Below are 125,800 nucleotides of genomic sequence, written 5' to 3'. Positions count from 1 at the left end.
TAGTGGTTTCAGCGTCCGCCTCGGATGTAAGGGGTCGCGGTTCGAACCCCGGACGAGTCATATCAAAGACTTTAAAAATGGCCTGGTGTCAGGACAATGTGACTCTGTGGGACATCACGCTACGTGTCAGCGGCATGATGTTCTAGTGCTAGACATCACTTTAAGCTGGCACAATGCAGACATGGTGGCGATATGACTGAAAAATTGTTAAAACTACGTTAAATATCTAAATCACACACACACACACACACACACACACACAGCTCAGTCTAACACAATACTAACACACACAAACTGCATGTAATCATCACTTTAAGATTACATGATTTCATGTATGTGTTTTATTTTAATGTATACTTTACACTAAATTCAGTACTGCCAGAATAAGGATAGGATAATAACGTTAGCTTAGTTAGCTACCGGAGATGCTTTTTATGCCTTCCTGTAACCCTAAATGCCGACACGTATCACAAACCGTTTAAAGTTCGGGTTTTTTACATTTTGTTTGCAACTTGTTTTCAGGATGATTAGTTGTATAATATTTATTACCCGTCGTGCATTACATGTGTTAGATCAGCTTGAAACAAGTTTAATTTTATACAGAGGATGGTAAGAGGAGGCAACTCTTACAATTCAATTCAGCCGACTTGAGTATCTAAAGTTCCAGTGGTGTCCAACCCGCGGAAAACCGGCCGCATGCGGCCCGTCGTCTGATTTAAAATGGCCCGCCAGAGCTCGAGCAGCTATATAGTCGTTGCTTTTCAGTTTTCTGCTGTGGCCCTCGGCTTCAAGAAAAACATTTTTAGTGGCCCATGGTATCAAAAAGTTTGGACTGCACTGATATAAAAGTTAGTATCTGAAGCATAAATCGATATGGGTCCGAATTTGGCTCTTTGCCTTTTATATATGAAGCTGGATTATAAACGCCATATATACATAAAGACATACTCAGCCACTTGCAAATAATGAGAATTACTTTAATAGACGTCTGACCCATTAACAGTATTATTATGTAGAAAGGATATAGTTAAACCAAAGCGTTTGATTTACATGCTTGCAATAGCATCCTAAATACTAGTGATGAAAAAATGCACGCAAAATAATTGTGAGCCGCAGCCACTAACATCCGATGGGCTGATGGTTGTCTATATGCAAATTGATGTGATCGTTTACTGAACCAGAAATGGGGTCGATATAAGAAAGTGTTTGCGATTTCTTATGTCGTTTCATCAGTTCAGGATAAAACATAAAGTGTATTATACACAATCGCGAAAGTGTGCAGTAATAATAAAGCATTATCTGAGTTTTCTTAAATGAACTCACGTCTACAAAATCAATGAAAGAATTGACGATCCGATAAGTAAACGTTGACATAATGGATGTTTCTTCCCGCCCACCACCCCCGCCCCCGCTGCTTTCCTCCTGGTTGGTGCAAAGAGAAAATTGTTAAAGTTAATAATTATACTAACTCACAGAACTGTAATTTCTTATACACGTGTTTGGAAGCGTGAGTCTGGAGCGGATGACATTCATACCGTTTCCCCTGCTCCTGCTATCTGTACGATGTGTTTGCATTGGGGCTTTAACTTTTAAGCCAGTGTAACGTATCGAGGTGCAGGACTTTTCAGGTATAATTAAAAAACATGACGGACAAATCTCGGGTTTTATGGAAGTTTAACTTTTTTTTAGTCCTTAGCAAGTATATGTTGGACATAAAAAGAAAACGCTGCGAGTAACAAGAAGAGAAACAAATGCGGATCAATTTCGATGTCTCGCCATTGGTACCCTGCACGCTTTTCACAACAGACTGCATCAAATCAAACTGCATGGCTGGACAACTCCTACCGAAGTGTAAATCAAGACACGTGTTTGTGTGATTTGGATTTTTTTCTTCATATCTTTAACGATTTTAGTCATATCTCTACGATGTCTGCAGTGTTGCAGTCTATAGTGAAGTCTGGTACTGCGGCATAATGCCACATACATGTAGCATCATGTCCCACCCAGTTAACATTATCCTGGAACCAGGCCGACCAGTCCTGACACTAATTTCTGAAAGCTAAGCACCAAGTGAGGCATCTGCTAGTACCATTTTTATAAGTCTTTGGTATGACTCGGCCGGGATTCCAGCGGCGTCGCTAGGGTTGGTGTCACCCAGTGCGGTAAGCTCATGGTGTCACCCTTCCAGACTTCCACCATGGATTTCTTCTTCTTAAAATAACTCCAAATTTTGCTCCGACCAGCTCTGAATCTCATTCAAATAAGCACCAGACGCTCTGCAGACTGCATGGTGGCACCCTGTGCCTACTAGTCATGTATTTAACTATGATAGGTTATCCGCTTATGAAATCCGACTAGACCGAACAGTGTGTGCTCTCTAAAATTTGCAATTTTTCATTTTGGTGTCACCCCTCTGAGATAGTGTCACCCGGTGCGATCCGCACCCCCCGCACCCCCCTAGCGACGCCACTGCGGGATTCGAACCTTCGACATTCTGCATCCGAGGCGGACGCTCTATGCATTAGACCAAATGAATGGTGCAAATCAAAAGACAATCTCGAAAATCGCTGAGATCATTTTGGTGTCTTTCAGATTTGATTGCATGCAAAATAAATGTTTGGGCAAATCTATAAAATGTGCTGCATACTTGAACTTTTCATTTTTACTTTCACCCGCACCACACCAATCCCTCCCTACCCAGATCTTGGGGTATATGTGGAGATTGGATAATGGACGGACAATAAAGACGGTATAAATATTTCTGTCGCTAAACACGTGCAGGGGCTGGATGCAAAAATATATATTGTCTTAATAGACGACGCTCAAAAAGATCTCACGCTGCACATATAAAAAAATAAGTCAATAACCTTGCAGGGATTGTCCATTTTTGTCATTTCTTCTATATTCCATAATTAATAGCTTTCTGTAGATTTTGGCATGGATAATAGGTCTCGAAAGACCGGCAATTATAAGTAGTTATCCAGTTTAGGAATCTGTACGTTCATGCTCCGTATTCTGAATCTTTCTGAGCACACTACTTCACTGAACACCCTTTTGTGTAATCTTTTGATTACATCACACCTGTAAGCGCACTAATGTGTAACCTTTAAAGCACAATACTTCTGTGAACACAGGTCTGTGTAATGTTTATGACAGCACAAAATCACGAGTTTGTAAAGTCGAACATTACACTTTTGACGTAATATCTTCCTTTTCACTTAAATTGGCGTCAAAAGGGTTTTATTCTATATTTAGTTATTTATTAAGTTTTCCAAAACTAGAGAATATGACACTTGCGTGAATACGTCATCTAACCTTATGACAGAGGATAATTTGCATATAAATTTCAGATTATCTGTAAATATTTACCGATCAAGTTATGTTCAGCATCGACATATGGGACCGAAACAGGGATATTTTTTTTATGAAATGTTCTCATATAATAATATATATACTTTTCTTCAAACCTTTTTCTTTCTCATTGTTTTACACTATTTATGTCTCGGCCACAATCACATCATCCACCCATCCGTCCTTCACACTCTCCCTTGACCGTAACAACTGGTTATTGTTATGATCGGAAACCTTGAGTTTAGCCATTCGTGGTGTGATACCTTTATCTATTCCCTGTTTGAGATGCGCACATTCCTCTCGGATGTTATCGATCGATATGGAAAAGTTGCAATTATTCTGACGACATCGGAATTTTTCAGACATATCTGGAGGGATATAATCTGCAAGATCGGTTGTTAGAGATGGTGTTCTGTGGACAATACTACGAGTATATATAACAATTTCGTAAAATGAGAAATACAAAGGAGGAGTTTGTCCTATAGCTTCACCGACGTAAGTAAGAGACAATTTACAAGATTAAATCAGCAACATTTTTATATAGCTAAATTGATTTGTTCAGCTAGCTATTTATAAAAGAATGGAGATTATATATATATATATATATATATATATATATATATATATATATATATATATATATATCCGATGTCTTTTGGATGGATATATCTTTTACTTACATAACGGATTTTAAACAACGTATAACGTATATGTATATCTGCATGGATTCGGATATCTTAAAATTGCATCAACTGTCATACATTTTTGTACAGTTCTCGAGCATGAAATGTATTGGTGCTACAGATCCCGAAAGAGAGCTTAAACTGTCAGCGAAATCGATTCCTTAATGCAGTCGATGTCATGCATTTCTAGAAAATCGAAAGATAATCCTATGATCACATCAGATTTAGGATTTAAATGGCGAAGAATTCCAATTCTACGACTCTTTTACGCGTTTACCAGTCCAACTTTGACTTGGCGAAATACCGGTAATTAATTAATCTGTGAAAAAGCATTAGAAGCATTTATGAGGTAGTTTTATTACGTATTACAGCAAATAAGCTGAAGAGCTCTTTTGTACTTATTTAATTAGGTACCCCATTCCTCGCTATTTAAATAACAGTTTATTTACTAACTTGAGAAAAAACTATACCAAAACGCTATGTGCGTCATCAACAGAGCGAAAATAAAATTTTATTTACAATACATTTAAAAAGGTCGTCTCATTACCAGTGGTGCAGTGCTAAATAAGGAAGTGACAGAACGCGATAAAGAAGCGAGGCACGCATGTTACTCAGATGCGTGAGCGTGTTGGGGGGGAGGGGGTCGGCTAATAAAATAAAAATGTAAGGGAACGCAATTCCCACAAGATCCCAAAAGCACTACACCCTGGTCAGTACAACACACGGGAATATGATATAACACTGTTTAATATAATGCACACGTTCCACGAAGATTTTTTTTTTTTTTTTTTTTTTTTTGAACGACATAGGTAACATCTTGTAATTTATGCATTGCTAACAAAATATAAAAAGAACCTTTATCTCTGTTTTTTTTAAATTATACTTAAAATCGTACTTATCTGAAACAGACTATTGTATTTCGTTTTGGGAATCAACTTGACCTTAAAGGCATCATATTGCTTTATTTTATTACCATTTGTTTGCTACCGTTGGCTATTTTTGCAAAGATTAGCCAAGACAACAGAATGGTTACCTCGCTCCTTCAGAAATGCAGTTAGGTACTTTTTGATTCACCTGACATGCATTAAGAAAATATACTAAAATTATGTATTTGTTTTATTTTTCACGCCATTATTAGATTATAATTATTCTTCAGGTATGTTTCTTAATACCAATATATTTGTTACAGCATTCATTCGTATTGGTCACACACACACACACACACACACACACACACACACGTGCCCACTGCGATCATGATTCGCTCTCTTATGAGGCGTCTAAAGAGGACAACTCTTTTGCCCACATATACCACCCGTGATAATTTTGACGCTGGGAAAGGTCTTGCATTTCTTGACAAGCGCATTATCCTCAAACTATTTCCCTTGATATTTAGGGATTTTAGCCTTCTGGGCTTTTATCTTCGGCACGTGTCTTTAGGAGGAAAACTGAACTTGGCAACACATGACCTGAATTGTACTGACATGCAATTGAACCAAATACATATATACACACAAGCATACATATTCTATATCATATTCCCATGTTAATGTCGAAACATGGAGAAACAGTAAAATTACTCGGTTCTAAAGCTTTAAAATGGATGTATCACATTTGCATTTGTTAGATATTAACATGAATTCTTTTAATCGTAATATGCTCTCCTTTTTCATGTGAGCCAAATACGTATATATATATATATATATATATATATATATATATATATATATATATATATATATATATATATATATATATATTTCAGATGGAACTGATGCAAAATCCCATCTGTCCTTGACCTTGTGTTTGGAATTTAGACAGAAATAATGGATATGAAAAAACAGAATGTTCGGACATTGTCCTTGATTGTGTGCACGTTTACGTACCTGTTAGTTGGTGCAGCCATGTTTGACGCACTGGAGTCAACTTTTGAGAGAGAACGACACATCGCCTTACGGAAGGAAGAAAAGGAAATCCGCACCACTTATAATATTTCCGATGACGATTACGCGATTCTAAAACGTAACGTCATGAAAACAATACCGTACTACTCAGGGGTACAGTGGAAATTCGCCGGATCCTTGTACTTCTCACTGACGTTGGTAACTGCAATTGGTGAGTCACAACGTTTATTAGATTCAACCCCTGTTAGTTTATCTGCTAGACTTATTAAAATGGTGATAGGGCTATATATGTGTGTGCGTGTGTGTGTGTGTGTGTGTGTGACATTAAATTCTACTCTGATGATCAAACTGTCAAAACTTTGTATAAAAAAATGCTGCTCCTACAGCTGATGATTATTCCTTGACTCACCAAGTTTTTTTGGACAATAAATCCTCTTCTCGCCAGTTTAATTTTGATTTAAAAAAATCCATTTCAATCTCAGACGAGTACTTGCAAGTCGCAATCTGACAAACGTTTAGGAATCAAGTTTCTGATAAGACGGATCAGAAGTCCGTATCTCTTCCTACGTGCACGTATTGCTAGAAGAAAGGGTACCGTACGTTAGTTCCGATTGTTGCAGATTGAAATAAAGCAGCAGAATAAAGACAGAGCTATTCCAAATTCTCTTCTTTACAAGAGATCGACTTCTCGGACATAAACTGAAAGCAGTACAGTGGTTGGGACAAACAAATCTGAGTCTGATTTTGTTATGTTGAATTATGAACCATTCATGTTGACATGTTCTATGTCACATATTGGTGATTCTGCCAAGTCTATCCCTATTAAAATGTTAAGGGACACAGGAGCTTCTCAGAGTCTGTTATTTACAGGTAATTGACTTTTTACTGAGCAGTCTTCTTCTAATGGGTGTGTTCTTATTCAGGGAGTAGAGTGCGACTTTGTTAATGTTCCTCTCCACTGTGTAAATGTGTTATCAGACCAATGACAGTCGGAACAATGGCGTCTTTACCCATTTATTACAAAGCAATGGCCTAGGTGGAGGTAAGGTTGTGGTTAATCCATTTTAACTGACAAGCCTTGTTTGGATCAGAAAGTCGATTCTATTTTTTTTAAATCCCTGATTTATACCCAGTTACTAGAGCTATGGCAAAAAGAGCTCTTAAGAATGATGTTGATCAGGAGGTTTTTCCTTTTGCTGACAAGATCCTGAGATTTCCTATTTCTACAGAGGACTATTAGCGAAATTGAAGCCACACGGTGACTGTTAATTTGTTTAAAATGGGGTCCTTAAAAGGAAATAGAGACCAAGTACGGTACCGCCTGGTGACGAGTGGCCAGTGAGCTATCACATTATTGTTCCCAAGTCGTATCGACAGAAACGTCTTTTAGTCTAGCCCATGAAACACCCTTGTCTGGTCATTTAGGGGTCAATAATATGTACCACAAAAGTTTGAATCATTTGTATTGGCCACAAATTAAAAACGATGTTTGTATATACTGTATATATCGTCACACTTGTCAAATGGTAAGAAAATCCATTAAGGCTCACCTGCAACATATTCCTGCATTTGACTAACCATTTAACAGAATAATTGTAGACTGTGTCTGTCCCTTACCTAAGACTAAATATGTTACCAATACTTGCTGACCATATTGTGTATCCAAAAAGATTTCCAGAGGCAATTCCTTTGAGGAATATGAAAACTAAAACCAAAGTAAATATTTTTAACACAATTTGGCCTTCACAAATTTATCCCAAACCAGCCATGTCTATGCATGACACACTTCCTTTTCTGCATAAGTTATTAAAGGCTAAGAACACAATTAAGCCATTAACAAAACATGCATTTAACTATGCAATCTATATTGTTTAAAGAAAATGTATGTAGATACAAATTATCATAATTATGAATTTTACTAACAAGCGCAGCATATATATATATATATATATATATATATATATATATATATATATATATATATATATATATATATATGTATATATATATATATATATATATATATATATATATATATATATATATATATATATACACATGCGCACACACATGTACATTTCTATATTAAATAACATATCAGTTCTATTATTAAATGAATGACGAAGAACCCTTAAGATGCAGACATTCTGTGGAATGAGTCATTATTTGTAAATAATGTAAACTTCTAAAGTAGGTCTAAGCGTCTGAGCTATTGTGCGAGAGACATATTCATTCTGACAAAATACGCCCAGTGTAACTTTCGTGGCATGAAGAGAAAAGATTTAGGAGTTGGAGTCCGCGCAGCACGTTAAGCAGTGTGAATAAATCGTGGAAGATAGGTATCAGTAGCCAGTAGCGATGGTTTAATAAAGGAACGCTGTGCAGAGCAAAAAAAATGGACCAATAGTTGTTTCTCCTTTTCTAAGAGCAGATTATGACTAGAAACTGTTTGGTAACGGATTGCATGATTACACTTTGGAAGTATCTATTGAATTAGTTTAAGAATGACTTTAAACGTTTTGTTGTATTCGTGTCATAACTTCTAATCCAAATCTGTTTTATTTTTACATGCAAACATTGCAAATTAGAAAAACAATCGATACTCGTTGCTCGTTTAAAATTCAATGAATGGCATATTTGCTCTACTTTCTGTCAGGTATGTATTCCCAAAAGTGTACCAAAGGTTATGCTAAATGAATGACATAAGTTTATTAAAGTTACCAAATAGTTTTCGTCAATACTTAAGATCTCGTGTCAATATGCAACTTTCAACTTGAAGAAATAAAAATCACCCCTTAATCTAGTGCTGCTGCAGTCCGTTGTATTAACGTTCCAATGTTATTGTAAGAGATAATTGGTCCAGCTGTTACGAACATGCATTAGTATCGACGTACTGAGTCCTGGGGGTATGAGTACCCCGAGGGTTGCCATTTTATTCCCTGATGCTCTTCATACCGCATGGATTCCTCACTGTTTCAACACGAGAAACTCGTTTAAAATGATACTTGATCAGACTGTAGTCCTGGCTACTGGCAAATTAATTAGATTGTAGTCCATACTACCGGCAAGCTATGGTATCCAATTTGTACTGTACAATAAAATCAAAGATCTTTCATCCACTGCTTTGTACTATCCATAAAGTACTTAATTAGATATTGTTTTCATTATTATTCGGATTTAATGCGTAACATGGTTTGATGAAATATGTATTTCTATCGATTTAATGATTAACTGGTAAAGTTAATACAAGGGAAAACTAGTGTTTGCGATGACAATACATCATTGTTGCAAGCGATTTAACTAAAATGCTTACCAAGAATGAATTTCCCGTGCTATTATAATTCATGTCTGCTGTGTTTACTGTGTTTGCTGACTGAGCATTACATTGAAATGGCACGTACTGATAGTAAATCTGAGCATTTCAAAGTTTGTGTTAGTATACTAGGAGGTACAAACCTGGATTCTATAATTTCAGTTATAACAATGGTAGTGAAGTGTTGTACTTTGAGTCAAAATGACAACCTGTGGACAAGAGGAACTTAACACAATGCTTCCATTGTGAACATTAACACTTTTGGTTCGCAAATAGCTCTATACGGACAAGTGGAATTTAACGTATTGCATCCATTTAGAAATGTCACTTAAGGGTCAGAATGGTACCCAGAGGACAGGGGAATTTACCATTACTCTACCATTTTGAAAGATGGCAAAGGGGTTTATAAATGGCCCTATATGGACACGGGAAATTTGTAATTGCACCTCCATTTGTAATAATGGCGCTATGTAGTTAATAAGAATTTAAGACTTGTCCATGTGAATAACATTAAATGGGTCTATGGTGACAAGGGGGTATAACATCATGGCTGCCATTTTGAAATTGGACCCTTTGTAGGCAATTTGAAATTAACATTAGTCCATATGTTAACATTATGAGCTTTTTGCAGACAGGGGGAATTTAACATTAGTCTACATGACTAACATTTGTATGACATTTCTAGTGTCAATGGGAATATATAATTAGGCTTCAGGTTTAGCAATAGTATGACCCTCTGGCGTTAGAGGAGGAGTTACTAATCGTCCATAGGTTGAACAAGGTGGGGATGTATATGGCTAAAAGAAGCGAGAATTTGCGACACCGTCAAACCTAATATTTTCTTGTACATTGAAGTTTTTACAGGGGACATTGTTCTGCGACTGGACAAGAGAGAGAGAGAGAGAGAGAGAGAGAGAGAGAGAGAGAGAGAGAGAGAAAGAACATAGTGAAAAATAATGCGAGATATTCCTACACTGTTAAACAAGGTCAGACCATGGCGTAAGTTAAAGTTTTCGTGTACTTTTAGACGTTACATTTTATGAGTTGAAACAGCAAATCAAATGTGCGATTCGACTGATTAATCAAGAGATAAAAACATTAGATATAATTGCCAAACACCCATAGCGACTGACCAACATGCCATATTACGGAACGAATCCTACTATCCAGAACTCAGTTCTCCTAAGATTCTTAACAACTGATCATCCCTCACATCTGCTGACCAACACTCACACAGACCTACACTGACCAACACCCACAAACTAATACGCCGTCATACTATCAATCCGTTCTACTGACAAGCACTCACGCCTGCTGACGATCACTTACACCTAGGGTCAGTAGGTATTAGTGCAAGTTAGTAAGATGGTGTGTTGTCATTTCGTATGTGTATTAGTCATTTATGTCAAATGGTGTGCTATCTCGATCGATCAGTCGAGTTGCAAATGTTATTTGCTATGTTAAACCTAAATAAATCTCAGAACTATTATAAAGTACTCGAAAACCTCAACCTACGCCAAGGTTTAGCATTGCTTGACCGTGTAGCAATGTTTTACGTGTTGCCACCATGTGTTATGTTTATAAATCAGTTCAGTAAGAAAGGGACATATACCGTAACAACTTTAAAGTAAACGCAAACCTTAGATTCACGCTACTCCTTATCAACAGCGCATTTCAATAGAAGATCCCATCAAATGTATGGTGACACGACGCAGAAGTATAAAGTGCAGAATCAAACTGATAATGTATATTTTGCAACACACTTTCAGCCAGTCAGTTCCACCCTTGTAAACCTATAGACATGTATCGGTCTCCCTATCAACACTAGAGTGTCATACTGATGTTAAACCTATAGACTCTTATTAAATTTCCACTGACGCTGGAAGGTCATTCTAATGTTAATTATATGGAATAATGTGAAGTTCCCTTGTCCACATAAAAGGTATATACTGTTAATCTATGAACTAGTGCTAAATTCCTCTTGTCTCATAGATGTTCAACGCATTAACTTATGAATAAATGTTAAATTCCCGTTGTCCGCAAAGAGCTCCATAATGTTAACCCATAGACTAATGACCACATCGTATAATTGTCCGAAATGGAGATTTAATGTTAAATTACCCTTATCCGTATAGAGCTATTTTGACCCCCAACCTGTGACGTTCAAGTGCCATACTTTACTAATAACAGTTGTGGTGTAAGTTATTGTAATTTTATACATCTATATCACATTTCTGTATCCGTGATAGAGAACACCTGATAAAAAGGACTATGCAAGTAAATAACCCAGAAAGTTGTTCTAGGAAGATGGATGCCCCACCACGGTGTCCGAAGTAACCTAAACGCAAACCTAACCTAGGTGTCGCGGACAAACGGACGCACAAGTGGACGGGTGGACAGTGATAATATTGTATGCTTCTACTACGTTTGGTGAAAGGTAGAAAATGCACTACAACGACATGCAGGTCAAGACACGTCGATAGGTGACGTTAGAACAATCTATATCAGAACATGGAAAGATTAACTTATCTAATATTATTTATTTTTTAAAAAGAGCAGTTAGCTTCGCTGACTGCGTAGCTGTTGCACTTGACACTGCCCAAAGGCATTTCTTGTCTGAAGTTGTTGGAACATTTCATCTACGTTAGATCGTTAGGCATGTAATAGCTTCGAGTTTTAAAAGTTATGTTACTTCAACGTAAATCAGATTTGTGCTTATAGAGTTGAGTGCAGTGAGCCGTTTATAGCGACTTCATCAGACGATTCGTGAATATGAAGTTTGGATAGTGTTTTTGCATTCTCGATGGCGCAAATGAAGCTTTCAGTATATTTTGCTTTTCATTTCAGGGTATGGTCACAGCACTCCACAGACAGTGGGCGGCAAGATTTTGTGCATGTTCTACGCTTTAGCTGGCATACCGCTGTGCATCATCATGTTCCAAAGTGTTGGTGAGCGACTCAATGTTTTTATTACCTACCTGCTAAAACAAATCAAGAAATGCTTCAAGATGAAGAACGCCGAGGTGTCCGAAACAAACGTTATCCTGGTTACAATGAATCTTTCAACCATTGTGCTCACAAGCGGCGCTCTTCTGTTCTGGCATTATGAGGGATGGAATCTCGTGGATGCGTTCTATTACTGTTTCATCACCCTTACAACGATAGGTTTCGGAGATTTTGTGGCTCTCCAGAAAGGAGATTCCCTTCAAACAAATCCTCAATATGTAGTCATGAGCATGATCTTCATCTTATTTGGGTTAACAGTTATATCTGCAGCTATGAATTTACTAGTTCTTCGGTTTTTAACGATGAACACCGAAGATAAACGAAGGGACGAGCTGGAAGCTGCTGCTGCTGCGCTGAATGCCGTTCGTTTGGATGGAGACGTCATCACATCTAATGGGAACGTTGTCTTAAATGCACAAGAACGACCAGAGTACAACGAAATCATTTCAGTTTGTTCTTGTTCATGTTACAAATGGCGATCGCATAGAGAAAAAGTGTATGACAGAAACAGTACAAGAAAGATTTCTAACTTTTACTCGCAGAGAAGCTTCTGCAAAGAAGAGATGGATTCTTTCCTACCCACTAATCTCTATAAGAAAACTTCTTTATGAAGTCCTTGCTCGTTTTTAATTAGGTTCAGCTAATTTGTTCAAAGGCATATTTATCCGGTGATTAGGTGACACATTTTAAGTGATTAATCTGAGTCTAATTTTGAACAACATTCACATAAGCATTGGTTTATATAAATTAAATCGAGCTTGTATGTATGATGCAGCATATAAGTAAATTCTAACTAATACAGAAATCGACTTGCCGGGAACAAAATAAAAAATTCTACTTGAAACAAAATCAATTTTTGAGAACATAGTATATCAGTTGTTATTGAGTGGATGTAATCGTGTAAAGACGAAGTAACAGAATGAATATATGTACACTTGGATATGCCCGTTATTACGCAGCAGAGACCTCACACAAACATTCCAGAAAAGTGGTGGGATATTTGTGTTGATAGTGAAAGGAATTGCTCCGCTGTGTTTGAAAAAAAAAATCGTTTTTGCCTCCATTACATACTGTCTATATAATTATAGCGGTCGAAGTATGCAAACGCTTTACCCACTGTTGTCAGAAAAAAATGGCACCACAAGTGTGTTTATAATATCCGTCATAATATTCCCTTTTTGCACGTGCTTCATTAAGGGAAAAGAACGAAGAAAGACGAGTAGGTATTCATAACTTTTATCAAAGAATATGTTCTCGTCTAAGGACATATTCGCATTTTAACATTTATAATATCTGTATGTTTATTTCAAGGACAACATCAATACATTTTTCTCCAATTTCTAATATTTCTCATCTCTATTGCGTTACACGGCGTCAGTCAGAACACACACGTCCACAGACTTGTAATCACAATAAGGTTTGACTATTTCTTAGTATTTCACTAAACGAAACATGCTACACTAGTTTCATATACACCCGCAAACACAACATCTCTGGCCCGCCACAATTAACAAAAAAAACCAAAAAAAAAACTATTATTGTATATTCAATACCATTATGAAATTATTAGTCATGTGTCTATAACATAACTGCAGCCTGATGTGAGCGAATAAAACATATACATCGACGCTATTACATTGGAGATGGGGGTTTTTTCTCCGCTCATTGAAAAAGCCAGAGGTGTTGCGATTATACCCAAAAGAAGGTTCCAGATCGATTAGTGTTAGAAACTGTTTGTGGAAAAGAAGATAATACAGTAAAATATGGTAAGCTTTTAGCATGATTTAGATTCAATGAAGTAGACTTGCAATCTAAATTTCGGAAATTATTAAAAATATGAATGATTTCTGTTTCTTTCTATTTCATTTTCAGTTACCTTTTGTCACTCTGAAATTGTCACACTAACGACAATAGTTTCAATAGAGGTTTTACATTGATGTAGTATGAAAAATGAAATTCCTTAAACTCTCTCTCTCTCTCTCTCTCTCTCATATCTTCACTAGTGCATCTGATATCGGAGAGATCATTTTAGAGGAATAAGCATGTAAACCCAATGTGCAGCAGAAACTTGCTCTGGAATGCTACAACGTGCTTTTTCATGTTTCTTGCAAATATAAAGCCGTCAAGGTCATTATTAGATTGCTTAATCTTGAATAATTCTACCACAATAAAACGGCTGTTAGTGCCTCTGTGTTAGCAGAAAGAATCACGTTGGCATCACTTTTAGGTGATGTCACGAATTCGTGCTGAAAGTTTTGTTTTAATGTCGTATGCCATGTAGGAATGCACTGCGCTGTTAACAGAAAGCCAGCAATATCAGTTAAATGGAAACCTCCCATTGTGTTTCAGTGAGTCGTTGTTTTTTAATATTATTTTGTTCATCAAAGCAAAGTGATATTCGATCACAGGCACATGAAGACTGGATTATTAATTTAAATGAATTGAACTGTAGAATCTATCTCCTCTTGCCTCCTTGGAATCATTAATGCCGATAAGTATAACTGTCCATTTAGCGCACTTTGCTTTCCTTGGAATCATTAATGCCGATAAGTATAACTGTCTATTTAGCGTACTTTGCTTTCCTTGGAATCTTTAATGCCGATAAGTATAACTGTCTATTTAGCGTGCTTTTTTTCTTGGAATCCTTAATGCCGATTAGTATGTTGTTGTGGGGTTTAACGCCATTTTTCAGCACACGATAGGCTATGCATGGCGGCCAGTATTAATTGTGGAGGAAGAACCCGGAAAAACCCTGGGAAGAACCACCGGCCCACGAGAAGCTACTGGCAAGCTTTCTCACATACCCACATTGGCCGAATCCTAGACTCAAACCCACGCAGACAGAAGTGAGATGGCAGTGATCCGTAACGGAGAGCGCTTTAGACCACTCGGCTACTCGGGGCAACGCCGATAAGTATAACTGTCCATTTAGCGTGCTTTGCTTTCCTTGGAATCCTTAATTCCGATAAGTATAACTATTTAGCGTGGTTTGCTTTCCTTGGTGCGATTGGTAGTCATGATCAGTAACAGCGGACTAAAAATGATAATTCGTTTTAGTAAATTAAATTAAATGTGTAAGATGCACTTCACTCAAGTGTCAGCTTAGTTTGGCATCTTGTCCCCGAGTGTCTGTGACATAAATCGTTTTGAATCCAAACATATATAACTGAAAATGATGACTATGATGATTCATTGTTGGTGATTTCGTATATTTTGCACTTATGACAAAAACGAAAGCGTGTAATTCCATATTTAAAAATATTTCAGTTTTTAAGCGAAGCGTAATTGCGTTATCTTAAATGCATTTGTATCTTCATGAACGATGTGTCAATAGAGCGTCTGACAAGTGAACACTAACATGATGTATGTTTCTTCCTCCGTCACTCTTTTCACCTGCTTCGAACAAGAAAGGAGAAGAATCAGAGTTTAGAACAATTGTACATCCCAAAATTGTATTTTCATATACCTGACTGTCTGTATTTTTATATTACAATGCTTTCTTGTACATCATGCAAAACACTTTCATTTCCCGTGCTCCAATTAATTTTCCTTGTCCCCTGCAAGTACCTCTTCTAATTTGTATCGCTTCCGTTCCAGCCATTTGTCAAAGGTTCTAACATGGGGATTCAACTTTTTGGTCAGTTTATTATCTCTATGTGCAAGATTTTTCTGATATAATTCAAACATGGCGGCCAAATCTCGAGCTTCGGGAAAGTTGAACTTCTCGTAGTCCTTAGTTCGGATCTGTTGGAAATAAGGAGAAAACAATGTGAACAACAAGAACATAAACAAAAGATGGAACAACTTCGCTTTCAAGCCATCGCTAATCTGCTTGATATTTATTGAATATTGCTTAAAAAGAAACTGTATGTTCTGATACCCACCAGAATAAACCTCAAAAGTAACGGAACTTTTGTTTTGAAAACCGATCACTTCTATTTAGACATTATGCGATTTTGAACTACAAGCAAGATTTACTTACCTCCGAAAACGAGAAAGTTCACATCGGGCAAAACTAGGCACCTCCGAAAATTAAGATTTGACAACGGATGTGCTCCAATTAAGTATTTGCAGTTTTCGTTTGCAAAAAACACATATTAACATATTTTGAAAGAATTGTGCATAGTTTAAAATTAGTTTCATAAGATGTATTAGACTGGCTTCACTAAATCATGAAAATTAACAAATTAATGGGGCCACCTTTCGAACTAAATTGTTGCACTTAACATACAGACGTGACCTCATACTCGATGGACGTAGGGATAACATCCAAAACTGGATAGTAAATGGCCAGATAGCAGATACGCTTTGGGGCCATCCAGTTAGTACGTACGCAAAAATCTGGCAAAGCTTGACCCTTCCACTCCATCTGTACACATGCGTACGTTTTTACCCACCCACCCTACCTACATACGTCCGCTTGAGCACCGCGGCAGCTAAAATTTTGAGCTTGCGGCAGGCCTTAGACAGGCCAGATTGAAAGATATGTAATCCATGGGACAGCCCGCCAGTCTGTGTCAGACTCGCTACTGAGCTGCGTGACAGCTAACAATCAGGGGTACGGCGGCACACAAGATATACTTTTCCCACAGTCCAACTTCTCGCGGTAGCTGTGGCTCATTTGAAGGCCGATGTAGACAAATTATTATCGAGGTTTAACCCCTCCCCCCGCCCTTTCCTATTCCTATGCGTACGTACATTACCAGTAGACACCCCCCTCCCCATACGCAAGCATATGCATTTGGGTTATCCCCTCTTCCCCTCCATGCGTATGTACTAAATGGACGGCCCCATATTTAGCGACTATGGCGCAGGAAACCACCAGAACTGTAACCCATGGTCCATGCATGGAAATCAATAAAATAGCCTTGAATCATTTTGGTGTGTCGCGATTATGATTGCATTAAAAAAAAAATGTCGGTGGTAAAAATATCAAGTGTTGCATATTTTTAGTTATAAACCCTACCAATCATAACGAACGAACGAACGGACGAACGAACAAACAAACCAAACAAGCAACCCCAATCCCCACCCTCTTCTGCATTCCAAGACATTAGGTTTGGCACTGTTGCTAAATAGACAAGTAAAAACCCATTTTAGTGAAATTGCACCCTGTGGTCCAGGTGGAGATTAGCTGACGGGCGGACGGTCAAACACACAGATAGTATCAGTATCTTTGATGCAAGTGCTTGAAGCGTGATACAAATGAATGGACGAAGCTCGATAAAATGTAAGGTTGCACATACCAAAGAATATGTCAATAACCTTGCATGTTTGGTTCATTCTTTTCATTTCTGCTCTGTTCCATGCTTAACCGTTTTCAGTTAACATTTATCGTAGATTGTAAGTCTCTAAAAACTGTTATTTATCCAGCTTTTGAAGCTGTGAATTCATGTTCCGTATTCTAGAACTGGTTTGAACACAAACCATCCCTGAGCACACTTCTGTGCAACCTTTTGAGCACAACACTTCGGTGAGCATAAGTCTGTGTAACCTTTCGAGCACAACACCTTGGTGAGCACACTGCTGTGAAGCCTTTTGAGCATAGTACTTGCTATCAAAAGAAGAAAATAGATTATGCTTCTTATTTCAACATAAAGTTGGATTAATAGAATTATGAAGGTTTTTGATCTCTCCTCCTGCCTGATTAATCGTGTTAATATATATGAGATCTTGGTTTCTCGGGAGATAGTCTAGATTTGCATTTTGTGTCTGTAATTGTTGCCAACATGTTTCCAGGATGCAAGCAAAGGGCAGGGGATGTCACTAAAAAATCACGAGAACGCCTTGAAGGCATTACTTCCCTTTACTACTGAGCTATCGAAAGTGCCTTCGACTTCATCGGATACGTGGTCTGTGCGAACACCTGTTAACATGTGCGCCCGATTTTGTCTTTTTCCAGAAAATCGTTTATCCGATCGGTCTTATTTCCAAACGTTTTGTGCAACTTTCTGTCCTTTCTTTATATATATATATATATATATATATATATATATATATATATATATATATATATATATATATAATCAAAACAAAATAGAAAGCGCGCAGTCTGCGCTGCTCCTGCGGCAATGCTAACGGTACCAACTTGTGTACTTTTAAGCGTTGTATATGCACATGATCGAATGATTTAGAGCAGGGGTCTCAAACACGCGGCCCGCCAAGCCGTATTATGTGGCCTGCAATATGATTGGTGTCACAAGGTGTCATGATAGGTAACAAAGGTGGTGAACCCTTGGGCCATCGAAAATGCCCTCATGCGGCCCTCTGGATGGTTTGAGTTTGAGATCCCTGATTTAGAGGGCCGAGTTTAAACAACGCTTGCAAATCATCACACTGACATTGTCGGTTTGGTTTTCATATTAAAGTCTTATCTACATAAGACCATCGCAATAGATTAACTAGAAGGAATAGCGATGTTTGTAATTTTCTTTACGCCTTAGTGAACAAAATTAATATGAGTTGCATGAACTACAACAGGAAGAGGCAAAGTCGTCATAGTCCAATGATCTACGTGGCCGCAGGAAGAAAATTACGTATGCAAAACTAGACCATGTGTTGTCCATGTCGACGTCATCTCACGGAAAATATCGAAATACATTTTTAATTCTTCCCTACTCATCCTAAAAGAATAGTGATGTCAATGCTCTGCTACAGGCAGATTATATTTAGAAAGAATAATATATAACTAAAACAAAACTTTCTGGACACATCAAAGTGGAAAGCAACGAACGTGTCCACGTGACACGCGTATTTCCGCCAGTAGCCTTTTGTCGAAAGGTAAAAACAAAACAAAAATAGTCTATCATATAAAATATTTGTACCATCTGGTTATCATTGTGATGTGTACATTTCATCAAAATCGATCAAAAACTGCCAAAGTAATTGTGCACACCATATTTCGTAAAATAAAGGGCAGACGAACAAACTTTCGGGCGGACCCATATATGCATACGCCCACGCTCATCTTGTAAACGTGGAAACGGGAAATAGTAAACGGAAAAAAAGAGAGACAAACGGATGGACAGACTGAAAGACAGAAAGATATACGAAGAGATACGCATATACAAATATAGATGACAGAAAGACAGACGTTAGTGAAGTCCCATATGTACAGTTGTCTACCTTAGGCGAGAAGAATTGTTTATCAATATGCTTGGAGAAAACATGTGCCATGTCAACTGTGGTCATGCGGTCAGCACTCAAGCCTATGGTCTTATTCCTATACTGCTTTGGACTGTCCAAAATTGACATCACACACGGCCCAACGTCCTTGACAGATATCATATCGATAGCAGCGTCCTCGATTGGTAGCGCTGTAACATATATATATATATATATATATATATATATATATATATATATATATATATATATATATATATATATATATATATAGAGAGAGAGAGAGAGAGAGAGAGAGAGAGAGAGAGAGAGTGAGAGAGAGAGATCCATACATACATACTAAAAATTCCAACGGTTTAGGGCCATTAATCACTCAAACATTTATGAGCACTTTAATATGCATAGGGAAACTGTATCTCTCTTGATGTATATCTTTATAAATACATATCGTCATAAATGTTGCAGAAATAGATAAGAATAACTTTTTAACAATTGTTTGGGGAAAAATAAGGACGATTGCATTTAGGCTCTCAGCTGTATCTTCAATTTTCAGAACTGAGCCAAATGCATGCAAAACAAACTACATGTTGAATTACTCGGTCAGTACCATTAGTTATCGCCCCTTGCATCTGATTTAGAAAATCGAGAACACAAAACTTTAACACAAAATTGTAGCGCTGAAGAGGCCGTAGCTGTAGAAAAGGTGCTATATCTATCTCAGCATGTTTACACAGGTGAGATAAAGCAAACTATACAATACTTACGAATCGCATAGACTCCATGTTTGATTTTGTGTGGACGGAAGATGCCATAGAAGTTTTCATACCAGAATGGAAGGCGAATGATCGTATAGGTTACACCTGAAATAATTAAACGCTGTGATGTCTGCGCAAAAATCTTAAAAGCAGCCTTAAGATGGGCATGTAATTTCTTCACATCATCAGAGACGGACAGATAGACAGAGACACAGAGAACACGTTTAATAATACAATCCATGAACTAAAGCTAAGGTTATCTAAAATAGCTATTATAATATTATATCTCAACTCTCTAAAGCTTAGGAATAGAGGGTACTGCTACATTTTATAAGTTAGACTCTAATGGTAAGAAACTGAAACCAAACGATCCTCTTTTAATATCGTACAAGTCAAGTATAGCCATTTTTCTATTGCGCAAAGTTAGTGTTAAAAAAGACAGCTGCACTGTATGTAGATTCTGTCATTATTGTAAATTTTTGCATGTGAACGTACATCAAACTATTAACATGTGCGTATTTTAATGTATTTATTTATTAACAAATGGACAAAAAATATATAGTTTTATACATAAAATTTTCAAATAGGCATTTCAGGCATAGTGTATGCTCGATTTTGAAGCAAGCCTGCCAAGCATAGTGTATACTCGAAATTTGAAGCAAGCCTGTCAAGCATAGTGTATACTCGATTTTGAAACAGGCCTTCTAAGCATAGTGTATACTCGATTTTGAAGCAAACCTGCCAAGCAAAGTGTACTCTCGATTTTGAAGCAAGCCTGTCAAGCATAGTGTGTACTCAATTTTGAAGCAAACCTGTCAAGCTTAGTGTGTACTCAATTTTGAAGCAAACCTGCCAAGCAAAGTGTATACTCGAATTTTGAAACAGGCCTTTCAAGTATAATGTATACTCGATTTTGAAACAGGTCTTTCAAGCATAGTGTATACTTAATTTTGAAGTAAGCATGTCAAGCATAGTGTATACTCGATTTTGAAGCAAGCCTGTTAAGCATAGTGTATACTCAATTTTGAAGCAAGCCTGTCAAGCATAGTGTATACTCGATTGTGAAGCAAGCCTGTCAAGCATAGTGTATACACAATTTTGAAGCAAGCCTGTCAAGCATAGTGTATACTCGATTTTTGAAGCAGGTCTTTCAAGCATAGTGTGTACTCAATTTCGAAGCAAGCCTGTCAAGCATAGTGTATACACGATTTTTTAAGCAGGCCTTTCAAGCATAGTGTATATTCGATTTTGAAACAGACCTTTCAAGCATAGTGTATACTCGATTTTGAAGCAAGCCTGCCAAGCATAGCATATACTCAATTTTGAAGCAAACCTGCCAAGCATAGTGTATACTCGATTTTGAAGCAGACCTGTCAAACATAGTGTATACTCGAATTTGAAGTAGGTCTTTCAAACATAGTGTATACTCAATTTTTGAAGCAGGTATTTCAAGCATAGTATCTACTCGATTTTGAAGCAGGTCTTTCAAAAAAAAAAGGTTTGTGCTCGATTTTAATGCAGACAGTTAATGATGAGTGTGTACTGGTTTGTGAAACAGGCCGTTCATGTATAGCAGCTACTCCATTTGCAAGCATGCCTTTTTCATGCACGGTGTGTACTCAACTTTAAAGCAGGTCTTTCAAGCATAATGTTTACTCGATTGTGAGGCAGGTCTTTCAAGTAGAGTGTGTGTACTCGATTCTGAAGTAGACTGTTCATGCAAAGTGTGTATTTGCAAAGTGTGTACTCGATTGTGAAGTAAAGCGTTTATGCAAAGTGTGTACTCGATTGTGAAGTAGACCATTCATGCAAAGTGTGTACTTGACTGTGAAGTAGACCGTTCATGCAAAGTGTGTACTCAATTGTGAAGTAGACAGTTCATGCAAAGTGTGTAATCGATTGTGAAGTAGACCGTTCATGCAAAGTGTGTTCTCTGTTGTAAAGTAGACCGTTCATGCAAAATGTGTTCTCGATTGTGAAGTAGACCGTTCATGCATGAGTACTCGATTCTGAAGTAAAGCGTCCATGAGAAGTGTGTACTCTAGTTTTAAACTTCATGAGTTCCTGAATCCTGTAGAATATGAAATTCAACAAAATCTAATCTCAGGAAATAAATAACAGAATTATATTTCAACTATTGCTTAATAACGTTTTCACTGAAAACAAAGAAGGGCGCATGAATGCATACATACTTCATTGGTGGTACAAAAATAAGAACTTATCTGTCTACGTCACAGGTTTGTGATTTTAATAAATCTAAATGCATGTTGCAAATGTTTAGTAAACAGTTGTAATTAAGAAATAAAAAAACACAGCAAAAAGAATATATAGTGGTTATGTAAAAACAATTTTATTTGCTAAGTTTCAGACGATAGATATGTATATACATGGTTATCTGGTTCTGTGCCATGTTTCTAAAGCCAGTCACAAATAGGTATATGCCTGTATATCGATCCTACCTAGGTGTACATCAACGCATGGAATGGGTGGATCAATGTTAGCTGAAGTGACTGATGGATGGATTCAAATGCAAGACGACGCTGTATTATGCAGGTTAAAAGCCAGTGTTGCATGACAGAAATGTCGAATATTCAACTTGGCCTACATTTGCACAACAGTAAGAGTAAATAAAAATGCGTTTAGGTTTTAGTAAGCTCCTGGGCATGCCTGACATGCGGAGGGACGGGCGGACAGCCATAGAAAACACAATGCCCTCCATATAATATTGCAGGATGTACCAATAACAGGACGTTGAAAATAAAGCGCCTTCAATTTCCGCCCGATTAGTAAGCAATACAGGAAAACAAAACATTTTAAAATTTATGATAAATTTTCGGATGTCCTATCACACTTCTTCAAGCATTACAGGTACTGATATTTTATTTGCATATTTTTGTCTGTATTTTCAGCCAGAGACTAAAGTGGGATTTGCTTTTAAAATAACAGGACAAAGTAACACTTGTTTATCCATCTCCATGCATGTAAAGTGTGTATATATATATATATATATATATATATATATATATATATATATATATATATATATATATATATATATATATATATATATATATGTGTGTGTGTGTGTGTGTGTGTGTGTGTGTGTGTGTGTGCGCGCGCAAAGCATTAGTCTATTGGCGATACAGCTGCACAGTTGATGATGATGATGATGATGATCATAATACGCCATCGTTTTCTCATCATCATCATCATCATCATCAAAATTGTTCAAATCGATGGACGGTTTTCACCTAATATCCTATCTCATTATTATTATAATTTGTGAAATTAAAAAGAAAATAATTTGTACATAAAGTACCTGATTTGCATATCCATTTAAAACGCATGCGGATGTATTACAAATTTTCTGATGCAAATGTGTGTACATTTTGCACACGTGCAATATCATTACATATACAAATGTTATGCATGATACAGAGTATAGGAAAAAGATTAAAATCCACAATCTACTGACCTACTTCCTTCAAATACTCTTCTATAGCAGCCTTGGAGTCGAGATTGTTACACTCCTTGCCTATCAGCTTTCGGACACTCTCGGACCCATTCAGGATAATATGTTTGACGTTCTGTTTGACTGCTGCATCTATTGCATTCAGTCCCTGTCGACGGAAAACGGTGAATAATCAAACTGTGTCATGCATGTTAGTAATCACTGTACATCATTGTTTTCAATTTGATTATATTATAGTTTGGTTTAATAATTAAACAAAAGCAATGAAACATAGATTACCGTGAATTATCGGTATTAGTGAAGTAAGTTCATATCCGCGCTCAATGAATTAAACAAGAGAGAGAGAGAGAGATATGTCTGCTGGGGATATTCGATTATCCTTCAAAGTTATGTCACTTTAAAAATGAGCTGACGATCTTGATATTGATAGACAGATAGATTAAATAAGGAAGTTGAAAACGGGTGAGCGGGTAAATAAGATATATAGACCAGGTAGATGAAAAAAAAACAAACAACGTGCTGACAAACTCCCTGTCGCTCCCAGTCTCCTTAGGAATTGCACGTTCTTTTAGCCACGTCTATTTAAGTGATGAAGTATCAGTTATGAATGTATTTTATGACTCTGCATGTATATTGTGAGTGAGCATATATGAAACTTACCCTGACAATTTCTTTCTCTTTATTCCTTTCCTCCCAGTAGTGTGTGGTAAGAAACATTGCATATGCACCGTCCAAGGCCTTCTCCAGGCTCTCCATATCGTTCATATTGGCAGTTACTATGACAGCGCCTGCAAGATGACACTAAATTAAATATCATATCACGTATTTATTTATTTATTTATTTATTTATTTATTGGCATTTGGCAGCAAGTTTAACTCGGATGAAAATGCTGATACTAGCTGAAATGAATATACCACAAAAAGTGCATATTAATGATAATGAGCCAAGCTGAGTAAGCAGATTTTGGCAATTAGATCATTACATTAATATAGATAATCTAGACCGCTCAGATGGCCTAGCGATTAAAACGTCTGACTCGGATGCGGGAGGTCGAGAGTTCGAACCCAGGCCCAGTCACACCAAAGACATTTAGAAATGGTACATACAACTGCCTCGCTTGGTGCTTATCATAATAGGTTAGTGCTTGGACTGGTCGACCTGGTGTCTGGATAAGGCAAATCACACACACACACACACACACACACACCAGATAATCTTGCGCGGCACTCGCATCTTTGCATCAATGCAGTGCTTTTTCTCGTGTAGAGTCAACTTAGATCATATCGACGCTGCCAAACATACATCCTTAACAAGGAAGTAACATATGTTTCTTTCAAACACTCAAATACGAAATTATTTATCTAAAAATACAATATTTTTGTTTAGAAAACCAACAAAATCAGATGCAATGTTTTCCTCACCTTCGTACACAGATTGTATAAATACTAAAATTATCACTTATATAGTCATTCAAATATGTTTGTTGTCACCCACAGAGACAGAGGTGTAAAATAACATTGCAAATAATGAAAAAGCCAAAATTCGTAATATTTCAAATATTTGTACCCAGCATGAACAAACATTATATTGTCCTGTTTCAGAATACAAGTCTTTTATTCATTTTTAGTATAATTACTGTTTAACCTGAGCGAAGATACCTTTCTCTGCCAACTTTCGCGCCTTGTCATTACTAGGCTTCCTTGTTATTGCACGCACCCTGTAATTGGTAGGGTCCTCCAGCAGCGCCCGAGCTACTGCACCCCCTAAAAGTCCCGTGGCCCCAAATACCGCAATTGTTTTTGGCTCATCTGAAGACCCTTGACTTGCGCCGCTGCCCATACTGGAATAGGGAATTCACTTGAATGACACGTTACTACCCCTCCCTTATATATATATATATATATATATATATATATATATATATATATATATATATATATATATATATATCAGAATTGCTCGGAAGAAGAAAATAATCAGTTTTATCGGTGGCTGTGTATGTGTTGTTCCTGAAGAAATTAAGGATTTAACTTGCAAGAATACTTGCAAGAATTTGTAGAGATGTGATTTTTTTTGAAGACTTGCTCCAAGGCAGAAATGGATGCAGTGTATCTGGATACGATATGGTGTGATACTTAAGAGGAAGTTCAGTAAGATCTGAATAAAGTAAATAATATTTGGTAACTTCAATGTTGACTAGATCGTGCAGTCAAGGTGGTGTTAATGCATTATCAGTTTCTAAGGAGTGCATTCCATTTAGATGAAGGAGTGAAGTGGTGTTAGAAGTCTTTCGTAATTACCGTTCTAATCATTTTAGAAAGACGTAAAATTAATGCTCTTTGAAGATTTTCTTAGACGTCGTGTTTAATACTTGTTTCACTAAAATAAAGTGATATGTAAGTGACAAATAGTTCAACTGAGATCAAATGATGTATGAAATATGCGTGATATATGTATTTTATCTAAGTAATCCAATCGATTACAAACACGTACTGTATCTAAGTGAGTGTATGTAACTACCCTATCTATTACAAAAACGTACTGTATCTAAGTGAGTGTATGTACCTACCAATCAATTACAAAAACGTACTGTATCTAAGTGAATGTACCTACCCAATCAATTACAAAAACGTACTGTATCTAAGGGAGTGCATGTACCTACCCAATCAATTACAAAAACGTACTGTATCTAAGTGAGTGTATGTACCTACCCAATCAATTACAAAATCGTACTGTATCTAAGTGAATGTATGTACCTGCCCAATCAATTACAAAATCGTACTGTATCTAAGTGAATGTATGTACCTACCCAATCAATTACAATAACGTACTGGATCTAAGTGAGTTTATGTACCTACCCAATCAATTACAAAAGCTTACTGTATCAAAGTGAATGTACCTACCCTATCTATTAAAAAAGCTAATTGCATCTAAGTGCATAGACCTAACCTAAATATTACAAAAACGTATTGTATCTAAGTGCTTGTATCTAGACAATCTATGACAAATAATTATTCTAAGTGCATGTACCTAGTCAATCTATTACAAAAATTTAGGCTGCAAGGAAAAATGTTACACATATTTTTCGGACAAGTTGTTCAGAAAATAATTAATATTCAAAGTCAACATCTACACCCAATAGGGTGAAACCATCCTCACATAAAATATCATTACGGAAATTCTCTGTTGTGTTTTCCTGATTCATCTGCACAAAACTTCTGTATAAGGACTTTAATACAGTTATATGTACAGGGTCATTACTTCGGTAGATTTACATAAATTCAGATTACGACCTCATCTTAACGATGTACTTGTATTTAAGACACCTTTGTACGTAACATTTGTTAACGTTTATCAATTTCATAATCCAGTCTTAATCCATATTATTTATAATTCATATATTAGACGCACTTACCTGTAACTATTTAAATAGCTTTACAAGCAAATCTATGAGATCTGTAGTGAGGGTTTATGTACATCACTTTAAGAGATATCGTCCTGACATTTCCAACGTGATCGATTCTGATTCGAGTCCAAATTAAGTCAAGATAAATTCGAACATGGTCAGTTTATACACTATACGACAAAAAGCATATAAGAATGTACATGGTAGATTCTGACATCAGGATTGTCAGATTCCGAATAAGTAATCCATTGTTTTTCTTCGGTGTTCAGTTTCAGATTAGATCCATGGTCATCACGACTGAATGAGCACTGAATCAGTAAAGTATGTGATCTTGCTGATTTCAACAGGATGTAAGGACAATCCACGGAACATTCCGCATGTATATATGTTCATATATGCCATTACAGAGTTGAGTACTTAGCTCTCTTTGTATTCAATACTTTTACGGATCGATTTATAATTGGTCGATGATAGACTGAGAACAAACAATACACGACAATGCAGACAACTACCTGGATTAGATGTGTATCGAAGGACGGGTAGTCTCTAGTCATGATAACCATTCATATCCACCCATCCATGTAGTGTATAGCAACATATGTAAACAGATCCGTGTCGTGTGTCGTCTCAAGCGATAATCCCCCCGTTCCGGGCAATAGAATAAATACAAATTCACCCCCGTTATCTCACACGATTCAGCAGATACTTACTTACAAAATCGATCTAAAACAATGTAGTATACAAAATATTTTCATGACGATACTTTTCATGTATTTTGTAAATAAAAGCATATTTGCAATACACAGTTTTAGGGTTTTACAGATGGACAAAATGTATATTGTATGGACGAACTTTGAATTATATATTTTAAGGTGAATATTTTTGTAAATTTTATGCCCGGGAATTTTTTTATTAATGTGCACGATGACCTTTATGGCTGGCTAGTTGATTTATTCCTGGTCGTCCTTCAGTAAGTAACTGTTATACACACGGAGAATCAATCTAAGTTACTCCTATAGCACTATATGTTTGAGTGAAAAAAATATATGTTCGGTTCTGCGCCTAGATTCAATGTAGATTGAAAAAATATGAACTCAATGAAAATACGGATATAAATATGTAAGCAGGATAAAATAACATTTCCTTTTTTACTTCTTTCTTTTAAGTTTGTTTATCACTTTTATTATGCATATGTTTACCCTTAAATGTTTTGGATTTTTATTTAAAGCGTCTCCACACCATATATATATATGATTGATTTTTAAAATTTGTTTTGTAACATAATGTTGTGGGAAGTTTTCTTTGCGAAATCTCACTATCTTTTCGTCATATTTATATATTTTTCTTTCATTTTAATGGCTATGATAATAGTAGTAGTGTTTAACTTTTTCTTGCGTCGGCGGCATGTCTAACAAAAAAAAAAAATCTTAATTTCGGTTTTGCATCACGTGCGCCTTCTGGGTAATCAATTTACTGTAGCCAAGAGTTGAAATAATTTAACAAGTTTGATCGTAATTCACTATACCGAACGTTTAACTCCAGATCTCGTTGTTGGAACTTTAATTAGAATAATTATTAGAGCCTTATCCACAAAGAAACTATGTTGGTATGCATGCTTAAAGTAGGGATAATTTAGTCATATCATGTGCGTGTGGCGCAACTATACCATGTATATTCCTATTTACACGTAAAGGTACAACTATCAGGCAACTGACAAGTGATAATGATGTGCCCCAGTTTATTTCTAACTGCGGATATTTTGTTAAAAGTTACTCTCCACACCTTCTTCCCAATCCCGTACACAATACTGCGCACGGCACTTAAAACACTGGACCCGTCTCAGGACAGTTCCTTTACTCTTGGTATTGACATCTGTGATAAGGTTATGACTATGGTATAAAAGCCGCGAACCCAGGTAAAATCTCATCCAGGTATCTACAGGTGTTAAAAAGTGACAGTCTCAATAAGAAAACATATCACTGAAATACATAATTGCTGGTTGTGACCTTGACCTTGTGATGATAGGTACGACTGTGGATTCGGGGGTCAAAATATACAAGCGGCTGACGGTTTTAAAGAGATTCACTGGTTCAAAGGGTACACCAGTTCATGCATATATCTCACTGAATTAAAATTTCCCTTATTGTGACGCTTAAGGCAGAGGTTGTGGCTCTATTATGTAACACACTGTCCAGTCTGGATATATAACTGGCTAAAGATTAATTAAAATATCTTTACTGGATCAAACTCAATATTATTCTACTTTTGTGTTTGATAGTTACATAATCCTTAGTAGTCGCCTTGACTGGCCATGTCATCCGCATGGATCAAAACAGAATCCCAAAGCAGCTGTTCCTTGGAGAGCTAGCACAGGGCAACCGAAACCAAGACCGCCATCGCAAGAGGTACAAAGACAATCTTGACGCACAACGAATGGGTAAAACTTCAACCCCACCAGCTTGAGCTCGCTGCCTCAGACAGGAGTCACTGGCGGGCCCTGACCAGAAAAGCCAGTTCCACCGTCGAGGTTGACCTCCGCCAGCGTCTTACTGCTGCTCGTTAGAGATGTCACAGAGCTGTGTCCCAGCCACCCCCAACCTTGTCCCACGCTCCACCTGCATCCGCCCGTGTGCATCGAAATTTGGACTCCGGAGCCACACGAGCGACCACCGTCGATGAGATTGCACAACTTGTCTTCCTCGGCTCGAGAGACTACCAAGAGAAAGTGTGTGTGTGTGTGTGTGTGTGTGTGTCTGTGTGTGTGTGTGTGTGTGTGTGCAAGACCGTAGAGAACGATGGCGGGCCCTGTGGTAAGAAACACCCGGGCCTCTCCTAGTTTTTGTAGTTTTTGTTCAAACAAACTTTTCTTTTATAAAATTAAAAAGTGTTGTTCGGCCTGGGACCCCTTACGGGCCCGGATCCCGGTGATACATCACCGGTTGTACCTACCCCATATTGTCAGCCCAGTGTGTGTGTGTGTGTGTGTGTAATAGATGTCTGACCCATTAATGGTATTGTTGTGTAGAAAGGATATAGTTACACTAAAGCGTTTGATTTATATACTTTCAATAGCATCCTAAATACTAATGGTGAAAAAAATGGGATGAAGTTGTCTATATGCAAATTGATGTGATTGTTTAGTGAATCAGAAATGGGGTCGAGATAAGTAAGTGTTTGCGATTTCTTATGTCGTTTCATCCGTTCATGATAAAACATAAAGTGTATTATTCACAATTGCGAAAGAGTGCAGTATTAGGAAAAACTTTATTTGAGTTTTCTTAAATGAACTCACATCTACAAAAGCAATTAGTGAAATGACAAACGGAAGAGTAAACGTTGACATAATGGATGTTTCTTCCAGCCCCCGCCCCCCACCCCCCACCCCCGCCGTATTCCTCCTGGTTGGTGGAAAGAGAAAAATATTAGAGTTTATATTTGTACTAACTCACAGCATTTTATTTCTTATACACGTGTTTGGAAGCGTGAGTCTAGAGCGGTTGACATTCACACCGTTTCCCCTGCACCTGTTCATTTTCCTTTTGTCTTACAAATACATTTTTTAATTTGTATCGTTTATGGTCCAGCCATCGGTCTGATGTTTGCATTGGAGTTTTAACTTTTAAGGCAGTCTAAAGTCTTGACGTGCAGGATTTTTCAGGTATAATTTAAAAACATTACGGACAAATCTCGGGATTTGTGGAAGTTGAACTTTGTTCAGTCCTTAGCAAGTATATGTTGGACATAAGAAGAAAACGCTGCAAGTAACAAGAAGAGAAACAAAAGACTGATCAACTTCGATGTCTCGCCATTGGTACCCAGCACGCTTTTTACAACAGATTGCATCAAATCAAACTGCATAGCTTGACTACTCCTACCGGATGGTAAATCAAGACACGTGTGAGTGTGAATTAGATGTTTTAACGTATCTTTAACGATTTTAGTCATATCTCTACGATGTCTGCAATGTGGCAGTCTATAGTAATATCTAGTACTGGGGCATAATGCTACATACATGTAGCATCATGTCCCACCCATTTACATTATCCTGACACCGGACCGACCAGTCCTGACACTGGCTAGTACCATTTTTATACGTATTTGGTTCTAACCCGCGACATTCCGCATCTGAGGCGGACGCTCGTAGCTATAAGCCTTTAAGCCAAATGAACGGTGCAAATCAAGAGACATACAATAAAATCGCTAAGATCAATCTGGTGTTTTCAGATTTGATTGCATGCAAAATAAAGATTTTGGCAAATCTGTAAAACATGTTACATACTTGAACTTTTCGTATATTGGAATTTTTACTTCCACCCGCACCACACCAACCCCTCCTTTCCCACATCTTGCAGTATATGTGGAGATTGGATAATTGGCGGATAATAAAGACGGTATCAATATCTCTGTAGCAAAACACTTGCGGGGAAGGGGATACAAAATTATATATTGTTTTAATAGACGAAGCTCAAAAAGATCTCACACCGCACGTATCAAATAATAAGTCAATAACCTTGCAAGGTTTGTCTATTCTTGTCATTTTTGCAATGTTTCATAATATATAGCTTTCTGTTAGGTTTTGGTATAGATAAGAGGTCTCGAAAGGCAGGATAAGCAATTATCCAATTTAGGAATCTGCACGTTCATGTTCCGTTTTCCGAATGTTTCTGAGCACAACACTTCACTGAACACCCCTTTGTGTAATTTTTTGATCACATCACACCTGTAAGCGCACTAATGTGTAACCTTTTAAAGCACAATACTTATGTGAACATATTTTTGTGAAACATTTAGAGCACAATATTAATGTGAGCACACGTTTATATAATGTTTATGTCGGCACAAAATCACTAGTCTGTGAAGTCAAACATTACACTTTTGACGTAATCTCTCCCTTTTCACTTAAATTGGTTTCGAAAGGGTTTTATTCCATATTTAGTTGATTTATTAAGTTTTCCAAAACTAGAGAATATGACGTTTGCCTGATTACGTCATTTAACCTAAGGACAGAGGGGAAATTTGCATATAAATTTCAGACGATCGGTAAATATTTACCGATCAAGTTATATTCATCACCGACATAAGGCACCGAAATATGAAAGTTTTATGATATGTCCTCATATAATTAAATATATAATTTTCTTCAACCCTTTTTCTTTCTCATTGGTTTACACTATTTATGTCTTGGCCACAGTAACATCGTCCTCCTATCCGTCCCTCACACAGTCCCTTGACTGTAAAATCTAGTTCTTAATATGATCCGAAACTTTCAGTTAACCATTCGTGGTGCGATATATGTATCTATTTATATTTGAGATGCGCACATTCCTCTCAGATGTTATCGATCGATATGAAAAATAGGTTGCAGTTATTGTGACAAAATCGGAATTTTCCTGACACATCTGGAGGGATATAACTGCAAGATCGGTTGCTAGAGATGCTGTTCTGTGGACAACACTACATGTATATAAAACAATTTCGTAAGATGAGAAATACAAAGGAGGAGTTTGTCCTATAGCTTCACTAACGTAAGTAGGAGACAATCTATATGATGAACGTAGATTACATATATATATATATATATATATATATATATATATATATATATATATATATATATATATATATATATATATATACATGTGTGTGTGTGTGTGATTTTAAACAACGTACAACGTATATGTAGATCTGCATGGAATCGGGCATCGTCAAAATTGCATAAACTATCACACATTTTTTTAAAGTTCTCGAGCATGAAACATATTGGTGTTACATATCCCGAAAGAGAGTTTAAACTGTTAGCGAAATCGATTCCTTAATGCAGTCGATGTCATGCATTTCTAAAGATCGAAAGATAATCCTGTGATCACATCAGAATTGGAATTAAAATGTGGAAGAATTACAGTTCTACGGTGCTTTTACGTCTTCATCAGTTCAACTTTGACTTGGCGAAATACCGGTAATTAATTAATCTTGGGGTGGGGTGGGAAGCATTATAAACATTTATGAGATAGTTTTATTATGTATTTCAGCAAATAAGCTAATGAGCATTTTTGGATATATTTAATTAGTTACCCGATTCCTCGTGATTTAAATAACAATTTATCGACTAATCAGAGAAAAAAATATACCAAACTATGTGCGTCATCAACGGAGATAATAAAACACCTGCGTTACACTACATGTACAAAGCAGGTTTCATTACCAGTGGCGCAGTGCTAAGGAAAGAAGTAAGAGAACGCAATAAAGAAGTGAGGGAACGCATGTTACTCAGATGAGGGGATTTGGGTGACAATGCTGAGTTCAAAAATCAGTAAGGGAACGCGCAAGTAAGTAAGGGAACACCATTCCCACAGCACTACACCCCTGCTCATCACTACACACGTGAGTATCGTATTCCACTGTATAATAAAATGCATACGTTCAATGGAAAAATAATTTAAACGATACAGGCAACCTCTTGTAACTAAGTTAGTCATTACTAACAACGTATAATACGAACTTATCATAATTTTTATAATTTTACTTATTTGAAACAGCCTATTGTTATTTCGGGAAACGAACTCGACCTTAAAGGCATCAAATTGCTTCATTTTATATTCATTTTGTTTGCTACCGTTGACTATTTTTGTAAAGATTTTCCAAGACAACAGAATGGTTACCTCGCTCCTTCAGAAATGCTATTAAGTACTTTTTGATTCACTTGACATGCATTAAGAAAATACACTAAAATTATGTATTTGTTTTATTTTTCACGCTGTTATTATTAGATTATAATTATTTGCCAGGTATATTTCTAAATACCAATATATTTGTTACAGTATCCATTCGTATTGATCACACACACACACACACACGTGCGCATTGAGCATTGCGATCATGATCCGCTCACTTATGGGGACAACTCTTTTGCCCACATATACCGCCCATGATAATTTTGACGCTGGGAAAGGTCTTGCATTTCTTGACAAGCGCATTAACCTCAAACTATTTCCCTTGATATTTAGGGATTTTAGCCTTCTGGGCTTTTATCTTCGGCACGTGTCTTTAGGAGGAAAACTGAACTTGGCAACACATGACCTGAATTGTACTGACATGCAATTGAACCAAATACATATATACACACAAGCATAAATATGGTATATCATTATTCCATCTTAATTTGAAAAAATTATGGAGGCAAAGTAAAATTACTCGTTTCTAAAGCTTCAAAGTAGGTTGATCACACACACACACACACACACACACACACACACACACATATATATATATATATATATATATATATATATATATATATATATATATATATATATATATATATTTCAGATGGAACTGATGCAATACACCATCTATCCTTGACCTTGAGTGTGGAATTTAGATAGAAATAATGGAAATTAAAAAACAGAATGTTCGGACATTGTCCTTGATTGTGTGCACGTTTACGTACTTGTTAGCTGGTGCAGTCATGTTTGACGCACTGGAGTCAACTTTTGAGAGAGAACGACACATCGCCTTACGGAAGGAAGAAAAAGAAATCCGCACCACTTATAATATACCCGATGACGATTACGCGATTCTAAAACGTAACGTCATGAAAACAATACCGTACTACTCAGGGGTACAGTGGAAATTCGCCGGATCCTTGTACTTCTCACTGACGTTGGTAACTGCAATTGGTGAGTCACAACGTTTATTAGATTCAACCCCATTAGTTAATTTTCTAGACTCATTACTCCGGTGATAGGGATATATATATATATATATATATATATATATATATATATATATATATATATATATATATATATATATATATATATATTTCTTCTCCCACTGTTTAATTTTACCACTCTTCCAAAAAAAGGTATAATAAAGGGTAATACGTGTCTAGACATTAACTTTTCATGATTCGACCAAGTCTGGAAAAAGGAGACAAATATTGTTCATTGCGTGGCAGTAGTATGTGCATCAGTTACTTTAATCAAATATCTGTTTATTAGTGTAACTGACCAAATCATAATATGCCTGTCTATTTAGTACTCTAAATGACCACACAATGACCATACAAAGTGTCCATTAATATTATATGTTATAAATTCAGTCAGAGACACTTTGGATTATATTACTGTGATAGATAAAAGACAACACATGGCCACACACAAGTCCATTGGCACATTAGCCCAATTAAGAATACAGGCACAACATCACATTCAATATTAGAACTATTTTGGAACATCACTGATTTTCAATTGGAACTGTATACATTTTTACTTGCGATAGAACTTATAGGAATCTTTCTGGTTTAATTCACAATACTGTAAGTTCTTTTTAAATTTAACGATGCATTCCGGGGAATACATTATTTGTTTATGTTTACAAAACTTGATGGTTTTTGCTCTTTTCTGTCATTTAGTTTAATACAGAGAGTCGTAACAGAAAATTGGGGGCTTGTCCTGGATACAACTTTCTCCAAAATACTTAAGATTTTTTTTTTTTGAAATTTAAATTCACTTTGACTCGGAATTTTCTAAGTCCCAGGTATGTTAATTGCAAATATTTCAGAAATCTAAAGTGAAACAAGCCAGCTTTCACAATGTCATCCAAAATGGAGAACTTTATTTAAAATCCTACCGAGGATGGGTTAGAGTCCTTGAAAAGGGGAGAATGGCTCCTACTTACCACACAATATAATCTTTAAGCGGCGAAGACTTCTTTAACGTAGCAAACAAGTAAAAACTATTTTGGTCCAATATTTGGTGGAAAAGAACTTTGGGGATAAAAGTGCTTTGAGTCGGCTTAGTAAGTCTATATCTATTTCTGAAATGAGAGTAATGAAAGGAATTGAAATTAAACCATAAGATAGAAAGTAAGAGAAAGATGAGAGGCATAACTGGAAAGAAGAGAGACATATACAGCTGCAGAAAGTAAAAAGACAAACGCATATGCAGAAAGAAGAAAGACAAACAAAGCGGCATATATATATATATATATATATATATATATATATATATATATATAGAGAGAGAGAGAGAGAGAGAGAGAGAGAGAGAGAGAGAGAGACACACACAAATTAAAAAAGAGAATGAAATGCAATTTTTACCAGAAAAATTAGAAATGGAAAGTATCCCCCTCCCTTTAGATACAAGGTCAGAGTTTGATGTCACCATAGGTATTAGGTAAGTACCCTCTTTTCGAGAAAACGAGGTAGATAAATATTTTCTTCATTTGAAAAACAATTCTAAAACTTTCAAATGGTCAAGACAGCATCTGTCTATGTTAATACAAAGTGGATAGGCAAAGCTCGTGAAGTCTACATTTCATTGTCAGTACAAGAAAGAGCTGATTATGATGTGATTAAGGAAGTATCTTGAAGGGTTGTGAGTTGTTTACTATGGCATTTGGATAAAGGTTTAGGAATTGTAAACATAAGTCGGACGATGAATCTACTAGAGCAACATAAAAATTATTTGATAGGTGGTACTCAGCAAAGAAGTTTGATCAAAACTACGATAACCTCGGACAATTCATATTAATTGAATCCTTCAAGAACTGATTTAGCAGTGACATTAAATTCTACTCTGATGAGCAAAATGTCGAAACTTTAAAAAAATGCTGCTCCTGCATCTGACGCTTATTCCGTGACTCACCAAGTCTCTTTTGTCAATTAATCTTCTTCTCCCCAGTTGTTTGTTTTTTTTTTAATGAAAAAGATCATTTCAGTCTTATACGAGCACTTCCAAAATCGCAATCTGGTACACAATTTAGGAATCAAGTTTCTGATAAGACTGATCAGAAATCTATATCTCTTCCTACGTGCACCTATTTGAAGAAGAAAGGGTAAATTATTTCTCATTGTTACAGATTTAAAACTAAGCAGCTAAATCAGGACAGATCTATTCCGAATTCTCTTATTTCTAAAGATCGGTCATATATTGAAAGAAATACAATGGTTGGGTCAAACAAATCGGAGTCTGATTTTGTTATGAAGAATTATGTACCATTCATGTTGAAAGGTTCTGAGTCACTTATTGGTGATTATGTCAAGTCTATCCCTATTATAATTCTAAGGGACACATGAGCTTCTCAGAGTTTTTATCAGGTACTTTACCTTTTTCTGAGAGGTCTTCCGTTTAAATGGAATGATCTTCTTCAGGGAATATTCATCTCCCTGTGTAAATTTGTCATCAGACCAATGACAGCCGGAACAATGACATCTCGATCCATTTATAATGAGGCAATGGAGATAAGGTTGTGGTTAATCCACTTGCAACTGACAAGCCTTGTTTGGATCAGAAAGTCGGTCCTATCGAAAAAGAAATCACTGATTTGCTGTCAGCTTGTGCAGTTACTAGAGTTATGGCAAAAAGATCTCTTAAGAATGATGTTGATCAGAAGGGTATTCCTGTAGCTGATACATGTATTGGCCAGCCTTTTGATGAGGTCACTTTTGCTTCTCATATGGATTAATCAAAGGGTTTTGATCACAGTGATTCTCGTTTGACTACACATTCTTTTTATTCTAATCATGGTGACAAACAGCAATCTCTCATTCTCGAACAGGAACAAGATCATGAGAGTTCCTAGTTTTTAGAGGGCTATTAGCAAAACTGAAGCCATGCAAGTGACTGTTTGTTATTTTGTTAAAAATGGAGTTCTTAAAGAAAATGGAGACCACCTTCGGTACCCCCTGGTAACGAATGGTAAGTGAGCTATCACATTATTATTCCTAAATATTATCGATAGGAAAGTCTTAGTCTAGACCATTAAATACATTTGATTGGTCATTTAGGGGCAGTAATACTGATCATAAAAGTTTTAATCATTTTTATTGGCCAAAAATTAAAAGTTATATTTGTAAATACTGTAGATCTTGTCACACTTGTGAAATGGTAAGAAAAACCATTAAGGCTCATCTGAAACCTATTCCTGCATTTGCTGAACCGTTTAGCAGAATAATTGAAGACTGTTTCTGTTCCTTACCTAACACCAAACATGTAACCAATATTTGCTGACTATAATGTGTGCGTCCAAAAGATTTCCAGAAGCAATTCTTTTGAGGAATATTAAAACTAAAACTATAGTAAAAGCTCTGATAACGTTTTTTTTTTAAAACACAATTTGGCCTTCCCACGTCTGTCCAAAACCAGTTGTATCTATGCATGACACACTTCTGCGTAAGTTAATAAAGGCGAAGAACATAATTTAGCCATGAACTATGCAATCTATATTGTTTCATGAAAATGTATATATGCGCGCACACATGCACATTTCTCTATAAAACATAACAAATCAGTTATATTGTTGTATTGCTTGATTGACGAAGAACCCTTAAGATGCACACTTTATGTAGAATCAGTCACTATTTATAAGTAACACAAGCCTCTAAAGATGGTCTAAGCGTTTGAGCTGTTGTGCGAGAGACATATTCATCCCGACAAATTCCATCGGCTGTAACTTTCGTGGCATGAAGAGAAAAGAATTAGGAGTTGGAGTCCGAGCAGCATGTTAAGCAATGTGAATAAATCGTGGGAGATAGGTATCAATAACACAGTTTTTTTTTGACGTGATTCATATTTATTTCTTCGAAGCGACGGTTTAATAAATGAACGATATGAAGAGCAGATAAATGGACCAATAGTTGTTTCTTTGTTTTACGAGCAGATTCATGATTAGAAAGTGTATGGTAACGGATAGCATGCAAACATTTTGGAAGTATCTACTGAATGGTTGTAAGAATGGCTTTAAATTGTCGCTTTTATTCGTCAGCCATAACTTCTAATCATTTTCTGTTTTATTGTTACATGCAAACATTACAAACTAGAAAGACAATCCATACTCGTTGCTTTCGTAAAATTCAAAGAGCGTCATATTTTCTGTACTGGCTACAATGCATGTATTTCCAAAAGTGTACTTAAGGTCCTACCAAATGGATGACTTGTAAACTTTACCAGTTAACTTTCTCTAACAATGAAGATCTGCTTGTTTCATTATGCAACTTTTAAGTAGAAGAAATAAACATAACCCCTGAATCTAGTCCTCCTGCAGTCCGTCGTATTAGCCTTCCATTGTTGTTGTAAGAGATAGTTGGTCCAGCTGTGATGAATATGCATTAGTATCGACGTACAGAGTCCTGGTGTAGGAGTACCCCGAAGACTGCCATTTTACTCCCAGGTGCTCTTCACACCGCACGGATTCGTCACCGTTTCAACATGAAACACTCGTTTAAATTGATACTGAAACTCAGATTTAGTCCATGCTACTGGCACGTTCATTAGATTTGTAGTCCATGCTACCGGCGGGTTAACGTTATAGTATCTGGTTTGTACTATAAAATACAATTAAAGATATTTCATCCATTGCTTCCTACTGTCCGTAAAGGGATTAATTCGATAGTAGTTTCATTATTATTCAGTTTTAATGTGCTACATTGTTTAATATAATAGGTATTTCTATGGACATAATGAGGAACTGGTAAAGTTTATGCAAGGGAAAACTAATTTTCGCGATGACAAGACATCATTAGTACAAGCGATTTAACTAAAATGATTATCAAGACTAAATTTCCCATGCTGTTAGAATTCCATGTCCCGTGCGTTTACTGTGTTGGCTATATAGCGTTGGATTAAAACGACACGTACCGGTAGTAAATCTGAGCATTTCAAAGCTTGTGTCAGTATATTAGGACGTACAAATCTGGATTCTATCATTTCAATTATAACAATGGTAGTGAAGTGTCTTTCTTTGAGTCAACATCACAACCTGTGGACAAGACGAATTTAACAGGAGGCCTCCATTTTGAAGATTAACACTTTTGGTAAAAATAGCCCTATACGAACAAGTGGAATTTAATAGTATTCCTCCATTTCGAAATGGCACTTATGGGACAAAATGGTACTCAGAGAACAGAGGAATTTAACATTACTCTTCCATTTTGAAAGATCGCACAAAATGGATTTATAAATAGCCCTGTAAGGACACGGTAAATTTAAAACTGCAACCCCATTTTAATAATGGCGCTATGTGGTTAAAAAAATTACAATTTGTCCATGGCAATAATATTAAATGGGAATATGAGGACAAGTAGATTGACATTATGGTTGCAGTTATGAAATGAGACCCTTTGTTGACAATTGAAAATTAACATTAGTCCATATGTTAACATTATGGACTCTGTGCAGACAAGGAGAATTTAACATTATTCTGCTGGATTAACGTGAACTCGTTTCTCCTAACACTCTTAACAACTTATCAGCTCTCACATCTGCTGACCAACACCAACACCTACATACCAGTAGGCGCCTATACTGACCAACACCCACAAGACAATACGCTGTTTTACTGACCATCACTCGGTTCTACTGACAAGCATTCGCGCATGCTGACCATTACTTACACCTAGGGTCGGTAGGTATTTGTGCAAGTTAGTAAGACGGTGTGTTTGTCATTTCGGATGTGTATTAGTCAATCATGTCAAATGGTGTCTTCTCTCGATCGGTCAGTCGAGTCGCAGATGATTGCCATGTTCAAACTAACACCAAAAATGTGAAAACTTTAAAGTACATGAAACCCTCAACTTACGCAAAAGTTTAACCTTGCTTGACCGTGTAGCAATGTTTTACGGTCTTGCCACCATGTATTATGTTTATAAATCACTTCAGTAAGAAAATGACATATGCTGTAACAACTTTAAAGTAAACGCAAACCTTAGATTCACGCTACTCATTATCAAAAGCGCATGAAAATAGAAGATCCCATCAAATGTATGGTGATAAGATGCAGAAGTATATAGTGCAGAATCAAACTGATAATATATATTTTGCAACACACCTTCAGCCAGACAGTTCCACCTGTTAAACCTACAGACATGTATCACCCTTCCCGTCAGCACCAGAGTGTCATACTGATGTTAAACCTATAGACTCTTATTAAATTTCCACTGACGCTGGAAGGTCATTCTAATGTTAATTATATGGAATAATGTGAAGTTCTCCTTGTCCACATAAAGGCGTATACTGTTAAACTAGTGTTAAATACATCTTGTCGCATAGATGTTCAACGCGTTAACTTATGAACTAATGATAAACTCCCGTGGTCATCAAAGAGCTCCATAATGGTGATTAATAGACTAATGCCCACATAGTGTAATTGTCCAAAATGGAGGTTTAATGTTAAATTACTCTTATCCGTATAGAGCCATTTTTGATCCCCAACTTGTGACGCTCAAGTGCCATACTTTTGATAACAGTTTGTGTATCTGTGAAGAAGAACTGCTGATAAAAAGGACTATGCAAGTAAATATCCCAGAAAGTTGTTCTAGGAAGATGGATGCCCCACCACGGTGTCTGAAGTGACCTAAACGCAAACCTAACCTAGGTGTCGCGGACAAACGGATGCACATGTGGACGGGTGAACCGTGAATATTTTGTTCTCCTACCACGGTTGGTGAACGGTTAGAAAACGCACTACAACTACATTCAGGTCAAGACACGTCGATGCGTTATGTTAGAACAATCCATGCCAAAACCTTGAAAGATTAGCTTATCTAATGTCAATTTTATTTATTTTTAAAAGGATTAGCTAGCAAATGTTAACTTAGCTAATTGTGTGCTGTTGCTCGTGACACTATCCAAAGGCATATCTTGTTTGTAGCTTGTTTGAACCTTGATCTGCGTTAGATCTTTAGGCTTGTAGAAACATCGAGTTTTAAAATTCATGTGACTTTAAACATGAATCAGATTTACGCTTATAGAGTTGTGTGCGAGTACGGTGAGCTGTTTATAGTGACTATTGTGGCTCTTGCTGACTTCGGACCGAGCAAAATGACTATTATTTTATATCCCTCTGGAAAGAATTTGAATAGTTTTAATCACCAGACGATCCGTAAATATGAGGTTTCGATAGTGTTTATGCATTCTCGGTGGCGTAAACAAAGCTTTAAATATATTTTGCTTTTCATTTCAGGTTATGGTCACAGCACTCCACAGACGGTGGGCGGCAAGATTTTGTGCATGTTCTACGCTTTGGCTGGCATACCGCTGTGCATCATCATGTTCCAAAGTGTTGGTGAGCGACTCAATGTTTTCGTTACCTACCTGCTCAAACAAATCAAGAAATGCTTCAAGATGAAGAACGCCGATGTGTCCGAAACAAACATTATCCTGGGTACAATGAAACTTTCAACAATTGTTCTCACAAGCGGCGCTCTTCTGTTCTGGCATTATGAGGGATGGAATCTTGTGGATGCATTCTACTACTGTTTCATCACCCTTACAACGATAGGGTTTGGGGATTTTGTGGCTCTCCAGAAAGGAGATTCACTTCAAACAAATCCTCAATATGTGGCCATGAGCATGATCTTCATCTTATTTGGGTTAACAGTGATATCTGCGGCTATGAATTTACTAGTTCTTCGGTTTTTAACGATGAACACTGAAGATGAACGAAGGGACGAGCTGGAAGCTACTTCGGCTGCGCAGAATGCCGTTCGTTTGAACGGTGACGTTATCACATATAATGGAAACGTTGTCATAGACGCACAATAACGACCAGAGTTCAACGAAATCATTTCATTTGTTCTTATTCATGTTACAAATGGCGATCACATAGAGAAAATTTTTATGACAGAAACAGCACAAAGAAGATTTCTAACTTTTACTCTGAGAAGCGTCTGCAAAGAAGAGAAGGATTCTTTCCTACCCAAGAATCACAATAAAAAAACTTTTTTTATGAAGTCCTTGTGCGTTTTTAATTAGGTTCAGTTAATTTGTTCGATTGTATAATTATCAGGTCATTAATTTTAAGTGATTCATTGAAATCTAACCTTGGATAACATTCACATAAGTATTGGTTTGTATAAATTGAATCGAGCTTGAATGTATGATTAAGCATATAAGTAAATTCTATACATGAATATACTTGCTGGGACAAAACCAAACATTCAACTAGGAACAAAATAATTTTTTTTCAGAACCTGGTATATCAGTTGCTATAGAGTGGATGTAATCGTGTAAAGACGACGTAATACAATCAATATATTTGCACTTGTATATTTCCGTTATTACGCAGCAGAGACCTCACACAAACATTCCAGAAGAGTGGTGGGATATTTGTGTTGATAGTGAAAGGAATTGCATCTCTGTGTTTGAAGAAAAAAAAAATCGTTTTTGCCTCCATTACATACCATTGATATAATTATAGGGGACGAAATATGCAAAAGCTATATCCGCAGTTGTCAGAAAACAATGGCACTACAAGTGCTTATAATATCCACCATAATATTCCTTTTTTGCGCGTGCTTCATCATGGAAAAGGAACGCTGAAAGACGAGCAGGTATTCATAACTTTTATCAAAGAGTATGTTCTCGTCTAGGGACATAATCGCCTTTAAACATCTTTAATATTTGTATATTTATTTCAAGGACAATATCAGATTCATTAATGGTCTTGCCGATTAAATAATAGTCCTTCAGATTAATTAATAGTCCTTCAGATTAATTGTACTTCAGATTAATTAGTAGTCATTCTGATTAATTAATAGTCCTTCAGATTAATTAATAGTCATTCAGAGTAATTAATTTCACTTTAGATTCATTAATAGTCCTTCTAATTAATTAATAGTCATTCAGTTTAATTAATAGACATTCAGATTAATTAATAGTCTTTCAGATAAATTAATAGTCCTTCAGATTAATTAATTTCACTTTAGATTCATTAATAGTCCTTCCAATTAATTAATAGTCATTCAGATTAATTAATAGTCCTTCAGATTAGTTAATAGTCCTTCAGATGCATTGATAGTCCTTCCAATTAATTGCCATTCAGTTTAATTAATATTCAATCAGATTAATTAATAGTTCTTCAGATTAATGAATAGTCCATCAGATTAATTAAATTAACTTTAGATTCATTGATAGTCCTTCCAATTAATTAATAGTCATTAAGTTTAATTAATAGTCATTCAGATTAATTAATTTCACTTTAGATTCATTGATAGTCCTTCCAATTAATTAATAGTCATTCAGATTAATTAATAGCCCTTCAGATTAATTAGTAGTCATTCAGATTAATTAATAGTCATTCAGATTAATTAATAGTCTGAGTGCATATCGTTTTGTTGAAAATTCTTGAATATAAATGCCTTCTCACTTCCGCCTTTAAATTACTGTTTGTAGACACAAAAACTAAAATTGTCGGAAACATGCTCTATGTAGACAATTATTCGAAACCGACGGACAAACAGCTGTCATCCAAAACACTATACCCAAAATATTTTCCACAGTCAAGCATTTAAAATCTAGAATATAGCTCTGAAGACATACCTTTCCATGAGAAGTAAAAAGAGCTAATCCGACGCCTGACAAACCCGAGCTACAACAAAGGTCTAACAGAAGGAAGCGATACAAAGAACGAAGCAAACAAACGTTGATGACCTTCTAAGGTCTCACTGGATAGTTTCGTATTTGACAGATCCCTAATGTTTAAGGTAGAAGACGTGAACCTAATTATCATAAACCTAGCATTTATAAATTCACACAGAAGCTAAATCTGTAATGTGGTTTAGATTTACTTTGAGTAAGGCTTGAAAATGGGTTGGCTTGTTTGGTTACTGCCAGTCACAGTTAGACTAGGACTGGAGATCAAATGTGTAACTTGGGCTGTAAATAAACAGCCGACTTGGCTTATGCATTTACTTATGTCTGATACAGAGGTAAATATCTAAAAATCAAGATGGTTCAGGGGTGATGAAAAGTATGCTAATTTGTTATAGTACTAGTGAACTTTATTCATGCATAAGGCACGTACTGATTCTGTTAGCTTCCTTGTCACAGGAAAATATTTACAATAGCTCTTTGCTGTCAAAAATGAATGTAAAAAAGATGGGTTAGTGGCAGTGTTAGTTCAGTATAAAAGCCACCAGTTGTTTATGGAATTAACCTGATTGCTGCAGTCAAAATCTCACATGCATGCTTTCTACAAAAATCATTAGTTTGGTTTTATTTGGATCTTCAGTATAAACTTATTCTCATTTTTCTGCAATAAGGTCATTGTCAGATGGAAATTCACCAGATAAACTGCCCAGTGAGACCTGAACTACCAGGGAGAAGAAAATGTGAAACCAGTACTCTTTATCGTCATGTCCCAACCAGGTACATTATAAAAACAATGGCCAACCAGTGAATCGTGTGAACAGTTTAAAATGATCTTTCCACAAAAACCAATTATAGCATTTCTTATACCTCAAAATCTAATTGATGTTTCAGTCATTACACCGTTTAAGGCACTTAAATTCGATAGACGTTCCAGTCATTGTACAGTTTAAGGCCACTTAAATTCGATAGACATTCCAGTCATTGCACAGTTTATAGCACTTAAAATCGATAGACATTCCAGTCATTGCAAAGTTTAAAGCCACTTAAATTCGATAGACGTTCCACTCATTGCACAGTTTAAGGCCACTTAAATTCGATAGACGTTCCAGTCATTGCAAAGTTTAAGGCACTTAAATTCGATAGACGTTCCAGTCATTGCAAAGTTTAAGGCACTTAAATTCAATAGACGTTCCAGTCATTGCACAGTGTAAGGCACTTAAATTCGATAGATGTTTCAGTCATTGCAAAGTTTAAGGCACTTAAATTCAATAGACGTTCCAGTGATCGCGAAGTTTAAGCCATTATCAAATGAAACAGTATTTGGAAACTCTTGTGGAAACAAAAGGTAAACCAGGTATTAAAAACAGAAACAAGCTCGGCCACAGATGAAAAATTATAACACTCAGAGCCAGACTATGTTATGCAATACAACTACTGTGTTCTACCTCGTTACATGCAACGTGCGCAGCAGTCAACATGTCGGGGTAACAAAGAAATATTATATTAGAACGAACCTCCACACATCCGATCGGAAACGGAAGAAAAAAAATGGAAAAAAAGTCAGTGGCGGAATATTCTTCTTCCAACGGTCACACTTTCAACGACGTAATGCTGCCTGGAATTGCACAGTACTCCAAATAGAACACAGAAAATATGCAATCGAAAGAAACGTTTCGGATTCGCCATCAGCATACATTCAAACACAGTAGCTTAAATAAAAAATTCCAAGTTATCAAATTTTCAATTTCCTGCCATTCTCTGTCTTCTCAGACCAACTACAAGAACATAAAGACTTTCTCCATTCTTCTGTTAAAACAAAATAAAATGAAAAAATTGCATATTTTCTGTCATGTTTTCGTTAGTCACAGCACAATTGTTTTAATACCAATTTAGAAGAAGAAAAAAAAAACTTTAAGAGCTGCAAGTAGTCTTACGTCAGTCCAGCAAAATAATATATCCGGAATACGATTTTAATTGAACAGTGGTCGACAACGCAATTGCTATCGCGCAGGCAATTCATTCCTGACCTGCTTGCTTACACCATCAATTATATTACCTGGTTCTAAAGGTATCCTTTCAGTAAATACCTATAAACAAACATCATATGGAGTCCGTAAAGTAATTATCCTTTTGTGTTGCTGTTCTTGTCTTGTGTAATCGTCTTTTGTAGTCGAGCTTGTTTGAGTAAGTTTGTGTGTGAATGACGTTTAGGGCTAGCGGCATAATCTTGACTCAAAGAGTCCCATGTCAAATCTTGAACGAGCTATTTTCCATTTTCTTTGCATGCTAAAACATAAGGAATGAGGTGTAATAATGATCTATAATACCGTATAAATGATGTGTATGATTTTATATAATCGATATAACCCAGTTCCTTTCAGCATTTCTACAAAACAATAAGAAAACATATGAAATTTTAGACATCCCCCAAACGACCAAAAACGCAAAAGCCAGTAACTTAAATGGGTTGAAAAATATTGTGTCTGCAATGTGGTAAAAGAAAACGAAGAGCGATATCGATATTAGTGTATGGTCCAGGCCATCGGTTTACACTTATATAGTCCGACTGCTAAAACACACACATAGTACGAGCGTAGGTATATATACGCCTATATTCTGTTATTAATTAATAAAACGGATGCCAACATTGTATGTTTTTTTTAACTGAATACATTCACAAAAACAATGATTTGTGAACAAATAAACTTCATACACACACGTGCGCGCGCACACACACGTGTGTTTATATTTGCCTACACTAAGTATGCGAAAAACAATATATAAATGAGTGAGATGATCTAAAAGTGAAAAATATACGTTAGTTTTATTTCATTGATTTTCGAAGATGAAGGTTTAAACCAGTCTCTACACCAATTGCACCAAAATACATTGGGTTCGTCTTCCATGTAGCACAAGAATAACCATCGTCCACTATTTGTATCACAGTGTATGATCTTTGCAGCCTCCAACAAACTTGCACAGATGGGGCCTCAGCTCTGGTAACAGTTAATCCAGAGACGCCCTGTCAGGATGTCAGACGGCACTAATACAAGGCCGCTACATACCAGATGCACGACAGAGTCCTCTGACATCTTGGAGAAATAGAGAAAGAAGAAAAAGCAGCACCTATACCAATGTCAAAATCATCAACTTTGTCAAAGGGGGAGAAACAAGTTGTTGTTGTTGTAGGGTTTAACGCCATTTTTCAGCACACGATAGGCTATACATGGCGGCCAGTATTAGTGGTGGCGGAAAAACCCGGAAAACACCCGGAAAGAACCACCGACCCACGAGAAGCTACTGGCAAGCTTTCTCACATACCCACATAGGCTGAATCCGGAGAAACAAGTAATACTTTACCCCGAAAGATGGGAATCCTCAGTGAATTAAAAAGTTGTAAGAAGCATGCGAATCTTGGAAAGAAACTGGTTTTCCGGAATTGTCCGAATGTCCCTTCGTCGCGATGTGGTGATTTGGTCAGAGTCTACGAAGAAGTTTTCCATTAGGTAGACTGTAGAGATGTAAAGAGAAAGAAAGCTGGTCAAATATATTGAAATGACAGAGACGGACAAGAGCAGGGAATGGAGTACTTGGTTGTTCCTGGTAGAGGTGGGAGGTTTGCGGGTTTCCTGCTCTGTCGATTTGGAAGATGTTCAGTGCTTCATCGATAACTGGAGGAAATCGCAAAGTGGTATCTTAAGCGCTGGTCAAGACTGCTGCAAGGGCATCCAGTTGGCTGTTCATAAAGCATGAGAGCAGGAACGGACTGCCCAACACCAACAAATAGTGCAAGATCAACACCTACGCCCCAACATCAGGAGGGTGTTCCAGTATAAGGTACAAAACACTCAGTGAGAAATGATCGTGGCTGATGATGTTGGTACTGCAACAGCGGATGCTAAATTGCACAGATAGTATGAGTTACTGGATCGTGCAGAGACGAAAAATAATATATCTCTTCTTTGTTGGTAATATTACACGCTCTACGCCGTGGTGGTATTTACTAATGCTAGACAGTTTTGCCTCCCTGCATCTGCACACTTTTAGTTTTAAAGTTATTTTTTACTAGCACAACTTTTACTACCTCCCGCAAAACTGGTCACTTTAGCTGCAGTTGTCTAAGTTGTTGTGTCTGTTCACCAATCATTGGTATCCAAACACATTTTCAACATCCTCCTCCCACATCATATGCACCTTATAACTTTTTATTTTGGCATAACAATTTGAAAATATTATCTTTCAGTCAATAAACACTTTTACTAAACAACGTAAGCTGGGTATGTTACTCTTTTATTAATTTCTTGGGCTTATTTGGGATATATATATATATATATATATATATATATATATATATATATATATATATATATATATATATATCCCAAATAAAAGTCTAGGGTTCCATTGTAAACCATTAAAATTAGAACGTGTCGTTTCCTTCTATTATTTTGTAATATTCATTTTGTTATTTTTTGCTGATAACATTTCATGCTGTAGCGAATAAGGGTGCTTTATCTATCTCGTGTGAGGAGTCGCAGTGGCTCTGTTGTTATCTAGCCGGACTCCTGACTGAAAGTGTATTGATTTGAATCCTACCATTGGATCAGACAGGGTTGACCACCATGGTATGTCCTTTGGCAACGCACATTGCTCCAGTTCCTTGGCACTAAATAACCTACGTTCTAAGCGATACCTTTCTGTCTTCTCTTATTTTAACCAGTAAAATATTCTCTTTCACTTATTATTATTATTATTATTCTCTCTCTCTCTCTCTCTACACACACACACACACACACACACACACACATATATATATATATATATATATATATATATATATATATATATATATATATATATATATATATATATATTACATAGCCAAACCTGTGGCTGGAATCATATATTAGAATTGTCTAAAACCCAGTGTCTTCATATCTTCATGATTTAAACCCATTTCTGTCTAGCTTGCGTTGGAACAGGAGCTAATTGGGTGCTGCCAAATAAACGGAGAAAACTCTTTAAGGACAACAAACATGGCGGAACTTACGCCGTATCATTGGAATAATATGAAATACTTGATTAAGGAAGCTGAACATCTCGAGAAACTTGGGAAACTTGATGAAGCATTTAATGCCTATACACAGTTTATTACCAGAGCTGAAGAATGTTTATTGAAAGTTACAGATTTGTCGGAAAAACATATTCTGTACGCAAGAAACCTTTTTTTTTTTACTTCTCAGTATTATATATTTTTGAGGAAAAACTTCCAGTTATCTTCGAGCTGCCAGGTTGACATGAATTTTAACGTTGGTATTATAATATTGCAAGAAGTTATTAAGTCACCATAGAATGTGTTCAGCTTAATTTATTCATTGTTTAAAAAGTTTATAAACTTCGTCCATGCATGTTTCGTGCTTAAGATGGTAACGGTTAGAAAGGTCCCGTACGAATAAAGCCCGGTACAGAAAGGCCAGTAACCGGTAATAAAGGACCTGGACGTAAAAGGCCCAGGTTAAAAAGGACTGATTAATTATAATAATAATAATAATAATAATAAGATAGCTTTTCTACAACACACATATATTCACTTCTAAGTCAATTACATTTTTAAATATATTGCTAAGACACTGAGCTGTAAAAACTGAAGCACTGGTCAGTGATGATGAACACCAAGACTAAAATAAAGCACTGATAGCAAAAAGTAGACCTTTACAGATTACAGTACCGACATCTGGAAAGAATCATGATCGCAATGTACTTTTCTCACTTCCTTTACTTGTTTTCTATCTCAGATTTATTTAATATGTTAGGAAACTTTGATAATCACAGTTAAGACCTGAATACAAGTCTCTAAAATCACAACTCTTTCCCATGCCTCCAGCCTCAACAGAGCTTGGTGTGTCATATGATTTTAACAGCTTTTGTAGCGATTACTGAGACACTCCTGACTGAACTACGCCAGGCGATTATCTGTAAACTTCAGGTGTATGGTGGTACTTGTGCCTCTTTCTTTCTCTTCACTCATAACATTTTATTCATCATCATTTATACTTTTTTTCCATTACGTACATCTTTTAGTGAACTTTTCTTATTTTACGTTTTCAGACATTTTCAATATCTTCAAAATGAATAATTTATGCATCTTTCAAAATTACTGTGACGTTATCAAAGGATGAAGATTTTGAAGCGACTGACCTTGGATTACATACTTACGTAATAAAATCATTGCCACTTTGTTCAAAAAAGAGATAATGTATGAATGTGCATTATTCATAGATCTCACATTATAGTTTTTGGACCCACAATGAAGATATGCTCGATTGCTTTCATGTAATTTTCTTACAAATGTTCAATTATGCTATACATTTCTGTAACAGTAGTCGATACAATATTGCAGTAAATTGAAATAAAAATTTGGCTCTTTATGTAGTATTAAATCAAAATGTTTGAACTTTGTGTCACACGTACAGTTCCATAATTTAACTTTTCTTTAAGCATGTATTTATGATAGTGTATGTGATTGTTGTCTTTTCTTGAATGTCCAATAAAATCATCTGTTCTTTTGAGACTTTCTGATAGCCACATTTTTGATTTCGAGTTTTAGCACCGGGTTTCAACATTATTTTCTACCCAGCTTTTTTATGTTTTGTGATCTACACTAGGAAAACAAAGGCTTGGAAATTATAAATTAACTTTGACAGCCACTGTGTGCAATTTTGTTGTGTTGTAAGTTTTTTTGTGTTGAAAAGTGAATATCTGTGTATGCATGTTTTTGTAGTTCGGTGATTATTTTTTGCTGTTATTGTAGAATTGTTTACTATATTTTGCTGTTAAATTTATCTTACAGCCAGTATGTGCAATTTTGTTGCAGTATTTTATATTAGATTTTAATATTCATCTATTAGCAATAATTCTTGTTATTATTAACAAATTTATAAATCTGAAATGGCATTAGCGTTTGTTGGCTTTTGTTGCTTATACTAGTTAGACATTATATCTTTTTTCTTTTTGTCTTTCTATCCCACCATAAGAATTTTTCGTTATTTTTTAAAATAAATAACCTCTTAATTCTCGTCCAATTTTTACTTGTCTTTCATTACAACCACAATGCAATAATGTTGCCTACAAGGCACAGATGCCAGTAGCTTCTCATGGGTCGGTGGTTCTTTCCTGGGTTTTCCCGGGTTCTTCCTCCAACATTAATACTGGCTGCCATGTATAGCCTAGCGTGTGCTGAAAAATGGCGTTAAACCCCACAACAACAACAACAAGAAGGCACAGAATATAGCAAATGTCTATTTAAAGCATAAATTATGATCAACAAAAATAAGTTACTCATACACATGTATTAACAATATTGAATGTTTGTGAAACAGAAAGTGTCAATAGTCTTCGCAAATGAAAATATTCATCCATCATTAACGAAATCGTCATTACTTAATTAAGGCATTACCATGACAAAGTTGACATGCACAAACCACATGTGGGTGACACTCCTGTTCAGTCTTGATATGTTATAACAAAGATATTACTTTTTCGCTTTATTTCCAATGTTTTCTCACACAATTATTATTTGCCTTCTTTTAACTTTCTCACATTCAGTAAATTGTGATATTTTCTGATTTGTTCATTTTACAAAGAACAAGTAGTAGCATGTCACAATTACTTTCATGATCACTCGGGTTCGATTATGACATACTGCACAATGAATTCTCTACTGCAGATTATTTATAGCCATTTCACAGTAAAACAACGAATTTGATATTTGCGTATTAGACTAGACACGATACTAGTAATTGGTAATTGATACATAAATGGGCCTTTTTGTGTTGGGCCTTTTTAGACGGGCCTTTTAAACATTAGTCCCTTTTGGAGTCCCTTTTGGTTGTGGTCGTTTCTGGTACCGGTCCATTTGACCCTGATCCCTCCAGATATAGAGGCTATGTGACATAAGACTGCAGTGCAAAAGTTATGCCAAGGTGTAAAAATCGATCATATATGGTGTCTTTTATTATTATTATTAGTAATAGTAGTAGTAACAGTAATTAGATCAACAATTTGTTCTCTGCCTTTTTTCTTTCTTTTGTTTCTGATGTTACTGTTGGCAGAGACCAACAATGATTGGCATAATTTGTGCTGGAGCATCAACATTTTGATCTTGCAGACTATGGGGTCACTCACTAGTAATTAATAAATTTACTTTTGTATGTGGACAGTAAGTAAAATCTCATCTTTTGAGCCATGACATTAAAGTATTCAGAGCACTCATTTTGTTCATATTAATCCCTGTCAGAACAGAATACCTGTGTATCCATTGGTTATTGACCTGAGATTTAAATTGCTGACAAGTATGGAGGCAACATCACCCCAAAGGCAAGAGTAACATCAGCTCTTCCCCAATCATTAGTTCCTTGCAATATAGTCTTCGTTTTCTAAACAATTTCTACATGTTGCTCTTACCATGGGATGCTGCTGCCTTCAGTTCATGCACCAGCAATTTAAATTTCTGATGCTCCAGAACAAAATGTACCATACAGTTGGTCTCTGCCACCAGAATAGTCTGAGAAAACTAGAGGTGGAGAAAAACTTGTTGGTCTACATCAGAATTATATTTAATTCCTTTCATATACATATTAGCTCCAGTACAAAATATTTATAAATAATGATGACAAAAATGTAGAAATAAAAAAATATGATGCATGTTTTGTTTAAATTTCAAAGTTTTTCAATAAAATTATGTTTAAAGAAATGTATAACAGATTTTTTGCAAGCTAATTCACAGCTGAGATCTTTTTCCCCATATTGAAATAATCGATGAAGAATTTCATACTGTGTAGTCTTCTGTTGGATTTGTTTCTAACATGATATAAGAAGTGCATGATATTCTAACCAAACTTTTTATGTTTTTGCTGCCTCAGAAATATCTGTCATGGGTTTTCCTACTAATATAAAGGTAAGGAAAACCAGCATGTGTTCAGCAGCCCTTGCTTTAACATCATATATTCACACCACAAACTTGAGGCAAATATGGCTTTAGTTAAATTTGACATTTTCATTGGGTTTCCTTTGAGCTGAATGGATTTAAATCTAATTTTTTTGAATATTTGTTAATCAATGCTTACTGTTACTATCAACTAACACTGGTGACTATGTTGATAATGTCAGGATCTCAAAACAAGACATCCCAAAAGACATGGCTGAAGAATCAAGGATGGGTGCATAGTTAGAATACTTGATGATATTGTAACTTCAGATGCCATAAAACTACCATTCATGAGATCTGAATATTAATATTATCAAACCTCGTCCGTTTTGATGCACAGTAGTTATAGGTTCCAGTGCTCCCACTTTATAACAGTGAACACAGGAATATTTAGGTAGGTCGATCATATTACCATGTTACTAGTTAGAAATCATACTGCACAAGATTCAAGAAATTGTATTTAATGTCAGTCTCAGTTAGAATACATAAAACACCAGCTGTGTACAAGCTATTTTATGAACATAACAAGAACAATATTTCATAATTCAGTAGATAGGTACACAGACAGTACTTATTTACAATGAACCAGTACACAATGACATATAAACATTAGATTGCCAATGGTAAGACAATGCAACAATAAGTAAGATGCAAATATACACAGGTTCATTTTTGTTTTGTTTGTGTTTATGTGTACAAACATGTATTACATATCACAGAAAATGCAGTTAATAATATAAGCAGGGTTTATGACAATTTTATTGCTAAAGGCATAGACATTGTGATAACAACAGATTAAAAGACAAAATATACATATAGCCTGCAGCTAAAGGCATACATTGGATATTATGAAATCTGGATAGTATGGATGCTAAAAGTTCAAACTGACAAGAAATGTTCCACCAGTACAATGATGCATGTTGTGTAATCAGATTAAGAATTGTTAAACAATGACTGACATGTTTACATAGAAGCTGTACAATGATTATCCTATTGATGTAATTTGGTTAGTTTAAAGGCAGATGTTTTTTTAAGGCATTATAAGTAATACAAACATTTTTTTTCTTTTTAATAATATCATGTTAAAAATGCACATTTTTGCTTTCAGTCCCTTTAAAATTTATTGAATATATACTGCTAAGAATCTACTTAGTTTAGAAGCCAATCTACTGACCATAAATAGTGAAATCTACTGATTTCATTTTCTGGTTCTGACACATATATAGTATGTTCACCAGTGATGTCTTCATTTTTCCCTCATGGACTGTATGTCTTGTTGTACATACCAGTTTTGGAAGTGTGATTTTTGTTGTCTTTATTTATTTTTAATGTAGTGCACAGTTAACCAGATGAACATGTACATATTTGTATATGTTACTTAAGCACTTGATAAAATGTTAATAACAATAATGCAAGTGTCCAATGAAAAGATGATAGGGCAGTGCACATATGAAGTAAAAGTGTTGAAACTGTCTATACAATAAAATTATCATTTCTTTTTGCACCACTACTAGTACTTGAAGTACTTCTATTATTTTTTCTTTGTCCTATAAAAATGTTGCATGTCTCCGAAATTTGAAGGACAAAGGGACAGTGTCCTTGCACTTGGGATCCTAGGTGAATTGCTGCCAAAAATTGCAAAGGTTACGGTACATGTACCCTCTCATTTCATGCAGTAAAAGCAATCATGAATTTATATGTGACTAACTTCTGTAAGGAAAATGTACTGTGCCATGTTTTCAAAACTTTGCAAATTAAATTCCAAACCCTATTACTGCAGTTTAATATGAGGTATGTTTTCATCTGTTTCAGGAAGGATCAACTGGGCATAGCCTATAACAACAGGGGTTATGTTCGTTATTTGGCAGTGGATTTTGATGAAGCCATTGGAGATTACAGTTACGGCCTGGCAAACAATCCCAAAATACCCTGTGCATATTACAACAGAGGTCTCGTACATTATAGAATGGGTAAAAGTCTGCATACATGTATCGATATAAACACATTTATATTGTACATACATTTATTACTTGTTCTGTATCCAACATGTGATATCTATTAAGGTGTTTTTCATTAACATTCAAATATAAGATTCCTATTGGACAGTTTTAACACCATTAGTGATGTATCAAATTAATTTCATACATATTAATTTCTAGATACACATGCAACACAGAAATGCTAATGTAATTAGTTTTCTGATATACTATACTTGTGACATTATCTTGCTAATTCAAAAGTGTTCTCTGATATTCCTTTCTATCACTTCTGTGTGATTTTCAAACATGGCACTGTACATCTCATCATATCACTACTGTGGTACAATCCAGACATAATGTCCTAGAACTGGATATCACAAAAGATTGTGTACTGTGTTATACCACAGTATTTCTGAACATACCACAATATGTACCATGGCATACCACAGTTACATTAATGACCAACAATTCAATGGTTTACTATGGCATACCACAGTTACATTAATGACCAACAATTCAGTGGTTTACCATGGCATACCACAGTTACATTAATGACCAACAATTCAATGGTTTACCAAGGCATACCACAGTTACGTTATTGACCAACAATTCAATTGTTTACCATGGCATACCACAGTTACATTAATGACCAACAATTCAATGGTTTACCATGGCATACCACAATTACATTAATGACCAACAATTCAGTGGTTTACCATGGCATACCACAATCAAATTAATGACCAGCAATTCAGTGGTTTACCATGGCATACCACAATTACATTAATGGCCAACAATTCAATGGTTTACCATGGCATACCACAATTACATTAATGACCAACAATTCAATGGTTTACCATGGCATACCACAATTACATTAATGACCAACAATTCAATGGTTTACCATGGCATACCACAATTACATTAATGACCAACAATTCAATGGTTTACCATGGCATACCACAATTACATTAATGACCAACAATTCAATGGTTTACCATGGCATACCACAGTTACATTAATGACCAACAATTCAATGGTTTGCGGCATGGCACATTCTTGTTTAATTTCCATCTGTCAGCATGGTCAATAGCTGGAAAAAACATCTTGCTCTGACTTGAAGCAAAATAATTGCACATTATATCAATGACTATTTGGAAATAATGTACTTACTACCATGAGATGAAAGAAAAGAATATTTGAGCACAAAATAAATCTAACAGCACCCTTCCCCAAAATTAAATGGTCCGTTACTTATAGAAGATGAATTTCTTACATTTTAGGTAATTGTTGTTTAAGTTGTAATCGAAAAACTAACTAAACTGTGATGATTAAGCTTACACTATTGCTGATATGTGAAAGAAATTATGCTAACATTAAAGAACCTATTGATAAAAAAGAAGTGTTGATTCTGAAGCCTACACTATTGATATAATAGGCACGGAAGCTTTGAGTGGGATGCCATGAAATACACTTGCTCAACAGACAAAGAAAATATTTAGTGGACTTGAGAAATTACATAAAGTTCAGACAAAAAATAAGTGCTTTCCAGAAAATCATAGGATGTTTTGTACTCGTACAGAGGAATACATGCACTTAATACATTCACCTACACTAGTAAATAACTAAAGCATTGGCATACATGACACATGTCAAACATGTGATTAAAGGATCATAATTATAATAATATTTGTCATATTCACCAGTAATTTGCAAAATGAAAACAGTTTTGGGGAAAAGGGATAATTTGTTTAACTATTCTGTCATGAATAATGAAAATGCGTTGTTAATATTATTAAAGTCGTACCAAGATTAGTCCAGAATTTCCATACTTTCCTTGCTGACAGAAATGACTTAAGTACTGGTGCAGTGAAAAAGTACTACGGTATGTACCATTGGAAAAAATATTATGGTATATCGGTAATACTGCACACCTTAATGATGTTCCATAATTCACATCATGTCATTCCTGGGAGACAATCCAGACATAATGTTCTATACATCCCATCCTGTCATTAATGAGGGACAATCCAGATCTTGTCTTCACTAGGTGAGATCATTTTAGGAATAAATTCAACAAATGAATATGTATTGGAGCTGAGGTTTAAATGTCATTATTACTCATGTAAGGTACAGTATTCTTATATTCCTTTGTGTGCATTGTCAAATCTCATTTTTTTCAAGTGACTGCCATCTTTCTTAGCATGACCTGTTACAAAAACTCCATGACAACAGTCATCCTTTCAGAAATCATTCACAGTAATCAAGATAAACATTCATTGCCACACAAGTCATAATGCCCTAAAATGTACAGCTGTTGAAGTTAGTGTCCTGCAAACTGGACATACTGATAGGTCTAGCTACAGGTACAGGTTATGTAGTCTGAATATAAGTTGAGAAAGCCAATATTGTAACGGTAATTCTTTAAAATTAACGATCTTGTTATTAGTTATGAAAGAAAATTCAACTCCAGATCAGTGTTGAATTGAGGACTATCATTTTTTTCTCTGTTGTTTTAAATCTTCATGATAAAAAGTGGACTTCTTGTCTGTTGTGTTAAATCTTCATGATAGAAAGTGGACTTCTTGTCTGTTGTGTTAAATCTTCATGATAGAAAGTGGACTTCTTGTCTGTTGTGTTAAATCTTCATGATAGAAAGTGGGCTTCTTGTTGTTGGACCACATTGCTTACATTTGTATCACTCTGCATGCTCTTCAGATTACACAGCTCAGACACTGTTACTGAGTACAGTTTGGATACATTGAGTACACAGCTCAGAGACTGTTACTGAGTACAGTTTGCATACATTGAGTACACAGCTCAGACACTGTTACTGAATACACAGTTTGGATACATTGAGTACACAGCTCAGACACTGTTACTGAGTACAGTTTGGATACATTGAGTACACAGCTCAGACACTGTTACTGAGTACAGTTTGGATACCTTGAGTACACAGCTCAGACACTGTTACTGAGTACACAGTTTGGATACATTGAGTACACAGCTCAGACACTGTTACTGAGTACACAGTTTGGATACATTGAGTACACAGCTCAGACACTGTTACTGAGTACACAGTTTGGATACATTGAGTACACAGCTCAGACGCTGCTACTGAGTACACAGTTTGGATACATTGAGTACACAGCAGATACTGTTACTGAATACACAGTTTGGATACATTGAGTACACAGCTCAGACACTGTTACTGAGTACACAGTTTGGATACATTGAGTACACAGCTCAGACACTTACTGAGTACACAGTTTGGATACATTGAGTACACAGCAGACACTGTTACTGAGTAAACAGTTTGGATACATTGAGTACACAGCTCAGACACTGTTACTGAGTACACAGTTTGGATACATTGAGTACACAGCTCAGACACTGGATACATTGAGTACACAGCTCAGACACTGTTACTGAGTAAACAGTTTGGATACATTGAGTACACAGCTCAGAATCCGTTACTGAGTACACAGTTTGGATACATTGAGTACACAGCTCAGACACTGTTATTGAGTAAACAGTTTGGAATCATTGAGCACACAGTCTGGACAGTTACTGAGTACACAGTTTAGACTCTAGATGTAGAGTACACAGTCCGTACATTGAGTACAGTTTGGACACTGGTTATTGGGTGCACAGTTTGGACACTGTTTTTGGGAACACATTTTGGACATTTATTGACTTCACTGTTGGGCCCCGAGTGGCCGAGTGGTCTAAAGCGCTCTCCGTTACGGATCACTGCCATCTCACCTCTGTCTGCATAGGTTCGAGTCTCGGATTCGGCCAATGTGGGTATGTGAGAAAGCTTGCCAGTAGCTTCTCGAGGGTCGGTGGTTCTTTCCGGGGATTTCCTGGGTTCTTCCTCCACCATTAATACTGGCCGCCATGTATAGCCTATCTTGTGCTGAAAAAATGGCGTTAAACCCTACAACAACAACAACAACGACTTCACTGTTACTGATTACACAGGTCAGGCATTGGCTATTGAGTACACAGTTCAGGCAGCATTACTCGATAAGCATTACTGAGTACAGTTCAGACGCTGACTATTGATTATGCAGTTCAGACACTGGCTATTGAGTACACAGTTCAGATACTGGCTATTGATTACACAGATCAGACACTGGCTAGTGAGTACACAGTTCAGACACTGGCTATTGAGTATGTGGTTCAGACACTGGTTACCGAGTACACAGTTCAGACAGTTCTTATTGTCATTACCTTGGTTATCTTTATAACTGTCTTTGAATGCAGATTTGTATTTAAAAACATTCTACAATAAATACTTTATTTGAAGGCATACCTAAATTTTACAGTGGCTGTTTCCATTCTTTTCAAGTCGCATCATTATTCACAACATGCCATTTTCATATCAACCCTCAGTTTTTGTAACCAAATATGAGAAAAAAATTCCTTCATTATGCATTGGTGTTATATAGGAAAACAACACCCATGGTATTAGTATTTTGAATCACTTAGCCAAGCCTCGTGTCTGACAAAATTCTGACCCTTGGGTGGAATGTTCCTATTCTATACCCAATGCTTATGAAGGATTCTTTTAACCTTCTTTATACTGGAACCAGAAAGCTTGGCCATTTTATAAAGGCGATCAGTGTACATGAGACTTGATTACTGTTTGAACAAGCTTATTTAAATTTTGTTGATCCTGCAGAGGAAGCTGGTTATGGGAAATTAATTATAGCTTGTGTTAATAAACTTAGCTTGCAAATAAATGCTAAATGATAATGATGAATCATCACTCACAATTTTTTTTATCAGTCCAAGTTCTGTATCTTTTAATTAATATTTGCTACAATTTCTATCTTTCAGGACGTTTTAATGAGGCTATAGCTGACATGCAGGCATGCATACAACTGGACCCAAATTTTCAGGATGCTAAAATGTGTTTGGATCAAGCAATAAAAGACAGGAACAATGCACAACAATTCAAGCACAGAAGTTCATGACGGCTCTTTAAATGATAACTAGTTTTAAACTTTACCAAGGATAAGCGCAAGTGTGTGATAGACAAGAACATGATATATATTTTACAATTTTATAATTATTTATAGACTCAGTCAGCTGCCAAGAGCAAGAACAACCAGCCTTGTGTTTTCAGTCAGTAGCATTTTGTCTTGCTTCTGAAGCAAAGGCTGGAAATAGGGTTCACTTTTTATGGTATTTTTCTCTTTTTTTTAAGAGTAGATGTTAAAATGTTAAATTTTTGCGTTGTATTTTCAGATACCAAACTGAAAATCTATTTTGATGTTTATAACCTAAGGAACAAAGGTTAATGATAACCAACCAAATTGTCCAATTTTGGTTGGGATGGGGGTGCAGTAAGATCAAACACTATCTTTACTTCCAGTCTTCTGATTATTGACTAAGTTGATAGGACAAAGTCAGAATCTTTGTAGTGTATATACTGTAATTAATCCAATTATTCAGACATCCATTTTTCCCAACACCACATTTTAAAAATGTATAATTTTGAATAGTATATAAAAAGTCTCAAAACAATGATTATTTTTAAAAAGCTGACTGAAAAATAAATTCAGCTTAAACACTATGCAATATTTGACCCATACTAAAGACAGATTATTGAAAAGATGACTGTCAGATTTAGAATGACCCTGTAAGTTTCTCTTTACCTCCGAGCTTTTCATTGCTTCCTTACCACCGTCATTTAATCTAAACAATTTCTAGTTTTGATCTATTATACAGAGAAGCATAAAATAATTTAACTCTCAGTACTTTAATACTACACTAGGAATCTGATTATACTTTCTTTCATTTGTAGAGGCCATCAGATTTGTCAGACTGAAAATACATGCAACATTTAATATAAATGCAATATGGATATAAATATGTGATAAATTCTGTCTTAGTATATATTGTATTACAGGCAGGTGGCCTAGATTACCGATTAAAAAGATTGAATGTTGAATCAAAGTATATTTCCCTTCCTATGTAGAGGCCATCAGGTTTGTAGGTTTTGAAGTCCATCAGTTCTGTTTTACTTTTGTGATTGTTTTGTCACAGTGGGTGCATGGTAAAAAGGGGATGTCACTCTTGCCAAAAAAAGATAATTTGGTTGGAAATGTGCATTAGATGCAACTGGTTTACTTTTCCCACTGGGCACATCAATACACAATAGAGGTATTCATTGTTTGGACAAGATATTCTGCAAAAGAGATGCATATAAATTATCTGGATGGTGAGAAGTATTTTATTTTTTGATCTCCAAAAAGTCATTTAATTGATGATGTCTATCTTTTGGTGTATTTTATGTAGTGCTGTTGTTTCCAAACTTGAAAATATTACGATTTAAACAGCAATTTCTAAGTGCCAATAAAGTTCAGGTTGTCTAACTGCTGCACATTATCATCTCAGTGTGTACAAGATTTGACTCAGGCTAAATCAGGAGATTGAACAGAGATTGTCAAAGACTAAGTCTTCATTCAAAAACTCTAACAAATATTGATTCTGTTCAAATTATAGTTTTGCTTTCAAGTATGGCACACAGTGATATGCACTTCTATTTTCATACAGACCAAATAGCACTTGCACTGTAATGGATCAATGATAAAGTGGAACACGGTGTCAACTTGAGGTGCAATTATCATCATCATTTAGTTTGATTCTAATCATGTTGAATTATGTAATGTATTCTTGTTACAGGGTACAAAAGTTGCAAACAATAATATCCAACACAAAGTATATTCCCAGCCAATTTTTAATGTTCACCCAAGCTAGGGCTCAAGACGACTGCCCTTTACAGAGAACAGATTGGTAGCTTTACACCAGGGCAATAATTTGTCAACACAACCATGATGACAAATGCAGACTCAGGCTCCAGTGGGTCAGAATCTTTATCAGTATCAGATGTAAACTAAACAGTATTTGTTTCTAACATTACCATATCTGACCGCTTAAAATCCTTTAAACTAAAACTACCATACACCCATGTCTCTTGTCTTAATGATAATATTTATACATAAAATTGGAGGGAAATGTTAAGCATTAATATGATGGCAACATCTTTCCCCTTAATGGGTCTTAATTCCGATAAGTCCAACAAGAATGAACACTAAAACACATAGTCTTAGACTCCAGCACATGAAAATCCATCAGCATTTTGCATTCTCTGCTCCCCAACGGTGTTTGATCATGCACTCATATGGTTCCAGACACAGGGACCATCTCAGAAGCCATTGGTTTTTTCCTTTGTTTTGGCTTAGCCAGGTTAGTGGGTTATGGTCAGTTTCGACACTGAATGGAACACCACACAAGTAGTAGTGAAGAGATTCTATCGTCCATACTATCGCAAGACATTCTTTGTCAGTTTTAGAATAATTATGCTCCCTGGGCAATAGTTTGCAGCTAAGATACGCTATAGGATGTTTGTCCTTATTGTCATTGTCCTGACTCAAAACAGCTCCAATGTTCACATCATTTGTGTCCGTTTGCAGTACAAATGGGCATTCAAAAGCAGGGTTGATCAAGATATGTGCCTTTACCAGTGCATTCTTCAAGTCACTGATTGACTTAACTGCGGTCGCATCCCATGTATCATGATTTGGCTGTCCCTTTCTTGTCAAAATACAAAGTGGAGCTGAGAGCTCAGCGAAATTCTTGATGAATTTTCTGTAATAGCCCACCATTCCTAGAAAGGATCAAACCTCTTTCTTTGTTGTTGGGAGTGGGAAGTCAACCATAGCTTTGACTTTGTCGTGGTCTGGTTTAATTTTCCCTCCACCAACAATGTGACCAAGGCAAACAAAAGTACCCTTTTCAGTGTTACAGTTGGAATGTCTAACTGTCAGATTGTTTTCTCGCAATCTCTCCAAGACTGCTCGTAGGTGATCATTCCAGGTCTCACTATAAATAATGATGTAATAAAAGTAAGATGCAGCATTACATAATTTGGACAGCAACAAGTCCATGCGCGAAAATGTAGCCAGTGAAGTTTTCATCCTGAAAGGCATAACAGTAAATTCATAAAGTCCAAATGGGGTAACAAAAGCAGATTTCTCCTGTGCTTCTTTAGACAGATGTACCTGCCAGTAACGTTTGGTTATGTCGAGTTTGCTAATATATTTTGCATTTCCCAACTTTTCAATAAGTTCATCTATCCTTGATGTAGGATAAGCATCAAAGAGTGTGATGTTGTTAAGTTTTCTGTAATCAACACAAAGTCGCAGACTTCCATCTTTCTTTTGAACAATTACAATTGGTGAACTCCATGGGATTGTAGATGGTCTTATAATTCTTGCTGTAACATTTCATCTACTATAATAGCTCTGACTTCAGTGCTTTTTGCATGGAGGATATGATAGGGTTTCTGCATTATCAGAATGTCTGTTGTTCGAATGTTGTGAGTGATCAAGTTGGTTTTGCCTGGTTTTGAAGTTAGCACGTCTTCAAACTCAGAGCATAATTTTCGCACCTGTACTCGCTGTTCTTTCGTCACTCTGCCATTGAGATTGATTTTGTCCAAACTCTCCATGTCAGCCAGTGGGAAGTCAATCCGGCTTCCTCCATCAAATTTATCACACACAGTTGCTGATAACAATATATCTCTCTTGTACTGACGTAATAGGTTACTATGGTAGGTTACTTGTCCTCGCCTACCACCAATGTTAATCTTGTAATTAACGTCATTGACATTACAAATGACACAATAAGGTCCGTTCCAGTGAGCTTTCATCCTCAATGCATCAGATGGCAACAAAACTAGGACCTCATCTCCCGGCCTAAATTCCCCTTTGGTAGCATTTTTGTCGTACCATGATTTAACTTTCTTGTGACACTCTGTCAGATTTTATTTCACTACCTCACTTACATCAACCAATCTCTGGCGAATCGAAAGCACATGTTCTACAACTTACTTCTGTGCCTCACCCTCGCCGGTGAATAGATCCTTAAGAATCTCCATCGGCCCTCTTACTGGCTAAACATGCAGCAGCTCAAATGGCAAAACCCCAGTTGCTTCTTGTTGGTACCTCCCTATAGCAAAACAGTGCATAAGGCAGCATCACATCCCACTCTTCACCATTCGTGGAACACAGGTTCTTCAAGACAGCTTGGAGTGTGTCATTAAATCTTTCGACCTTTTCATTGGATCGTGGCATTTAAGGAGAGGTTGTTTTCCCCTTGATGTTCAAGATGTTGCAGAGTTCTTTGAGAAGAGTACTTGTGAAGTTGGTCCCTTGGTCTGTAAGGATAATCTTAGGTATACCAACCCAACTAAGTAGGCCAATTAAGGCATTGGCCACTGTTTTGGAATCAACGTCCTTCTAAGGCATTGCTTTCGGATACCTGGTAGCTTCATCTACTATGGTTAGTACATATCTGTTCCCCGTCTTTGTGTGCTGTAGTGGGCCAATGATATCCATCGCAATCTTAACAAAAGGGACAGACACAGTTGTTGGACACGCCATTGGAGATTTCTCCTTCACTGTTCTCCATGCTGTCTTCTGACAGATGTCACAGGCCTGACAGTGCCTCTGAATATCCACAAAGATACCTGGCCAATAAAACGTGATTGTTATACTTGCTTTCATTTTCTCCCTTCCTAGATGACCACCAAGTGGTCTATCATATGCCAACTCCACCACTGCTTGACATAACTGCTTTGGCAAAACTAATTGGATTCCATATTTTTCTACATCCAACGATTTCCACTTGTTTTAAAATTCCATGCACTCAGAAAAATGCATTGTCCATGCTTCTACTTCACTTGCAGATGACAGGGCCTTTTCTCTCACTTCAGCCAATGAGTTGTCATTCGTTTGATACTGAGAAATCAATTCCACATTAACATTGTGCAGGTGATCAAGCGACAAGTTCTTCCCATCTGTCTCATCTTCATGATGGATGTCATACTCGTCCTCATCAGGACCATGATCTCTATCTTGTCCAAAAATACCCTATCCAGATGAATGTCATCCAGTTCATGGGATCGGACCCCACATTCTTTTGATTTTCTTTCACTTTCTTCAGCTTCCTCTTTCCATGCTCTTGCCTGGTTCCTCGTTATTACAATAGTCCTATTTTCCTACATAGAATGTCGATACCCAGCAGTGCTTGTGCTGCCAAGTCAGATACCAGTTCAACATGGACAAGACCTTTGTAGTATGGCTTGTCTAATTCTACTATGGCTAATTTCGCCTCAAAAGGCTGTCCAGTGGGAGTGTAGAGTGTCAGGTTCTTCAAGGACATATGACTTACTGACAAGGTCCTCAGGTATCAAGGTCATTTCTGCACCTGTATCTTTAACAAATAATACTTCCTTGTTGTTCACTGTTCCTGGTACATTTATTAACCATTCACCAATGATATTCTGGACAAAGTAGGTTGCTTGATTTTGTTTATTTCTACTGGAACAGTCATGCAAAACATGACCCTTCTGGTGACATTTATAGCACTTTTTGTCTCACTATGATTTTTCTATCAAACCAGTTTTCTTGGACTGAGGCGAACTTGATGCTTGGTTATTTGCTTGCTGTCGGCTGTGCTTAGTGTTGAACTTGATGTCATTGATGGGCAAAGCGTAATCTTCAGCAGCATTGATAACAGACCCATTGCCCTTATCCACTGGGCCTGCACTGGCAGGAGAGCCTTCAAGAAGTATTCATCTGGCAAACATGTGGATCACGACTATCATGTTAAATACTGCTCTGTATGTGCCATCAGACCTCTGTATGTTTCATTAGCATCCATTCTTATGCTAGCTAACTTATTAAAATATTTTGTCTTTTCCCAAACCTATTTATCAGGACCTTTATTAGCGCAACATAGCTCTTACTTGTTTGCTGTGCTTCCTTTCTTGCCTCTCCTGTTAGCAGCGTTCTCAGTTGCAGGGTTTTCATTTCTTCACCCCATTTTGCATGATCAACCACGGCATCAAATTCTGAGAAAAATGTAAGAATATCTTCATTCGATTGATGATTGTAAGTTAGAAGTTTGACTTTGAAGGGGAGGCTGTCATTCCTTTTATCTATGTCTTTCTGATGTTTCACCCTTTCTATCTCTAACTCCAACTCTTTAAGTTTAAGACTGTGCTCTATTCGCAACTTCTCCCTTTCAGAGTTTAATTTTTGTCTCTCAAATGCACATTCCCTTTCTAACTGTAACCGGTCATGTTCAGTTTGCTTGTTGGTGTCCTTGGATGTTTTTAGTTTGCTCTCTTTTCTTACAGGACGCTCTTCCTCTATTTCCATGTCATATGGTTCTTTACCACTTTCTCAATATCTGTGAATTGCATCAAATTTGTTTACTGTTTCTGTCTGGTTCCATCCCTTGCAATACTGTGCTCTTCAACAATTGTTCCTACTTCCTCATCCATAACGCTACCTTGGGTCGTCATTTCAATCCTTATTTTGTTTATCCTTGGCTTAACAGGAATCACACCCACGCAAAGTTACAGCGTATATCCAATAGCAATTTGCAGCTACACTACTCAGACAAAAATTTTGTACTTAATGTGCTGTTTCAATGTTACTGTCAAATTTCCAACAACTCTGCTATCCCACTGCTGCCACCAAAATTGTTAAATGTTTACAAAAAGTTGCAAGCAATAACATCCAACACAAAGTATATTCCCAGCCAATTTTTAATGTTCACCCAAGCTAGGGCTCAAGATGACTGCTCTTTACAGAGAACAATTTGGTAGTTTTACACCAGAGCAATAGTTTATGAAAACAACAGTGATGACAAATACAGACTACAACTCCTATGGGTCAGAATCTTTATCAGTATCAGATGTGAACTAGGTAGTATTTGTTTCTAACATTACCATATCTGACTGCTTAAAATCCTTTAAACTAAAACTACCATGTGCACCCATGTCTCTTGTCTTAATGATAATCAATATTTATACAATATATTGGAGGGAAATGTTAAGCATTAATATGACGGCAACAATGCTGCTGTCATGCAGAGCTGTTCACCCCTATGGATTCTCCCAATTTTGTACAAAGCCTGAAAATTACTCACAATGGATTGTTTAAGCAAGACTGCAGAAAAATGGCCGAATCGGCAAATAATTTCATTTTAACGTTTTGTTACATTTTGAAAACTTCTTTTTATTAAAAACATTATTTGATCAGTATCAGATATGTGCTTATTCAGTGGTGCCCACACAAACCAGTAATCTGCAGGCATGGAAGGGAGCACCTGGCATTTCTTTTTTAAAGTGGTGACCCTTCGTTGTGTGAAAATAAAATTGAAAGAAGTTGAAAAGTCGAATGCCAGCCAGAAGTTTCTCAAGAATTGTACAGATATTTAACTATTTATAAAACATTCTAATAAGGAGTTCATTATGTTTACTGTGGTATGTGTGAATTGGATTTTTCTGTCTCAGATAGTGGTAGAAATGACATAAAGGACATGTTGAGTGCAAATCCCACAAGGAACAGGCTGAAATAAAAGTCTCCATCCAACAGGGAGCAAATGCGCATTATCCATGCTAAAATTATGATAAGTAAGTCAGGTTTTGTCCGAGTTAAACTTGCCAATGAAAATAGCCGATTCATTACACAGGGATTTAATGAAAATCTTTCCGACAGCAAATCAACAACAGGGAATATAAACTCTTAAAGAATGTAATTAGAAAAGGTAGTGATACTGGTTTTAGAAAAACATGTTTCTTTTCTTGATAAAAAAACCCTCGGATAATTATTTTTTTGTCACTGCCATTAAAGATAATAAATGTGTTTCTGCATAATTTTTTTATATATTGTTCAACTGATAGCTATACTGCTCACAGCTGTTGAAATTATTGACAGACTGCTTTTGGACTACTGATGGAGTCAGCAGTGGGTAAACAGATCTGTGTAATTCTCATGTTGTAGTTGCCACTGAATGCATACCCATGTAATTCACATATTATTTTTTCTCAAGCTTTTTAATTGTTAGTTATTTTGAGGGCTGTAATCATGCCTGCTCAACCCATTAGTTGATTTGGAGATGAAAATGAACGTGTTCAAGAAATATGAAGGTGGACAAAACTTATTGGCCATAGTGTGTGAACTTGGTTAATGAGCATCAGCAGATCAACAGTCATGATTGTAAAGGATGCTGATCGTATAAAAGAACAAGATAAGAGATCTTTACCCTTAAGGTCAACAATAATTACGAAATGGTGTTCTGGTGCTTTTTTATGAGATGGAAAAATTGTTAATCAGACATACGGATAACATTTGTTAATCCTAATGATGATCCAAGCAAAGGCTAGAAGTCTCTATACAGACATTAAGGGAAAGTGCCAAGATCTATTTAGTATACATGCATAGGCTGTAGGGTGTGAATGGTCGGTGGGGTGGGTAAAATTCCAACTTGCATGAAGTTTGACTTATGTAAGGGTTCGTTTTCTAAAGTCGGGACTGGCTGTATAGTGATAAGGGTAAATGTTATGTGAATATATTACTCGAGTAAACCAAGGTTTTAGAAAAGTACTGATTCTCAGATATCTCAATTAGAATTACATCGGGTGTGTGTGTGTAAACAAAATCGACATAACCAGATCCCGAGATATCAGACATTATTCCTCTGCATCATTCAGTTTGTGTTGATGAATCTGTAATCATAGCACAGCGATCAACAACTTGATTAAAATAAATACTGGGCGCTATGCTTTTTATTTTAAAAATGCCCTTCGTGCTTTTATTTACTCTTGTTCAAAACAAATTAATAACCATGTTTGTTGGGGGGTGGGGGCAGCTTGGTTTAGAATTCAGCATGTTTCTATTTATTGATTATAGTAAGTTGTGATCTAGTCATGCTTAAGTTGAAGGCTTACACTCATTCCAAGCATGGAAACACTTTAACTGTTTACATTATAAGTGAACTGCGAACCAAAGTTGTTAACTCTGTATGGATTAAGTTGGCGACAGACTGTGATGATATTGGAATGGGCTTACGCTATAGTTGTTTCACAAAGCATGGTGAATTTATCCTATTTGTAACTCTGTAAATTTTCAGGTCAGCATCATTGAATGTAGCTAAAAGTGTCTAAATATATTGTGTAAAACAAATTAAGTATTTTTAGCTATATTTAATGATGCTGACCTGGTAATTTTCCGAGTTTCAGATAAGATTGAATTGGCGATGCTGTGTGGAATGAACTATATGATTGTGGTGTTGACATGATAATATTCATTATGAGTGCAGCTCCTGTAAAGGTCAGAAATGAATTCCTTCAAATTCCTTATTCTAAGGTATTGTTTACAACATAATTTTCTCCACTCTATGCAAGTGATAAATCATGCATTGATCAGATTGGTTGATTACTATTTGTACCAGTAAAATTTGGCCTTGTACCAACTTTTTCCATCGTTGCTGGTACGAGGTACCAGTAGCAGTGGAAATGCCAGATCATTGCTTGTAAAATTTCTCGGAGAGAGACATTAAAAAGGGTCAAGATAAGCAGGGAAAACAAAGAAGGATTTTTTGGGACTGGACCAAAATGCTGTACATACATTGGTTCTCGAGCTAAGTGGGTCTGACTGACGATAAGGAGCACATTTATTTTGTATATTCTAATTTTAAGACATTTAAATAATAATATCAACAGTATGACTTATAAGGGATTGATCATCTTAAAGTGTTATAGTATAACTTACATAGATGGATTTAAATGATTTTCAATGTTGAATTAAATGGTTATTAGCAAGAAAAGTTTATGCATATCCTTTGTTTTTAGTTGCTGTTGTACTTCTTTAGGGAAACCATTTTAAAATGAAAGATACCAAAACTGATAAAAATATTTTTGACTAAAACTAGGAGTCTCATAGTTTTATGACAGAGTAGCCAGTTTACCCAGTGTTCTCTACTTGGGTGATGCAAAAGGAAATGTGCCAATTATGCAGTAATATACCAGTTATGTCCCTTTACTCACTGTACTTTGCTACAGTGGCTCCTTCAGACTTTTGTAAGGACCATTACTTTTTGACTTGTACACATAAAGGTACTGTAGATAGAAAAATGAAGAATTGTGTCAGACAAAAGGTAGTTGGTAATTTGATTCATGGACCTTGATTCAAAGCACTCAGCTCCATCATGTAGAAAAAGAATCATTTCAGCTTGGTGACTACTTGAAAATGGACAGGAATACCTTTCCTTTTACAGCTAATTTGGTATTTTGGACCTAGATAATAATAATAATAATAATAATAATAACTGTGATAATGAATTAGCATACAGCTTTAGTATGGTATAACGGCATGAAACCTGTATTCTTAGTACAAATTAAAACTTACTGATCTGTGTTTAACTCTGTCATAGTTGCTGATTACAATTTCATGGGGCCTATGAGTTAAATGTACAGTACAGCATAAATGTACAGGATACAGTATAAATGTATAGTACAGTATAAATGTACAGGATACAGTATAAATGTACAGTACAGGATATTATTATTGGAATCCTAATAGCATCATGATATTCCTCTTAACATATTGATGTTTTTAACCTGCAAAGACTTGATATACAGTCATACGAGTGTGAACAACGGTTGTGTTCATAAAAATTTGATGCACCATTACAATGACTGTTTTTAGAGGTTTGTTCATTGAAAATGACCAAAGTTACCGATTCATTAAAAATGTGTTACAGTGGCCTACCATTTAGTCAATCAAGCATGAAAAATAGGTCATACCATATTTTGTTACAATTGATACTCTTCCTAGATGCATCAGCATAAAAATTTTAATATTTATACAAGATCCATGATATGGAGACTGTAATAAATATCAGAAAATAGAAAAGCCACATAATTATAAAAAGTAAGTCATTGACCTACCATTTATGGTAGTGATACTCTGTGCGATCCGTATCGGTTTTATTGACTGTAGGTGAAATAGGTTCAAGGTTAGGAGAATGCAACAAACAAAGCTCCACTGAAAGGCCAATGTGATCAGGGATCATTCATCAATCTGACACCTGCCCAATAACCAAAATCAATAGCAGTTGGGCAAAATACATAACATCTGCTCAATAGCCAAAAGCAAATGCAGTTGGCCAAAATATATAACATCTGCCCAACAGCCAAAAGCAATAGCAGTTGGCCAAAATATATAACATCTGCCCAATTGCCAAAAGCAATAGCAGTTGGCCAAAATATATAACATCTGCCCAATAGCCAAAAGCAACAGCAGTTGGCCAAAATATATAACATCTGCCCAATAGCCAAAAGCAATAGCAGTTGGCCAAAATATATAACATCTGCCCTATAGCCAAAAGCAATAGCAGTTTGCCAAAATATATAACATCTGCCCAATAGCCAAAAGCAATAGCAGTTGGCCGAAATATATAACATCTGCCCAATAGCCAAAAGCAATTGGCCAAAATATATAACGTCTGCCTTATAGCCAAAAGCAATGGCAGTTGGCCAAAATATGAAACATCTGCCCAATAGCCAAAAGCAATAGCAGTTGATCAAGAAATTTGGGTCAGTAGGATTCTGTTATGAATACAACTGCTTCAAGATTTATCTAGTTTCCTTTTCTTCAATCATATTGTAATGGCAGGCCAGCATCATATGTCCAAAATTGAAAGACTTCTACACCAGGATGCACTGTGTCAAAGTTTTACTAATTAAGTCCAGCTCCTGTTTTATCTGTTATATAGTTGCATAATTTTTAAAAATATACTTTTAGTGATGAATTGGCATCCTTTGAACAAATTTATAAATTATTTTTGGTTGGATGCTCTCATTTAAATGTTTCTGTATTCAGTAGTTATGGTAGCCATATTTGATGGCAGATAGCATCATTTTATGTTGATTTTAAAGGAATTCACATCAAGATGCTTTCTTTTTCACAATTAATCAAAATCTATGCAGCGGTTTCAGAGAAGAAAGATATTTAAAAATTCTTTTTTTAGTGACAACACCTAAAACTGATGGTGGGATGCATAATTTGTATAAATTTGAAAGACTTTCATGCCAGTATGCTTTTTATAAAATATGAGCAAATTCTTTTCAGTGGTTTTGAAAACAAAGATGTTTATAGGCTTTTGGTTTTTATTACCACTTGCTATATTAATACCAGATCAGCAATAGTTGTCAAATTTTAGAAGTCCTCTGTGCTTTTGGTCCAATTTAGACAAATTCTCAAGTGGTTTTTGAAAACAACTCGTTTCAAAGTTTTTCCATTTTCAGTCATAGTGGACATCTTTGATTTCAGATTGGCATCATTTGTGCAAAACTAAAGGGTCTTCTTTGCAGGATGTTTTCTGTGAAGTTTGATCATATTCTATTCAGCAATTCTGGATGTCATTTAAAATTTATTTTACTTTTTAGTGAAAGTGGTTTTATTTAGTAACAGCAAACATACCTAAAAACAAATTAGTATCATTTGTACAAGCCTGGATGGTGTTACTGTTAGGATGTTTTCTCAGTTTTGCTCAAATTCTGTTTAGCAGGTTTTTTAAGAAGACATTTAATAGGGTTCCTGCCTCATATTTAACAAAAACAGTCTACAGATCCTTTCCAGATCAAAAAATAAAATATTCCAGACTTAACCATGTGACAAGGCTAAAACAAAACTGCAAGAAAAACATGAAGAGATGAAAAAGTAAATTCTAAACTACAAGAGTTTATCCATATACTAAAACTTCTCCCAAACGCTAAAAAACAATAATATTCCATTTTTTGTAATTTTTTCATTTTTGCAGCCAATATTCATGACTTGGAAAATCAATTTTCAAATTTTAAACCTTTTCCAGATTTCCAGACCTTTGCATTAACCCTGATTTAAGGAGTTTTTGCTATTTTTGGTAACAGAGGCCATATTTTTTGTGGATATGCATGATTGTGCAAATTTTTAAAGCCCTTCAGCCAGGATTCTACAAGCCAAATTTAGTCCTAGTTCGTTCTGTGGTTTTGGAGAAGAAATTTAAAGTTAAAACAGCAGTTGTTGACAGATGCAAAACAGAAATAGGTCATAACTGTAATCCCACTTGGCCTTTTGATTGATGATCAACAAACTCAAAAGTCACTCAAGCATGAAAAATTGGGCAAAGTGAACTACAGCTGATATGGCTGATTTATTCTTCCTGAAATATGGACACAAAAAGATAAGTATACAGGGTCCAAGAAATGGAGCATGATGCATGAATGTTAACACACAAACAAATGAACAGATGCATGAGCAAAACATTTATCCACCTGCAACTCTTCTGGAGATCATAGTCTGACCACATGCCATGTATATTTTAATTTATATGATTGCAGACTGCTATAATTTCTTGACTGGATCAGGATCAGATTCTCCGACTCATGAACTCCAAAAACAATTAGATGCTGAATCAGGCTATATGTTTTCCTCTGTGGCGGGACTATACTATACTATCTATATATATATATATATATATATATATATATATATATATATATGAATGATTTTTGGCAATGTTGCAACTGAAGTTTAATTCATGATTGTTTCATCAATATGTACAGAAATACATGATTAATGTCAGCAATACGGACATGTAATACTCAAGCCAACACCTCTCTTAATTGTATGCATTTAAAAATAGGGCAGATAATCCACAAGACTTTCAACAAGGATCTTGGTAGCACTACTGTAATGTACAAGCTTGCTTTGCACCTCTTTGGACCTGGATTTCATACTGGGCACTGGCACATGTGAATATATGTGGTTGATAATCCAAAATAATGTTTTCTTTGACTCCTCACATTTCCTCCACCTATAAAAGCCTACATTTTCCAACATGTCTCAACTGTTGAGAGAGCATGTTACTGAGTTGGAAGAATCCATGTGCAATTAATTTTTATATTGCACAATTTTTTTTAAATTTCACATTAAACAATGATTGTGCAAAGACTTTAAATATAGAACCATCAAGTGATACTCATACCAATCACAGTACTTTTATCCGAAAAGAGATTCCAACATCTCACCATGCTTATCGAGGTATGACAAACACTACATGTATGGTTCTTAACTTTTCATTAAATTTTTCTTTCAAAATTGTTTCCTTCCCTCCAGAAAAGTACCAGCTCTTTAATGTATAGAGGTATATTTTATTTTCATAAACAGTTTTACAATTTGTAGATGAGAGGATGGCTTGATGAGAGTTTATTCTGGCATCTTGCATAACAAAGATGTACTGATGTACAATTTTATTTACAATGTAAAATGTCTGTATGTCATAAAATGATTCAATATATGAATTGGTGATGGTTGACCTCATTCTATTTCTCCCAGATAAACCTTTTTGTCACTTGAACAGGAGGCCACTAAGAAAGAAAGAGAAAAAAACACTTATTGTGACATGTTTAAAAATACAAAGACATGAAAAAAGTTCAAAAAGCACTGAATATGACCTTAGATAAATTTTGTTAACATTACTACAATTGCCTTCTCTAATAATTACATTTTCTAAGAATGGATCACATAATTATAATCATATAAAAAGTAAATGCATGTATAACGCTGAAAAAAACTATATTATTTAATTACAACTACCTGGTATTTTCTATATATATACATGGGAACACAGACATACATGCCCCAAGAAAGACTTTTCAGGATTTTTTTTATTTAATTGGTTCAATATTTATATATATTTTTTAATAATGGTAAAGCATTTATTTATTTGAATTCTTGGTCAATTCATGAATTGACTGATTGATTGTAACTTTTACGGGAAGCAACTCTTTTCTCACCTATGGGCTCTGTAGGATGGAAATCTATTTCATTGACAGATCCTGAGTGGCCAGGTAATTTGTAAATTATTCTTCGTGTTGTTGTATCCCAAATGTATACAAATCTGTCTCCTGACCCGGCTGCTACTTTACTGCCATCTGGTGACCATGCTACTCGTAATAAGTTCTGGAAAACATTTTTCAATAAAATATAACCTGCAAGCACACTATCTGCATTCAGATTCATATATGATAGTTTATATTAATAGAATCTGCTGACTTTGCAACTTATTTATTTCTGGACCTCTGTACACTATTGCTTCAAAGTGATTCTCTACTGCAAACAATTTACCAGGGCTCATGTATAATTCAATATGCTTACTCAAAACCGGTTTTATTCAACAAATATTAAAGAAAGGCTTCCTTAAACTTAGATTTATAATTAATGTGTCAAGACACCTATTTAAATTAAGAGAAAACTGATGAGTAGCAAAGACACAGAGTGAAAGTTTCTGCAAATAGTTCTTAAGGATAATTTTGGGTTCAAAGTTTTGTTTGAACAAGAACTAGGAGAGACCCCAGCATTTCTTACCCCAGGGCCCATAATCGCTCTCTACGGTCCTGCCTTTAAAAGTAACTTTTAACAGGCTTGCAACGAATGGTTAAGTTTTGGCATAGTCATTAGAAACAAGGAAGTTTTAACATAAGAAGCCATTTTTTGGAAAGGGACAAAGTGATTTTTCTATCTTTGCTTGTGACGATCTGCTACGAAATTGCAACTTGTTGATGCATTTCAAGTACAAAAAAGCAAATGACTACCACACTTCCTACTAGTTTTCCTGATTTGTGAAAATTATATATGGCATAATCTTGGAAAAAGTAAACTAAAACTATTAAAAACAGCTGGTACACATTTTCAAGATTTTAAACAACAGTTGTATCTCTCTTGTTGTAGACCCACTGTTAACTCAAATACAAAAAAAATTATGTTATAGGGTTGCATTATATTATGTTTTGATTGGAAAACACAATATGAATGGCATTACAATAATAGAAAAATATGACCTCTAATGACCAGGCAATATAAAAATTGAGAGTACAATCACACAAGGCTACAAAACACTGTAGTTTTAACTGAAAATGTCAAGGAGTGCAAATGTTTCCAGAAACCTGTCAGTCTTTGCAATATAGTTAATACATACAGACACAGTCCTATTAAAAAAAGTCTGGAAAATAAAGAAACCAGAATAAAAACTTGTCATGAAATAATAAGGCGTCTATCCTGGTTGTGTCTTGGTATATTTTCTGTATTTATCTACTTTGTGTGTACTTCCCTATAGCTTTAGAATTTTAGGCAAAGACTCTTAAAACTGTGTTGACAATTAATCCTGGCCTAAGATGGAACATTCACAGTTTGTTAGAAGTTACTTTTTCATTTGAAAAAATAAAAGTGTAAACTTTTGTTTCATTGGTGATGGTGATGTAGAATTCAAAATCACGGAGGAACCAATTTAGGTTACTCATGTCAGAGTAGATGGATGAATAGTGAAGAAAAATTAATTGACAGCATGCCTCCTGTAATTCTTTTGCATCAGGTTCAAAACTGGAATGAAAGACTGATACAGACTACGACAAGAAAAATCCTTGTTTCAATAATAACTATGGAAAGAGACTAATATATACGTAACTCCTCTTTCATGACTTGTTGATTTTTTTAATAGATTTTCCATGCAAGTATTGTTTGGCTTGCATATGTTTTCAACAAACTTATATTTGGTTCAGTTACACACAAGTTTTGGTCTACCTTTTCAAATGTATGTTGGTGACCCTGTAAGATCTTCACACATCTTTCTTGTGGTGCAAATGGCCGAACATCCCATATCCTAACTGAAAGATAAAAGATACAGTCAACTAAGTACAAACTTTGCACAAAATGCATGTTTGCTTTTTTATCTAAGGATTTTGTTTGTCATGAAAATTATGGGAACAAGGCTTGAACGATCTGCATAAGTTAAAGTTTACTACTCCTGATATATTGTTCAGTGTTTCAATTAATTACTACTATGCTTTATGATTCTTGCAAAAATTGGTTTCAAGATGATACCAGAAAAAGACTAGCATTTTGAAAATAAGACAAGCATATCCCACACTATGACAAACAACATAATCAATGTAATAATTTATGTAACAATTTCATAGTGACCATCATAACTGTGACATCAAATGACGGGACCCCAGGTGGCCAAGTGGTCTACAGTGCTGAGACATCAAATGAGGAGACCCCAGGTGGCCAAGTGGTCTACAGTGCTGAAACATCAAATGAGGGGACCCCAGGTGGCCAAGTGGTCTACAGTGCTGAGACATCAAATGAGGGGACTCAAATATCATGGCCACCATGTAAAGCCTATAATGGCATTAAAGCCACAAAACTACAACCCACATCAATCAAGGTTCAAGATGTTCAAATGCAATTTTAATGATTTCATTGAAATCCCAAGACTGTTTACTGAACTTAATGACACTACATTCTACTACACAACAAACAAAATTATGTATTTGCACTAAAACTTTAATGTTGATGCTCCAGCCACCATCAAAATGAGTGACTTCTATATCTCACCTATGCTACAGCAGGCACGACAAAAATGAGACCACTGTGACCTAATTTATATTCAAAGATGTTGACAGTGGAGGGAATAAATAGCTGCAAATGCACAAGCCACTCTAGTCAATAAGTTGTTCCTGAAACCTGTACTGGTATGTTGAGTGGTTGGGGGACTGGATCTCTCCTAGTTATAAAACCATGCAATAAATGCAAATTTATCAGTCACAACATACAGTGATCATTTTTAGACACCAGTATTTCTTGTGGCTCATGAGTTACTGTTGGTTCTAGTGATCATTAAATGATTTGTACAGTGTATTTTCAGATCTGATGTTTGACAACTTGTAATTCCATATGGAATAAAACAACCCTACCTCCTGTTGCCATTCCAAATTATTGGGTTACACTGGCAGATAATTAGTTTTGATAATATAAAGGAACCAGTAAGATGTGATGTTGATGGCAGAGTCACATGACCAATACCAATTTTAACGTGAGAAGTTGCATGGTTTTATGACATGGTGAGATCTTGTCCCCAAGCCACCAAATATATAAGTATAGGTTATGAGGCTGGTTTATTGATATTAAACAGGAACAGATGGGGATTTGGGTGGTGGGGGCAGAGCAATCTCACGAGGGTTCCATCTCAAAGACCTTACCTATGCCACCACTAAATGATATTCAGCAATCCACCCCTGCTAAAATCACTCATGCATACAATAGGTCGCAGTGATCTAACATTGTTATAGTTGAGTTTCTCTGCTTGAGATGTCTCAACATACTAAATGTCAGAAGTGTAGTTGAAATAGGGTCCACAATATTAATGGTGTAAAAATGCAAAACAAATAAAAGAATGAGCACACTTCAAAATCCCTTTACAACATCATCGGCAAAGGCAAAAAGGTGGAGTTAATATAACAGCACCAATAGTGATGCCTATGACATTTCATTAACCAATATGAGATGGTGTGGAACAAATAGTGTCTTTTCGTCTTATTGATACCAATTCCTCCACTTTTTGATAACCCTTCCTGTAAATCAGTAGTTCCCAAACTTTTTCGGACAACCACCCCCTTGGTTATCCTCAGCGCCCCACTACCTTACCCTGTACAACGCATTATTCAGCATTAGCACCCCCCCTTGGTAGTCCCACCACTTTGGGAACCACTGCTGTAAATCCTTACCAGTGTTACAATGATAACAACTCTCTACAGTTTGATAACATTTCCTGTCAGTCTTTACCAGTGTTACATTGATACCAACTCCTCCACAGTTTGATAACATTTCCTGTCAGTCATTTTCAGTGTTACATTGATACCAACTCCTCCACAGTTTTATAACATTTCCTGTCAGTCATTTTCAGTGTTGCATTGATACCAACTCCTCCACAGTTTGATAATATTTCCTGTCAGTCATTTTCAGTGTTACATTGATACCAACTCCTCCACAGTTTGATAATATTTCCTGTCAGTCATTTTTAGTGTTGCATTGATACCAACTCCTCCACAGTTTGATAATATTTCCTGTCAGTCATGTTTAGTGTTGCATTGATACCAACTCCTCCACAGTTTGATAATATTTCCTGTCAGTCATTTTTAGTGTTGCATTGATACCAACTCCTCAACTGTTTGATAACATTTCCTATCAACATTTACCAGTGTTATCCATGGCATTAGACAAGAGATAAGATCCATCCGGACTGAGCTGAAGGCCTGTGACAGTGTCAGAATGACCTCGCATCCTGTATAGTACGTCATTCTTCCTCAAGTCCCAAACCTGCAAACCAAGTCAAGTTTTTTTTTTTTAAATTGAGAAATTCAACTCCATTTTTATTTCCTCCTTTAACAAAAACTTATTCAAATTTAATCAGAAACTTCGTTTATTTCTACTCAGATTCATGATTTCTTCTATTAAAAGGAAAACGTAGAATAAAAGGGAAAAGGAAGATGGTGACCAGAATGCAAATAAAATGGTTAAACAAGTTTCTACACTATTTGTGGGCTAATCAAAAGTGGAACCAAATATTTTTCATGAACAGTTATAGTCTAATACTATTTGCAGCCCTTGAAAGGAGTGTAAATAGTTTAACTTCCAAGGGTGGATGTCAATTAGTGAACTCTCATTCAATCAAAAGCTGTATTTTACAGTCTAGTCAATCATAAGGTATATTTTAAAAAAATCATAGTTTTAATATTTGGGTTGGGATCCTTATTTAAAATAAAAATCTAAACCGATTTTTAAATGCGTGATTATACACATCTGCTTATCTTTGAGAGATTATTGACGTAAATGTACAAAGCATAAATTAAATATACACGGAATGACTTGCTGCCTACAAAAGATATTAAAACTTGAGCATACTGCAACTTAGCTGTGAACAAGAAGTACATTTGTGTATTATATTCTGACAAATTGGATAAATAAATCTGTAAGCATCCAAATTAAGCAAACAATTTAATTTTAGCATGTTTAAGCATTTTGGTCAAAGTTGTCAGCTTATTCCTTCAACTATAAACAGTCCATACAGAATGATGGTGTATTTGATCTATATTAACTGTGTTAATGGTGTATTTGATCTATATTAACTATGTTAATGGTTTAAGTTCCCTCTATTCAAACCAAGTTTGAAATAACAGTATTTAATCACTGTGAGTATACCCCAAATATAGAATCATATAATTGAACAGACCCTGAATTAATCTTGGTCACTTAGATAAAAAATTATTTATTAGATATGGAGCTCTGTAACATTACAAAAGAAAATTGTGATCAAACAAAACTGTATAGACAGATTAGTAATTAAGCAGCACTAATGATAACACTCTACCTTGATATCATTGTCAATACCACTAACGATAACCCTCTACCTTGATATCATTGTCAATACCACTAACGATAACACTCTACCTTGATATCATTGTCAATACCACTAACGATAACACTCTACCTTGATATCATTGTCAATACCACTAATGATAACACTCTACCTTGATATCATTGTCAATACCACTAACAATAAAACTCTACCTTGATATCATTGTCAATACCACTAACGATAAACCTCTACCTTGATATCATTGTCAATACCACTAACAATAACACTCTACCTTGATATCGTTGTCAACACCAATAACGATAAAACTCTACCTTGATATTATTGTCAATACCACTAACAATAAAACTCTACCTTGATATCATTGTCAATACTACTAATGATAACACTCTACCTTGATATCATTGTCAATACCACTAACAATAAAACTGTACCTTGATATCATTGTCAATACCACTAACAATAAAACTCTACCCAGATATCATTGTCAATACCACTAATGATAACACTCTACCTTGATATCATTGTCAATACCACTAATGATAACACTCTACCTTGATATCATTGTCAATACCACTAACAATAAAACTCTACCTTGATATCATTGTCAATACCACTAACAATAAAACTCTTCCTTGATATCATTGTGAATACCACTAACAATAAAACTCTACCTTGATATCACTGTCAATACCACTAACGATAAAACTCTACCTTGATATCACTGTCAATACCACTAACGATAACACTCTACCTTGATATCATTGTCAATACCACTAACGATAAAACTCTACCTTGATATCATTGTCAATACCACTAATGATAAAACTCTACCTTGATATCATTGTCAATACCACTAACAATAAAACTCTACCTTGATATCATTGTCAATACCACTAACAATAAAACTCTACCTTGATATCATTGTCAATACCACTAACGATAAAACTCTACCTTCATATCATTGTCAATACCACTAACGATAAAACTCTACCTTGATATCATTGTCAATACCACTAACGATAAAACTCTACCTTGATATCATTGTCAATACCACTAACAATAAAACTCTACCTTGATATCATTGTCAATACCACTAACAATAAAACTCTACCTTGATATCATTGTCAATACCACTAACAATAAAACTCTACCTTGATATCATTGTCAATACCACTAACGATAAAACTCTACCTTGATATCATTGTCAATACCACTAACGATAAAACTCTACCTTGATATCATTGTCAATACCACTAACGATAACACTCTACCTTGATATCATTGTCAATACCACTAACAATAAAACTCTACCTTGATATCATTGTCAATACCACTAACAATAAAACTCTACCTTGATATCATTGTCAATACCACTAATGATAACACACTACCTTCATATCATTGTCAATACCACTAAAGATAACACTCTACCTTGATATCATTGTCAATACCACCAGATAAAATCTGTTCAGCTGTGTCATTAAAACAGGCCGATGTCACTTGGTATGTATTCTGAAATGTCTGAAGGGTACCTTTCTTGCGACAGTCCCACAGCTGGAAAAATACAAAATTATGATTAATGTTTGGCAAATAATATAAATTCATTTTCACAAAATGTATCACTATAAGTCTGTATGTATGGATGTACATATGTATGTGTGTGTATGCTCTTGCATGTATGTATGTATGTATGTATGTATGTATGTACATATGCTGATTGATTGATTGTATTTTTACAGTACACCAGCACTATTAGGCTATTTAGTGCCATACAAAAGATTATATGTATGATCATTTAAAAATTATAAAAGTTTTTATTATAGATCAGCAATATCAGAACCAAAGAGTTGAAAGTAAAATGACAAGCTGGTTAAGGGTAACATATAAAGCATCCCAATAAATGGGGAATGTAAATAGTATGTGTTAATAAAGACAGATGAAAAGTTGTTGAAAATAAGAGACAGCATATACATTACATAAAAATGCTCAAGTTGATGGCACAAAAGTTATAGCTTAGAGTAAATGTTTACTTCTTTCAGGAATTGTATAATACAAGTTAGGCCCACTGTATCAGAAAGTTCCTTCATGTCATGCACATTGTAATACTGATCGCACATAGGTTACAGGTCAACACACTCTATCATCAAGTGCTTAACAGTTAATGGTTTATCACAAGAAATGCACTCCGGTGGGTCTTCGCCTTTTACTAAGCTGGAGTGGGTTATATATGTATGACCAATTCAGATTCTTGCAATGACTACATCCTTCCTACAGATGGTTCTGTAGGAAGGAGTCCATTCTCCTAGGGTAGGCTTGATGGGGTAAAGCTTATTATTCACTGCATCATTACACGATGCTTGCCACTTCTGATGTAAAGTCTCTTTGATACTATGTTTAAAATCAGTATACAGTATTTTAAAATCAGATGATTCTTGGGATAGGGCCATTTTATCAGTGCTATCTGCTTTTACAATACTTTTAATACCAATATGGCTAGGTAACTAACAGAATACTATATTGTGGGAGTTACTCAGTTCAGAATTTTTTATGAGAATATTAGTTAATAATGGGTTCTCTAGTTTTCTATAGTGTAGTGACTTAAGTACTGATAGTGAGTCAGAGAAGATGATGCTGTTTAAAACATGTTTGTTTTGGAAATATTGTAGAGCAAGATCTATTGCTCTTATTTTTGCTGAAAAAATTGATGTACCATTTGGTAAGCGAACTTGTGTTTTCCACTAAGGTTGCAGCAGACTTTTCCTCATCCTTTGATCTGTCCGTATAAATTCTTGCATAGTATTAAAAATTCAGCAAGGAGTTCATGATAAGAATTGTGGAAAATGGAAGGGTTTGTCTCAGACTTTTTTTCATCATGAAGCATAAAAAGTACTTTGGGTTGTTCAAGCAGCCTGGGAGGTGTTTCAGAGACAAACGCTTTCTGAATTTTAGAAAGATCAATTTTGTTACTGTCAAGGCTGGATGCTATTCTAATGCCAAAGGACGGTATGGCATTTGGTTTATTTTCGTACAAGGTTTTGTATTTGGGTTGAAAAACAGCCGAAAAAGCAGGGTTCAGAGGGTTTGATTTTAATTTGAGAGCATACTGTGTGGAAAGCATTTCTCAACGATGTCATAAAGGTGTTTCATTCGCTTCATCAAGAAGACTATCACATGGGGATGTCTTAAATGCTCTTAGAGCGTATCTTATTCCTTGATGATGAATTGGGTCAAGCATCTTCAAATATGACTTCCTTGCTGAACCAAAACAACGCAACCACAGTCCAGTTTGGAGCAAATAAACATTCTATATAAACTGAGGATTTTTCTATCAGCACCCCAGTCAGTGTGTGCTACTACTTTAAGTAGATCTAGAGATTTCAAACATTAAGCTTTCAAGTTCTTTAGGTGTGGAATAAAAGTCAGTTTTCTGTCAAAGATAATACCTAAAAACTTTGTTTCCTCAACAGCTGGAATAGATGTTCTTCCAGTGTGAGTTTAGGTTCATCATGATGTCTTTGTCACTGACAGAAACGCATACATACCATTTTGGATTTTGAGAATTTTAAACCGTTATTACCGGCCCAATTTTGAATCTTGTTGATATTTTGATGTAGTTGTCTTTTAATGATATGCATGTGTTTGATCGACAACATATTAGAAAATCATCAAAGTATAATGAACAATCCACACCAGGAGCCAAACACTTGGTGATGCTATTGATTTTGACGTTGAAAAGTGTCACAGAGAGAATACTGCCCTGGGCACATACATCTCTTCCTCGTGCATATCTGAGAGGGTAGAACCCACTCGTACCTTGAATTCTCTGTCCGAGAAAAGATTTGATATGAAAGAGGGCACACAGTCTTTTAGACCCAGATGATGCAGGTCATTTAGTATCCCGTACTTCCATGTCGTGTCATAGGCCTTTTCTAAATCAAAGAAAACTACAACTAAATGTTCGTTCTTGATAAATGTGTCATAAATAAATATTTCCAATCAAATCAGATGATCATTGGTGCTATGGCCATAATGAAAGCCACTTTGGAAAGGAGATATTAAATTGTTAGTTTCCAAGTACCATACAAGCAGAGAATTGATCATTCGTTCCATTGTTTGCACACACAGCTTGTCAGTGCAATGGGTCAATAGTTGGTAGGATCTGCGCATCTTTACCTGGTTTGGGAACTGGTATTACTGTTGCTTCTTTCCATATCTTAGTACATTACCAGTAATCCATAAATCATTGAAGATTTTCAGAAGAGATGTTAAAGATGACTCTGGAAGGTGTTTCAAAAACTGGTAAATTAATGTATTTTGTCAGGCCCAGCGGATGTATCATGGGCCTTGTCTAAAGCCTCCATAAGCTCCTATAGTGAAAACAGTTTCTTATAACTTTCCGAGTTGTTGGATGTGAATTTTAAACATGACTTTTCTATTGATTTTTTAATCTTCGGAAGGCTTCTTAAAAATCCAGTGAAGAGGAATTTTTAGAGAAATTGTCAGCAAAAATATTTGCTATGTCATGTTTTGAACTAAAACTGTTATCCTTCAGTTTCAGATGTCGGAGAGAATTGTTTTCTCTTTCCGTTTATTTTACGGATACTGTCCCAAACTTTCTCAATAGAGGAGGAGAGTTTAAAGAAGAAACATATTTCCTCCATGATGCTCGTTTACTTTCTTTGATTGTGCGATGAGCATTGGCCTGAAGAATATGATATTTACTAAAATTTTGGTGTGTCTGACAATTGTTAAATGGCTTCCTTACATTCCTTAGTGATCCAATGTTTTGGGGTCTTTTTCAGTTTGGTGATTGGAAAGTGATCACTGCTGTGAAGATCATCAGCGATCTTCCATTCATAATCCAAAAGCAGTGAAGAAGAACACATTGTCAAATCGATACACGTGTATGTACCCATTCCTGAGTGTAAATATGTCAGTAGTTTGGTGTTATATAGACATAAATCGTGTCTAAAAATAAAGTCGTCTACTTTGTGGCCTCTGTCACTTATGTGGTTTGATCCCCATAAAATGTAATGGGCGTTAAAATCCCAGAGTAAAACAAACAGTGCGGGAAATTGTTGAACAAGACTGTCTAATTCATTTGGTATCAAGTTGCTATTTGATGGTATGTAAATAGAACAAAAGGTAATCACTCGATGATGAGTGACGTTTACAGCAATGGCTTTCAAATTTGTGTTTAAGGGGATAATGTTAGGAGGAGCTCTATTGTTCAAAACAACAGAAACTCCTCCTGAGGCCCTGTCAACATTTTGAAAGTAGGTGTTAAACAGAGAATAGTTTTTAAGTGTGACATTATCCATATCTTGCAAGAATGATTCCTGAAGGCATAGTACTGCAGGATCATGTTCATTTAAAATCAGGAGTGGTGCTCCTTTCCACAGTCCTAATGAGAATGGTCTTCGCTTTGGCCATATATTTGTCTTTTTGAGCAACAGTCCTCATGATGGCCATATTTCTGAAATAGCATCGAAGGGGGGTTCAGTATGTAGATCTCGACCTTCACTTGCAAAAAGCCAACTTTGACCACCCTGGGTACTGTTCATTTGTTGAAGGTAAGTACACTGGTGCTAGTGTCCTGTAGACTGTTATTACGTTGAATTCTTCAGACTGCAGTGACACCTTCAGTTTTCATCCCTTCAATGATATCTGTGTTGCTGACTCCAGCCAAGTCACAACAGCGAATCATGCCTTTGGACATATTGAGTGTTGTGTGAGCGAATAAGGCCACTGGAATATCGAAGAAAGTTTTCATTTTCTTGATATTTTCTGTTTGACCTCGTAACTCACACTCAACAAAAAATTACCCCTGATTGACCCATTAAGCCACTGCCTTCTAGGAAGTCTTCAAAGACTTGGGAAAGGGAAAGTTAGAGGAACAGAATGTAGGGGAAATAGTGGTATCAAGAGAGATACAAAGAGAAAGATAAAAAAAGTGAGTTAACAAAAATTTCCCAGGGCTTGACATACCAGCCGATCTGTCGAGACCAGGCCAAAGCAGTGTACTGCACTGAAAGACATCTGCTCAACTACCAGGATACTTTCCTCCCCTGACACAGGATGCAACCCATGGTAAACAGGTTGCCTCTTACGAAAGGTAGTGAGGACATGTTGGGCCAATTCTACAACCCCGAACCGGCTGGGGTGGGTGGGTATGTATGTATGTAGGTGTGTGTATGTATGTACGTAGGTACATATGTATGTATGTATGTATGTATGTATGTATGTATGTATGTATGTATGTATCTATGTATGTATGTATGTTGTTCTAGGGTTTAACGCCATTTTTCAGCACAAGATAGGCCATATATGGCGGCCAGTATAACTGGTGGAGGAAGAACCCTGGAAAACCCAGGAAAGAACCACCGACCCACGAGAAGCTACTGGCAGGCTTTCCCACGTACCCACACTAGCCGAGCCTTGGACTCGAACATACGCAGACAGAGGTGTATGTATGTATGTATGTGTATATATAATAACAATAAGCCCTATTTTGATCAGTGAATAATGAAATAAAAAGAATTGCTGTAATATTTACATCATAAAATCTGATATATCAATTCTATATTATTTAATGATTTATCCCCAGAATATTTCATTCATAATTAATCACAGTGATAAAGCCATGTATGTAATGGCTGATGTGAAACTATTCTGTCATGAAACAGTCTTAGGACGATAAAGGAATTGCAAAGATAATTTCAATACTACATTTGTCAATATTATTTATTTTATATTAATTTTTCTCTGTTCACTTCTTCACCAATTGATATATTATTGCTTCAACAATCAATTCTATATTTTCTTGATCAATATAATTATTTAATTAATTACCTCAATTATTAAATCATTTCATATTCTTTCAATAATACTGTTATGAATCAATATTGTATCCTCTATTAAACAATAACACTATGGAATTCTGTAACCAAATTATGCATGTACCATTGCCAGTTATGTGACATAGTACTATGTATGCCTGGTTTGCAGAAAAACATGGCATTTGGAGACAAGGATGGAAAGGGGGCCCCGAGATGCTGTGCTTGTTTTTATGCAATCACTGGTGCCATATGCAGTGACCGTGTATGTGTGCACATCTCATTGCTCACTGAGTACAGTTATCTTTGATTTATGCCTATATCGATTTACGCCATAACCTCGGGAATGCATCAAGGGTATAAATCCAGTGTCACCTGTACGCAGGTGAGGTACCATAAAACACAACTACACACATACATATATCTTCTTTATTAAGCTTTTGGATAAGGATAAAAATATGTTGTTAATCACAGTCCCAGTTTTTATATGGGTTGATTGGAGGTTAATTGCAATATTACTACAAAATCTCTATAAGTTTTACCTTTATTGTACCATCATCACTTCCACTACACACAAGCTGTGGTCCTCGCCTAGCAATGTTGCATGTATTTACAAAGCTCTGGTGACCTTTGAACTTTTTGACCCTTGTTCCGACATCCACATCCCATAGGGCCAAGGTCTTGTCAGTGGAAGCTGTGATAAGAGAGCTGAAGATGGGGAGAAACTTGATTAATGTATTGCTCAATTAAAAACAGAAACAAATAAACTATAATACTGCATTATCCTCAAATGCATCCTAAAAATAATTACAATGATGACAATGAAAATATTTGCCAAAATGATCAGGAGATAAAGTCTTAAGATATGAATTTTAGACAACATCATATCATGATGGTACAAGTAATCAACAGCATAAAAATCTGACAAAAGAGGCTAACATAAACAAGTTAATAAAACATGAGTAAATAGTGGGCCTCAGGTCACTCACAGGCTGGCATTACCCTAATGGCCAAACGCAAGAGTAGTTTGCTAATCAATCTGTGTAAGCTGACTGCTTTCATCAATATTTCTTCCAATGCTGTCAGTTGCATCCAACGTGAGAGCAATTCTTTCAAGAAAATTTGCACCTACATCAATCTCATGGAAGCTTTCGGCAGACACTGGACATTTGTCTGACTCAGACACCGACATTTCATTTGTCTGACTTGGACACTGGATATTTGTCTAACTGGGATACTGGACATTTGTCTGACGTGGGCACTGGACATTTGTCTGACTCGGACACTAGACATTTGTCTGACTCAGACACTGGACATTTGTCTGGCTTGGATACTGGACATTTGTCTGACTTAGACAATTACATTCTGGTGCTTATATTTTGGTGGCTATAAATTCATTATTACATTCCAATGCTTATAAATTCATTATTACATTCCAGTGTTTATAATTCAAATAATATAGCATACAAATGGACTGATAGTACTTTCTTAATGTTTGGTTATTATTTTTTAAAAATATATTTTGAGTGAAATCAATTCCTAGTCCATGACTGTTAAGTGTGAAGCTGTAGATTTTAATACTGCCCAGTAACAGTCACTATCCTGACTTTTGATGAGGAATTTTTCTTTTAAAACATGGTATATGCTTGCTGGATGGTATTTCATCTAAAAGGTAAATAACATGCTTTAAAAGAATAGTTTAAATTCTACTATCATTGCCTATAATATATTTAACAGGGAAGCATGCTACACCCATTTTTCAATAATTTGATGCTAATCACATAAAAAGAGAAGCATATAACCCACTTATTTAAAATTATATGGACTTGGCTACCTAATTATCATACTGGCTACATGGCCTAATTATCATACTGGCTACCTGGCCTAATAATCATGCTGGCTACCTGGCCTAATTATCATACTGGCTACATGGCCTAATTATCATGCTGGCTACCTGGCCTGATTATCATACTGTCTACATGGCCTAATTATAATACTGGCTACACAGCCTAATTATCATACTGGCTACATGGCCTAATTATCATACTGTCTACATGGCCTAATTATAATACTGGCCACATAGCCTAATTATCATACTGGCTACATGGCCTAATTATCATACTGTCTACACTACCTGTCATAATTATCATACTGGCTACATGGCCTAATTATAATACTGGCTACATAGCCTAATTATCATACTGGCTACATGGCCTAATTATCATGCTGGCTACCTGTCATAATTATCATACTGGCTACATGGCCTAATTATAATACTGGCTACATAGCCTAATTATCATACTGGCTACATGGCCTAATTATCATACTGTCTACATGGCCTAATTATAATACTGGCTACATAGCCTAATTATCACACTGGCTACATGGCCTAATTATCATACTGTCTACATGGCCTAATTATCATACTGGCTACATGGCCTAATTATCATAATGGCTACCTGTCATAATTATCATACTGGCTACCTGTCATAATTATCATACTGGCTACCTGTCATAAGTATTATGCTGGCTACCTGGCCTAATTATTACACTGGCTACCTGCTCTAATTATCAAAGAAACAAAGTAACTAGATATAATATAAATAAGAATCACTTAATGAAGACTTGTTTCTCACTTTCCATCTGCTGAGAAAACCATTTCCATAATAGCTCCACTATGACCTTTCAACACTGCAAAATTTTCACATTCTCCATATACATTCCAAAAATCTGCAAAAGAAGCAAAAGAAGTTCAATTAAAATGCCTTAAGTTTAAAATAACATTGATTCATATTTACTGCCTCAACTCCCAAAGCTAATGAGACATGGGAAGTAACTCTGGATATGCCAGTGCAGTCTCTTGTGGTGTTGTAACAACATATATAATTTTTGGGAAGTCTACAATAACAAACATGTTATTATTGGTCTCCAAGAACATAAATTGTACATCTACAGGGAAGACAATTCATTTGCATGAAACATTATTCCTTGTTTGGGCCAATTATGCCAAAAAAGTATAATAAATCTAGACAAATCGAGAATACAATAAATGTACATGAAATAAGTGTAAACTAACATTTCAGTAACTTTTATTACAAAATTATTTATTTACTAACTTTAAAACCTAAACATAAAGTATAGCTGGTAATAGTTTGTTTATAAAACCAGTCCTTTCAATCCATTTACCTACCATATATGCTCATCTACAAGTTGAGCCCAAATGCAAACTACGCAGACCCTGATCTCCCTGTTGTACAGTCCAACAGAAGATCAGCATCTATACTGTTTGTTCTACTTCAAACAAACAACACAGACGCAGATGTGCCACATTATGTAATGGCAGATAAAGCTTTATGCAATTTACATTTGGATTCAACATAGGGTCAGAAAATACATTCATTCTGATTCTGCATTGTTGATATCTATCCTATCTCTAAAGAGCAAATATGGACAATTTTATTAAACGTTATAATTGAACCATCATAACTTTTGTTCTGACTAGTTCCTTTCAAATTCTGTTATATAATTTAATTTAGCATTATGGTGTTAACCTCACTTAAGCTGGAACAGACACTGCCGCCTTCTTGACAGATGCACTTAACTCATACAGCTCTGGATCAATAAGGAGCTTGTTTAAAATGAGATAATAGTGTTAGACCATGACAAAACATTAAAATATAGAGTGATTTTATGGAAAATTAATAAAATTAAATGACTTATTCACAAAAATAATGAAAGCATTTGTACAGCATATATCCTTGCACTCTCCTACTTTGTCCCACCATTCTCCAGAACCTATTCTTTGGGTAAAATTCTACGGGTAAGAATAGACGAAGGGTGGAATTTATGTTGAATATTCAAATTCACCTTTTCATGTTCAGTAAGTGTATATATTTATTTGGTTATCAGGAAGGGATCTCAATAACCTTCCATCTGATATGCCTTGATACTTGAGTTGCTGATCACACATACCAAATCCATCACAAGCTGATCTCATAATTTGAGAGTTCATTTTAAATATTTGCAAAACCACCCTCCTCACATATTCAGCCCTTCCCTTGGATTGTATAAAAATTCTAAAATTGTTTGGTAAATCCACAGACCCTTGCCCCCAATTATACTCCAAGCTTTGAAGCCTTTATCATAAAAGTATATTTGAAAAGATATGGAATTAAAAAGGAATTCAATGTTGTATATTGTTGAGAAGATATATGGTATGATATTATATATGAATGTATGCATATATATGTATGTATGTATGTGTATGTATGTATATATATATACATATATATATATATATATATATATATATATATATATATATATATATATATATATATACACACACACATACACTTATGTGGCAGAAAAAAACTCATTAATATTTATTTGACAATAAGAAGCTGTGACTAGAAATTGATATTAGAAAAAAAGCTTCAATATCATTCCAACATAAGACTGCTTTCAATAATTCTTTTCCTCGTGGTACTATATAACTGCCGCTAGCCTGTTTCTCCATAGTTACTAGGGCAAGGCAGTAATAAAGAATACTATTATTACTAGTAAGAGTACTATTATTACTAGTAAGAGTAGTGTTATTACTAGCAAGAGTACAATTATTACTAGAAACATGTATACAGAACGCCCATGTTTGATAGTCCTCTACATTGAAACAAGTACATGTATCACACTATCGACTCTGCGAAGCACTAACCAACAGAGCTCAATGATCTCAACCTTGGTCAAAGCATGCAGTTTTGAACTATTATTTTATTGTTAGACACACCATGACCTTGACTCCTGACCTTCAAAGCTAATTTTAACCATGGAATACTCATCGGCTATAACTGCATTGCTTTCCTTTTCTGGTACTCTAGTCTCAGTTGAAATTACTCCCTCCACCAATCAAGAGCCTAATCCTAGTCTGACTCCTTAGTCAGAAACATTTCACCCTCTTTTGACCGAGCTCCTGATTACTGGATATCTGATTTGGAATTTATGGCAGGAATGTTTGCAATTATAGCAGGTATTTAGTCTTACCCACAACCCCCAAAAGAAAGGTCTCTGGTTGCTGTTAGTGTGGGACTGATAAGCTCTCTTGCTAGTGAGGACAATCAACCTGAAAATATTAGCTGCCAAATTTCAGAGAAACTTCTAAGAGTTAGAAAGAGATACTTTGGACCCTTCCTTCTTCCATTTGATGAAGCCAATGCACCTTGTGGCCCTAACTGCTTCAAGAAGCCTATTCTATTTATCCCCAAAACAAGTATGACAGAGGCTGGGGATCTCAGTAAAAAGTAAAACTATTAAGGTAAATGAATATAAACTATAAAAAGCCCTTTCCACTTACAAGGCATGAATCCTACCCTTTCCTCCTTGGTGATGCTAACAAGAGCAGCAAAACTGTAATGAGGGAAAGTTCTTGAAGAAAGCTTCACTCAAAGGTTCATAAGAGCATTTTGACAATTCTTAAAGAACATACATAAGATTCCATGCAGGTATTAGTGAGTGAGATACCAATTTCTAAAGCTCAAAATACCTGCGGCAATAACAAAAATTAGGGTCTAACCCAATGACCTAACCCCTAGAGAACTAGAGACTTTTAGAACAGGCTGTATTATAGCTCTTGAAAACTGAAAAAGAGGAAGATAATCCAGTACTCAGAGGGGAACAACTAGGATCAATATATATTTCATACTGCACCAATCACAGAATATTCTTCACTTTGCATCATAATTCCTGGATTTAACCCTAGCCTTGACAATGCAGTTAGCAACCTTGCTTGAAAATCAGTTCCAGCAGACTGATTGTTTGAGATGAGCTAATTAGGAAGATGGATCATCTGTGGGTTGTTGTGGTGCATAGACCCCTGTGCTGTGAAAGCAAGTCTATCCTCGGTGTTAATTTCATGGGCTAGTCGACCCATACGTCCAGTAGGTCAATGAATGTGTGGGCTAAAGAGGGGCTACCAGGATGAGCTCAGCAGTGGAGATCCTGAGTTGGTGGAGTGTCTACTGAATTATCTTGAAAGGTGGGTGAGAAGACATATGCATACAGATGATCCCACTTTGGACTGAAAGCTTCCACCACCCAGACCGTCTCATCTCGTACTTGAGATATATAAAAGGGACACTTGTTGTTGCATACAAGTCCAACAAGGAAACCAGTGGGAAAAGTGATTCAGCTGCTGATGGTACAGGGATCATTCTATAAGGATAACACAAACTCTTCAGGACAGACTTTCTGCCAGAAGATTCCTACAAGGCTGTCAATCAAACAAGGTAAAAGAGTTCCACACAAAAAGAAGAAGCATCTATACCATATTGGTGAATGAGACAACGATATCACATTAATTACATAATTTCCTATTGAGCATGCACAGTCCTTAACAAATTCACTGCATCTCACAGTGATTAGAATTTTGCTCTACTTCCATTTACACCACATTTGCCAAATAATAAGAGGGCGCTCGCCAGTTAATATGTACTTTTGAAAGAGTGATGTATGTAAGGCGAAGTAGTTCGCATTTAAAACATGCACAGTGGATAGAATGTTGGCATATCTCTATGTTACATTAATGTAATGTAGATGATATTTCTTTTGGATATTGTACTTTTGGAAATTTTACATGAATTAAGCACACTGCTAACTAAAATGATTGCTCCCTTGTGTTAAAAAATCAGCCTGGATTAGTCTAAAATACACTATACATAGCAGCTATTAAAATAGGGAAAATGAATTTTGTCAGACTAGAAAATACCAGCTTCTGAAAGTGCAATGAATGAATTACCAAATATATAAGATGTAAAAAAAGTTATCGGCTCTTTTTTATACAATTTACCTCTGAAGTTTAGGAAGTGAAAATGACCAAGCATAGCTAGCACTTTTTTGAAAGGTGCACATCTCAAGTAAGGCCAAGCTGTATACTCTATAACCCATAGTACACCCATCAATCATACACCAAAATAAAGGGAATTAAAGGTTCTTTGAATTTTACCTAAGATATACAAGGTCTTTTTTAAATAGCCAGTATAACCAGTGAGGAAAGCTGGGGAAATTCTTTTTCTTTAAAATCCTAACCCTATGCAAAATATGAAACTGTAGAGTGCCACATAAGTAAAATCAATATGAACTGGGTTCAGCTGATAAACCAGTTCTGTCATACTTTCGTATGTTTAACTGAATCAAAGATAGACTGTTTTGTGATTATCTCTGATGTTTCTAATAGATGGACGGGGAAACAATAATAATAAATGGATTACGTTTTGATCTAGAATGTCAGGTGTTTTATTTAATGTATCAGTCAGTAAAAATATACCTGACATTATATATAAAATATTTGCTTTTTTAATTTGAATTATGCATTCTATTTCTACTTCCTTGTATGCATATTTGCATTTAACATTGGATTTAGACAATACTTTTTCAAGTAGAAAATTTTCTGAGTTGTATATATATATTATAAACACACTTGCTATGTGTATAAAAATGATCATATACATTCGATGTTAGACTTAAATAGCTGTTTGATCTGCCAAGGTGCAGATAGGGTTATTGGAACCTTAGCAAACTAAATGTATTTGAAACAACCCCTGTACCATGTACATGAGAGCAAATGCACACTTGTCTTCAGATACTGTTAATCCTAATTTCTTTGTTGTTGATAAAATATTACTGTACCTATTCACTGAAAAGACACTGAAATGCATAAAATATTACTGTACCTATTCACTGAAAAGACACTGAAATGCATAAAATAGTACTGTACCTATTCACTGAAAACTCACTGAAATGCATAAAATATTACTGTACCTATTCACTGAAAACACACTGAAATGCATAAAATATTACTGTACCTATTCACTGAAAACACACTGAAATGCATAAAATATTACTGTACCTATTCACTGAAAACACACTGAAATGCATAAAATTACAGAAGTTGGTATATGAACTAAACATATTTCCAACTGAGTGAACACAAACATGTGAGTGCATCTATTTTTTGAAAAACTGGTTTTCATAATGCAACCACTTTCTTTATAGCTTCATTATAACAGTCCATTAATAAGATTGCAAATTTATTGTTTTATTATTGGTCTACATACTTGTAGTAACATTAGGCACTAATTAAATAGTATTTACAAAGCTGCTTTTTCTCCATATTTTCACAACTCCGACCTTACATGGCTTCTTGTGAATTCCACAACATAGCATTGTCCCATACATTTCTGACCAACATAATTGCATTTTAAAACCAAATCTTCATCAACATACTATGTAGACTTTGCTTTCTATGAGTTGTATATTTTTCTGAATATATCTGCCCGATGGTTTATGAAAAAAGACAATTTAATGATGTGGTACTTCCCAGACACAGGGATGACTGCCATTATTTCCCCATTACAGGTCCCCTTATGGTTTCAAACTAATTTTATGAACAAATAAAGTACATGTGGCAGTTAAATGTTAGATCAACAATTGTATTCTTAAAACACAAACTATCAGTTACATACTGTTGTTTAAGTTGCATAACACAAGTGTGTATATTTTTATCATCAAAAGATAACTTGCAGAAATCTGGCAGTAATAGTTGCTAACTTGCTTGGAAAAGGTTTAGGCATACTGGTCAATCAAAGTAGGCCAATCAACTAGCAAAACGCATGCCTGTGAAAGTGCAAGAGTTTGGTTGTCAGTCAAACTGATATTAACACTAGCTACCTGATGGCTTGATGCCTACATAATGCAACAATGGCACTAGTCTGGATAAGGTGAGGGGGCATCTCACTCTATGTACCACTAAAAGAAACGAATAATAAACAAGCCCCATGTATGAGCTTATGACTATAAACAACCAAGTAACTCAAGAGTTCAGTTTTGACTCCTGACATTTTGGGGTCAAGGGTCAAGTGACTCTTCAATTTAGAAATCTGTTGAGAACTCTATCAATATTTCAGCAATTTTCAATATACCACTACATAATCAAGTTGGTAGTTATGGATCCCAATTACCACATTACTACTGTATATTTGATTGTGTTTATTTACCCCACAAATGACCTGAATGTAATCATGAAAAATGTATTATCTTTATGACTTCAACATGAATTCAGGACCAGCCAATGTGGGTATGTGAGAAAGTTTGCCAGTAGTTCTTGCGGGTCAGTTGTTCTTACTTGGGCTTTCCCAGGTTTTTCCTCCACCAGCATTACTGGTCACCAAACAAACAAAATTATCATCACGTAACTATGAAAGTTATATCGAGTGCTTAAAATGGTGATAAACCTAAAACAAGAAAATCAACAACACAATGATTTGGTACATAACATGGTCATCAGTTATGGAACCAGACTAACATGTTATAACATGGGGGATATGTATTTTATTATTCTTCAAGGCATACCTAGTGTTGTACTCAAATTGGTCTATCTATTCATCTTACTACTGAATAAGTACATTAAAACTTTAAATCTGACCAAATTTTATGTCTTGAAGGAAAAGCACAAATACTTACGAATTATTCTGTCAAAACCTGCCGAGGCCAGAAAGTTTCCATCAGGAGCAAATTTAACAGAAAATATTTCACCTTCATGACCTGTCAGTAGCATGATGGGAGCCAGCAAATTAGACAGCCTTGGAATACCCTAGAAATAAAATAAAGAAAAGATTGATTGCTGAGAGGTGCTGAAGATTATGGTAGATCATTATAAAAACTATAAAAACCAAACCAGTGTTTATGTTGCAGCTATCATTTTTTTATATATAAAAAGACCTAAATTTAATAAACTTTTAGAGTGGCAGTTGTAAAGTACAGGCAAGATTGGTAGTTTCAAAAAAATGTTGCTGTGAAAAAAAGAAACATCAGTATTTAGTGGTTTGTAATAGTCACCTGTCCTGTAAGGAGGTAACCCACCATTGTTTTGTGCATGTTAGAACTTGGACCAGTTGGTATGCTTTCCTGATGTTGTTCCTTTTCAAATTTCCCTCTATGTCTTTGGACTGTTCTTCTATTCAGTTCTCTTTTGATTTTCTTGACTTCCCAGTTGACTGCCTTGTACTGCGCTACCCCTTCTGTATCATTATTTTTCTTCTTCAGTTCCCTCCTCTTGTCAGACAGGTTCAGGACCTCAGCTGTGACCCAGGGCTTCTTGACTGGGCAATGTCTACCAAGGATCTTGCCATCTGTTTCGGTTGATGCTGTATTGAAGGTGGTGATCAACGTGTCCATGTCGGCATTGTCAGCATTGAGGATGGTGAGCGGTGCAGATTTCCCACCAATCATTGCCCGGAAGGCTTTTGCTACTTCGGAATCTTTCAATTTCTTGAGATCAAATTGTATTCTTGTGTGACTCTCTTTCTTGACCTTCTTTAGATGTAGCCTGAAGGTCATCATCACCAGATCATGGTCATTTCCTATGTCTGCTCCAGGAAAGTGTCTAGTCTTGGTGAAGTTTACACTTGACTGTATGCGCCTCTTCACCATGATGTAGTCGATCTGACTGTGATATGTCCATCTTCGGGATACTTTTTGATGGACGAAGGTGTTTGCCAGCATAAGGTTGTTGTAGCTAGCGAATTCCATGAGTCTCAGTTCTCTCTCATTTGTCTGTGCATTGCAGCGCTCACATGTTCCTTTCCAGTTCATGCAAGCATCCTCACTTATCTTGGCATTCCAATCACCTTGCAAAACCAGAATGTCTTTCTTTGGTTTTTTATCCACAACTTTTTGTTGCTGGCTGTAGAAGTCTTCCACATCTGCATCATCATAGTCTGATGTTGGGGGCATATGCCTGTTTTATGGTGATGCTGAATGGAGTGCCATTAGGCGGATGGTGATGAGCCAGCTGGAGACTGGCCGATGTGTACAAGAAGCCCAACTACCCACTCATGTTTGTCTTCTCTGCCAATGAAGTAAAGTTTATGGCCTTCCAAACTAGTACTTTCTCCAATGTCCTTCCATCATATCTCAGAATTTTAGGATGTTCCAGCAGTATCTGTTTATTTCATATGTAAGCTCCTCAAGCTTTCCTGTTGCTCTCATTGTTTTCACATTCCAGGTGCCAATGGTGATGTTGTTCCTGACATGAATCTTGCTGCTCTGAGCACCAGTCGTATACTTTCTATCCCTGCCCTGGTGCACAACAGAAGGCACGGCCCTTTTTGAAAAAGGCAACGACCGAGCCAGTAAGAGATGGGTAATGGTTGTTATTTTTTGTGTGGTGTGTCTAGGGCAGCTGCTGCCTGGCGGAGCCCAACTATCTCCAGGCCTGACCATACCTAATTTCCTCCAACCTGGTGGCTTGTCTTGGTCACAAACATGTAGCCATTGAGCTGTTTGGCAGCTTTTACGCTTGGCTGTTGACTTCGTCTTGGAAGTTCTTCCACCCAATGATGCTATGTTAACATCACACTATTTATCCATAGCTGGAAGACTCATGGAGGGTGAAAGCATCTACCTTCCTGTGCAAGTCTTGATGACTTGCCCATTGCCCTTCTGCCTCACAGAAGAAAAAGATATTCTAGAGTGTCAGAGTACTGTGCAAAACTTTACAACAAACCAAGCCACAATAGATCAAGAGGTGCTGAATGTCCCTCCAGCAACTAACAACAACAACCACCCTAAGTGAAGAAGTAGAAGCTAAAAAAGAGGAAGTCAGCAGGAGTGTATAACATCCCAGCAGAACTGATCCAAGCTGGGAGAGAAGCAATGATTAGTGCCCTCACAAACATCTGCAACAAGGTTTGGCAAACAGGAGCATGGCCATTGCCAAAAGAATCTTGCAAGGAACTGTACAAGAAAGAAGAGAGGCAGACAAAGAAAGAGGTGGGAATATAACATTCGAGAGTGGACAGGCTTGACATTTAGCGACTCACTGAGAAAGACGGAAAATCGAGAGTAATGGAGGAAGCTGGTTGTTTGGTCTTGTGCGGTGACCCAACGGTATTGGACTGATGATGATCATGATCAATAGTCACCTACAAATTTGGGTTCAGCCTGCATGCTGCAAGTTGCTTTTCACACTTTCAGAGTGACAACTCAAGCATGCTTATGGGATACTCTCAAACTGCAAGTATTCCCACAGATTTAGCAAATCCGTTTATACTGATCATTACTGTGAGACAAAGGTACAAAAACTGTTCCCCTGCAAGCTCAACCTAGGTGCAAACCTCAACCTTCACACTGGACTAATGAACAAAACAAAAAACACAGACAGAACTGAATGTAATACATTTTCAATGTGGACCAGATATGCAGCAACAGCAAAACTTCACATAAAAACAAATAATCAACGATCAATAAAGTATTTCAATCGTGTTTTCATTACACTGATGCATGTTATCAAGCATACTGACAAGATAAAATAAAAAAATCAGCGAAAGCGTGGGGCAGATTCCAACCATGTGAGTGAGTCACCTTGTATTTGCTAATTTTTATAAGGCAAGTGAGTGTTGTCAACAATTTTTCTTTATTAATGACATAAATTAATGCAGGTGCCTTATATGGCTGTCTCAGACGAATTCTCCATTTAAAGAATAAAAAGGAAAATGATAATAATTATTCATTACTGCAGAAGACTGAAGTAGCTTTTATAGGATAAATATCATTTTGTATGGATTTTTCACCTGTTGAATTGATATAATATCAATACAGTAAAACCTGTCTTGAAAGACAACTGCTATGTGAAACCACCTGTCTTGAGAGCCATATTCTCAATGTACAGATTGATTATATAGCATTATGATCTGTTACGAGACTACCTGTCTTGAAAGACCACACATTTTTGGCAAAATGGGTGGTCTTTCAAGACAGGTTCTACTGTATCATCAAAATAGTGACGCATCAATATACTGATTCATCACTTTACCACTAAACCGGGATATACAAATTTTCACTTTATGCAAACAAGCTTCTCAAAGCTGGAACCCAATTATACTATCAGATTCTGACTGCAGTTAGTTAATCACCAGGGTGTTTGATTCAGATTGATTCAAACTGATTTTCCTGGGAAGATGAAAACAAACCTAGGCCATTACTTAGGGAGTTTTGACACAATAACAAACTGAGGCCACTATCATTCCTTAGGTAGTTTAGACACAATAATTATGGAAAAATGTTAAGAACAAGTTTAAGTTATATTAAAGGTCTACTAGTGTACTCATACAACTTTTATATATGTGATAAATTTAACCTCCTGGATGCGATTTGTAAAGGTATTATGTCAAATACCTCATCATTAATGAAAATAATGACAACAAAACATAGACTACAAGAAGATGTCCATGTTTTATAATTGTGTCATCGATGCATTCAAATTGTATGTGTAAAAAGTGTGATATACTACACACTTGAGATTATGGGCACATCATGGATATTGTAGTGATTCCTATTGGTGGAAAAATGTGAGATTGTTTAGAAAGTGAAAAAGGTTACAAATATCTTGCTTATTAAAAATATTAAAACACAACATTATCACTGGCTTAGTGAAATTATAAATCTGTTATAAATATTTACTTTGATAGCATTGCATCAGAGCTGTACCTTTAGCTTGGCATTGTGTTTCCTACAACTTTTAGTCCAATGTCCCCCAAATCCTAACCCTTGTGCATACACTTTTCATCAGAAAAGAAATAAAAGATATGACTACTACTTTAATTCTGATTTGGCAAAGGTAAAAATTTAGCAAGTTTTCAAACACAGCAAAGGTAAAAATTTACTGTTTTCTAACCCCATCCATTTAAAACAATATTATAGATGTTTGGTCATCAGCCAAATTACAAGGTAAAATTACTGTTGGCCACTGCTGCAACAAGGCTCAATCAATATACATCTAGGTGGAATTGATTTAATATAATTGTGGTGTCAGACTACAGCGCGGTTTCCTACTATTTCCTTGTTTGCTGAAAGAATTATGTCGAGAACAGTTATTGTATATGGCAAGGAATTTGCAGCAAACTGTGCTAATGTCTGACACAATAACTGATACAAATATAAAATGCTGGAAAACTAAATATTTATTGCAGAAATTAATAAATCCATAATCCAGGTGCCTGTGATCATTATCACCCACCCCTTTTCTGAACATTACATAATGAGATTTGAATTCCTTTTGCCCAAGTAACCATTCACCTCAAGAATTCATTTCAAAAATTTTGTTCTTAATTATTCTTTTTTCCTGTACACTACTCTGGAAGTGTACACTACTCTGGAAGTAAAAGCATCAGTAATTTCACTGAAGATTTAATCTTCTCTTTGTTTTTATTTATAATCAGTGATTATAAATTGCGTGCTCTTGATTGGTGCCAAAAATAATTATAACCAGTAGCCCATTGCTATCAGCCAATGAAATTGATAACCCTTCTTTGAAAATAAGTGCACACTATTCCTTAAGCATGGGATGTAGCCAGTTCAATTGAAAATCAACCATTATGATCTTTTATCTTGATTTTATTGGTCTTTCAAATATGCCTAGGTCTCTCAGTGATCTTAGCTTCTGGATGAAATAAGCCTGAGATTATCACAGGACACACATTTTCTCCATATAATGCATTCCAGAAAAGTGCCTGACTTTTCTCAGTTACACATATTTTTAAGTCAGCAATGGCCAGTCTGCACAGTAGCTAGTAGCAAAACCTAGATAAACAGGTACAAAGCCAGTGTGACTAATTAACAGTTAATCCTTTGATGTGATGACTTCAAAAAAAAGATATTTCATTGACACAGGATGTATGTCACTTGCAATTGTTCTGCAAGTAAAGAATTTCCTTTGTTGCATTAATTGCATTTAAATTGGTGAATGTATATTTAATGCCAACTCCAGCTCAACAATAACAAAGTACACAGAAAAAAATGTCATCAGAACAAAGAACATGACAACTTTGAGACCTTAGTGTGAGAAACACATTTCTCTTGGTATAAAAAAGTGGAATAAGACAGAACATTACAAAGTAATTTGTGAGTGCTGTAAGACTGCTGAAAAGCAAAACCTTTTAACTCAGAGTGGAAACACCAGCTTGCAGCTATCAATAATTAGCCACCAAAAATGTAACCCATATCTTTAGTTGTTGTTGGGGGTTGCTGTGTTATGCATAAAAGACAGTAATCCAGTATGCTGTTAAGAAAACTCTTGAAATTAGTGTTAAAAAGTGTTGACTGCAAAGAAACACAGTTCCATACAATGAAACAGTGAGTAAATTAATCAGAACAAAAATAATACCATGTAATTAAAGACCTGGATAACTGAGTACCATGAATACCATAAAATTAAAGACTTGGATAACCAGAGTATCATGAATAACATGTAATTAAAAACTTAGATAACCAGAGCACCATATAATTAAAGACTTGCATAACCAAAGTACCATGTAATTAAAGACTTGGAAAACAAGTGTACTGTGTAATTAAAGACTTGGATAATCAGAGTACCATAAACACCATGTAATTAATGACTTGGATAACCAGTCTCATGTAATTAAAGACTTGGATAACCAGAATACCAAGTAATTAAAGATTAGGACAACCAGAGTGACATAAATACCATGTAATTAAAGACTTGGATAACCAGAGTGACATGAATACCATGGAATTAAAGACTTGGATAACCAGAGTACTATGTAATTAAAGACTTGGATAACCAGAATACCAAGTAATTAAAGATTTGGATAACCAGAGTGACATAAATACCATGTAATTAAAGACTTGGATAACCAGAGTACTATGTAATTAAAGACTTGGATAACCAGAGTACCATAAATACCATGTAATTAAAGACTTTGGACAACCAGAGTACCACATAATTAAAGACCTGCATAACCAGAGGACCATGAACACCATGTAATTAAAGACTTGGATAAACAGAGTGATATGAATACCATGGAATTAAAGACTTGAATAACCTGAGTAGCATGAATACCATGTAATTAAAGACTTGGATAACCAGAGTGACATGAATACCATGTAATTAAAGACTTGGATAACCAGAGTGACATGAATACCATGTAATTAAAGACCTGAATCCTGAGTAGCATGAATACCATGTAATTAAAGACTTGGATAACCAGAGTACCTAGAATACCATGTAATTAAAGACTTAGATAACCAGAGTACCATGAATACCATGTAATTAAAGACTTGGATAACCAGAGCACCATGTAATTAAAGACTTGGATAACCAGAGCACCATGTAATTAAAGACTTGAATAACCTGAGTAGCATGAATACCATGGAATTAAAGACTTGGATAACCAGAGCACCATGTAATTAAAGACTTGGATAACCAGAGTGACATGAATACCATGTAATTAAAGACTTGGATAACCCAAGTAGCATGAATGCCATGTAATTAAAGACTTGGATAACCAGAGTGACATGAAAACCATGTAATTAAAGACTTGAATAACTCGAGTAGCATGAATACCATGTAATTAAAGACTTGGATAACCAGAGTGACATGAATACCATGTAATTAAAGACTTGAATAACCAGAGTAGCATGAATACCATGTAATTAAAGACTTGAATAACCAGAGTGACATGAAAACCATGTAATTAAAGACTTGAATAACCTTAGTAGCATGAATACCATGTAATTAAAGACTTGAATAACCAGAGTGACATGAAAACCATGTAATTAAAGACTTGAATAACCCGAGTAGCATGAATACCATGTAATTAAAGACTTGAATAACCAGAGTAGCATGAATACCATGTAATTAAAGACTTGAATAACCCAAGTAGCATGAATAACATGTAATTAAAGACTTGGATAACCAGAGTGACATGAAAACCATGTAATTAAAGACTTGAATAAGCCAAGTAGCATGAATACCATGTAATTAAAGATTTGGATAACCCGAGTAGCATGAATACCATGTAATTAAAGACTTGGATAACCAGAGTGACATTAATACCATGTAATTAAAGACTTGAATAACCAGAGTGACATGAATACCATGTAATTAAAGATTTGGATAACCCGAGTAGCATGAATACCATGTAATTAAAGACTTGGATAACCAGAGTGACATGAATACCATGTAATTAAAGACTTGGATAACCAGAGTGACATGAATACCATGTAATTAAAGATTTGGATAACCAGAGTGACATGAATACCATGTAATGAAAGACATGGATGACCCGAGTACCCTGAATACATTTGTTAAGGTAAAAAAGAGAGCAGTAAAAAGTAAAGAAACTAACTCCTATGAAAATCGAGTTTGCAGATGACAGAGTGTGGCATGATAAAGATTTCTGACAATCACTTAAAACTAGTTTCTCTCTAATGTGATATTATGAGGCTGACGCTTTAGTCCAGATACATAAAAATGACCATGTATTTTTCATTTTCCTTTCTATCCTTTTGAAATGAATGGACGCAGGAATTTATATATTGGACTCTCAGAACTATACTGGAGACTCCTGATTTCCATCACTGAAAAATTAAGGACTCATCATTCTTAAATTTTTTGAAATCATTTGCATAATGGAAACTTTCTTGTGCCAAAAATGAAAATTACATGTCAATGTTACAATGGCTCAGGGCAAAATTTACCTTGTCATCAAATTAACGGCCAAGTCACTGTGTCAAAGACATACAAATATGCTCCCAAATAAAACATTGCCATGCATTGTGGTATGTAACAATTCATTGCTTATATTTAAGGAAATGTTATTCCACTCCACTATAGTATTTATTGTATGTTATTTTATACCTCTTGTGATTTTAAAAGAAAAGCGTCAATCTTAAAACAAATTCAAAAAACTAAGTCACTTAACTGATTAGTTTATAATTTCAAACTTGATTCTTGCTAGGGAGTCCCAGCAACTATGATGCTGTTCACATTTCAGACAAAGTCCTTTTCTTACTTCAGGAAAAGTTGTGTTGTTGAATTGATCCTGCACTGCTCCAGATGTTTATTTATTAAAGGGGAAGTTGATACATTTTAGTTTAGTTCATTTCAAATACCAAAACATAAGCATCCTTTCAATACTAAAATAACCCCCAATAACAAAAAAGCACTGGAAAAGAAATATGAGATTCTGGAATACATCTCATGTCCTATCCAACATTGAAAATTTCTCCTTAGGATGAACATGGCTTTGAGGAAAACTGGAGAGCAGTTGTCAAATTTAAAAACAGAGCCACAGAAAAACGTGATATTTCTTGCAAGCTGAATGTGGTTCATTTGTCATTGTGAGATTCTAATGCTGACAGAGTGAAGACATTCTCCATTCTTCTCAAAATTAAAATTAATGAATGGGAAATTAGGACTAGAAAACCACTGTTAAGCGTGTAACTTGATAATCACAACTAAAGACATGAATGGCTACCTGTAAGTGATCTTGTGAATGAAACTAAAAATGCTTGTGGGTTTCATTTTTTTTAAATTTTGGCAGTGAATAAGATATACATCTCTTCCTTCTTCATTAAAAACTGTCATACATGTGTAATGGGTCATATTAATTAATCCAATGGCTCAAGAAGTATAGTTTCTTTCCTGTCCCAGCATCAGAAACAACCTGCTACTGATGATAACTCCAACCCTCAGACTCCAAAGAAAGAGAAAGTTACTAGTAGTAACAAATGTGAGGATAAGGAGAATAAATCTTCCAAAGTTGTAAGAAATCTTAGGCATCATTTATAAAATACTGTACATGTGTTTCCCTTTATTCAACATGACACAAGGAAACTTAAGCATCAGTTTGCTCCACAAATAACAAACAAACTCAGCTAAGAGATGATAACTCAAACAAAATGAAATGTCTCGTGTTATTTCAGTTTTAGAGGCTTGGGATTTTCATTTTGATTCTTGAAATTTTGGTGTTTTGGGTCAAATGACTCTTTAGTTTTAAAATCTATTAAGAACCCTTAGGTAAGGCCTGTGTTTGCATGCAGTATTTCTATTCGATTTAAATATTTCTCACAAAAACTAAACAAAATAAAAACTGCAATGGGTTTTAACTCTTATCTAGAGTAAAACTCACTTATCTTGACCTTGTTTATCTTGAGAACCCATATGAGCTTTACGGTCCAGTCCCAAAAATAATTTTTATGCTAATTTTCCCCGATTATCGACCCCTGCTAAGTCAATAACCCCATTACGTCAGGAATATGTTTTGGTTTAAAGTAACATGTGGACCCACTTATTTTCATGAAATGATTCAAAAGCACTTATGTTTTCATACAGTCATATGCTCAGCATTTCATTTCTTAATACATTCTGCCATTGCAATGTAGCTTGATCACATATTTATACATAATTGTAAGTTTCTTCCCAAACAATGCCAGTGGAGTCCACGACTGTTTCAGCCATTAATTCAAGACATATTTCTGACTGAGGCAATATAATCTGGTTGAGTATTGCATTTTCCATAATTATCAGCAATTGGAAAAAAGTTTCACTTTCTGCAAGCTAATCATAATTATATGCATTAGTCTATTCTGGAATTTTTGCATGTTTTAAATCAGTACAAGTGTTACTTATGCTTAATTAATTTAAAAAACTTGGTGACAAGTTTTCATTTTCCAATGATTATTATATTTTCTTTGGTTGCCTCATTAAGAAATTTATGTTTGTTGTCTCAGTCACTGAGGCAGCCCAAAATCTGGGCCAATTTAAGTACATGCAGCATGGAAATGCTGTAACAACTAAACAGCCTGGACAATGCATGTCATGGTTATTTGTGTGTTTGCACATGTTGGTTAACAATGGATTATACAACACATAAAACTAGACTAACATTTTTTTAAAACAAGTATAATGAATTTATTCAGTGTCTGAAAATCAATGAACTAGATTTTTTTAAATTAAAATATCTTGATAACAAATATATGTTATTTAGGTATCAGTAGTCATCTGAATGTAAAAAATAAGAAAAACTTTTTAATTTCTTTTAGCCATTACAATGCATTAGATGAGGCTGGATGTTTGATAATGTTTTATTTTTAATTTTAAACTCTGATTCTGTGTTCAGCCCATAAAATTTAATAAAGCAAAACATTATAGTGTATCAATTTCCATTAAGTATTTCGATTCATGACAGCTGCAGGTACATGTACATGTATGTCATATTTCTTTCCTGTCTGCAATGACAAGCAATTCCGTTTTACTTACATAGGGGTGGTCAGGTTTAGTTAAATTCATATATCTTTTTCTTCAGGAGGTAAGGTTATTTTATTTAGTGAGTAATATTAAAACTATATGTTCACTGCAAAATTTGCATTGACTGCAGAACCTTTATTTCAGAAAGCACATACATGTACTCTTAATTTATTAACACTTTTTTTTGTATTGTCAGCTATGTAAAGCTGGCATCTGAATTCTGTCAAAAAAGTTATGAAATCACAACACTTGTTATTAAAATAAAAATGTATACAAATAAAGCAATTATTAATCTTAAAACAACCTGTTTGTTATAAACATTTTAGTAAAGCTAAGAGAATGAGACATAAATAAAAGTCAAGGACATCTTTAAAATTACATTACCAGTTTCTACAAACCCTGATATCTCTAGATTTTTTATACCCCCGGTGTAATCAAGAGCACAAGGTGACACAATTAACTGAAACCTATCAAAGATGACGAACTACATCATTAAGATTGTTTGCTGGAAAATGTACTTACCTAAGCAAATATCAACACTTTGTTAGTAAAGAAATTCAGATCTGGCTTCAATTGCAAACAACATGACAATGTTTGGGATTCCCTAGTGATAATCAGTTTAGAAATTATAAAGTGATGAAGGAAATGACTAAATTTTGTGCCTTTTTTGTATCACTTAGGCTTTTTCAATTTTAAAATTGGTAGGGACTCCAAAATGCAGGCAGCATAGATGAATATTTAGTACTAATATTAGTACCCCTACTTTATGGACAGGGTACTAACATAAGCACCCAATGAAGCACTCATGTGTGATTCAAATCCAGCACTTTTTCAGCATATATGAAGATGTTCCATACAAATACTGAAATAAATAAAATTAGTCCTTTTATTTAATATCATACATGCTGAATTTCGCTTTAGAAATATGTGTAAAATAATGTTTACCTTTACCTTCTTCATATAATATTTTCTATTGGATTGTCTGCCATATTAGTTGTTTGGATAACGACTTCCATTTTCAACCTCAATTTTTTCATGTGCCATATAAGGAATGTGGCATCCTTATTTGGAAATGTAAATAGATCATAGTAAATGGCATGGATTGATTAATGTATTGTAAAATATCCAACTTCCTTCAACATTTGGCTCTACTTAGGTTGTTTATTTTTACCCAATTTTTCTTTTTTACTTTAACAATAATTTTATTAACTCCCTTACATGATATGGGATGACTTCGTAGCTCGACCACGACATCGTAGCTAATGAATACCACAATCTTTTTAATGTGTTTTGATCAATGTGAGGTTTCTAAAAGTCAGCTTCCATATATGTCTTAATTGGCAGAGATTTACATATCACGATGAATCGTTGATCCGGAGGTTTGCTCGAATATTAGGTTTAATGATAATGAAGTTAAATAATATCATATAATTGATTTTGCCCATCCTCGAAAATATGTTACATGTAATTACACAGCTTGTTACCTTGTCTAAATAAATGTAATTCCTATTTCCAATCGTTATTACAATATTTAGAACACTTGCAAATTTTCAACTGCTATTTATTAAATACATACTCTCTGAAATATACAAACTTATTAACAGTGATAACGTACGCTCTGTAAAAGAGAATTGTTTTCCTTGTCGCTCAGAACCAATTCATTCCTTGGACGCTTTGCTGGAACAAGTGCCATTTCAGACGCCTTTCTTTTGTAATCCATTTCCATTTTTAGTTTGATTTGATAACAACTGACTGCAAAATTTGTAAATTTTCCAATACAATAACTACGCCTGTTCTACCATGCCGGGTCGGAAACGATCATATCAACACTTATCGTCCAAACGCATTCTATTACAATCGAAACTAACTTGAGCGTCTATATGATGAAGAAGCGTTATGTTTCGTGGTCATACAGACGCTAAATTTAGAGTGCCTAGTTAGAATGCGCAATGGTGGCAGGGCCAGTTTCGTAAATTGGCCCATGGCAAATTACTTAACTTAAAGCTATGGTGTGACTTTTTTCAGCTACTGTTGTTTACTATTTAAAGATATGGATATATTTACGAACTAGGTGTTTCGAGCTTGTGATCTTGAAATTTATATCAGGCATGTACACCTTCCAATTACATAGACACTGCAGTATGTTGGTGATGAAATACCAATAATCGGCTAGGAAGAAGAGCTAGCCTCCCATAGCAGTAAACACATGGGTTAATAGATGTAGAATATTTCAAATATTGGATGACAACTATTTTCACTTGCATCAGGCTGTATAGTACACACTGTTTTGCAGAGTTGTCAAAGGGCTTGTGTTTTCACTGTGAGCATCACATAGTGTCAAAAATTACCTTCGGACATGAAAATTGTAGGTATAAATTTGGGATTGGGGTGCATACATTTCTTCTGCTGTGAACTGCCATTGACTTCTTTTGTCAAGTGGATAATATTCTTATGCTTTGTTTTAATATAGGTATCCAAATATATGGACCTTTTTGACCCCACTTGTGTATTTGATTTTTTTTAATGATTGTTTTTATACTAGGTCGCTGATTGCGGCATTAAATTTGGACATAAAACCGTCCCCTGCCCCCTGTATAGTATCGTCCTTTGTTTGATTTTCCACACTGGTTATCACGCATGTTTACACAAGACTTTGTATATCGTAGCCATTGTTAAAGAGACTGTCACGTCCCTTATACTGGTGTACGATTGATGGGCGTAATTTGGGTTACAGTGTACAGATTGGCCTTGTTTCAGATGTGCATATATATATATATATATATATATATATATATATATATATATATATATATATATATATATATATATAGATAGATAGATAGATAGATAGATATATAACTGCTACCTATACATGGTCTTTATCATGCAGAATTGGAGAAAAATACCATCACCACCCAACACAAACAAAATTAACATAAAACGAGCAAATATTATTTTGATGTTTTTTTTTTAAATATACATTTTGTAATTCGTTCATTGCACTTCTAGAAGCTTGTATTGACTACTCATTTTTATCAGCAATTGCTTAAATCATGCAAGATTTCCACAATTATAAAATCTAAAGAATTTTCTGCCACAGTACATGAAAGTAGCACAGAAGTATGCCACAATAGTCTTCTGTGAATGTTGCAAATGCAAACAACTTCATCCTACACTCCGTCACAGTATCAGACATTCGTAATACATGTATATGTAGAGAACAATCGTACGGAATGAGCCGATGATAAAAATAATTTCTAAGAGAGATATTTTTAAAACCAAAATATGGCAAAGCTTGACCCCTCCCCCCCACCCCCGACACATGCGTATTTTTTTTTACACATACCCCACCTGCGTACGTTCGCTTGACGCACCCACACCCCAAATTCTATAGAACGGCCTATATTTAAACCACGTATTAACCACAAAGGATTAATAATATTAACGTGTTTAATAAAACTGATAGTCCACCGAAGTTGAATGTCTGGCTGCATCAAAGAAATAATCTGCGTAACTTTAAACAGTTGTCTGGTGTCCGCTAAAATTAAAACGCCGACTGAACCAGTCGAACAGGTTACGTATTAGACAAATTATTATCCCGTTTCACACACACACACACACACACACACACACACACACGTTTCTTATGCGTACGTACATTAAAAGTAGCCCCCCCCCCCCCCCCCCCCGCAAGCATATGCATTTGGTCCCCCCCCCCTCATGTGTACGTACTAAAATGGACGGCCTCCTTACACGCCTGAGTCCTGGGTCATGGTAAATACCTCTAAGAACTACTATGAAGCATTAAGAGGCTCTGTTTGCTAAAACCCTTTGCACTAAGAACATTGTAAAGCATTTAACCACCACCTAAACATAAAAGATACTACAGTAAATCGATACATTTTGTTAACACGGGTTGTAGCATATACAACGTATTTTGAGTATCAGGAAAGACAACCCTGTCAGGGCTATGTTCAAGTAGTAACTATGCTTACTATTCTGTGAATATAAGATAAGTAATCACCATAATCGTCATAATTACCATCATCAACAACATTTTCACAACTGCCACCGGAAGCAACAGCAGTAAAACAGAGCATGAATTATGTTAAAATGTTGAAAATTACTGTCTACTTAATCTACTCCCCATCATTTTCCAAGTACAAAATCATTCATGATCAACAAATCGACTATTTTAAAACACCTACAAGAAGAAAATGAAGCATGCATTTTCTTTAAATATATAAATAAAAATTATTTACTTGGTGTTTCTATAGACACTAAGAAGCACTAAAAAAATCCAATTTGGTACTATGAACTTGTTAAAACACTTAAGGAACTCTATAGCATGCATAATAATTAGAGTTAATAATTAACTATTGTTGTTCGATTTGGGAATGTAACAATATACCGGTTTTAGGATATACCGTGATACTATTTTCCGCCTTTAACATTGAAAAAATGTTTTAACATGGAAAAGGTTTAGTCGAACCCAACGTCCCCGTCCATAATTCCATCGCTGGATCTTACAATAGATTAACTACAATATACAGATTTAAACTGTGATACAGACCGGAAACTTGCAACTGTTATGATACTTCCAGATGCCAAAAGAAATATCTGTAATAAACTTATGAAAGACAAGCTGAAGCGGCAGATGGCTGTCAAAATCTTAAAAATTTCAAATGAAAGACAAAGAATTATCAATGAGAATTTCCCCCTACTCTAGTAGCCTATGCAAAAGATAGCATTGACTTTGATGATAAAACGAGAAATTAAACGACAGACTGAGATATTAATACGAAGACTTTCTTCAATACTGTGAGCAGTATGTAGAAGAAAAAACTTACTGACTACTGCATCAGCAAGAAGACGATCTGTGGACAAATAACATTACTGAATCCATGAATAACAAACTGAAGCTTGCTGTAAAATGGGCCCCAAGCTTGCTGTAAAATGGACCCCAAGGAAAATTAATGATCTTATTCTACAGCTGCACAAAGTTGTAACCGTTAATATGACAGATATGCGGCGGGCTCACTACGGTACTGGAAACGTCAGTTTGGTTCCAAGACTTAGTAAATAAGCGTTAATATGACAGATATGCGGCGGGCTTACTACGGTACTGGAAACGTCAGTTTGGTTCGAAGATTCAGTAAATAAGCGTTAATATGACATATATGCGGCTACCTCATTATGGTACTGGAAACGTCAGTTTGGCTCCAAGAGTTAGTAAATAAGCGTTAATATGACAGATATGCGGCTGGCTCACTACGGTGCTGGAAACGTCAGTTTGGTTCCGAGATTTAGTAAACATACAATTGCACCGGCTTAACATTTCTTCACGCTGTCTGACAGTAAATACATGTTCTGATTTGTAAGACAAAAATATAAAGCAGAAAAAGGAAGAAAGGAAAGATGTTGTGCTAGAACAATGGTAAAAGTCTTGCCAAATTTGAACTCTTTGGACAGTTTGAAAGAAAATCATTTTACAATTTGTTTATCCCCAATTGTATCTGAAATACTTTTGAAAGAACTTTTCTTTTTCATGTTTACTTCTGTTTCGTACCTGTTTTTCTTTTTCTTTCATTTTTTTGGCGTATTTGTTATTGTTTTTTTTTCTTTCGTTTTACATTTTTACTTTCGGTTCTTTTGTTTTCTTTACATTTGATATTGCTCCTACACCGACCAGTAAAATGAGGCATAGACAGAGTTGTCGTTGCTGATGCTCAAAATTCGTCTGTATCTGTTACGGTAGGTGTTAACAATATTTGTCGATTCATTTTAGAAACATTTATGTTTTCTTGGGTAATTTAATGCTTTGCAATGTTTTTAGTGCCCACTTATTGCACTTAGTGCTTCTTAGTAGTACCTAGCGTTGTTTACCAAGACTGTGAGAATGCTGGCTTAATAACAGAAGTTGTGTTCCATAGTTGGGGCTTTCAATTGTAACAAGACCTTCTTGCTGAGGGCACTGACCTTAAGGAGAGAGAAGACCCTTATATCATTTCGCGTGTCAAGCATCAGGTTCAGCTAGACTGAATTATGGACTGGGAAAGTGGTTTCTAATTAGATTCACATACTAGAGAAGGAGGAAAGGTGTTTAGCTCTCAGCGCAAAAGGATTACTCGGATTTTTTTCTCCCAGTTATAACAGATAGGTTGCAATTCTGAAGAGAATTTGATATTTTCTGTATGTTTGAGACAGCAAGTATAAATCAAGTTTTTTCTTCTTTCCCTAGTTGTCTTATTTTAATTCTTTGGATTTAAAATCCATTACAATATATTTCATGCTATTTTCCGTTAATTTATTTTCAATGTAGAATTTTGGCGATCGGAACGGTGTGATATACAACTGTATTAGGTTATGAAAAGAAAAAAATTCTATTGTTTTATTCGAGTGGTAATATGTGTCGTTCCTCTCAATACGTGCTAAAGAAGGAAAACACGTAGGCTGTGCTCGATTCAAGGTCCATGCTTCTTTATTCCTTTTATTTTTCCAGAATTGAGTTAGGCCTACTTTGATTATTTAAACTATTTCTTGAGAAAATTCCAAAAATTGTTTAATCACTACAAGATTGTATGTTGGCCAACCATACAGTGCGGGAGCTGTTTGGTTGGAGAAAGAGAGAAGAGTCAGTGGGGTTGTACTGTTGTATTTGTGTTTGTGTTAGGCCTGTTTATGTTCTATATTGGGTGTTTTTCCAAGATTCTTTCATAGGCCTGTCCACTTCGCGTAGCGCCACGTGACATAGTCCCATGATGCCATCGCCTTGTACTTTCCCCATATAGATTCCCTCTGGATTCCCTGTAATTTCGTGTTTCAGGTAATAATATTTTAGAATTTTCCAATGTGTAGCGTCATAGGAATCTTTAGAAATTTCAAATGGTATTTGAAAGTTACAATAAGTTAGGATTCCTATATAAACCTTGTTATAATTTAGTAAACTTTTTAAATTATCTATATAGGTTTAACTTTTGAAAAAAATAATTTAATAAACAAAATTTAAAGTTTCAAAAACTTTGTTAAATTTCATACATAATTTTTGAAATTTTCAAATTTTTCAAATTTAAATTTTATGTAATTTATATTGGGTTTGGGTTTCTATTTAATTTATATTAAATTTAGGATTTAAAACCAGTTGAAATTTTAAAATTTGGAATTGGATCCTAAGGTTTGGTGGGATGAGTTTGAGGCTCAGGCCTGCGCACTGACAGTATCACACCCCAAATTGGTTGCCAACCGAAGCTCTGCCTCCCATCCCCATCCCCATTTTGCTCCTCCTTTCCTCAGGATTCCAATTTCTTGACAAGTTATTTCATAATTATCACTATTATTTGCCCACAGGCCGTCATTGTTCCAACAATGTAATCTGTAATTTTATAAAGTGTGTTTTTGTCAAATTTCCATCTAAGAATAAAATGATGTTTCTTTTATATTTGTCTTTTTGACATATTCCCCTATTAACTTTAGTCTTTCATCCTTTCTTTTTTCACATTGTGTCATAGTATGATATTTACTGAAAGGGGCGTTCTTACACAATGGACATTTTGGCGATACTCTGATCATGTGCCATCTCACTGCCACCTCTCCTGTCAACCATGCTTTGTGCATGTATGTGAAGCAGAGGTTTTGATATTTAAGTGATCCTAATTTGTTCCAGTGCCCCCCTAGGCCCTGTCCCAATTTACTCCTAAATTTTCTTGTTCTGCTTTGCTCCTACTTGTTTTATGTATCTTCTTTTATTCATTCTTATGTATCTTTTTCATCCTTTTCCCATAACTCTGTTTTATCGTGATATTTAATTAGTTGTTGTTGTTGTTGTTGTAGGGTTTAACGTCATTTTTCAGCACACGATAGACTATACATGGCGGCCAGTATTATTGATGGAGGAAGAACCTGGGAAAACCCCATAAAGAACCACCGACCCACGAGAAGCTACTGGCAAGCTTTCTCACATACTCACATTAGCCGAATCCTAGACTCGAACCCACGCAGACAGAGGTGAGATGGCAGTGATCCATAACGGAGAGCGCTTTAGACCACTCGGCCACCCAGGGTCCCTGTTTAATTAGTAATTCTTTAACAAGTCTGAACTTCCTAGGTATTTCTAATATTTAAAAAAATTATTATTTTGATATATTTCCCTCCTATTCCTCATAGTATAACCGTACCAATATATATATATATATATATATATATATATATATATATATATATATATATATATATATATATATATATATATATCCCTCCCATATAATGGTGCGGTTATACTATGAGGAATAGGAGGGAAATATATTAGGTAATATTAGGTAATGCTAATCCCTCCCCATTTCTCTCGCTCTATATAATGGATTTTATAATGTAGTGGGTTTTATAATCCCATAAATAATTAATAATGTCATTATCTATTTGATTTAATGTGGCATTTTCTATTTATATAGATTTTAAAATATATTTTATGTTAGAATGTATGTTTTGGCCACCTGGGCCCATTCCATTATACATAATGGCGTTAGTGCCCAGATATTCACATTTTCTTCTATCTTCTTTTTCACGTTTTTACAGTTTTCGTGTTTATTTCTTCTCCCGAAAAAGACTCCCAGTGCCTTAACTCGATCTCTGATTAGATGGGGGGGGGGGGAGGGGGTAGTCCGGGGTGGTTGCTCACAAATTCCCTATCTTTAATATTTTACTGTTTTTGTTTTTTCGTGGTTGGTTTTAGACCCTGAAGCTTTACCACATTTTTCAAATTACTTTTCCAGGTGTTTGAAGGAGTTTGTGTCTTTTATAAAGTTAGTACAACCATCTGCATGTTGTAGCATCTTAATTTCGTCCTTTATATTTGGAACTTTACTACCTTCAATTTTACTGTTAAGTCTTATTCTTATACTTAGGATCTCAATCGCTATTACATATAATAACATAGATAGTGGGCATCCTTGCCTCACGGATCATTGTATATCAAATTTTCCCATGTTCGCTCCATTTACCTGTACTCTTGAGGTTATTTTGTGTTACAGGATTTTAGACCACTTTTGAAAATTATTTCCAAATCCAAATATTTCTGAAACCTTTTGCATATAGTTGTGTTCTAATCTGTCAAATGCTTTTTCCTGGTCAACAAGTACCATAGCACCCTTTAGCTCACATTCCTGTATATAAACTATAATAGTTTTAATATTTAAAATGTTGTTCTGAATGTCCCTCCCCTTGGCCCCACATGTTTGATTTATGTTTATGATTTTATCCATTAAATATGTTCTGTTTCTAAGTGATCAATGGTATAAACAACATGACATAAACAAGATGACGTCATAACTTATTGTGAATGAGAAAGTCTTTGTGTTGTGATCAGAATGGCCTCAGTTTTATCATCATTCATCTGCAGCTTGTTACATGTCATCCATGATTTCACATCACATGCACCTCTCTACACCTTGGATGGTAGCATCAACTTCAGTTGGGTTGATATATATATATATATATATATATATATATATATATATATATATATATATATTGTAACCGGAAAAACAAAATTAGCAGGAATTTTTGGCAAACATCTAGGTCCCAAACCTGCTAATATCAATTGCTATCACTGCAAAACCATTGAAGACCTGCCACATATATGCAATAGCTGCTCAAAATATCAGGAATCTAGAATGGAATTTCAAAAAGCCCGCAAACTGGATCCCCTACCAAGTATCCAGGTTTCCTTAAAAATAACAACCCCAACATAAATCTGACCTACCAAAACATAATTAAATTTCTAGACACATCCAAGCTAAAAGAAAAAATATAAAACACCCTAAAAGCAAAATAAACAACTCGATCTCACTTAAAAGTAAATGTCCAGTACTCAGCAAGGGTGTCCCTCTAGCGTAAACATAACCTGTAAAGCATACTTAATCTACCGAAATACTCTCTAAAACCAGATTAATATCCATAGACAGACGGGCGCTTTTGATACGTCCCTAGAGACCCGAATACTCAGCAAAGCTTCCCGTCTTTTTAAATCCTTAAAAATCAACCAAAATAATATTAATAAAAAAAAAATCTTATCTACTTAGCCCTAACATGACAGACAGCCAAGGTAAAATACAGCGGCCTACTTCTGTGATACAGACCGTGCTAACACTACGCAACACAGAGTTTTCCATCAAATCCAACCTAGCTCATCTTTGGAACAATTTCGGACACAAGAACCAAAACTCAAAATTCGTACATCCATTTAGACCAGTACCCTGGAATGAGCGGACTCCTGCCTGTAGATGGTCGCCTGCCTTCTTGTCACTTCCTCCCTTGCCTGAGTCGGACACCAATAAGTGAGCAACGCGCGCATGAAACACTTAACATAAGCAAAACTATATAATAGCGAGTGGCACTATGGTGTCAGAATCCTTACACAATTCTATCAAAAGGCCTATAAGAACTACCCAGTCCAGTAGCTAGTAGACGCAGCTAACTACATTTCTACGCTACACAACTACCATTTCCCCGAAATGACCCAAGAGGAAAAAGGACTGCAGAGAAATGTAAAGAAGCAAAAGAAAAACGGGGAACTTTTGCTTAAAAAGCCCTTCTAAGAGCTACCAATAATGCATCTTATCCAGGGAACCATTCTGGCATGGTATACCATTTCGATAAAACTATTATGTACACTAACTTGATCCTTCAATCCACCGCTTCAAAATTTAAACCTTGTATGACCTAACAGTGACCAAACTTTTTATATGTCGCTCCGACATATTAGTTATTAAAAATATGTAGGGCATCTACAACGTACAATATGTATTAGAACGTTTACGATTATTAGGACGTAGGAAAATTTTACAACTTGTTTTGATTTGACCCAATTGCACATGAGGCTAACACATTATTGGCATTTTTTATTGTCCATTAGTACAACTAGACTAAATTTGATTAAGTACGGGCTGGCATTCTTGGGAGTGCACGACATCCATGGCTGGCTTGCCGAGTTCCTTGCCCTCTTGCCTCTCTCTTATAACGGCGGAGATGTGGAACAATTTTCACCCGCCTAAAGTTAGGTGTCCCAATGTGATGTAATCGTTACGACCAATCGCAACGGGCATTACATACTGCTTGGGTCGACAACTAGTACAGTCAATAACGGACTGAAATCAGCTCTTTGTTAACATGAGTGTGTGTTGGGACCATTCCCACTCGTGAAAGCCCTTCATTCAGGTCGTTAGGGACATTTAGTCCTACGACCTGACGGCTAAATTAACAGTGCTTCTTGAGCACATAAACGCCTGGGGGATGTGGCACTAATTCCTTCCCCCAAGAACAGTTAGCATCCCGCTGAGCGGGAATAAACCCGTCGCACATGCCCTTTTGGGCGCACACGACGTAAATCCAAGTAATCGATCAATCAATATATATTTGTTCTGAAATATTTACTTCTACTATATCACCACCACCACCACCGCCATCATAATCGTCAATATCTTTTTATAAGAGCTACAAAAATTCAACACTTACGATTTTACGATTTTTAACGTGCGCTCCATTCATGAATATACAGACCTCATTGCTTCCACTAATCTGCCCCATGCATGAATATACAGACCTCATTGCTTCCACTAATCTGCCCCATACATGAATATACAGACCTCATTGCTTCCACTAATCTGCAGTGCCTCTTGCATTAGACCAACGATTTATTCGCTTTTATTTTTTTATTTCTTTTGTTGACGTTTTATAAAAAATGTATAACATGACAGGTGACGGAGAACAACCATATGAGGACCGAATCCATGGTCGACAGACCAAACCTATAGAAAGTATTAATCATTTAGCTGCTTCCTACTGATATCAGTACTGGAACGGTTTAGGACGGTATACTAGTGTACGCCAAAACAGGGATTTTTACTCTCCATATTTCGGAGATATTAACCTGATTTATTTACATGCCATAGGGTGAACCCTTCACTTCAGACGTCCCTAATCTACTTAAGCAGTCAGCCCCTACATTCTCGTTGCCCTTAATATACCATACCTGGACTTGGTACTGTTGTAGAAATAATGACCATCTAATTAATCGTCCATTTGTTAACTTAGCGTGAGTTAGTTATGCGAGAGGTTGGTGGTCAGTTCCAGAATAAATTTCCGTCCATACAGGTAACGTTGGACTTTAGATATCCCAAACATAATTGCCAATCATTCTTTCTCAGAGACTGTTTAACTACGTCCTGCAGTTGACAATTTCCTGCTACTGTATTCAACTGGAAATAAGTTTCCGTCATGCTCTTGTAATAGCTCTGCCCTTAAACCTCTACCACAAGCGTCAGTACGTAAGACAACATCTCGTGTCACATCAGAACATTTCACTACTGCGTATGACGTTAGTCTGTCCTTCAACGTCTGAAATACTCGTTCACATGCGTCTGTCCATACAACTTTAGTCGGAGCCTTTTTCCGAGTCAAGTCAGTCAATGGGCTAGCAATAGCGCTGAAGTTAGCAACGTATTGACGATAATACCCTGTCAGTCCCAGGAAAGAGCGAGCTTCCGTCTTAGTGGTCGGTCGTACTGCGTCCCTAAGTTGGTCGACCTTTGAACTATCTGGAGTTAACGTGTCTTCGCTGAAGGTATGACCTAGGTAGGCTAGTTTCCTAAACCCTACATGGCACTTAGATGGTCGTGCGGTCAGTCCCGTTGGTCGAAATCGCTCTAAAAACAATTTCTCAACAAAATGATATGATCGTCTCAAAGCAGCTGACGCTAATAGTAAATCGAACATGAAGCTTGAAATGCAGTCCCCCTTAACGGTTCAAGTAATTTTCGCATCATACGCGTGAAGACACTCGGCGCATTCTGGACCGACGTTTAGAGGCATTTCGTCCAAATATGTCTACGTACTTTCATATTGATTTTGCCGTATGCACCTCTCGGGGCATCTAAATAATTACTTCCAAATGAATATGGATTTATACAGATCCAAATAAAATGAATAATTGCCACTTAAAGGATGTATAATCAAATTCTAAAAAATGATACCCATTACTGAAATAGTAGGTGTTGAATACCTACATGACCCGTGTGACTTCTATTTTAATATTCGGTACATTCTACAACACGCTGATGGGAAATATCGTATGCTGACACATTGTCCTTAGAGTATGCATTGTCGAATCTCAAACCTCCAATGACACCAACCTTCTTCAAATTCTCTAATACGTTTCTTAACTCTTTCCGCTTGTACCTTATTACATGCGAATAGTACTCACTGATTCCCGTGCCATCGACTAAAATACTCTGGATATTACGAGATTTCTGTCTATGTAGCACACAAATTTAACTTTAATAGCATCCGTAACCCTATGTATATGTTCTATCTCAGTAATTTCAATTATTATTAGTTTTAAGTACTTTACTACAGTAATATTCGGTTCACACTGATCTCATGTCTACTTCCCCTTTCCTCTACTGATTGCAAAGATCACTAAGATGTTTCGTCTGGATTGGTTCTCTTGGCCGTCAAACTTGTCTTCCAGAATAATCACTTTGGCCGTTTGGGTGGCATTTTCTGTACCTCGTGTATTTGTTTGACCACATATAATATTTCATTAAATTTCCTGCCATGATTTTTCATCTTCGATTTCATAGTCGTCGTCATGAGATCGACTGGGTTGTGGTCAGATTCCCGAGACAAGCTCATTTGTGTCGTGTTTTTGGTTCAGCGTTTGACATCTAGCCTGCTTTTTGTTCGAATACCGCTATGAAAAGTAATGTAATCAGAATGATGAACATAACATTTCGTCCACTCACAGTATGCGTACGCATCTACCTCGCCATTCCATACCTGTACTGAAGGGCCCCGAGTGGCCGAGTCGTCTAAAGCGCTCTCCGTTACGGATCACTGCCATCTCACCTCTGTCTGCGTAGGTTCGAGTCTCGGATTCGGCCAATGTGGATATGTGAGAAAGCTTGCCAGTAGCTTCTCGAGGGTTTGCGGTTCTTTCCGGGGATTTACCGGGTTCTTCCTCCACCATTAATACTGGCCGCCATATTTAGCCTGTCGTGTGCTGAAAAATGGCGTTAAACCCTACAACAACAACAACAACCATACCTGTACTACTGTTCTCTTCAATATCACAAAACAGAAAGTATAAAAGCAAACGTACCAGTGGACGTTCTGTACTGATTTACACTTACACTGCCAAAGACGTTTTACTTATTGTTAAACACTATACTCTTAGCACGGACATAGGATGTTTTTATGTTTTCACACAGGTGTTCATAATACACTATCTAGGGATCGTAAGAATGCATTTTGCGTTACTGTACACACTTAAATGTAAGCTAGACAGATTTCACATTTGTACTCAGCCTAATAAACGTACCAATTTTAAAATTTGTTTACATGAAATGTCACGATTTTAAACTTTTTTTTATGAAAGATTTTGATAGAAACTTTATTCTTTCCTTTTTGTTTCTTTCTATTCTTTTAGTAAACGGTCAGTGAAAACTTACATCTACCATCTCATGTATCACTTGAAACATACGACAAGGACATAATTACCGCAGCAACAAATACCAAAAAAATATTCCTACCTTTTATTTCTTTTAAATTCCTAATCTGAAAGAAACTATTATCTTTCCCTAAAACAACTATAAGTCTTCTTATTGCTTATGGATTTTGGCATGTATTTAACCAATTACTTTTTTTCAAGAAAAGAGAGGACATCTCATCGTTCAACGCACTCCAGTATCTACTTTTTCAGAACTATCTTCTTATGTGTTCTTCTTTTTTGGCGTTAAGTGCTTCACTGTGTGATTCATTAAGAAGTGAACTCTCTAACGTCTTAACGAATGTCCAAATTTAATCGAGAAACCACGTGGGACCCGTAGCACGCTAAACGAACATTTAACTTCTGTCACTTGTCTTCGAAGCTACATTTCTTTGCGCCTCTTGTGTTTTCAACCGCATCTCTTCACCATCTATTCAGTAGTTTTGGCGACGTAACACCATCAGTGTGGGTTGTAAATATCGATAATACACCCGAGCGTTTCAAGAAGCACTTTGTTAAGTTCTGCTCTTATATTTTTAATGAGACCATTACTATATAAATTCTGTGAAAAAAAGATTACTGGCAGACCTAGTAGCAGCTAAGCAAGAAAACCCCAAAAACACAGGCCGAAAAGAAACCGTTGAAGGAGAAAGGTAGGAAACATTGTTTTTTCAGATCAGAAATTATAGCTTAGTCTCTTTCAATTTGATTTAGCTATTCATTAAATGCAACTCACCTATGTATGTATGTATGTATGTATGTATGTATGTACGTACGTACGTACGTACGTATGTATGTATGTATGTATGTATGTATGTAACTATAAATATTTTCAGTGGCGTTGCAGCCGAGTTTCCTTTGGTACGGCCACTCCTACCGTTAAATGTCGTCCAGGAGGAATGTTTCACCCAAAACAAACCAATAATTCAATATTTATGCAACTAACAACATTAAAGAGAAGTTTGCATTTTGCCACAGAGACTTTCAATAATTATGTTTTTCTTTTATATTTTTACTATCTTGTTCCATTTTAGTTTGAACATGCAATTATGCCAAGTTAAGGGTATCCAACTCGTTCATAATTAGCAGGTTTACTCCTTAATTGCGGGGTGAACTAAAATGGTTTTTCATCCATGTTTCAGATGAAGTAAAGATTTGTGGTAAAAACTTTGGCACGACTGCTTTGGCTTGTAATATGAAACATGCGAGTTGAGAAAAGTGTAGCTATATTAAAATGAAATATGTATCGCAGTGTATTTGGTAATAAGTACATGTATGAAGGATTTATATTAAAACAAGAGAATCTAACTACTATGTATATCTCAGCGTTGTGTAATTTTCTCCTTTTTATTCTTAAAGTCAAAATACGTTTTCTATAAATGATAACATGACATATATTACCTGATGTTAAAATCAATTACTAATGTTTCAAGTGAAATTAGAAAAATGAAAAAGATGAAAAAGCAAGGCCGAGCACACAATTGTCAAGCAAATTTGAGTGACATGGGTAGGTAGTACAGAAACAGTAATTTAAGAATTTAGTGAGTAATAAATCATGGTCAGTTTACAGTAAGATGTGTAATATATTCCACCAAACTTCAGGAAATGGATAAAATTAGTTAAAAGTCTAAATTAAGAGGCATTGAGGATTTGTTGATTCATGTTTTTATATTAAACGTCCATCTTTATGAGAAATAATTGTTTTCGAAAACATTGGTTATGTGACTATTTAATCATTATTTAATTATCTTTGATTTTTATTCACAGATGCCACAGCACTTTTATATAAGCTGCTGATTTCTGATACTTTAAGTTGATTTGGGATAGTTCAAATAATATCATTAAAAGAACATTTATTTTGCGAAAGATTATTTCTACGGTTAATTAAGCATAATTGATGTATACTGGGTTGAAGAAACTGATCAAAGCCGAATTGATTTGAAGACTGTTAAATTCTGACAGCAACTTGAATAAATATCTCGTCACGTCCATGTAAGCTTAATGCTTTAACGTTCCATTGATTTGAGGTCGTACACAAGATCGTACGTCTACACTGCCACTGTAACAATAAGAAATGAATATATATATATATATATATATATATATATATATATATATATATATATATATATATATATATATATATATATATATATATATGGTACTACTGACATGTAGGCACAATATAGCAAATCTAAGTATTATAATTTTGTCGTCATCTGTACTACAGTACGTCAAAAGTTGCAATCGGTAACTTATGTTAACTTTGAAGACATTGTTTAGATCTCGTGTACAATATAAATATCTCGTTTTGTAGACAACGGCTTATTATTTCAGTAGGAGTCAGTACCATCGTACTTACACGTTTTGACTTTAAAGATAACGGAACAGTTCGTTAATAATGAAGACATGTCTTATAATGAACAGCGTGGACTTTATTAATCTCCCTTTATCAGGGATTTATATGATTGCAATTTATCAGATAAATTACAACAAACGCTGTGGATTAAGGTCAGACGGTGAAGTGTGATGTTAAAATGCAATGCCTAAATGTTAAAGATAATGAATAATTACCAGCATTCACGATTTTTAAATTTAACCAAATATTTCGTTACATATGTATCTTCTATTCATTGTTTCATTATTAGTACTTCCTACTGAACATTCTAGTTTATTTTATGAGTATGAATGTATGTATTTGTTAATGGCACGCATATACCACACTGACTATATCGAGTCTATAAAGAGTTTATTTCTAAAACCTATAAAGAGAAAACTATTGCGTGAGACATAAAGAAGATAAATCGTTCCAGATAAAAGTAAACATGTCTCTTGCAAGAGACAACATTCAAGGTGAACATATGCCAAAGTTAGGTGAAAAGTAACAAAATAAACCAGAAAGGTATTTTTAATGAGAGACAAAAAGAATGATGTACGCTACTTCTTTTACTTAAAAATCAATTTTGACCTGATGGGATTGGGAACATATCATAACTTTCATATTTGCATAAGTAATTGAGGACAGATCATGCCTTTCACATTTGCATCAGTGATTGAGGACACAGCATGCCTTTCATATTTGCGTCGATGATTGACGACATAAATGTAGCATGTATTTTCATATTTACATAGGCAATTTAGGACATGGCATAACGTTCATATTTACATAGGTATTGAGGACATGGCATAACGTTCATAATTACGTAGGTAATTGAGGACATGGCATAACGTTCATATTTGCATCAGTAATTGAGGACACAGCTTGCCTTTCATATTTGCGTCGGTGATTGAGGACATACATGTAGAATGTATTTTCATATTTACATAGGTAATTGAGGACATGACATAACGTTCATATTTACATAGGTAATTGAGGATATGGCATAATGTTCATATTTGCATAGGTAATTGAGGCCATGGCATAACGTTCATATTTGGGTCGGTAATTGAGGACATGGCATAACGTTCATATTTACATAGGTAATTGAGGACATGGCATAACGTTCATATTTGAATCGGTAATTGAGGACATGGCATAATGTTCATATTTACATAGGTAATTGAGGCCATGGCATTACGTTCATATTTACATAGGTAATTGAGGCCATGGCATAACGTTCATATTTGAATCGGTAATTGAGGATATGGCATAACGTTCATATTTACATAGGTAATTGAGGACATGGCATAACGTTCATATTTACATAGGTAATTGAGACCATGGCATAACGTTCATATTTGAATCGGTAATTGAGGATATGGCATAACGTTCATATTTACATAGGTAATTGAGGACATGGCATAACGTTCATATTTGAATCGGTAATTGAGGATATGGCATAA

The 125,800-nt window shown here is 35.7% G+C and overlaps 5 protein-coding genes across 7 annotated transcripts; 3 read left to right on the top strand and 2 right to left on the bottom strand.

The window, feature by feature from the left end:
* Nucleotides 1-3,710: 3,710 nt before the first annotated feature.
* Nucleotides 3,711-43,013, top strand: LOC149783196 (two pore potassium channel protein sup-9-like). 2 transcript variants are annotated; one of them, XM_089933083.1, is made up of 3 exons: nucleotides 3,711-3,846; nucleotides 34,343-34,692; nucleotides 41,978-43,013. In XM_089933083.1, the coding sequence occupies exons 2-3, from the start codon at nucleotides 34,404-34,406 to the stop codon at nucleotides 42,556-42,558; spliced, it is 870 nt and encodes a 289-aa protein (XP_089789209.1). In that variant the 5' UTR covers nucleotides 3,711-3,846; nucleotides 34,343-34,403; the 3' UTR covers nucleotides 42,559-43,013. The 2 variants fall into 2 exon arrangements, 1 of the variants encoding a protein (XP_089789209.1); XR_016414002.1 differs by lacking the exons at nucleotides 3,711-3,846; nucleotides 34,343-34,692 and adding an exon at nucleotides 33,243-33,397 and having other exon boundaries at nucleotides 41,978-42,111.
* On the top strand, nucleotides 5,814-14,103 carry LOC149783198 (two pore potassium channel protein sup-9-like). Its single transcript, XM_089931427.1, has 2 exons — nucleotides 5,814-6,149; nucleotides 12,099-14,103. Exons 1-2 carry the CDS (start codon nucleotides 5,861-5,863, stop codon nucleotides 12,866-12,868), a joined length of 1,059 nt encoding a protein of 352 aa, XP_089787553.1. The 5' UTR covers nucleotides 5,814-5,860; the 3' UTR covers nucleotides 12,869-14,103.
* On the bottom strand, nucleotides 13,478-27,544 carry LOC149783197 (nmrA-like family domain-containing protein 1). 2 transcript variants are annotated; one of them, XM_089931428.1, is made up of 7 exons: nucleotides 27,026-27,544; nucleotides 25,269-25,450; nucleotides 24,270-24,397; nucleotides 23,613-23,757; nucleotides 20,147-20,242; nucleotides 19,383-19,573; nucleotides 13,478-16,001 (listed from the first exon to the last, which is right to left on the bottom strand). In XM_089931428.1, exons 2-7 carry the CDS (start codon nucleotides 25,447-25,449, stop codon nucleotides 15,798-15,800), a joined length of 945 nt encoding a protein of 314 aa, XP_089787554.1. In that variant the 5' UTR covers nucleotide 25,450; nucleotides 27,026-27,544; the 3' UTR covers nucleotides 13,478-15,797. The 2 variants fall into 2 exon arrangements, with proteins under 2 accessions (XP_089787554.1, XP_089787555.1); XM_089931429.1 differs by lacking the exon at nucleotides 20,147-20,242.
* Nucleotides 43,014-49,419: 6,406 nt separating the features above from the next.
* LOC149783195 (uncharacterized) lies at nucleotides 49,420-61,317 on the top strand. The gene is made up of 3 exons (XM_089931426.1): nucleotides 49,420-49,594; nucleotides 55,184-55,341; nucleotides 60,196-61,317. The coding sequence occupies exons 1-3, from the start codon at nucleotides 49,422-49,424 to the stop codon at nucleotides 60,330-60,332; spliced, it is 468 nt and encodes a 155-aa protein (XP_089787552.1). The 5' UTR covers nucleotides 49,420-49,421; the 3' UTR covers nucleotides 60,333-61,317.
* A 12,080-nt stretch (nucleotides 61,318-73,397) lies between these two features.
* On the bottom strand, nucleotides 73,398-109,252 carry LOC149783194 (U5 small nuclear ribonucleoprotein 40 kDa protein-like). The gene is made up of 9 exons (XM_089931425.1): nucleotides 109,034-109,252; nucleotides 96,831-96,960; nucleotides 89,954-90,047; nucleotides 87,860-88,025; nucleotides 81,913-82,035; nucleotides 79,301-79,421; nucleotides 76,845-76,927; nucleotides 75,062-75,227; nucleotides 73,398-74,632 (listed from the first exon to the last, which is right to left on the bottom strand). Exons 1-9 carry the CDS (start codon nucleotides 109,142-109,144, stop codon nucleotides 74,583-74,585), a joined length of 1,044 nt encoding a protein of 347 aa, XP_089787551.1. The 5' UTR covers nucleotides 109,145-109,252; the 3' UTR covers nucleotides 73,398-74,582.
* Between the last annotated feature and the right edge of the window lie 16,548 nt (nucleotides 109,253-125,800).

Source organism: Sinohyriopsis cumingii, chromosome 14 (assembly GCF_028554795.1).
Source record: "Sinohyriopsis cumingii isolate HCF-2022 chromosome 14, ASM2855479v2, whole genome shotgun sequence".
Taxonomy (NCBI): domain Eukaryota; kingdom Metazoa; phylum Mollusca; class Bivalvia; order Unionida; family Unionidae; genus Sinohyriopsis; species Sinohyriopsis cumingii.
The sequence above is the reverse complement of the archived record's forward strand: the minus strand, read 5'-3'. Positions and strand labels throughout refer to the sequence as shown.

What these genes read in the sequence shown, in the direction of transcription:
- LOC149783196 (XM_089933083.1), top strand. Translation starts at nt 34,404, where the DNA reads ATGGAAATTAAAAAACAGAATGTTCGGACATTGTCCTTGATTGTGTGC. An exon ending in GACGTTGGTAACTGCAATTG is followed by an intron (nt 34,693 to 41,977) that starts GTGAGTCACAAC and finishes TTTTCATTTCAG; the next exon opens with GTTATGGTCACAGCACTCCA.
- LOC149783197 (XM_089931428.1), bottom strand. Translation starts at nt 25,449, where the DNA reads ATGGGCAGCGGCGCAAGTCAAGGGTCTTCAGATGAGCCAAAAACAATT. An exon ending in GCGAAAGTTGGCAGAGAAAG is followed by an intron (nt 24,398 to 25,268) that starts GTATCTTCGCTC and finishes GTCATCTTGCAG; the next exon opens with GCGCTGTCATAGTAACTGCC. An exon ending in AACAATTCTTCTCGCCTAAG is followed by an intron (nt 16,002 to 19,382) that starts GTAGACAACTGT and finishes TATTTCCAACAG; the next exon opens with ATCCGAACTAAGGACTACGA.
- LOC149783198 (XM_089931427.1), top strand. Translation starts at nt 5,861, where the DNA reads ATGGATATGAAAAAACAGAATGTTCGGACATTGTCCTTGATTGTGTGC. An exon ending in GACGTTGGTAACTGCAATTG is followed by an intron (nt 6,150 to 12,098) that starts GTGAGTCACAAC and finishes TTTTCATTTCAG; the next exon opens with GGTATGGTCACAGCACTCCA.
- LOC149783194 (XM_089931425.1), bottom strand. Translation starts at nt 109,144, where the DNA reads ATGGAAATGGATTACAAAAGAAAGGCGTCTGAAATGGCACTTGTTCCA. An exon ending in GTGATGATGGTACAATAAAG is followed by an intron (nt 82,036 to 87,859) that starts GTAAAACTTATA and finishes GTATTTTTCCAG; the next exon opens with CTGTGGGACTGTCGCAAGAA. An exon ending in ACCAACATACATTTGAAAAG is followed by an intron (nt 75,228 to 76,844) that starts GTAGACCAAAAC and finishes AATGTTTTCCAG; the next exon opens with AACTTATTACGAGTAGCATG.
- LOC149783195 (XM_089931426.1), top strand. Translation starts at nt 49,422, where the DNA reads ATGGCGGAACTTACGCCGTATCATTGGAATAATATGAAATACTTGATT. An exon ending in TTGTCGGAAAAACATATTCT is followed by an intron (nt 49,595 to 55,183) that starts GTACGCAAGAAA and finishes CATCTGTTTCAG; the next exon opens with GAAGGATCAACTGGGCATAG. An exon ending in TCTCGTACATTATAGAATGG is followed by an intron (nt 55,342 to 60,195) that starts GTAAAAGTCTGC and finishes TCTATCTTTCAG; the next exon opens with GACGTTTTAATGAGGCTATA.